Genomic DNA, 144179 nt, shown 5'->3' on the forward strand with positions numbered 1-144179 from the left:
TGATCGAATATTCGAATCAAAATTAACTTTACTAAAACAGCTAAACAATTATTTAGCTGTTTTAATAAAGTTTACTGCTCCCTGGGAAAGCAGGGAAGCAATATTACAGGGATCGGTATTACCGGGGTTAGCGATCCCAGGCAATAATGCCGATTCCCGATATAGTTAATGTTTAATTAATAGAGACGAGCGAACCTCGAGCATGCTCGAGTCGATCCGAACCCGAACGTTCGGCATTTGATTAGCGGTGGCTGCTGAACTTGGATAAAGCCCTGAGGCTATGTGGAAAGCATTGATATAGTCATTGGCTGTATCCATGTTTTCCAGACAACCTTAGAGCTTTATCCAAGTTCAGCAGCCCCAGCTAACCAAAATCGAACGTTCGGGTTCGGAACGACTCGAACCCGAACCCGGTTCGCTCATCTCTATTAATTAAAAAAAAGTTTCATTCTAAAAAAAGTTATTTTCGTTGTTCAATAGCTTAATTTAAATGAATCCATGCTTTTGCAATTAAATATACTGTTAAAATAAATAAATAAATATGTATATTTATTTATTTACTGTATAATTAATTGCAAAATTATGTATTCGTTTTAATTAAGCTATTGAAAAACAAAAATAACTTTTAGAACGAAAATGTGTTTTATTAATTAAATATTAACTACTACAGGAAGCTCTATTGCTGGTAAAACCTATTGCCGATAATAAAGCTCAATGTACTAATTAATACTTTAATTTCATTATAACAGCAAATGTTTCTTCTAATGATGCTATTTTTTTATCACAATAGCAACATTAGAAGAAATATTTAGATTTATATGTCCGCTCAGCTGATTGGCTGAGCGGACATATAAAGAGCCAGTCCCGTCACACAAAGCTCAGTGTGCCGGGGACCGGTGAAGAGAGAAGATAGAAGACATTGGAGGGTGAGTAGAAGCTCTCCCCCCCTTCACTGCACCCATCCCAACAAGAAAGCGGGGGGGGGGTCACTTAACCCCTTCCTTGCTGGTATGGGTGCAGTCTGACATCGGTCTGGCCTCCAAGGGGTTAAGTGGGGACCCTTACTTAACCCCCTGGGGGCCAGATTGTTCAGTATGGCACCCAAAGGTTTAAGGGGGATGCAATGCATCCTCACTTAACCCCTTGGGTGCCACACTGTAAGCAGCGATCTGTAAAGATGCTGCATACTGTAAGGTGCACAACACCGCTTACAATGATGGGTGTTATGCTCCTGTTTGTGTTTTTTTTTGTGTTTCCTGTGGATTACAGTGGATTCTATGGACTACGTCGTTGACCAGCCGTTGTTGGGATTTTGTTTTTTTTTAATATAATGGTCAACAAGGAGTGGGGGTGTTTTTATTTGAATAAAAAATATTTTTCACTTGTGTCGTGTCTTTATTTCTTTACTATATAGACTTAGCAATGGATTCCGTCTATTAGACGGCTTCCACTACTAAGTCAGGGCTTAGTGTTAGCTGGTATAAAATGGCTAACACTAACCCCCCCCCCCCCCCCCATTATTACCCCAGTACTCAATGCCACCATGGGTACTGGGAAGAGCCGGGTGCCAGTGGTCCTGTAGCGTCAAAATTAGCGCTCCTGGACTGGGTGGCAGCAGGCTGGTAATATTAAGGCTGGTGTTACCATGCTGGTGTTACTAGGCTGCTGTTGCTTGGTTTTTAACCCAGCTGGTTATGAAAATAGGGAAAACCTTAAACATTTTTTTTATATATATAAATAATTAAAAAAAAACCTGTAGGGTTCCCCCTATTTTCATAACCAGCCGGGTTAAGCCATTATTTTTGGCCCTCACCAGCCTTAATATTACCAGCCTGCTGCTGCCCAGTCCAGGAGCGCCAATTTTGACACTCCAGGACCACTGGCACCCGGCTCTTCCCAGTAAATGTTTCTTCTAATGTTGCTATTGTGATAAAAAAAATAGCATCATTAGAAGAAACATTTGCTGTTTTAATTAAAGTATTAATTAGTACATTGAGCTTTATTATCGGCAATATGTATTGCCGGCAATAGAGCTTCCTGTAGTAGTTAATACTTAATTAATAAAACAAATTTTCATTCTAATAAAGTTATTTTCGTTGTTCAATAGCTTAATTAAAACGAATACATACTTTTGCAATTAACCCCTTCAAGACCAAGCCTATTTGCACCTAAAAGACCAGGCCTTTTTTAAAATCTGACCTTTTTCACTTTATGAGCTTATAGCTCAGTGATGCTTTAACGTATGCTAACGATTCTGAGATTGTTTTTTCATCACATATGGCACTTTATATTAGTGGCAAAATTTGGTCACTACTTTGTGAGTTTTTTGTGAAAAACATCAAAATATCATGAAAAATTAAAAAAATTAGCATTTTATGAACTTTGAAATTCTCTGCTTCTAAAAAAAGAAAGTCGTATCACATAAATTAGTTACTAAGTCACATTATCGATATGTCCTCTTTATTCTGGCTTCATTTTACTTTTTTAGGGTGTTACGGGGCTTAGAAATTTATCAGCAAATTACCACATTTTCGCGAAAGTTTCCAAAACTGATATTTTTAGGGACCAGTTCTTTTTTTAAGTTGATTTAGGAGGTTTGTATACTGGAAACCCCCATAAGTGACCCCATTTTGGAAACTACACACCTTAAAAAATTAATCTAGGGGTATAATGAGCATTTTACCCTACAGGGGCTGGAGAAAAGTATTCACCATTAGGCCGTAAAAAAATAAAAAATTAAAATTTTCCAATAATATATACTTTAGATTAAAGTTTCTCATTTTCAAAAGGAACATGAGAGAAAAAGCACCCCAAAATTTATAACGCAGGTTCTTTTGAGTACTACGGTACCCCATATGTGGGCGTAAACCACTGTATGGACACAGCAGGGCTCAGAAGGAAGAGAACGCCAATTAGCTTTTCCATTGCAGATTTTGCTGAAGAAGTTTCCGAGCGCCAGGTGCATTTGCAGAGCCCCTGTAGTGTCAGCAGAGAGAAAAAACCCCATAAGTCACCCCATTTTGGAAAGTGCACCCCTCAAAGAATTCATCTTGGGGTAGGATTTTGACCCCACAGGTGTTAGAGGAAAGTATTCAAAAGTAGACAGTAAAAATAAAAAACTCGAATTTTTCCAATAATATGTTTCTTTAGTTTGAAATTTCTCAATTTCACGAGGAACAAGAGAAAAAAAGTACCCCAAAATTTGTAACGCAGGTTCTCCTGAGTAAAAAGGTACCTCATATGTGGGCATAAACAACTGCATGGGCACACAGCGGGGCTCAGAAGGAAAGAAGCGCCAATTAGCTTTTTCAATGCAGATTTTGCTGAAGAAGTTTCTGAGCGCCAGGTGCGTTTGTAGTGCCAGCGGAGTAAAATCTCGCCATAAGTCACCCCATTTTGGAAAGTGCACCCCTCAAAGAATTCATCTTGGGATAGGATGAGCATTTTGACCCCACAGGTGTTAGAGGAAAGTATTCAAAATTGGCCAGTAAAAATGAAAAACTTGAATTTTTCCAATAATATGTTGGTTTAGTTTGAAATTTCACAAGGAAAAGGAGAAAAAATGTACCCCAAAATCTGTAACGCAGGTTCTCCTGAGTACAACGGTACCCCATATGTGGGCATAAACCACTGTATGGGCACACAGCAGGGCTCAGAAGGGAAGGAGCGCCAATTTGCTGGAGCAAAACCGCAACTAGTAATAGTTATTAGAATAGCGCAGTTACTAAAATAAAATAATGAGATTACAGGTAATGTGGGGTGGTTCCGGATAATCTGGAGGTGGTTACGGTCTAGACGGGGTGGTCACGGGCAACCTGCTGTGGTCACGGGCAACCTGCTGTGGTTACGGCAACCTGGGGTGGTTACAGGCAACCTGCGGTGGTTACAGGCAACCTAGGGTGGATACGGACAACCTGCTGTGGTTACAGACAATCTAGGGTGGTTACAGGCAACCTGCTGTGGTTACAGGCAATGTGGGGTGGTTACGGACAATCTGGGGTGGTTACGGACAAACTGAAGTGCTTATAGGTAATCTGAGGTGGGTACCTGTAATCTGGCGTGGTTACGGGCAATCTGGAGGGGGTCACTGTCAATTTGGGGTGGTCAGAGGCAAGGTGCGGTGGTCAGAGGCAATGTGCAGTGGTCAGTGGCAAGGTGCGGTGGTCAGAGGCGACGTGCGGTGGTCAGAGGCGCATGCGCGGTGGTCAGAGGCAACCTGCGGTGGTTGCATGCAATCTGGGGGGTTACATGTATTCTGGCATGATTACGGGCAACCTGGGGTGGTTATGCGCAACCTGCGGTGGTTATGGGCAACCTGGAGGGCTTACAGACAATCTAGAATTATTACGGATAGACTGAAGTGCTTATAGGTAATCTGGGGTGGGTACATGTAATTTGGGGTGGTTACAGGCAATCTGGCGTGATTACGGACAATCTGGAGGGGGTCACTGGCAATGTGCGGTGATTACGGGCAATGTGCGGTGGTTACAGGAAACGTGCGGTGGTTACGTGTAATCTGGGGGGTTACGTGCAATCTGACGTGATTACGGACAACCTGGGGTGGTTACGGGCAATCTGGGGGGGTTAGGGGTAATTTGGGAGTAAACTGCAATTATTACTATAATAAAAAGTGTGTGTTTTATTTTTTAGTATGTTTGTCACTTTTTGTACTTTTACACATTTATTTTCACTATATTACTATGATTACTGTGATATTTTCTATCACAGTAATCATAGTTCAGTGACAGAGACCAAATTGGTCTCTGTCCCTTTAAATTTTCAGAGTTGGCTGGTTCTGGAGCGCATGCGCACTTCAGAAGCAGCCTGGACGTCGAGGGGGAAGGACCTCCCTGGATCAGGTAAAGTATAAGGGGTAGGGGGGTGACTGGGGGACGAGGGTGGGGGGCGACTTGGGGGGGGGCACAGTATCACTTTTTATCCCGTCACCAATCATTTATGGTGACAGGGGATAAAAAAGTGCCGGCGGCACATGGCACAGTGATGGCGGCGGCCATCTTGGATCTGATGGCCGCCGCGGGGAGGGGGGGGTTGGGACTGGGGCAATAGGGGGCTGATCTGGGGTCTGATTTTACTTGTTTCATCTCCCCCCACCATGGATTCACGGTGGGGGGAGATGAAATACAGCGGCGGCATCGGCCCATTAGCCGTATCGGCGGTCACTAAGGGGTTAATGGGGGTCAGCTGGGGGATCGCAGCTGATTCTCATTATCTCTCGTGCTGCAGTCAGATGAGAGCGGGATCGCTATCTCTGCAGCGATCCCATTCTCATCACAAAGGCCCCCTCAGTCAGGAACGTATATATACATTCCTACTGCACAGGACATGTGCAATAGGAACGTGTATATATACATGTTACTGACGTGAAGGGGTTAAATATACTGTAAATAAATAAATATACATATTTTTTTTATTTTTTATTAACAGTATATTTAATTGCAAAAGCATGGATTCGTTTTAATTAAGCTATTGAACAACGAAAATAACTTTTTTAGAACAGAACTTTGTTTTATTAATTAAATATTAACTATTACAGAATTCTGCATTATTGCCGGGGATCACTAACCCCAGTAATACAGTGCCCTGTAATATTGCTTCCCTGCTTTCCCAGATGCATTCCAGAGGTGTTTGTATCACTTTCTAAAGATGTCTTGGACTTGGTGACCTCCAATTTGTCGAATCTTGATTTCCAGGTCCCAAGGATTTTTCTCCCTTAGACTATAATGGGATTCGATCGAATAGTTGAATATCAGGAGCTATTCGAATTAAATCGAATCGAATATTTCACTATTCGCTCATAGCAAATAGCAAGAAACACTCAATAAAGGAGTGGTTCTGCAGGTGGGGACCACAGACCACTTCTCAGTACCTATGCTTTCTGGCTGAAGTTTTGGTCACTTTTGAATGTCGGTGGTGCTTTCACACTTGTGGTAGCATGAGATGGACTATAGAACTCACACAAGTGGCTCAGGTAGTGCAGCATTTCCAGGATGGCACATCAATGTGAGCTGTGGCAAGAAGGTTTGCTGTCTGTGAGTCTAGTGTGCAGAGGCTGAAGGCGCTACCAAGAGACAAGCCCAGTATCGGACTGGGCCACTGGAGGATCCTCCAGTGGGCCCCTTCCCCTACTCCCACTGACCGTCCAGTAGCTGGGTCCCCCAGACAGCCATAGAGCGATGCTGCCTGTCCTCAGTGGCCCAGTGTCTGACGCTGCGGCAGCTGTCAGGCCTACATGTCGATACCATGTCCCGGGTATGTCCTGGGAAGCTCCGTCCCCGTCACGGGAAGCCCCACCCCCTGTGGGCAAAAGTGATCTCACTCATGCAGAGCAGGGAGAGGAGTCGCTGGGGAACTAGAGGAACCATACAGATGAGGTAAGTATAGTTTTTTTTTTCTGTTTTAAACACAGATGAAGGGGCATGAGATGAAGTGGTTAGTAGTATGGTGATGAGGGGCAAAAGGATGAGAGGAAGGGCAGGAGGATGAAGGGGTAGTAATATGATGCGGTAGGAGGATGATGGAGGGGTAATAATATGATGATGGGGCAGGAGGATGAAGGGGGTAGTAGTATGGTGATAATGGAGGGGCAGAAGGATGAATGGGTAGTAGTATGATGATGAAGGGGTAGTAGTATGATCTTGGAGGTGCAGAAGGATGAAGGAGGTAGTAGTATGATGATGGAAGTGCAGGAGGATGAAGGAGGTAGTAGTATGATGATGGAGGTGCAGGAGGATGAAGAAGGTGGTAGTATGATGATGGAGGAGCAGGAGGATGAAGGGGTAGTTCTGTAGGGGCGTAGCGAGGGGGGAGCAGGGGCGGCAGCTGCCCTGGGCGCAGAGACCAGGGGGGCGCCAGCAAGCCCCTTAAGTTACATGGCAGAGCTTCCCACTGCAGTCATTAGTTTTATAGACAGAGCGATCATCTCATCAGAGGGATCGCTCTACCTGTAAAACAAGCTTCCTCCCCCAGCAGCCGGGACAGAGAGGAGGAGGAGCAGGAGGACTCATCACTTGGCAGAGGAGACCCTTGATCTCTGCTACAGCATGAAATCTCTCCTCATAGCAGGAAGGATGCAGCACCTCCCCCGACCCAGCCTGCAGAGAGCTGTTACAGGTAATCTCTCTGCTTCTGGAGGGGGAGGGTCTCTGTACTTTAGTTGTGGCCAGTGCAGGGTCTGGAATGAGGGTGAGCGAGCTCCTCTCTGGCTGCCCAGGTCTACTGTTCAGGGACATTTAGTTACTGCAAAAAAAGTCACTAGATGTAACCCTTTAACTGCCCTCCTACAGCTAATGGAGCAGTAATTTCTGCAGAAGGGCAGTGTAAGGGTTAAATCTTGTGACTTTTTTACTGCACTAAATAGAAATATATTTCACCAATATAGAAGACGTGGGCAGCCAGAGAGGGGAGAGTGTAGGGAAGCTACACTATGTGCCCTGTATTAGGGCTGTCCACACAACATGTCAGCATGACAAAAGTTGGTGCAGATATGTACTATAATGCACTGGCAATGTCCAGCACGCCCAGGTGCCACTGTCCCCTAAAGAACTGTGCAACTATGCCCAAATGATCTACACCACTGTCCCCTAGTGATGTTAAAAACAGAGAAATCATGCAAATCTTTCCAGTATAATTTTGGCCTGTCAGTTCCACTCCTGGTTTTGGCTATAAATACTGATGTATTTATATGGACATTGTATGGACATAGTCCTAGAGTGGAGCGTGGACCCATTGTATGGCTGTGTTCACACTTTTCTCGGACGTCTTTTGTTCGTCTTTTTGAATGGCCGTCATTGAGAAACAAAAAGAGGGACAAAACATGGCCAGAAGAAGACATTGTGTGAACATATCCTAAAATAGTGTTTGGGACACTTGTCAGTGCAACTGCCACAAAAAAAAAAAAAATAGCACGCTAGAAAAAAATTGCTAATTTTTGGTCAAATCATATTAAGATAAAAAGATTATTCTGCACGTGTTAAGCAGTGGCCTTCAGTCCAGTGTGCAGTTACAGCTGTAAACACCTAAACACCATGGAATTTAGGTATGGGGATGCAATGTGAGTTTTGTTTTTTGTTTTTATTTTTATTTATTTATTTATTTTGGGGGGGGGGGGGTTGCGCCAAATTATGTCTTTGTCCCGGGTGCAGGAAAAGCTAGCTTCACCTCTGGGTAGTAGTATGATCTTGAAGGTGCAGGAGGATGAAGGGGCAGGAGAGTGAAGTGAGTAGTATGATGATGTGGAGGGGCAGGAGAACGAAAGGAGTAGTCTGATGATGGAGGGGCAGGAGAATGAAGGGGGTAGTACTGTACCTATCAACATGCCATCACACTGTTACTGACCAAATCCAGTACACAACAATAAATTCTCCTGACCCTCCATTATATATATGTTAGTGCTGTTCTGGGGTCACTTTCACACACTGAGCCCCCACATAACTATGTATTCTGATCTCCCACAAAGCATCCAGTGTAAAATGTACCTAAGACCTGCCAACAGCTGCAGGCACTCCCAGCGTTTACTGATAGTCTGCATCCCTCAGGATATGCTTTGAGTTGTAGTACATATGAGCTGCCACTGTAGAAAGATATAGTGCTGGACCATCAGGGCTGATGGTTGTAAGAGATTACGCCACCAGAAGCTTCTGCACAACAATCAATTGTTAAAAGTTTGTTCTCTCTGAAACTACAACTCCCAACATACCCTGCATTAAAGTGTAGGGTATTCTGAGAGTTAGGGTGGGTTCATACTGAGGAATTCTCGCGGATAAACTCCCTCGGAATACCGTCGGCTGTCCGCACGCACGGCCGTGCGCCGAAAGAAGTGACTTCAGTTCTTTCGGCGGATAGCGGAATACGCCGGCCCATAGAATGGTGTCTATGGAGCCGTTGGAAAGTTGCGGCCATGCGCGCGGACAGCCGACGGAATTCCGCAGAGTTTATCCGCGAGAATTCCTCAGTATGAACCCACCCTTATAGTTTGACTGAAAAAATGTCATTCACAAGGGAGTTGTCGCAGATTCATATGAATCCAAGATAGGGCCGGGTCAATATGTCACTTTTTACCGATTCTTCTTTGGTGGGCCTCAAGGATCATTTCCTCCCCAGGTATCCCAGTCTGACACTGGACACGCCATTACACCAGGAGACGCGGAGGAGGCAGTAGGAGGGCAACAACTCAGCAGCACGACCACTACCTCTGCCTTTGTTCAAGGAGGAACAGGAGGAGCACTGCCAGAGCCCTACAAAATGACCTCCAGCAGGCCACAAATGTGTATGTGTTTGTAAAAACGGTCAGAAACAGACTCCATGAGGATGGTATGAGGGCCCAACGTCCACAGCCCAACACCGTGCAGGATGCTTGCCATTTGCCAGAGAACACCAGGATTGGCAGATTCACCACTGAGCATGTGACAGACGTGACAGAGTCTCGAGAGCAATTTGCTGCTGGCAACGACCTTCAGCTTGACTGGTCTGGCACGTGGAGGCCACACACAATACTGAGCCTCATTTTGACTTGTTTTAATTACATGAAAGTTGGATCAGCCTGTATTATGTTTTTCTACTTCCAATTTTGTGAGTGATTCCAAATCAAAGCCTTGATTGGTTAACAAATTTGATTTCTATTAATGATTTTTGTGTGATTTTGTTGTCAGCACATTCAACTTATATATAATTAGTATTGGTATTTTCATCTTTCTTTACTACTTTCATGGAGATCACTTCCTGGTCTGAGTCTGAGACTACCTCCCTGTCCACTTTCATGAGCACGACAGCGGGACTTGCTTTACTTCCCCCATAGCCAACCCTGTCCGGCTAGGGGGAAGACTCCCTTACTACACATGGCTGCAAACATGTCGGGGAGGAAGTTCACTGATAAGAGTATAGAACATAAAGTTCATAAAATATAACATTTGATCAATTAATACAATAAAATATTTAAATGAAAATACAAGCGTCCACCGCAAGGCCAGTAAGACTTTGCTGCAGGAAACTCCCAGGTCACTACCTTCAGGGAAGGACCTTGGTGATCACCGACTGAAGAACTGAAGGAGTGCTGCAGCGTTAGGACGTACTTCAGACTGGAGATGAGCTGGAATTAGGTATGGATGGAGATCCAAATAGCTAGAAGATCGCTAGGAAGTGTTGAAAAGCCAGGGAGCACAGACGTAGTTGCTGACTAACAAACAACAACAAAAGAATATATACCCTCTGGAGAACATGCAAAAAGACTTCAGAACCTGTGGGCTGAGCTTATAAATACAGGTGGACAGGCGCATGTCTGCCATTAGAGGGAGCCCAATCCTCCAGAAGGGCAGCTTAGAGCCAGAGGACAAGCAGGCTGAGATGATCACATCCCAGTGCGACCCAGAGCGGACATGGCCGCATGCAGTTACAGTAGGGAAGCAATAGAGGATTTTAAAATGCTTTGGGCTGCCAGTCCCTGACACTGCTCTAGTATACCTTTATGGATATAGTCCCTCCAAATAGAGTTCCTACCCTAATAAAGTCGACTCCACCACTCTCACCCTATTGTCCCTAATTAACCCTTTACAATGGTGGCTGCATGCCAATGCATTTCTATCCCATTAGGGAATTTTACTGAAATTTCAGAGCCACAATAGTATTGGTGAGGGGGAAAGTTGCATGTACAGTACCCACAAACTGTATGGCATCCGCCAGGATCTTCATAAATAGAGCGATAGAGATGGTATAAGGGCACTCACAAGTTTAAAATTCATATCTTTATCGTAGAAACATCTTAAAAGTCCATAAATGACATAGCAGGTAACAAGGACGCCTATAGCTCTTCGGCAGCATGACAGCTGTTTCGCATAACTAATCACGCATCACCAGACGCTAAACACGCCCATGGATCCTAGGTATTACACCTGAGGAGTGGACCCAAGTCACGTGTGCGTGCTGTCCTGTCCTGATAAAACAAGGTTAAAAACATGCAAACCCGAACATCTCATTGCAATAAATTTCAGTACAGTAGGAGATATGAAATTGTGCATAATCCACTGCATGGAAAATTACCAAAAAGCACCATGCTCACTAGAAGACTGCCAACTACAGCACACTGTCAGCACCTTAGATAGGGCCCAGGAGCTGACAGATTCCCTTTAAGGCTATGTTCAAACACAGTGTGTTTGCTCAGTATTTTGCAAACAAAACCAGAAGTGGATTGAAAACACAGAAAGGCTATAGTCTCACACTGTTGAAATTGAGTGGATGGCTGCCATTTAATAGCAAATAATTACTGTTATTTTAAAACAACGTCCAATATTTGCCATTAAATGACGACCATCCGCTCAATTTCAACAGTGTGCCAACATAGCCTTTCTGTGTTTTCAATCTACTTCTGGTTTTAGTTACAAAATACTGAGCAAAAATACTGTGTGTGAACATAGCCTTAAAAATGATACAATAATGAGAAAAAAGACATCTATTTAATTTTCATCACGGGAATGAACTGCTGGCAGGTCTCTAGACAGGTGAGTTACCCCTAGACCACAGCTCCAACACATTAGGGACAAGATTCAATTATACCTGAGTGTTTCGTTCAGACATAAACTGCCTACAGAGGACTGATCTGCAATCTGACAGCTGAGCGAGCAGGAGGCCGGGCAGCATTGATTATTCATGAAGAGTGAGGAGGAGGCATGCCATTGTGTGGCACAAACAACTGCTCTTAGACTCTTCAGTACAGTAGGAGACATAAGATTGTTAAAAATCCGCTGCACAGAAAGTTACCGAAGAGGCACCATACTCACTGGGGGCTGCCAGCTACAGCACACTGTCAGAACCTTAGGTAGGGCCCAGGAGCTGACAGATTCCCTTTAACTCTCTCTTTGCCTCTAGGTTATAGTCATGTTTCCACATAATAACTGGATTTCCAACTTTATTGGCTCTCTTTATTATGAGATCTTTTCTGAATTGTAACCATGATAAAGCCTTTTGTTCTTTTACAGTTAAACTTGCAGTCGTGGTGGGATAGATTTAGTACTTTTTTTTATTGAACACGTCAAAATGATGGCCTATTGGTATAGTAGGTGCAAACGGCGATTTTATGCCTCCTTTTATTTTCTTTGTTGTCCTCTCCTGCTAATTACATAAGTGTTGACATGTAGGTGATGTCTGCCTCATTCTCTGCACCTGCTAAAAAAAAAAAGTCAAAGCTGTCCAGGTTTGACAGGTTTATCCCCTTCAGGAATTATAGCTCTTTTTTGAGTAGGTAGTAAAGCAAATAATTTTTTTAATTGTAGTTTTCTTATTGCCTTGTACATATCTATTTCAAAATCTAATGCATTGAATTCCTCTGTGATATAAAAATTGAGGCCTTTATTTAATAATGATAATACATCTTTATTTAGTTCTACGTTTGTAAGGTCCTCTACTAGTGGAGGACCATCATATGTATTATTTATTGACAGCAAGTTACTGTTTTCCTCTTTACACTCCATGTTTTTTTTTTCCAATTCTTCCCTCTGCCCCTTCTAACCTTCTTTCTAAAGGGCTTGGTCTTGCTGATGTAAGTTCATCGTTGGATAGTGAGTCAGCTCCGGCTTTAGAATAGGCTTATGGAAGGAAATTTTTATTTTTGGAAAAAATTTAGTTTTTATTTTTTTCTTCTGGGTTTTTATGTTCTATTTCATCATTAGAAGAGGACAATCTGTAGATTGTTTCTTTTTTCCTTCTTCTGATTTATTTTTCCAATTTTTGGGTCCTAGTTTCTTTTTTTGAAATCTTTTATTGTTGCTTCTGTGTGTTTGTTGTATGAATGATTTTCAGGTCTCATAATCTTCTTTATCTCTTAAAAACTTGTCTCTCTTTTGCTTATTGTCAAGTTTTTTTTGAAAATCATGCAATTATTGTTCTGTTATCCTGGTTCGTAGTTCTGTTTTTAATTTGCACAACTCTCTTGCGATTTTTACATATTCTTCTTCATTTTTGTGTAGTATTAGGTTCATGAGGTTCATAGCATGTTGTTGGTATAGATCCGTCCATCGCCAATTAAGGCAGAAATACAGTTATTAGTGTGGAAACATGACTATTACTTAGAGGCAAAGAGACAATTAAATGATATAAAGACATACCAAAAATTGGAAAAAAAATCCTACATTATCCTAAATCATACAGAATGAAGGTACCGCGATGGGTACGCCCATCATGTGTACCTTCGCTAATCTATACATGGCAGTCCTTGAGGGCAAACTAATATTTAACGCTAACAACCCCTTTTTTCAGACATTGGTCTTTATTTAAGGTTCATGGACAAAATTTTCATCCCTTGGAAAAGTACAGCACAAGAGTTCCAGAATTTTGTAGCATATGCAAACAATAATAATAAAAACATGACATTCACAAGTAAAATTGATTCCTCTGAGATTGAATTTTTAGATGTACTGGTCACACTAGAAGGAGACGTAATAAATACAACATCATATTGGAAACCTACAACTACAAATGCCTTATTGCATTTCCAAATTTATCACTCCATTCACACCAGCAATGCAGTACCATATGGACAATACCTGCGGTTACGCCACATAAACAGTAAGGATTCTACTTCTCTTGTACAAGCAACTAAATTAACAGAGCGACTCCAATGCCGAGGATATCCAAGGATATTACTGGAAAAAGCAAACAAAAAAGCTTAAAGAACACAAAAAGAACTATTAAACAGAAGAAACATAGAAAAGAGTTCATTTGAAGAAATTTGTTTCTTTAGCTTTACCTTTACATTTACCATTAAATATCACCCAATGGCAGGTGCCATAAAAAAAATCCATTGTCAAACGTTGGGACATAGTAAAAGATGACCCTACAATCGCACAGTATTATCCTGGAAAACCTTTAATTGCATTTAAATGATGCAAAAATATCCATGATAAACTAGTAAAAAGTAAATTCATTAATGATCATAAACATTCTACCTGGCTAGATAAACTTAGTCCTAAAGGAAATTACAGATGTAACAACTGTTCATGGTGTAAACATTTTGTACAAAGCAAAACAGTGACACTTGGAGGAGTTTTATATCATGTCAATGAAATGATTTGCTGTCGATCACGCAATGCTGTATATGCTATCGTCTGCAATTGCGGAGCCTATTACATAGGCAAGACCACACGTTCCTTGAATAGACGCTTCTATGAACATGTAAGGTCTATAAAAACTAAAAAAGGCCTTACCAAATCATTTTAATGAAAAACATGCAGGGAAAATAGATACAATGAAGGTTATGGGTCTAAAAAGAATACAAACTGATGCAAAAATCGGTATAAAAAACGATTATTACAAGAAGAAGCAAAAAATCATTATTGCTACCAATGCTTAAGGTCCAGCAGGTCTCAATGACCGAATCGAATTAAATATGTTCATATAACTTTATTATGTATTCATTGTTATTTATTGCAGTGAGATGTTCGGGGTTGCATGTTTTTAACCTTGTTTTATCAGGACAGGACAGCACGCACACGTGACTTGTGTCCGTTCCTCAGGTATAATACCTAGGATCCATGGGCGTGTTTAGCGTCTGGTGATGCGTAATAAGTTATGTGAAACAGCTTTCACACTGCCAAATAGCGAACGGCGACCTCGTTACCTATGTTGATTACAGACTTTTAAGACCTTTTTTAATAAAGATATGAGTTTTAAACTGGTGACTGCCCCTATACCATCTCTATCACTCTATTTATGAAGATACTTTTGCATTTATCCAATAAGTGAGCACCACCATTCATATAGTGCACATATATTCAGATATGTACTACGTGTATTGGATGCAGTAGTGCCGATGACTCTTTCTATAAAATTTGCAGGATGTTTCTGTGTTTTTTCTTGTTTGTCTCTTGTTTTCTTGGCACAAGTGGATGGAAAGGAAGGGGGGAGAGGGGAAGATAATAAGAGTGATAAGCTATAATGTAATTTTGAACAATCAAAAAATGTAAACATTTTGTAATGTTTATTTCAATGTAAATTATGATAAAAAATATTAAATAAAGAATTTAAATTAAAAAAAAGAGAAACTTTCTCCCACTGATGGATTTTAGGGCACGTGAATGGCATAGGTATACAGAGCCCCACCAGTCCAACATTATTCACATGGATTTAATATGGGGCTAAGGAATCCAGACGCAACACAATATAAAGTTTTGATTTCTTTTTTTTAATTTTGTAATGCCACAATTGTTCCTGTCACTAATGTATCTAAAGAAGGTTTTATTCCTCACTGTAACACATTTGACAATTTCTTCCTACTTTGAAGCTTTAGCAGCATTTATAATTTTCTTTACCTCCTTATAATTTAATACATTCCTCTTTCAGCTACAGGTCCAGTCTCTTTATACCTTTAATAGGCTGACTTTTCTTTTTACTATAGTAGTACTATAGCGGTTCCTTCTTTACTTTTGCTTATTTGTCATACATATAGGGGGAGATTTATCAAACTGGTGCAAAGTAGAATTGTCTTAGTTGCCCCTAGCAACCAACCAGATTCCACCTTTCTCGCCTCTTTGAAAAACGAAAAGGTGCAATCTGATTGATCAGTTTGATAAATCTCCCCCATAGTCCCCCATACTTGTCTGTAAGATTGCTTTATTAACCCCTTCATGGCTAAAGGTCATTGATGCATGGATGTCCAGGGATGGTCCGAACCCGCCGAGAATCGGGTTCGGCTGAACCCAAACGCTCGGCATCGGATTTCCGCTGTCTGCCCGCTCCGTGCAGCGGGCGGATACAGCGGGAGGACCGCCTGGAAAACTGGGATAAAGCCTATGGCTATGGCTGTATCCCAGTTTTCCAGGCGTTAGTTAGATAGATAGAAGATAGATAGATAGATAATAGGAGATAGATAGACTCCTATCTATCTATCTCCTATCTATATCCTATCTATCTATCTGTCTCCTATCTATCTATCTATCCATCCATCCATCTAATATCTATCTATCTACTATCCATCTACTATCTATCCATCCATCTATCCATCTACTATCTATCTATTATCTATCTTTCTATCTATAGATAGTTAGATAGATAGATAGTGCAAACAATATAGACAGAACACTCAACGAACTGTGGGTGCCAGCAGTCGAATGCCAGATCTTGAACCAAATCGGCTTTAAAAATACTCTGCAGCACTCTGATGGTAATACAAACGTGGATTTATTCCATATAACAATATGCAGCAAACTTCACAAGTAATATACGATGTTTTGGCGTCTCCAAGTGGCTTTAAAATGGTGTAAGAGACGACAAAACGTTGTGTATTACTTGTGAAGTTTGCTGCATATTGTTATATTGAATAAATGTATTACCATTGGAAAATGGGGTTTTCAAAAGGGCTGTGGCTTTTAAAAGGGGCGTGTCATAATTATCGTTCAATTTATCGTTATCGCCCAGCCCTACTGCAACCCAAAAAGTTGTTAAAAAAAAACCCAAAAAAAGTTAAAAAAAAAAAAGGTTGTTTGTTTGTTCGTTTGTGATAACCTGTACATTGCTGCTTTGCTGGGTGCTGTCAACCCCGTGTAGCTGCAACCCAAAAAGTTGTAAAAAAAAACCCCTAAAAAAAGTTTAAAAAAAAAAGGTTGTTTGTTTGTTTGTGATAACCTGTACATTGCTGCTTTGCTGGGTGCTGTCAACCCACAAGATTGTCACTAAAAGTTTGTGCCTTGCGACCAGTAGCTTCTTTCATTTTCCCCCAACAAAAGAACCATGTCCAAGCGTCCAGCAGTTCACAGGCAAGGACTGCAACAGGCGGTAAGGCTAGGAGAAGCCGGGCAACAGGTGTGGCAGCAGGGTGCAGCTACCCCAGACACCCAGTAGTTCTGTAAGAACCACACAGCCAGCGGTTCTAGATTGGCTTACCCAATCCTCCACTTCCACCGCCCAAAGCTCCCAAACGAGGTCGGCTGGATCATCCGACACCACCCTTACATTGGACGGTCAGCGAGAGTCCTCTGCCCAGTCCCCTGTTATTACTATGCCACTCACCTTTGGGGCACCTTCTGCCAGGGAACTGTTGGCAAATCTTGATCTGCCTTTGGATTCTCTACCACTTTTTACTGATGATGATGATGAGGAAGGAGTAGTAGTCCCCCAAAGTCAGCAGGTGGAACGTGCTGAGACTGCAGAGGAGGTGTTGGCTGTAAGCCAGGGAGGGGCATCCAGTGCCACACCTGAGATCCTGTCTCAGCCACTGAAGGACAGTGGCAGTGGTGGTGATGATGTCACTGATCAGACGTGGTGCCCCCAAGCACCATTATCCTCAGCGTCACCAGGGGAGGAAATTGAGGTGCTACCGAGACAGCAACATCCCACTGGTGCAAGGAAGCGAGGCACAAGAGGGAGGGGTAGAAGACAACCTACCAGGCAGAGTCCATAACCTCCAAGCCTTGGTCCTGAGAGGGGACCCTCAGGCAGCAGAGGCAGTGAACAACCAGCAAGACCCCCCGTGGTTAGCAGCAAACCACAGTCCTCTGTCGTCTGGCAGTTCTTTCGCCTGGGGACAGATAAGCACATCGCTCTGTGCCTGCTGTGCAATGAGAGGGTCAGTCGTAGTAAGGGTGATAACCTTGGGACAACATCCATGATGAAGCACATGGAAAGGCAACACCAACAGGCCTGGAAAAACCGTGACCCCAATACCACCTCCTGTCAGGATGCACCATACACTGCAGATCCCATCATGCAGCATCCTCTCACTGGAACTCAGGGCTCGTCAGCCTCAGTTGCCAGCAGCAGCACAGTCTCACTGCCATGTACACCCCTAATGAGGCAGCAATCCCTGACTGAGTCCATGGCCAAACATCAGGTGTACTCCAGCAGCCATCCTATGGCACAGAAACTGACCGGACACCTGGTTAAGCTGCTGGTGCTTCAGTCCCTGCCTTTTAATGTTGTGGACTCCTAGCCTTTCAGGGATTTTGTGGCATGTACGCACCCCAGATGGCGAGTCCCCACCCGCCACTAATTCTTTGGCAAAGCTGTCCCATTACTGCACAGTTATGTAAAGAGAAAGGTTGGCGACTCATTGGGACTCTCTGTGTCCAAGACAGTGCACCTGAGTGCTGATGTCTGGTCCTTTAATTATGGGCAAGGGCAGTACATGTCCGTTACTGCCCATTGGGTCAACATCCTCCCAGGAGAACATCAGGAAGTCGGCCCATTCTTGCCACTGTCACCTCCACGGTGCTTTAGGGGGCCAGCAGCGGGTAGCACAAGTTCTGCCTCCACCACCACTGTAGTCCAACCTGCCCCGGTGTCTTACCACCGATGTCAGGCCCAGCGCTCTCAGGCTGTCCTCCATTTGGTTAGCCTGGGTGAACGAAGCCACAGTGGGCAGGAGCTCCTCCGGACCATCAGGGAGGAGATAGCTGAATGGCTGACCCCACGTCAACTAACGGTGGGAAGTGTCGTAGCGGACAATGGGAGGAACATTATCTCTGCAGTTCAGCGGGGAGAGCTGACTCATACACCTTGTATGGCACATGTGATCAACCTCATAGTGCACAGGTTTCTCCGATCATTTCATGCACTACATGACCTTATGAGGATGTCACGTAGAATGTGCAAACATTTCAGCCACTCCTATGCTGCAAGGAACACCCTGCTCATAATCCAGAGACAGCGCAGTATGCCCCAACATCGGCTAATCTGCGACGTGCCAACACGCTGGAAGTCTGCCCTCCATATGCTCGACCACCTGTACGAGCAAAGGTCAGCCGTAACAGACTACCTTCATGGGGCAATCAGGCAGCTTAACGCCACACTGCGACTTCCAAGTAACACACTCGCAGTTAATGCGGGAAGTCTGCCACTTGTTGATCCCTTTTGAGAACGCAACTCTCTTTGTGAGCAGGCAGGACTATGGGATCAACGACATCATCCCACTCCTCCATGTTCTGGAAAGTGCGCTGACCAGCATCATCAGCGAGGATTCCCAGGCCACAACTCCAAGGCTGAACATCGCCTTGAGCCCAGAGCTGGATGAAGTGCAGATGGAGGTTGAGGAGGAGGAAGATGTCTACGCCCAGCCATTCCACACACCGCCACCTGGCTTCTCTGCCTCTCCATCTCCGGAAAAGATGGAGGATGAGGTGGTAGAGGAAGAGGAGGAAGACCCCAGCAGACCCTGGAACTATACCGAGGACAGTGGAGAGGAGAGGCGCTCATTGTCCTTGGTGCAGATGGCAAGGTGTCTGTGAGAGTGTCTGCGGAATGATAGCCAGGTTGTGGACATCCGCCAGAGGGACCAATACTGGCTGGCCACCCTGTTGGACCCTCGTTTCCGCCGCAAAATGGCAGAATTCTTCCCGCCATCACAGAGGGAGGCTAAACTGGTGTACTACAGGGACATGCTCACCAGTCAGTTGGTCTCAACTTACCGGTGAGACCAGCCAGCTTCTTAAACAACATCCTCTCGGGGGGAACCAGCGCGCTCCACTCCCACCACCACTAGTGGAGGCATCAGAAGTCGCTACAGCCTGCAAGCCCTCATGAGCGATTTCATGCAGCCAGCTGCTGAAGAAAGGACACAGCACCGGACTCATGGCGTGGACCAGCATGAGCTCAGCCACCAGGTCACTGCCTACCTTGATTCTACCCTGCCCCAAAGTGTCACCGACCCTGTGCAGTACTGGGCAGAAAAACTGGAGATTTGGCCTCAACTGGCAGAGTTTGCCTTGGCTCTGCTGTCCTGCCTAGCCAGTAGTGTGGCGTCAGAGAGGGTATTTAGTGCAGCGGGTAACATCGTAACACCGCAACGAATGAGGCTCTCTTGGCACAGTGTGGAGATGCTCACTTTTGTTAAAATGAATCGTGCCTGGATTACATCGAATTATACCACCCCCCTGCCTGATGTGAATGACTAAGTCATCAGTCACCCGACTTGCATGGTAATCAGTGTGTCCAAGAAACTGACCTTAATATCCTAAATATGTGCCCAACGTAAAAATCCGTAATTTAACTTAAGTAATGTTCCCCTCTTAGACCCCAAATAAAAAAAAAAAATCACCTTAAAAATTTCCTACTTAATTCTGATACATTTAAAAAAACAGATCCCCATTTCAAAATTTGATGCCCATGGTGTGTTGGCCAATTAACATCTCCACACCAGATTAATGCCTCACACCAGTGCACCGTCTAACCCATACCCCAAAAACAGTAGCAACCCTAAAATAATCCCCACGACTATGCTTCAAAAAGTGTGGATTTCACCTTTTGTGAACTATAGCCTTGGGGTTCTATCCCTGGCACCCATGCCAAGGAACACTACTCACCGTTTTGTGAGTGGGTACGAACTGTTCTTGAGGTATTTTGTGGATATCATGAGAGTAGTGAAATCTTGCACCGCAAATCCCGATGAGATTCTTCTGTGTGCAAATTATTTCACGCCTCTCATGCAGTCTTGCGTGGAATAAGGCTGTCTATGGTGTATATATCACAGAGGCTGCTGTCCTTCAACTGTGATATAAAAAACCACCACAGTTAGTTACAGCAACAAACAGTTGCTGAAAGGCAGGTTAACTTGCCTTATTTACGGGTGCCTTTACAATGGGAGGCTTTTTTGTGGTTCCCTGCTGGCTAAAATTCACAGCGTATCGTTGGCTGATTTTATGCCACCTTCAGTACTATGGGGCTGGGTAAATACCCAGTTCAGCGCAGAACTGCATATGTCCGGCCGGCATCCTAGTACTGAATGCCATTTGGTGAACAGTATAAAAATGCCCTGTGGATTTTACTCAGCAGACCCACAGCCACATGTGAAGGTACCCATAGGGTGAGGTTTTTTGCGAGTGACAAAAGCGAGGGCGGGAGGTCACTCCCATACCCCATCAGGGGTTTTTCCCCTACCCACTTTAAAAGATAAGTCCAGGCAATCAATAACTTTCTGTACCCTTACTTGACCCAGAAACTTATAAATTGCCCGGACTTATCCTTTAACCCCTTAACGACATCGGGCGTAAATTTACACCCCGCGCCCTGGCAGTTTGTGCAAATGGATGTAAATTTACGCCCGATGTTTCCCCGATCGGGGAAGATGGCCTGCTATAATGTATAGCAGGCCATCTCTGCTCGTCGGCACGGGGGTGATTAAACCCACTCCCCCTGTGCCGACGATCGCTGCAATCGGCTGATCAATACAGATCAGCCGATAGCAGCTGAAAACAGTTTTCCGGGTCATCGGTGACCCGGAAAGCAATGGCGATTGGTGCTGTCCGAGACACCACCAATCGCCATTAGTGTGCTCCGGGAAGATGGTGCCGGTGCCACCCCCACGATCGCCGTGATAGGCCGGCCAATCATCACAGCGATCATACTGTAAAAAAACAGTGTTGCCGGGTTCTGTACCCCTCAGTTAGGTAGCTGAGGGGTTCAGAACAGGTGTGTGTGGTCAGGGCCGGCTCCAGGTTTTGGTGGGCCCTTGGGCGACAGAGCCTCAGCAGGCCCCTTTGTATAGTAAATCATGTGGCATCACTTTTAGAGGGTCTCTATCTCTGCATTCTGTGTAGGTATACAACTGTGTATTATATACTTATTATCCTCCTGTATGTGTGTGTGTATATATATCTCCCCATTCTGTGTAGGTATACAACTGTGTATTATATACTTATTATCCTCCTGTATGTGTGTGTATATATCTCTCCATTCTGTGTAGGTATACAGCTGTGTATTATATACTTATTATCCCCCTGTATGAGTGTGTATATATATCTCCATTCTGTGTAGGTATACAGCAGTGTATTATATACACACTCATACAGGAGGAGGATAATAAGTATATAATACACTGCTGTATACCTACACAGAATGGAGATATATACTGTACACACTCATACAGGGGGATAATAAGTATATAAACACAGCTGTATACCTACACAGAATGGAGATATTATCCCCCTGTATGAGTGTGTACAGTATATATCTCCATTCTGTGTAGGTATACAGCTGTATTTATATACTTATTATCCCCCTGTATGAGTGTGTACAGTATATAAGTATATAAACACAGCTGTATACCTACACAGAATTGAGAGATATATACACTCATACAGGAGGATAATAAGTATATAATACACTGCTGTATACCTACACAGAATTGAGAGATATATACACTCATACAGGAGGATAATAAGTATATAATACACTGCTGTATACCTACACAGAATGGAGATATACAGTATATTATATATATATATATATATATATATATATATATATATATATATATATATACACACACACACACACACACACTCATATAGGAGGATAATAAGTATATAATACACTGCTGTATACCTACACAGAATGGAGAGATATATACACACTCATACAGGAGGGGGATAATAAGTATATAATACACTGCTGAATACCTACACAGAATGGAGAGATATATACACACTCATACAGGAGGATAATAAGTATATAATACACTGCTGTATACCTACACAGAATGGAGAGATATATACACACTCATACAGGAGGGGGATAATAAGTATATGTCTCTCCATTCTGTGTAGGTATACAGCAGTGTATTATATACCTATTATCCCCCCCCCCCTGTATGAGTGTGTGTGTGTGTGTATATATATATATATATATATATATATATATATATATATATATATATATATATATATCCATTCTGTGTAGGTGATCAGCAGTGTATTATATACTTATTACCCCCCCCCCTGTATGAGTGTGTGTGTGTATATATATATATATATATATATATATATATATATATATATATATACTTATAATACACTGCTGATCACCTACACTAAATGAAGAGAAAAAAATAGCAATACAACAGTGGATTTATTGCATATTGTGACTCCCCCATGGAAAGTAAAGGGGAAAATCTGCAATAAATCCACTGCAGCAGATATGCCACAGGTGACCCTACCTTCCTACCCCCAGCACACATAGAAAGAGACTCATACACCTGCATAGACTTACACACACAACACTAGCATACAGACTTACACACACACAACACCTGCATACAGACTTGCACACATATGCATGTATACTCAGTCACACATACACTCACCTCTGTATCTGGCAGTCCTGTTACATCTTCTCCCTCTGCCCGGGCTGCTGTGGAGGTCAGGAGACCCAGGAATACAGGAGGGGGCAGGGAAGCACAGCACAGGCAGCACTGTGAGGAGGCTTCTGGGCCCTGACCTGCTGTTTGGCCTCTACAAGCTGCCGTGCAGTGAGCCCCGCCCCCCTCTTCTCTGGTCCGACACTGAGAGACTGAGGCCTGGAGGAGCCACAAAATAACTTAAGTGGCTCACCAGCGCCCCCCTCATCCCTGCACCCGGCTCATCCCCCCTCTCCCCACAGCCTCAGGTAATGATGTGTGCGCTCACCACCTGCACACAGTGCGATGTGTGTCAGTGTGTGAGCGCAGTGAGAGGGGAAGAAATGGCGTGGGCAAGTGCAGGGGGGCCCCTTGAGGCACTGTGGGCCCCGGCACTTGCCCGAGTATGCCTGGTGCGGACGCCGGCCCTGTGTGTGGTGTAGGTGCACCATACTCACCTGATCCCGGCGTCCGGAGCGGCGATCGGCGGTCCGCGCGTCCTCTTCTTCTCGTCGGCGCGACTTCCGTGTTCGGTCGGGTCCAGCGTCGGAAATCTTCGGAAATACTCGGGTCTTCGGGTTCGGCGGGCCTCGGCAGTCTCCGGCAGCTTCGCTCTACTGCCCCCTAGCGGCTGATCAGTGAATATTATTCACTGATCAGTTGCTTTGGGTTAAAAAGATATATATATTTTTTTTCCTTTTTATGCGCCCTAACACCGCTGATTGCTGATCAGCATCGCACTGATGCAGGCGCGTGTCTCCACCCGTGTCATAGACTCCATTCTATGCACGGGCAGATTCCGTCGTCCGTCCAAAGAATGAACACGTTCATTCTTTGGACAGAGGGCGGAATCCGCCCGTGCATAGAATGGAGTGTGACACAAGTGGAGACGCGAGCCTGCATCAGTCCGTCGGCGGGTGCCAGCTGCGGAATGCACAAAGGGTTATCCTTCTCCATTCTGCAGTGTGCATGTACCCTTGGGCTGGGTTCACACTATGTATATTTCAGGCTGTATTTGGTCCCCATGTCAGGTCCTCATAACAACCAAAACCAGGAGTGGATTGAAAACACAGAAAGGATCTGTTCACACAATGTTGAAATTGAGTGGATGGCCGCCATATAACGGTAAATAACGGCCATTATTTCAATACAACAGCCGTTGTTCTAAAATAACAGCAAATATTTGCCATTAAATGGCGGCCATCCACTCAATTTCAACATTATGTGATCATAGCCTTTCTGTGTTTTCAATCCACTCCTGGTTTGGGTTGTTATGAGGACCTGACATGGGGACCAAATACTGCCTGAAATATACTGTGTGTGAACCAAGCCTTACAGTGTATGAAGGAAGGGACACCCGAATCCAGCCCCCAGATTGCCCTGTACAGGGATAACTTTTATACCAGCACCCCCTCTACCAGTCCCTCACTGCCCGAGCTACTGTAGCTTGCGGCACGATCCAAAAATATCAGAAGCAGTAATTAGGGCCCTAATATTTAGCAGCCATGGAGCAAACCCAGCGCTTCTGGATATCAAGGACCCCGTATCGCACCAGGGCAACATTTTCCAGGTGACATCCCCCACACTGGAAAACAGGAGATCCCAGTAGAAGTGCAGAGTGTGGCGTAACAGGGGGATCAGGAGGGACACCATTTTCCAGTGTGACACTGATCGCCCCGGCCTCTGCATACTGGATCGCTTCAAGGCGTACCACACGTTCTACATTATCTAAATTCTGTCCCTTATTCCTATTTCAGGGGTCATGTTGATCCGGGGATTATTCTGATTGCCATTATGGAGTCAGGAAGGAATTTTTTCCCAGTGATGAAGCTACTGTCGTCTGCCTCATGGAGGTTTTTTTTTGCCTTCCTCTGGATCAACACAGGTTGAATTTGATGGACACCTGTCATTTTCAACCTTATAAACTAATAATTGGCCTAATACCCCCAAATAAATAAAAGATTTTCCCTTTTCCCTAGCTAAATAGCCATTCCCATTAGAGGATGCCATGTTACAATTACAAAGCCTCTGTGTGGCCAGGACAGTGGGAACAAGTGACCCCATTCTGGAAACTACACCCCATAAGGACTCTAACAAGGGGAGCAGCGGAGATATGGCCCCCTGGTGACGGGCACATTTGTGCCGTTAAAATGAAAAAAAAAATTATTTTTTATTTTCACGGCACATGTTCTACATATGTGCCCGTCACCAGTGGGGTCCATATGCTCACTGCACCCCTTGTTAGATTCCTTATGGGGTGTAGTTTCCAGAAAGGGGTCACTTGTGGGGGGGGTTCTACTGTCCTGGCAGCACAAGAGCTTTGTAATTGTGACATGGCCTCCATCCTCCATTCCAGCCTCTAAATGGCGCTCTGTCCCTTTGGTGGCTTGCCCTGTGCCCATTTGGCACATTATGTCCACATGTGGGGTATTTTCGTACTCAGGGGAAATTACCCTACACGTTTTGTGTTAATTTTCTTTTTTAACCCCTTGTTAAAATGGGAAAAAAAATATCAACATTTAGTGTAAAAAATGTTTAATTTTTACACTAAATCATTGATCTTGTCTTAATTTTTTCATTTTCACAAGGGGTTAAAAGATAAAAAAAAAAACACAATGTGTAGAGCAATTTCCCATGAGTACAAAAATACCCCACATGTGGACATAAAATGCCAGGCAGGGGCAGGATAAGCCTTCAAAAGGAAGGAGCGCCATTTGGTTTTTGGAGGCTGAATTTGGCTGGAATGGATTTTGAGGGCTATGTTGCGTTTAAAAGGCCTCTGTGTTGCCAAGACAGTTGAAACCCTCACAAGTGACCCCATTATGGAAAATACACCCCTCAAGGAATGTAACAAGGGGTATAGTGAGCATATGGACCCCACTGGTGACTGGTACAAATGTGGAACAATGTGGCGTGAAAATGAAATATTACATTTTTTACACTATAATGTTGGTTTAGCCTTGAATTTTTCATTTTCACAAGGGGTTAAATGAGAAAAAAAAAAAAAAACACAATGTGTAGAGCAATTTCCCCCGAGTTTGTAAATACCCCACATGTGGACATAAAGCGCCATATGGGCGCAGGGCAAGCCTCCAAAGGGAAGGAGCGCCATTTGGATTTTGGAGGCTGGATTTGGCCAGAATGGATGATGAACGCCATGTCGCATTTACAGAGCCCTTGTGCTGCCAAAACACTGAAAACCCCCACAAGTGACCCCATTATGGAAACTACACCCCTCAAGGAACCTAACAAGGGGTGCAGTGAGGATATGGACCCCTTGATGACGGGCACATTTGTACCGTGAAAGTGAAAAAATGAAAAATTTCCCTTTCACGTCACATTGTTCCACATTTGTGCCCGTCACCAGTGGGGTCCATATGTTCACTGCACCCCTTGTTAGATTCCTTGACGGGTTTAGTTTTCAGAATGGGGTCACTTGTGGGGGTTTTCCAGTGTTTTGGCAGCACGAGGGCTCTGTAAATGCGACATGGCCCTTGAAATCCATTCCAGTGAAATCCAGCTTCCAAAAGCCAATTGGCGGTACTTCCCTTTGGAGGCTCGTCCTGCGCCCGCTTGGCACTTTATGTCCACATGTGAGGTATTTCCGTACTCAGGAGAAACTGCGCTACACGTTTGGTGTTTTTTTTCTTTTATCCCCTTGTAAAAATGAAAAATTGAAGGCTAAAACCACATTTTAGTGTAAAAAATAGAATTTTTCCTTTTTTACACCACATTGTTCTGAAAATCTGTGAAGCACCTGTGGGGCCCAGATGCTCACCGCACCCCTTGTTACATTTCCTGAGGGGTGTAGTTTCCAGAATGGGGTCACTTGTGGGGGGTTTCCAGTGTTTTGGCACCCCAGAGCCTCTGCCAACCTGAAGTGGTACAGTCAAAAATGACCAAATATAACGGAGGCGTTAAAATTCACTAGGCGCTCCTATATATCTGAGGCTTGTGGTTGCGTCAAATAGCGCATTAGGGCCACATATTGGGTATTTCTATAAACTGCAGAAACGGGACAATCAATATTGGGGTGCATTTCTCTGGTAATAGGTTTATAGTTATGAAAAATATTGGATTACAATAAAATCTCTGCATAGAAAATTAAGATTTTCTAATTTCTTACACACTTAGCTTTTATTTCTGTGACTCTCCTAAACGGTTAATAAACTTTATGGATGTGCTTTTGCAGAGCTTGGGGGGTGCAGTTTCTGAAATGGGTGCTTTGTGGGGCTTTCTAACATACAGTCCCCTCAAAAACACTTTAAACCTGAACAGGTCCCTAAAAATATCTGATTTTGAAATTTTACTGAAAATTTGGAAATTTGCTGCTAATGTTTTAAGCTTTGCATTGTCTAAAAAAAAATTAAAGATAGTTTAACCCCTAAACGACCGCGGGCGTATATTTACACCCTGCGGTCGGTAAGGACGTTCAGAGCGGGGCCGCGCTCTGAACCGCGGCGGTCCCGGGTGCCGCTTGTAGCCCGGGACGGCAGGTATTAGCAGGCACGGTCCGATCGCCGTGCCCGCTAATACAGTAATCGGATGCAGCTGTCAAAGTTGACAGCTGCATCCGATTACCATTTGCAGCGTCATCCCTGGTGCCTAGTGGGGAGATCGCTCCTCCAGGACGTTGTCCCGGAGGAGCGATCTCAGTTTCTGAAGCCGGCCGGGGACCGCTCCAAGACCCCGGCTCGGCACTCGTTTACTTCCGGCTGCAGCAGCCGGAAGTAAACGAGTGCCTATCTCATGGATCTCTACAGCATATCAAAACACTTATACTAGAAGTCCCCTAGGGGGGCTTCTAGTATAAGTGTAAAAGTAAAAAAAAAAGTGTCATTATTAATAAAAAGGCCCCTCCCCTAATAAAAGTCAGAATCACCCCCTTTTTCCGAGGTTATTAATAAAAGTAAATAAATAAATAAACAAACACGTTTGGTATCGCCGCGTGCGTAATCGCCCGAACTATTAATCACATTACTGATCTCGCACGGTAAACTGCGTAAGCGCTAAAAAATCCCAAAGTGCAAAATTGCGCATTTTTGGTCGCATCAAATCCAGAAAAATGTTAATAAAAAGCGATCAAAAAGTCGTATATGCGCATTCAAGGTACCGATAGAAGGAACACATCATGGCGCAAAAAATGACACCTGACACAGCCCCATAGACCAAAGGATAAAAGCGCTGTAAGCCTGGGAATGGAGCGATTTTAAGGAACGTATATTTGTAAACAATGGTTTTAATTTTTTACAGGCCATCAGATACAAGAAAAGTTATACATGTTACATATCGTTTTAATCGTAACGACTCGTGGAACATATATAACAAGTCATTTTTACCTCAGGGCGAACGGTTTAAAAACACACATCCACTAAAAACACAAAATGTGTTGTTTTTTTTTCAATTTCACCACACATTGAATTTTTTCCTGCTTTTGCAGTGTACTTTATGCAAAAATTCAGCCTGTCATTGCAAAGTACAATTAGTGGCGCAAAAAATAAGGGCTTATGTGGGTTTCTAGGTGAAAAAATGCAACTGCTATGGCCTTTTATGCACAAGGAGGAAAAAACAAAATCGCAAAAATCAAAATTGCCCCGGTCCTTAAAGGGTTAATAAATGCTGCCAACATAAAGTAGACATGTTGCTAATGCTTTTTAATATATAATTTATGTGGCATAACCATTTTCTGTATAAGCAGAAAAGTTTCAAAGTTGGAAAAATGCATTTTTTCACAATTTTTCCACGTTATTTTGGATTTTTTCATAAAGATTCGTTATAAGTATTGACTCCAATTTACCAGAAATGTAAAGTACCATATGTCACGAGAAAACAATCTCAGAATCAGCCGGATAGGTAAAAGCATCCCGAAGTTATTAATGAATAAAGTGACACAGGTCATATTCATAAAATTTGTCTCTGTCCTTAAGGCCATTTCAGGCTCTGTCCTTAAGGGGTTAAGCCAGCTGGTGACAGCACTTAAAAAACACAAAAGCATACATCCATTGGATTGGACGCTACACTCGGTTAGGACATCAAACTGGTGTTAAGAAAAAAATTAAATACACATATATATATGTGTATCGCCAACAGCCATAGGCCCAGATTCAACAGGTTTGACACCAGAGTAGTTGCGTCAATTTGTAAAGCAATTGCCAGTGAGGAGTCAATTTCATGAAAATTGGATAATTTTTGGATAATGGAACTGGGGTAAGGCCTTCTTGAATCTGTGCCTTTTTAAATGTCCTTTCTTCACCTCATGGATTCTGTGGGTGAGGTTCTCTGTCTTTTTTACCGTATCCGTATCCTGCTAGACTAGGTGTAATGTTAGAGTTTTTTGTTTTTTTTTTAACGTTGACTGTCCTGTGCTGAACTCTACATCAACATGTCATGTTTAAAGAATGATTTTTACAAACGGGCATATCCTTAGCTTCAAACTTCAGTTGTCTGTACTAGGTCCTTCTGAATCCAAAAGAATACTACTCCTACTAATTCCCCCACCGTCAATCGTCTATTTGGAAACATACTGGGTGGAATCAAGAGCTGCGGAAGCTGCCTTCTCAACTTGTCTGTTTTTAACAATACTGGCCTGAGAGCCATCAACTGCTGCCTTCTCCTGCTCCTCAACTGGTCTGTTTTTAATAATACTGACATGGAATCAATCAACTGCTGCCTCCTCCTTCTCCTCAAGTAGCCTCTCCTCAATAATACTGGCCTGGAATCGATCAACTGCTGCCTCCTCCTTAAGTAGCCTCTCCTCAATAATACTGGCCTGGAATCAATCAACTGCTGCTGCCTCCTCCTCCTCAAGTAGCCTCTCCTCGATAATACTGGCCTGGAATCGATCAACTGCTGCCTCCTCCTCCTCAAGTAGCCTCTCCTCGATAATACTGGCCTGGAATCAATCAACTGCTGCCTCCTCCTTTTCCTCAAGTAGCCTCTCCTCAATAATACTGGCCTGGAATCGATCAACTGCTGCCTCCTCCTCCTCAAGTAGCCTCTCCTCGATAATACTGGCCTGGAATCAATCAACTGCTGCCTCCTCCTCAAGTAGCCTCTCTTCAATAATACTGGACTGGAATCAATCAACTGCTGCCTCCTCCTGTTCCTCGACTTGTCTCTTCTCAACAATACTGGCCTGAGAGGCAAGCAATCAACTGCTGCCTCCTCCTGCTGCTCAACTTGTCTCTTCTCAACAATACTGGCCTGAGAGGCGAGCAATCTACTGCTGCCTCCTCCTGTTCCTCGATTTGTCTCTTCTCAACAATACTGGTCCCATTCGATATTTCAAATGAACGAGACAGGGTGCTAGCAGAGTATATCTGTGCAGTAGGCACTGTATAAAAGAGCCATTATGGCTTTAAGGATAGGGCCACTCAGCCCAAATTTCCTCAATGTGGCCTGGAGATACCCCCAATGAATGCCTTCTCTGCATCCAAAGTAAGGAGCAGAGAAGGCGTTCGTTCGGCCTCCACTAATGAAATTAAATTTATAAATCTGCGTGTCCCATCTGATGTTTGCCTTCTCGGGACAAATCCCACCTGATCCCCATGGATCCAGGAGGGTAGCACTTCTGCCAATCTTCCTGCTATTAATTTGGCGTATAGTTTTAGATCTCCATTAAGCAGTGAAATTGGACGGAAGTTAGTCGCAGTGTTGGGTGGCTTTCCTGGTATAGGTAGGGTAATCACCAGGGCCTTAAGCATTTCAACTGGGAATTTATCAGTGGAGAGTATGCTATTGAATAACCGGGTCAAAAATGGGGTTGATATCTTCTTATGAAGCTTGTAATACTTATTGGTTAACCCATCCGGCCCCGGCGCTTTATTGGATTTCAATGACTTTATAACTAACAAGACTTCCTCATCTGTAACTGTTCTAGATAAGTGGGCTAGTTGGTCAGGGGAGACAGAAGGGAGATTAACACTATCTAGAAAGGAGTTTATGGTGGTCTCTGTCGGTTGGGTGGTGTTTGGGTCTTTATTTAGGTTATATAACGTGTTATAAAAATCTGCAAGATTACCAACTATACCTTGAGGGTTCATAATTTTCTCACCCTGTGAGTTGAGTAGGTAAGGGATTTTTGCTTTGGCAGTGCGTGAAGAAAGTTGCCTAGCCAGCAATGCAGAGGGCCTATTACCCTGCCAGTAAAACTGTAATTTCATCCTGCGAAGAGCAAGATCAACTTTGTAAGCATTCAAATCATCTAACTGGTTAGTAAGGTCTAAAATTTCAGACGCCCTGTTTGCTGAGTAAGCAAGTTTATTCAGTCTGTGTATTTTCAGTCAATTCTTGTTGTAGAGCCAATTGCTTTTGTGCTCGTTTTTTTTATTTCTACTGAAGCCTGTTTGATAAAGTGTCCTCTTAATGTTGCCTTGTGCGCGCACCACAAAACAGGGTCACCAACATCGCCAGTGTCATTATATTTAAAATACTCCTGAAGAGTTGTGGTAATATTTTGTGAAGATTCAGGATGCTGCAAAATGAAATTATAAAGTCTCCATACTGTATTACTACATGACGGATATTTCTCCTCCACTTCTATAAGGATAGGAGCATGATAGGACCATTCTATTGTACCTATAGATGATACTGTTATTTTGGGTATGGTATTATGATCTACTAAAAAGTAATCAATTCGCGTATACGATCTATGCGTGTGGGAGAAAAATGTATAATCTGAATCAACCGGATGATGTTACCTTCATATGTCATATAGTCTATGGGTGTGAAGTAGATTAGCGAAGGGGGTCGGTTCCGTACCTATTAATTTTGTTGTTGCATCCATAGATGGCCATATAACTTTGTTAAAATCTCCTCCTATAATTAGGATTCCTTTTTGTACTTTGGTTACTTCTCAGTTGTTTAACAAAGCTATATTGCCTCTTATTAGGGGCGTACGCCGAGACCAAGGTAAACAACACATTGTTGAGGTGACAGATCACTATAATGAAACGACCCTTTTCATCTATAACCGTATCTAGCACAGAAAGCGCCACAGTATCCCTAATTGCGATACATACGCCGCCTTTTTTTATGAAAAGCCGGTGTGAACAATACACAAGGGAAATTCTTATGTTTAAATCTGTTTACATCCTCAGCATTCAAATGTGTCTCTTGTGTAAAGAACACATCGGCCTTTTGTAGTTTTGCCTCTCTCCAAGCCCTTGACCTTTTATAAGGAGAGTTTAATCCTTTAGGGTACAAACCCACTTGACGTATTTGCTGCGTGAATCAGTCTTAAAAATAAGCAGGCAAAACGCAGGTTGGCTTTATACAATTGTTCTGCGTTAAAATACGCAATTGCGTATTTTTGAAGCGTGAAGCTTGTTGTTAGCAAAGCATCAGTTGTTAACAACCTGTGCGAAAAACGCATGTAGCTTCACGCTTCAAAAATACGCAATTGCGTATTTTAACGCAGAACAATTGTATAAAGCCAACCTGCATTTTGTCTGCTTATTTTTAAGACTGATTCACGCAGCAAATACGTCAAGTGGGTTTGTACCCTTAACGTTTAAAGATAGTACTTTGAGGCCCATTATACTCTAAAAAAAAAATAAAAAAAAATGCATATATAAATATGTTTTTCACAGCTCATGTAGATTCACTGTGCTGTACATATAAAGTGAAGTTTGGAGTGTGCATAAACAAAGACAAACAAACAAAAAACACCCGTAAACCTGTCAGTGGGGAAGACCACAAATCTGTCCTCAGGGGTACACATACATTCTGTTCCCCTGTCCCGCTGTAGTCTCTCCAGGCAGGGTTGCCCCCTATCCCCCACGATTTTCGTTATGGCAATAGAGCCATTGGCCCAGAAAATTAGAACTGACCAAGGTATTTCGGGTATAAAAATAAAAGAGGTAGAACATCGTATAGGTATTTTTGCGGACAACATTATTTTAGCGGTATCCGACCCTGAAATTTCTTTAAATTCTGTGATACAAGTTTTAACAGCATTTGGAGAAGCCAGTTATTATAAAGTAAATTCTACCAAATTTCTAATACTAGATATGAGCCTCCCATTACCTATGGTTGCAAAACTTAAAGAAAACTTTCCGTTCCAATGTAATGGAGGAAACATCCCATACTTAGGTGTAAATCTCACATACCCAATAGCTAAATTAGCACCTACTAACTTTAAGTCCCTTATGACCACTCTTAATAGTGATATTAATAAACTCTCTAAAGTACCAATTTCCTGGGTAGGTCGTATTTCCACAGCAAAAATGATATTACCTAAAGTACTATATTATTTTAAAAACCTGCCTATATACTTTGACATTTATGTTAAGAAGTATACAGTCTGCGTTTACCCGCTTTGTTTGGGCAGGACAGAGGGTACGAGTAGCTAGCAAAGTTCTCTGCCTACCTGTCAAGCAGGGTGGGTTGGGTAGTCCAAACATAGTTATGTACTACTCAGCTACGATAATGGACCAACTAAAACAGTGGTGGTTTAAAGGACAACGAGAAAGTATGGGTTAATATGGAGAAGGCATCGATCACCAAAAATAACCTACTAGTGTTCATGTGGCAACATCGCTTAGTTCCGATCTCACTTAAATCATTATTACCTACTATAGCTGTGGCATTGAAAGTATTTAACAAATCATATGTTATACAACGCTTAGTACCCACAGGTCTAGGTGTTATTCCCCTTGCAACTCTGCTCGGCCTCATCATAGACTCAGATTATAGCGACTGGATAACTAAAGGTATAAATACATTTCAGGACCTGTATCATGATAAACAACTGAAATCTTACTCTGAGTTAGTAGCCACATACAATGTACAAAATAAGGATTTCTATAAATATTTACAGATGCGACACTGCCTTACCAGACTTACATTTCACAAGGCTGGTGGCACCACTAAATTTGAAATCTTCATGAGTGGCATACAATTCAATATCCTCGCAACAGGTAGAAATGGGATTTATTTCCAAGTGGGAAAAGGATCTGGGATGCACATTCTCACAACAACAACGTCACACTGTTTTTGGATTAGCTACCAAAGTGTCTCATTGTATAAGCCACTTGGAATCATCAAGAAAACTATTGTACAGGTGGTACATGACACCGTATAGAATGGGCAAAATGTTTCCTGATGTCTCCACGCTATGCTGGAGATGTGGTGCCCCGGTTGGGAAACTATTACATATTTGGTGGGAATGTCCGCCATTAGTAGTATTCTAGACAAGCATCAGGGCATACCTGGAAAATTGCTAGGATACCCATTATTATGGGGCCCAGGCTTACCTCTGTTGTCACACTATATGGAAGAAATCCCAAACGAGGATGTCAACTTGCTTACACATGTCCTTATGGCAACTAGGAATTGCATAGCTAAAAAATGGAAATCCATATAGGTACCATTCATAGCGGAAGTCATGGCTGCAGTGCGTTATAATTTTAATATGGAGTTTGCGATCGCCATTAGAATTAATAGGGTGTTAAAATTTGAGAAATGTTGGGACAAATGTAAAGAGTTTTATGAATAAAGTTGCTTGGTACCATAGGAAATCCAAATAGGCCCAAGTGAGATGAATTTATGGATGGAAGGAACGGCAGTTAGTTTAGCTACAGTAGGATACCATTATAAAAAGGGGGAATTTCTACAGCATTATTATTATTAGTTGTATTATTTTAAGGCCCATGTATCATCACTGTGACTCTAGGTTTTAACTATCCTATGTTAATTATCTCTCTGCACTGATTAACCCCTTAGCGACCCATGACATATCTGATACGTCATGGTGCCGCTCGGGGTGTTCAGAGAGGGGTCCCGCCGGGACCCCGCTCTGAACGGCGCTGATCCCGGCTGACACGTGCAGCCGGGCAGTGCCTCTATTAGCCGGCGCGGGTCCCGTTGCCGCGCCGGCTAATTGAGCCTCTAAGTGCAGCTGTCAAACCTGACAGCTGCACTTAGATGCTATGCTCTCCGTGTCCCTGGTGTCTAGTGGAACGGAGATCCGTTCTTCTGCCCGTGCCGGGCATCAGCGTCGGAATGACGCTGATCCCGGCTCGGCAATAGATTGCTATGGCCTGCAGCAGGCCATAGCAATCTATGACCGATCTGATCGATCTTTGCTGTGTATATACACAGCATTGATCTCTATGAGAGATCAATGCTGTTTATATACAAGTCCCCCAGGGGGGCTTCTAGTTAAAGTAAAAAAAAAAAGTAAAAAAGTGTTTTTATTAATAAAAAAATCCCCTCCCCTAATAAAAGTCCAAATCACCCCCCTTTTCCCCATTTTATAAATATAAATTAATAAATAAATAAACATATTTAGTATCGCCGCGCGCGTAATCGGCTGAACTATTAATTAATCACATTCCTGATCTCGCACGGTAAACGGCGTCAGCGCAAAAAAATTCCAAAGTGCAAAATTGCGCATTTTTGGTCGCATCAAATCCAGAAAAAATGTAATAAAAAACCATCAAAAAGTCGTATATGCGCAATCAAGGTACCGATAGAAAGAACGCATCATGGCGCAAAAAATGACACCTCACACAGCCCCATAGACCAAAGGATAAAAGCGCTATAAGCCTGGGAATGGAGCGATTTTAAGGAACGTATATTTGTTAACAACGGTTTGAATTTTTTACAGGCCATCAGATACAATAAAAGTTATACATGTTATATATCATAGTAATCGTAACGACTTGAGGAACATGCATAACAAGTTAGTTTAACCATGGGACGAACGGCGTAAATGCAAAACTCCCCAAAATCAAAACAAATTATTTTTTTTTCAATTTGACAGCGCAAATGATTTTCTTCCGGTTTCGCAGCATATGTTATGGAAAAATAATGCCTGTCATTACAAAGTACAATTGGTTTCGCAAAAAATAAGCGCTCATATACATCTCTAGGTGAAAAAAATGCAAGCGCTGTTGACTTTTAAACTTAAAATGGAATAAGCAAAAGCGCAAAAATGAAAATTGGCTTTGACCTTAAGGGGTTAATGGAGTGTGCAAAGTTATGTTTATGTTTTGTATTGATCTGTAGCCGACTGTTTAATCGGCAAATGTTTGTTTATATTGTAAAGATGGAAAATTCTCAATAAAAATGTAAATTAAAAAGAAAAAAAAAATACTGGCCTGAGAGGCGAGCAATCAACTGCTGCCTCCTCCTGCTGATCAACTTGTCTCTTCTCAACAATACTGGCCTGAGAGGCGAGCAATCAACTGCTGCCTCCTCCTGCTGCTGCTCAACTTGTCTCTTCTCAACAATACTGGCCTGGGTGCAATCAAGTGCTGCCGCATCTTCCTTCTAAACTTTTTTTTTTCAATATTTTTTGTCACTATTTTTCACTATATTTTATTATTATTCCTATTTATTATTATTCCTATTTATTTTTTCTCATTATTTTTGCACTTTTTTTTCCCCCACTGTTTTCATTTTAATATAAACTGCAACTAAACAAAACTATACCCTATCACACTCCCACTATTGTAGCTGCAATTATTCAGCCGTTAGAGCAAGGTTCGATTTCGGTTTGGACGAAGCCGAACTTCAAGAAAGTTCGCTGGATCGAACCGAACCGAACTTTTCAAAAGTTCGCTCATCCCTACCCAGCACACATCAAGCTTAGTGTGCTGGGTGTCATGAAAGAAGATGATGTCTGAGGGCGAGTATAAAAGCTACCTCCACTTAAAGGGGTTATCCAGCGCTACAAAAACATGGCCACTTTTCCCCCTCTCTTGTCTCCAGTTTGGGTGGGGTTTTGAAACTGTTCCATTGAAGTAAATGGAGCTTAATTGCAAACTGCACCTGAACTGGAGACAACAGTAGGGGGAAAATGGCCATGTTTTTGTAGTGCTGGCTGACCCCTTTAACCCCCTTCCTTGCTGGCACAAGTGCAGTTAGATTAGCATCACAAGTGTGGATGAGTAAGATGATGCCAGCTGGGGAACAACATTTCCCAGCATGCATTGCACCTCAGACCAACTGCCAAGTATCTGCCCAGTGTTGGCTCAATCTGCTTCTGCTCTACACTGTAAACAAAATAGCTATCCATCTCCATAGATAGATTACAAAGAGAGAGAAGTTACAACTTTGTTTCTTTTCCCCTATACTGCCCAGGAGACTTACTATTCTGTTGTTTCCCCATCCCTTGACCAGGTGCTCAGTCATCGGTGTGATGTCAGTGGTGGGCAGGGTTATAGATGAGGTGTGCCTTGCATCAGAAGAGACAGAGATCATGTGACTTTGGTCTCAGAAGGAAGGGGGAGGACAGAAGAGCTGAGACAAAGTGAACTAGGAAGTGAGGATTTTCTGCAGCTTCAGGGTATAAGTCAGGATGTACTGCAGACAAACAGTCCAATTCATGTAATAGAAAGTGATTAAAAACAAGCTTAGCTTATGGGTGGAGATTGAACAGGGTTAAATCTTTCTAATCCTTTAAGCCCCAATTTAGTAATAGATGCTGTATATCAGACAGGCTCCACTACTAAGCCTGTGCATTAAAAAAAGGCAAGAAACATCTGAAACGTTTTTTTTAAATTTCAAATAAAAACATCCCACACCCCTTGTTTACTATTTTGGTTCACAATCACTATCAAACATCATCTTTCCTTACAAGACCTGGCACACTGAGCTCTGTGTGTGTCATGCTCAGCAGTGCAGGCTTCAGCAAGTGCACTCAGCCAATCAGCAGCTTAGACAGTACACACAGATATCTGACTGATTTTTTTTTTTTAAGCCAAAGCCAGGAATTGATTTGAAAAGCGGATAGATCCCATTCTTTCCTTTATGACCAGTTCTCTGTTTATAGTCTGTTCCTGGCTTTGGCTTCAAAAATCTGTCACATAAATTGGTTAATTTTGTGTGTGTGTGTTTGTGTGTAAAAGGACCCTAAGACAAAGTGCAGTAAGTACACTGAACAATTTTACGATAAAGTTAAAATAGCTGGCAACAGATATTGCCCCATGCCAGCTTTTAGCCGCGGCTCTCGCCAGCTGGTAGCAGACAACTCTCAAGCCCTCTATATCCACTGGACCTCAACCCGACATATTGTAACTATAGACTTTAAGGAACAGAGTTAGACATTTCAAGAATTTTGATGACTTTATAATAATTCTGACATGCTGTCCTTATTCTCATTAGTCCTAAAACTAAGAAGCTGAGTCTTTGTTCAATGTGTTAATCCAGAGGAAGGCAAAAACCCCTATGAGGCAGATGACAATTGCCCCATCACAGGGAGAAAATTCCTTCCCGACTCCAATGGTAATCAGAACAATCCCTGGATCAACGTATCACCAGAAATCTAATGCCCATAACTTGTAATATTATGTTGTTCAATAAAGGCATCCAGGCCTCCCTTGAACTTATTTAATGAATCGGCCATGACAACATCATATGGCAGAGAGTTCCTTGGTCTTACCGCTCGTACAGTAAAGAACCTGCGCCGATGCTGATGATGAATTCTTCTTTCCTCTAGACGTAGAGGATGCCCCCTTGTCATGGTTACAGACCTAGGAGTAAAAAGACCACTACAAAAATCCCTGTACTGTCCTTTCATATATTTGTACATTGTAATCAGATCGCCCCTAAGAAGTCTTTTTTCTAGCGTAAATAACCCCAAGCGTGATAACCTGTCTGGTACTGTAGCCCACCCAATTCCTTAATTACCTTGGTCGCCCTCCTCTGTACCCGCTCCAGTTCAGCTGTGTTCTTCTTATATACCAGTGCCCAAAACTGCACACAGTATTCCATGTGTGGTCTGACCAGTGATTTATAAAGAGGCAAAACTATGTTCTCATCTTTAGCATCTATGACTCTTTGGATGCATCCCATTATCCTATTAGCCTTTGCAGCTGCTGCCTGGCACTGCTCACTAAAGTTGAGTTTGCTGTCCACCCATACCCCCAGGTCCTTTTCGGAAGCAGTTTTACCCAGTGTTTTATTTAGCACATAACTGTACTCATTATTTCTACAGCCAAAATGCATAACCTTACATTTATCCACATTAAACTTCATTTGCCATTTCACCGCCCAAGCCTCCAGCTTCTCCAAGTCCCTCTGTAATATGATATCATCCTCTGTGGTGATTACTTTACCCAGTTTAGTATCATCTGCAAAAATGGAGATCCTACTCTGTAGCCCCTCTCCAAGATCATTAATACAAATATTAAAAAGAAGTGGACCCAACCAGCTTCCATTGTTAATAGTTGGTTGTCTAGGTTACAGACCACCACTCAGCCCTTAAAAGCAGTGGTATGGCTGAATTATATATATAGCTATAAAGTAGATGTATAGCGATAGTGTAAATATATACACCTACCCACCAGACACTTTCTAGGGAAGTGTAGTGGTCTTAAACCTCGACAAAAAGTTGTTAACAATCGAAGATCAAGAGCAGCATTTCAGCATGTTTGCTAAATAACAGTATTTGAGAAAATACTTAAAAGTGTAGTTGTCGTTTCAAATTCTAAACCAAAAGTAGATGTGATATAAAGAAAGTTTGCAATTTACATGATTTTTTTTTAGATATCATGGAAAACACAGCACGTCCTGTTTTCTGACTTTCAGCTCAGCTTTGTTTTACAGCATGATAACAAAAAAAAAAGATTGCATATTGCAACTTTTTTTGTAAATAGGTACTGTATATTTAAAATGGCCCTATTGTGACTCTTATAGCGTTTTTGGGGCATCATTTTTTGCGCCATAATCTCTAGTTTTTATTCATACCATATTTGTGTAGATGAGAAGTATTGATCAATTTTTATTCATTTTATTTTAAATAAAATGTAATAAAAAGTATCCATCCTGGCGTTTTTTTTACCGCTTTTTGATTACACCGTTCGGGAACAATATTGATTTATTTTATTAGATAGGACAATTACGCACGCTACGGTATATGTTTATTCATTTTTGTGTGTTTCATTTATAAAATGGGAAAGGGGGGGGGGTCATTTAAACTTTTATTGGGGGAGGGGCTATGGGGCATTTTTTTAAACTTTATTTACTTTACACTTTTTATGTCCCCTCAGGGGACTTTAACATTTTTACATTACATACACTAATCATTACTGTTATCTAGATCAGTGTTATCTGCAATCATTGCATAGAGCCTGCCTATGCAGACTATACATGGATCACCGATCTTACTGCCGGGAGGAAGGTAAGAGACCTCCGGCAGTCAGATAGAACGATCGGAACCCCCGCAGTAATGCTGCAGGGGTTCCGATCGGTAAGTGACAGGAGGACAGCTCCTGCCACTGATGTGAGTGCTGCAATCACTGCAGGGGTTAATGGCGGGCCGCGGCACAATCATGGCAGCCTGTCATTAACAGTGAAGACCTGGCTGCATATAACAGCCAGTCCCCACATGCTTTTAAGGGAACAGCTCCTGAGCTTACTTCAAAGCACTGCCGGACTCCATGGCGTACGGGTACGGCATGGGTCCTTAAGTGACAGGATTCCATGACGTACCCGTAGGGCATGGGTCCTTAACAGGTTAACTTGACAAGTCCTACAAGGATAACTATTTTAGCCGAGATGGGAATACCCCTTAAAAATAGTCTGTTTGATATACATGTCATTATACCAGGGAAAAAAAGGATGTAATAGCATAAGAAACTATGCAGGTGCTTTGTCTAGTAAAAATGTATACAACCCAAATAGTGACTGATTCCACAGTTAAATGGATCCCTCAACAGCTTCCCAGTACAGGATAGGTGAATGTGCAATTACCAAAAGGCCTCATGACAACACCTTCTAACACTTAGAGATGAGCGAATTTACAGTACAAGCGAAGTGCTCCGCTAGGCTCAGGCATTGGCTTGTCAGCCAGCTGCCTTTGAACTCCATGCCACTCCTCTCAATGCCTGGAAAAGCTGGATTCAGTGCTGGGAAACTCAGTTTTCTAGGACAAGATCCAGCTTTTCCAGGCACCTGGAGTGGCACAGAGTTCAAAGGCAGTGAGGTGACAAGCTGACAGATGTGCCAGTACTGTAAATCTGCACATCCATAGTTACAGCTAATCAAACCAGTTAGCAGGAGTCCGAACAGAACGGTAGTAACCCTGAGGTCTGCGCCATAACGAAATAGATAAGCACAGTGAACTGCTGTATTCAAACACTTCCTCACCATAATTGTACAGCGAGAAGGATGGGGAGCTTCGGAACCACAGTACTAGCGATAGGTGGGGGTCCTGTGAATAGGTCTTTCATGGAATATGTGCTTAATCATATGTAAGACATCGTAATAATAACACTACACTTGTTTACCTTAGATTTTATTTTGCTTGTCTACTTAAAACTATGAATTCACAATACAAATTTTGCTGAACATTATGGTCAGATTGTTACATAATCTGTGCAGCCTCACCTATCACTGTCAGGGTGGACATGCACTCATTTGACAGACAACAACATGGTGTTTAAAGCCCCATTTAAACTCCTTCTTGGGGACTGACTGGCACTTTTTACATGACACAACATGGCATGTCTAAGAAATTATTCTTCCCATACTTTGGTGAAGAAAGTAGCAGGTAATCCTTCATTTACTACAGTATACTATAATACAATAAAAAAAAATATATTACTACCTAGAAGAACTTTGTATCATGGAAGAAAATGGTTTGTTTAGTGTTTAGACAAAGTACACTTTACATAACGACAATGAAGGAAGATATTGTTTCCACACTCTTGGCCTTGCTTCATTAAACATGTATTTTAAAATCATTATGTTAAATATAATTAGAAAAGGATTTTTTTTTCTAGTGAACACTTGGGAGTTTGTGCTCAAAAATGCAAACCCCAGCTTATAGAGAAAGCACAATTTCACTGTATCAGAAACTAGATCGCTACCTAGACATATGCCCCTCCCCCTTTATAGTAATCTCGTAAAATTGCCATATACCTGCCAGTGATCAAACAATTTTCATGCTATCATAATGCAAAGGTAAAAACTTTTTCTGTGAACAATTGTATTATCACAGTTACATTATTGTGAAAGTCAATGACACAGTCAGCTGTGTGATAAAACGGGCAGGATGCAACACAGGCTGGGGAACCATGATGCTTTATTCATTACCACAACAAGCCAACTCTGCAGTGGTTTTTTAGGTTGGTGAACCAAGTGATCATCCTGAATAATGCTTGCAGAAAAACAAAAACATTAGATTTTTTTTTTTTTTTTTTTTAAAAAGGATGATCATGGAGAAATTGTGCTTTTTCTATGCCACTGTACCCCATTTCATAACGATGTTGGAGAACTGCATCTGCAGTAGAACAATACAGAAGCAGATATTCAAAAGTCATCTAGCAGAGACGTTGTAATATTTTATTACTGACATATTAAGAGAAAAAACTTGATACTATACTACAGAATGCTGACATGATAGTGTGGTCATTTCAGGAAGTAGTACCCTGCTTTCCCGAGAACAACAGGATTTGATGAGGTGAGCTTGTGAGGTGACAGCATGCACAAGTCTTTCTATGGTAATTTCTGGTGCACACAGCTTCAGTGACTAGAGTCCATGTTCTTTACACCCATTACATTGACAGAGAGCAATATTTTAACAATGGTATGACAGAGGCAATTGTTCACGTATATTTAGATTGATTATTACAGTCTTGGCAACAAGAAATGCAAATTCTATGCACACACGAAAAGACGGTTTAACTGTAAACATCTAAAAGTGAAGAAGTGTGAACAAGACTTCGGCACAGGTAGAGGGAAAGCCTATTGCCTGAAGGTCCAAGCTTTCATGCCAAAAAACTGATGTGAGGAACTTTCATTCATGCTATTAAATGCTCTTCAGCTGTGCACACGTTCTCCCACTTCAAAAAGGGAAAAAAAAGCATGGTGGCATAAACAATGTTCTAGTGGCCAACGCGTAGGAATGTGGATGCCTTCACTTCAGTGTGGAAAAACTGTATTTGCTAAGGAAAAAAACCTGTGCAGTGGAGAAGGGGAACAGCGCCAAAATCCAGACAGCACAATGTCCTAAAATAATTCCCAATGTGCAATTACATAGAAGGATATGAAGTATTTAGAACTCTACTTTGCAAGCAGGGAATGTTTCCCCCTGCATCGATACACTGCTGGTGCTTCCCAACACAGTGATACCAAGTGACTGTTGGAGGGCATGCGTTTCCTCATACCATGCATGAACCATTGGCGACTCAAAAGTAGGAATCAATGTAACCTGGAAAACAGAGAAGGCAATTAAAAGGCCTCACAAATGAATAATAAGAATAAAATTTATACAGCACACACATATTCCAAAGCAGAACTTTATGACTTAAGCTGGCCATATACATAAAAGTCACCCATACTACAAGTTTGGGTGCAGCAGATGATTTAACCTCAGCAGTCAATAACCCATTCAGGACCAAGGACGTAAATGTACTGTAAGTTATTTTTTTGCGGTGAGTTACCGCTCAAGGAAGTACAGTTACGTCCTGGGATGAAACAGTTGCAGGAGCTGCGACAGGCATCCACCTCATCTGCCGCGACCCATGCCGAGATTGCACCAGTTAACCCTATAGGTGTTGTGATTGGGCCGATTGCAGCACCTTTAGTGTAGAATAGAGGGAGAATCTTCCCTCTTTTCCTATCAGGGTTGTGCAGAAGCGATCACATGGCCCCGATGGTTGCTATGACACCAGGAGGCTTCCTACAGCTTTGCCTACTACAGACACATTACATTGCAATTCAGATCTGCTTTGCAATGTAATGTGCCTGTAAACAGGCAATCAAATAGTGGTGTCCCCATGGTGGAACAGCAAAATAAAGTACAACAGTAAACATAAAACACACACACCGATAAAAATAATTACACAACACAGAAAATCCCCATAGCCCCCAATGCAATAATAAATGTAGAGAAAAATAAAGTACACATTCAGTATTGCGGTGTGCGTAATGACCCTGGCAATAAAATTACCACAAAGTGGGACTGGTCAGATTTCAAAAATGGGCTCTGGCACACTAAAAGGGTTAAGAGTACTTATTCTAGGTTGCCACCTTTTTACTGCGGGACTAGAATAAAGTGCCGCAGGTCCCCTGTCTAGGAAATGGTGGAGCTTAGTTGTCATTTAAAAGGCTGGGCCCCTGCTCTATCTACCAGAAACGTATCTTGTGGTTGATTAACCCTTTACATGCCACAGTCAGATTGTGACCACGACATGTAAAGAGTCTGATGATCCACACTTACAGATCTGCTTCCAGACAAAATGATCTCTGGTCAGATGAGTCTCCACGGCAGTGAGGGGGTCCTTGTGAAGGCCCCTCAGGGCCACCATGGATGTGTCTGCAGCATGGCCAGGTACATTGCCTTTCAGCTCACAGGCTGAACACACTGCACTAGGTGACATTTTGTTGTTCCTTTGTTGTTATATAAGTAAGGTTATGTATTTTGGGGTGACAGAAAATTTTGTGTTTGTGTAGCGGAAGAGGGATTGCACGAAGGAAGTTTAGGGTAGATAGGCAGATGTGTGGCTGACCGCTGATTAATACAATTGCTTTGTGAACAATCTGCCCATGGTTCATGTTGCCATGACCACACTATTATCGTGAAATAGGTGCTGTAAATAAGTGATTTAGGAGATTGGCGCTCATTTACAAAGCAACTCGTGTTGTGTAATACAGTCTTTAGGTAGGAATGCACCCTACGTGAGACACTATTGTTATGCAGTTGTTGACAGACTTGATGGCCCAGATTTTTAAAGTGTGTTAACAGACCCTGGTGTAAACTGCACATAGCAACCAATCGCAGCTCAGCTTTCATTTTACCATCAATGAAAGAGGACCAAATGATTGGTAGCTATGGGCAGTTCACACCCTTTTATAAATCTGGGCAGATACGTACCAACATTTACTTGATCTATTTAAAACTAATCTGTCACCCTAACTAAGGGTATGAACTTGGCAGCAGTGCAGCATCAAGCTTAAAAGGGATCTGGGCTGGGGAGCACTGAGCCATTAAAGTACTCAGCAAGTCAGGGTTTTGGGGAAGCTTCTTTGACCCTTTGTAGTGGAGAATAAAAGTATTTTTCTTTATTATGAAAACCCAAACAGATATGTGATAGGTACCATGTGTATCCTTGCCCTAAAGGCTATCTAACATAATAATAACATAATAGCGCAAAAGCAGTGTATATACTGAAGTCACAGCCTCAGACTGTAAACCCACCACAAACAGATTGATAGCGCCAAGTGCCTGTCATTCTGCTACATAAAAAGTGATCAAAACGTCCAATCTACACAAACAATTAGATATCAATAAAAACTAGAGATCATGGCGCAAAAATTGACACTCCCAACATGATGTTACCCAAGGAGAAGGAATGCATTAATTTCCCTAATATTAGGGGGTATACTTGCGAAATGCATATTCTGGATTGGCAAAATGACCACCGCCTTCCCTCAGATATGCCCTTGGAAGGGAAATTAGTGGTTCCATGGAATGTTATGGCGGTATTACATGGCCCTCTCTCTGCTCTCCCCTGCTGTCAAAAACTGAAATATTGCATGATGCTATACAGGCATGGAAAATAGTAAGGCAACAAAATATTCTTTGCTTTAAATCCTAACAAATTTAAATCTAAGCATTTTCCATTGTGGAACACACCGGACCGTCGGACATTGCCTCTGAAGCGCCCTTGAACAAATTTGATTACTTGCTCATACACCCACTGAGTAACTATCTCTATACTCTACAATGTTCTTCGCCCCATTCCCAATCCCCCTCCCCATGAAAAAAAACATAGGCCAGGCTGCTTAACACACTCTATACCATGGAGAAACATATCCAGTATGACAGATTTTAGAAATCATATGAAAATTGGAGAGATGCAACTCATACACAATGCCATCTAGCCTTTACACTCCCTCAATAAATAACTTTGCCTAACAGACAAGCCACCTGTCCCAGATGCCACACCCCCAAAAGTGATCTATTACATAGTATCTGGTCTTGTCTTTGATTAAATGCATATTGGTCTGGGTAACCAAGCTTATCTCGCAAATATCGTCCTCTTCTATGGTATTAACCCCATTGGAAGCCCACATAGGTTTAAAGAAGCCTTTTAAAAGAGTAATAAACAGTCTGACAAATCTTTTTTATCCAGAAAAAAAAAAACGACTAGAGAAAAACAAGGAAATTATGTTGATATCTTTTTTTCCTTAAATTGTTCCTCATTAAACATTTCACCACTGCAGAACTGAGAAAAACACTGCAATCTTTTGTGTTACCCACATGGTATTTATAGGAAGGCTTGAATGGCTTTTTAGGATTGCTGCAAAAATAAATACATTTGCATATATGTGATATAAAAGTTGTATATATGCAATTAGGGTGCCAATAAAAAGTGAAAGTTGTGGCGCAAAAAACAATGCCTTAAATAGTCTCATAGACCAAAAAATAAAAGGGTTATAAGGATGGTAATACAGCATTTTTAAACACATCTATTAACTTTTTTAAAGTTTTAATTTTTCAAAGCAATAAAATAAAAGTTACATAAATTGCCTATCGTCTTAATTGTACTGACTTGAGGTACATAGATAACATGTTAGTTTTACAACACTGCAAAAGGCATAAATATGACCCCCCCCCCCCCCATTGCAAAGTACAATTGGTGTTGCAAAAAATAAGAGCTCATAGGGGTCTGTAGGTGCTGTCACAAGAAAAAAAATCAAAAGTGCAAAAACCAAAATCAACTCTGTCCTTAAGGGGTTTAAAAAATAGTGAAATTTTCCGTGGGATTATTTAAATTTTAGGGAGCTCAGGCAGAGGCGGGACCCCGCTACGACCACCGAGTGGTTGAGCTGCCTTGAGACGTCAGACCAGGAAGCGGCAGCGGGACGAGAGAACAGGGAGGCGCGATCCAGGACCCGGCGCTGGAACCGGAGAGGTAAGTGACCAGTGGCCTCTATATCCAACCCTTCTTCGGCCATAGAATAAAAATAACCCCATCCCGGAGTACCTCTTTAACCCCTTAGCGACCCATGACGTATCTGATACGTCATGGTGCCGCGGGGGGTGTTCAGAGCGGGGTACCGGCTGATCCTGCGCTGATCCTGGCTGACATGTGCTGCTGGGCAGTGCCTCGTTTTGGGGACCCGCGTCGGCTAATTAAGCCTCTAAGTGCAGCTGTCAAACCTGACAGCTGCACTTAGAGGCTTTGATCCGTGCATCCCTGGTGTCTAGTGGGACGGATCTCCCCCCCGCGATGCGATCTGACGCTGATCCCGGCTCGGCAATAGATTGCAGCAGGCCATAGCAATCTATCACCGATTTGATCGATCTTTGCTGTGTATATACACAGCATAGATCTCTATGAGAGATCATTGCTGTGTATGTATGTATGTATGTATACACATATATTATATATACATACACATACACACACACACACACACACACACAGTGGTGCCTTGGATTAAGAGCATAATTGGTTCTGGGACTGTGCTTGTAATCTAAATCCACTCTTAAACCAAAGCACATTTTCCCATAAGAAATCATTGAAATGCAGATAATTGGTTTCACACCCCAAAAATAATGATTTATTATTCTGAACAACATGTAAAACAGATGAAACAAACATTCAGAAACAGCAGAATATGTGATATTATAAGTTACTGTACAGTATAGCAATCAGCATGTGATGTATAATGTATAGTAACTGCATAACCCTGATAACACAGCAGCAGTTTGTAGATACAGGGTGGAACTGCAGATCCCCATAATGCAGTAGCGTAGTACAACGGGCTAGAATAGAGAAGCAGGAAAGCTGTCAGAGGTCACATGACAGCAATGGGGAAGGGGTGTTTGTTCAGCATGGGAATATGTGGGCACCGTATAGCAGCACTCTCTGTCCAAGGAGACAGGGGTTACAGCTATGAAGAGATTACCTCCACAGTCCTGTCCCCAGATGCAAGCCCAAGCCTGAAGTGGAGCTGCTATGATTTGGAAGGTGAGGGAGACTTCCTGGGTCAGAGTACAGCGCTGTAGACCCTGCTATACAGACCATGCCCCTGCCTAACTCCCACTCCCACCCTGTAACACTCCCACCCAGTACAGGGAGCTCTTAAACCAAAGCGATGCTCTTAAACCAAGTCACAATTTTGGAAAACTGTGAGCTCTTAAACCAAAACACTCTTAAACCAAGGTACCACTGTATATATATATATATATATATATATATATATATATATATATATATATATATATATATATATATATATATATATATATATAATTATATTATATAATATAATATATATATATATATATATATATATATATATATATATATATATAATTATATTATATAATATATATATATATATATATATATATATATATATATATATATATATATATATAATTATAAGTCCCCCAGGGGGACTTCTAGTTAAAGTAAAATAAAAAATGTTTTTTTATTAATAAAAAATCCCCTCCCCTATTAAAAGTCCAAATCACCCCCCTTTCCCATTTTATAAATATAAATAAACATATTTAGTATCACAGCACGCGTAATCGCCCGAACTATTAATCACATTCCTGATCTCGCACGGTAAACGGCATCAGCGCAAAAAAATTCCAAAGTGCAAAATTGCGCATTTTTGGTCGCATCAAATCCAGAAAAATTTTTATAAAAAAAGTGATCAAAAAGTCACATATGCGCAATCAAGGTACCAATAGAAAGTACATGTCATGGCGCAAAAAATGACACCTCACACAGCCCCATAGACCAAAGGATAAAAGCGCTATAAGCCTGGGAATAGAGCGATTTTAAGGAACATATATTTGTTAACAATGGTTTGAATTTTTTTACAAGCCATCAAATACAAAAGTTATACATGTTACATATCTTTGTAATCGTAACGACTTGAGGAACATGCATAACAAGTCATTTTTACCATAAGGCGAACGGCGTAAACGCAAAACTCCCCGAAATCAAAACAAATTCCTTTTTTCAATTTGACAGTGCAAATGATTTTTCACAGCATATTTTATGGAAAAATAATGCCTGTCATTGCAAAATACAATTGGTTTTGCAAAAAATAAGGGCTCATGTGGGTCTCTAGGTGAAAAAAATGCAAGCGCTATGGCCTTTTAACCCCTTAAGGTCAAAGCCAATTTTCGTTTTTGCGATTTTGCTTTTTCCATTTTATGTTTAAAAGTCCATAGCGCTTGCATTTTTTCACCTAGAGACTTATATGAGCGCTTATTTTTTGCGAAACCAATTGTACTTTGTAATGACAGGTATTATTTTTCCATAAAATATGCTGCCAAACCGGGAAAAAAATCATTTGTGCTGTCAAATTGAAAAAAAAAACGAATTTGTTTTGATTTCGGGGAGTTTTGCATTTACGCCGTTCGCCCTATGGTAAAACTGACTTGTTATGCATGTTCCTCAAGTTGTTACGATTAAAATGATATGTAACATGTATAACTTTTATATTATGTGATGGCTTCTAAAAAATTTAAACCATTGTTAACAAATATATGTTCCTTAAAATCGCTCCATTCCCAGGCTTATAGCGCTTTTATCCTTTGGTCTAGGAGGCTGTGTCAGGTGTCATTTTTTGCGCCATGATGTGTTCTTTCTATCGGTACCTTGATTGCGCAAATACGACTTTTTGATCACTTTTTATTACATTTTTTCTGGATTTGATGCAACCCAAAATGCACAATTTTGCACTTTGGAATTTTTTTGCGCTGACGCCGCTTACCGTGCGAGATCAGGAATGTGATTAATTAATAGTTCGGGCGATTACGTGTGCGGCGATACCAAATATGTTTATTTATTTATTTATTAATTTATATTTATAAAATGGTAAAGGGGGGTGATTTGGACTATTAGGGGAGGGGATTTTTTTATTAATAAAAACACATTTTTACTTTTTTTTTTACACATAAACTAGAAGCCCCCCTGAGGGACTTGTATATAGACAGCACTGATCTCTCAGAGATCAATGCTGTGTATATACACAGCAAAGATCATTGTAATCGGTGATAGATTGCTGTGGCCTGCTGCAGGCCCCAGCAATCTATTGCCGAGCTGGGATCAGCGTCATTCCGACGCTGAGGCCCGAGCCAGCCAGAAGAACGGATCTCCCACTAGACACCAGGGAGATTATGAATGAAGCACTTCAATGCAGCTGTCAGGTTTGACAGCTGCATTGAAGTGCTTAATTAGCCCGCGCCGGCTAATAGAGGCACTGCCCGGCTGCAGATTGCAGCCAGGAGCGGTGCCGTTCAGAGCGGGGTCCCGGCGGGACTCCAAATAGAAAAATTTATTTTCTATTCAAATATATATTGTCTCTATATAATGTATTACAATGTCTGCACAGTCCTGCCACACTGGTAGTTTACGGACATCCAGGGTGTGAAGGAAACTGACCTTCCTGTAATCCACTGTTTGTTTGCTGAGCATAAATAAGGATGCAGACCTGAAAGGGGATGGAGGGAGGGTGGGGAACTGACAAGAGGACCAATGAAGGCGCGGATTACAGGAGTAGGAGAAATGCGGGGGAACAGATTGAATAGCAATTTTTTTTTTAAGGCTGCCTGGAGTTTCCCTTTAAGACGGAAAAAATGTTAATGAGGTGAAGACAAATTTTCCCTTTTGTATATGAAGTAAAATTTGTAATAAATTACCTGCATCTCTTGAGGCCAATTACGTTTACCGTCAAGGAGTGAGTCAAGAATCTTACGAGTAAACTTTTCCTTTACAGGGTCATCACCACTCACAACATAAAAAGAAGATCGCAGCCGCTTAAAAAACTCTTCATCCACTGTCTGAGCAGCAGGTCCACCAGGAAGGTAAGCAAGGTCTACGTAAACTGGTAGTGCAGGGGGTAAAGGGGAGACTGACTGCGGGGTTCTGCTGGAACCTTAGAAGAAAAATTTAAATAAGATTTTATTTAAAAAAAAAAATAATAAATAAGGTAAAAGACAGTTGTAAAGAAACCATTTATGGCAAACGTAAAATGCCATTTGTAAAGACCTTGGCAATAAATACATCAATAAAGGCCAACTCACAATCTCACATAAATCAAGAGTGCCAACTAATAAGGTGACACTTGTGGAAACAGACATTTTTACACATTGATCCCATGTTATCCCATGACAAGAAAAAAATATAGCTCTGGAGTAAAAAATAAACCACTATTTTACCACTATCTATGCAAAACAGTGGTTCCCCAGTTAAAAAAAAAAATAATCATTTACACTCTTCAGCCCACTTCTCTGGCTTTATATAAATAAATAATTTTATTACATTTGTGCAATAAAGATGAATTGTTTCTCTAACTTGATTGAGGTGTTGATCAGTTTGTAGGATATATACTATTTTATTCTCTTTACATAAATAAGCTTATGGAAGTTTCTAAAGAAAGTATATAATACACAAAAATATCATTGGGGGTGTTAAGGCGGCTAGAAAGAGAATTTGTGTGTCCGCCACTGTAGGCTGCACGAACAAAACAAAGAACAGCAGGGGACTACCACTGACAACAATGTACAATATATCAGAAGGAAGAACTGATTTTTTTTTTGTAAATCTGTTATGTTATGAATGAAATACTTATTTTTATACATAAAATAAGAACCCCTTCTGACACTTCTGTTTCAGTGTTTCCTCTGTTTCTACAAACTACAAGTGTATGGCAAAATAACCAATAATAGACAGTAATAGGTTAAAAAAATTAATATTCTAAAAAAAACAAAAAAAAAACACTTGATTAAAACAATATTTAATGTTCTACTTACATTCCACTTAAAAAGGCATTTACTTTTTTGCATTGCTATTTTGTTATATAAACATCACTTACCTGCTGAAAAAAAACGACTTGCTGTAGGAGTTACTTTGCTTGTGTTTCCAAAACTGCGTCTATTAACAGACTGCCTGGATTCTATGCCTGCACGGGTCCTCTCAGACATTTCAGTCCTGACTCCCGTAGTTTTGGGAGTTTTTTCTCCAATTCCCCTGACTTTTCCAGATGGGCCTGATATTCTGCTGGTGTTATTACGTACAGTAGAAGAGGTTAAATGGCTTTTACCTTTCTTATCAGAAAAGACTGCAGGGAGGGAGTCAGGATCCACCATGCAGGTTCCAGGTTGAGGTGGTGTAGGATGTGGATCCTTTAAGGGTGGAGGAATTGGATCTAAAAGTCTTGGAGTATTGTCCCCCTCAGAATCAGATGCTCCATCAATAGCAATTGAAGAACCCTCCTCAGGCCCAGAATCAGAGATTGTTGGCAAAGACTCACTTACTGAAGTAGGTGGCGTTTCAGGTCCATTTGGAAGTGTTTTTCCAGGGGAACATGGAGGCTTGGGTAGTTCCTGGGAAGGATCGCTGTCACTGTCTCGTGGACTTGCTACTGCATCAGATTTAGGATGTTCAAACTCACATGGTGAAACCAAGCACAGATCAACATCATGGGGAGAAGCAGATCTTTCAGATTGTCCTTCATGTTCACTGGAGTGTGAAGGACGCACAGGTAAGCTCAGGCCTACCCTACTTGCAGCATGCATCTCTGGCGAGACATCTCTCGGAGACTCACTAACCGGAGGGAGTGTTTGCTCAAAGGAAGAAATTGACAGAGATTCATCAACTTCTGTGGAATGAGGAGAGCCCACTTCTGCAGGCAAAGAAGGAGTGGTGATTGTAGGAGATACATCAGGAAGATCCTCACGAAATGGACTTAAAGACAAGCAACTACCTTGCTTTCCTTGAGAAGAATTTGAGTTCTCTTGAGAAGATTTTGGAGCAGCCTTAAAACAGTTAAGATTTTTTCCATCTCCAGAAGAAAGGACTTGTCCACTACTCTGTTGTGCTAATGCTGGTAATTGATGCTCTGGACTTAAAGGTGAAGTAATTTCCAAAGTCTTTTCCTCAGAGCTACCACAAGGATCATCCAGCCAGTCTTGCCCATGATGCACACACTTGTATTTTTCTTGTATCTCAAGGTTTGTCGGAGTGAGATCAAAGTTCACACTAATTTCACTTCTTGGTGTTTTAGCTAAGGGAGAAACAGATCCCAAGCCTTTAAGGGGACTTGTCTCCATGTAACGGAATCCATTTGGGCTTTCTGGCTCAACTGCACTTAGACCATTCTCTGTAAAAACACAAGGCCCATTTTCATTGCTTACATTGTTGGAACCCTCAGCACATGCAGCCTCAATAATTTTACAGGTCTCTTGAGAACTACTAGTCACTTCACAAGACATTGGACTGCTACTCACTGCAGCTACATCTCTTTGAGTAGTCTGAGTTTTGGTTTCCTTCACCTGCTCCTTCTTTGGGGGTTTGCCCTTTATTACATTCTTGGCACCTGCAATCATGTCAGTTTTCACACCTCCAAGCTCCTTTTTCAGTGATCCTACTTTGGAAATAGGCCTCCGGGAGTCAGCAGGTGTATATGATAATCTTTTTACATCTTTTACACCTGTTCGTGAGATTTTTCCTTCCTCCGCTTTGCTTTCCTTTATCTCTCTCCCTGGAGTTTCAAATCTGGCATCATTAGGTGGAGGTCGCAAATCTTTCTTAGCTTCTGGTTTTGCTACTTCCTTTTTTTTATCTGCCTGAATTTCATCCTTTTTCACAGGTTTCTTTTCATCCTTTGTCACTTCTTTTTTTACCAAAGCCTTTTCTTTCATAGTTTTTACTCTTGAATCAGATTTAAGCCTTTCAGATGCAGTTTCTATTTTAACTTTGCCTTCTTTTTGTTTCTCCCCCTCTGTTCCCGTTTCTTTGCTGGTCTCTACAAGAGTTTTAGATCGGTCTTTCCCATCTGGACGAAGTTCTTTCTTTTGCACTTTAAACGTTTTCTCTTTTCCTGATCCAATTTTTGGTTCAACACTTAGTCGTCCAGATCCAGATCCTAGACTCTCTTTGCTCTCAGCACGGCTTGGCTTTGCCCCAATCTTATCTGAGTGACTACATATTAATATGTCTAGATCTTTTCGTGTTATAACTGGGTCCTTCAAAAAGTCTAGGTGTTTAAGTTTTTCAAGACCTTCAAAAATTTTGTTTTGAGGAGTGCAGCCTGGGAACAGTACCCTAACTATTCTTTCAGAAGGTGCAGAAGGATGCCAGACAAGTAATGCAGATGCTGAAGTCACAGAGGTTAGAGGTAAATCAGATTTCTTATGTTCTTCATTTCCAAGCCATTTTTTGAAGGCTTCAAGATCTTTGCTGCCCTTTACGGGGTTCAGAATGTACATTTCTAATCTGCCAACACCCATCTTCTGAAACAGTATAGTTGGCTCTACACCATTACCACTTCTGTACAGTGGCTCTGGTTGAATATGTAGTTTCTCTAAACACTGCACTGTGTGAAAGGCCTCTTCTCTAACCTTAACCATACTGGGATTCTCTTCAGCAATCAGTTTCTCTGCAGTGTTCATAAATACAACTCCTAACTCTGGAGATACTAAATTCTTTAACCATTCATTGCTAGGTTGTGATGGCTGAGAAACAGTCTCTTCTACCTCTGCTATCTTTCTTTGTAGCAAGCTATTGATGCCAGGCAGATTGTCTAGTCCCATGTGAGTGAGAAGAATCGAGTCCACCCTATCCAAATGACGTATTAATTTCCAAAATGGAGATCTAACATCAGATCCACCATTTACTAACATGTTAAACCCATTTACAGCAAAGAAAGCAGAGTCTCCCCTACCCCCAGGAAAAATATAGCAGCATGGTTTACATAACTTCAGGAAACCAACAGTTGTGGGGGATTCCAACAGTTCAAATGGAGATGGGGGCTCTAGAGACTCTGAAAGGTACTCTGCCAATTCTAGCAAACCCTCTGTTTCTGGGAAGATTTCATCCTTGTTAAATTGCAATTCAATAAAATCTTGTAGGCTACATTTGTCAATCTGTGATAAATCCCAATTATCCGGGCAAGAGACTGTCAAACACACACGAGCTGTTGGGTCAGATGAGCCTAAAGTCTCACCAATCTGAGGGGAGAAAAAGAATACAGTGAGATTTGAGCATCTGACATTACCATATCCCTGCTTATATTTTTGCATTATTAAGAGAAATTACCTCTTTGTCTGTAAAAATATGAATAAAGTCATCAATTAAGAATCCTCCTCCACCTTGCAGGAGCATTTCCCCAGTATCTTCAAGGAAGGGGCCAGTAAATATCAATAACTTATGTTGCGAGGAGTGGCAGATCAATTTGCGGATCTAAGAAAAAAAACAACGTAACAATATAAAAGTCAATTTGTAGCCTAATTTTGGTTTACTAAGCATTGTACTTTCTACATACAGGATTTGCCCCTGCTGTTCCAAGCCTCCTCCTTCTCCTACATTACACAAAAATACTTCCTATATTGTTGCTAATATAATATCATCCAGCATGAAGATAGCAGTAAAAAAATGTCCCCTGTGTTTACTTATACTATACACTCAAAGCATATAAATATTATTATTAAATAATAAATAATAATAATAATAATAAATAATAATGTTTTTATTAGTATAGCGCACACAGATTCCACAGCGCTTCACCTATCTGTTTTGGGTGTGGGAGGAAACCGGAGTACCCGTGGGAAACCCACGCAAACACGGAGAGAACATACAAACTCTTTGCAGATGTTGCCCTTTACAGGTTAGATGTGGAGAGCAAAGTTTGCATTACAACTCAGCTTAATTCACTTTAAAAGAACTTAGCTGCAATACCACAAACAAAATGAGAGTGATGCAATTTTTGGAAGAAAGTGGCTGTTTTTTCCTATTCCTGGATTGTACCCTTTTAGGGACTAAAGCTTTATTAGTGTATTGGAGGGGAACTGTATATTTTTTACAGAGATTTTATTATTTTTATATTATCTGCAGTTTTCCAGAGGGTATTAATCAATTTTTCAGGAGATTTCTGCTTTTTAGTCTTCACGTCTTAGACCTTATTCACATGATCATTGTTTCACAGACGTGGAAGGCCTATGGTGAAAACAGGCAAAAAGACAAATTTGGTCAGCTCTCCTAGAACACCATTCACACTAGGCAGGAGCATGTTGCTATGGCTGAAATTGCAAACACACAAAAACACAGACAAATGCTACAGCTTACCACTAATGGCAACGGTGTGAATCGTGTTGTAGGAGAGCTGACCAAATTTGTCTTTTTGCCTGTGTTCCAGGTGGGGGAGTGACAGCCTCTACTTGGTCGTGCACTCCACCCATCCCACCCAGGTGGTTATTTTTGCCAGTATTACTTGGATCCTGCTTGCCCAGAGCATATGCTTATTATATGCCACAAAGAGGCCAAAGTACAATGTAGAGTTCATCCTGAGCATGAGGCCACTTTAACATGGTCAGATGGTTTACACCAGTCTCTCTCAACTCCAGTCCTCAAGACCCACCAACAGGTCATGTTTTGCGGATATCCCACACAACGAACAGCTGTAGCAGTTACTGGTGCACTGACTAGAATTATATCACCTGTGAAATTCTCAAAACATGACCTGTTAGTGGGTCTTGAGGACTGGAGTTGAGAAACACTGGTTTACACTATTTGCAAATGGTATCCAAGAGCCTTATTATCTTTATGTAGATTTTTTTTTAGCAGCTGGGGGCTGCTTTTAGCAATTTTCATATCTATATTGGGTCTGTATCTTGCCAGTAGTAGTGAGCTAGTGCATTTTTTGCGTATTTGTGGGCCTGTAGTGGAAATCCCCCTGCACAGCAGCATCTTCAATATGATGCTGGGAGCGTGGAAACTGTATGAATATGCACTGCATTAAAATAAAGTGGGAATAAGGCCTTGTTTTCAGTTGTGTCTGAGCTAGCGGGTAGAGACTAGCTATTCTGATGTCTTGTATACACTGAGCACACACAGAAAAGAAGTTCCTGCTGCTGTTGGGGTTTAAAGACAAAAGAAATGGACTTGTGTTTGAAGGATAGAATTGATGGGTGGGAGACAGTGAGTAGTGAAGGCTTTAATGGGCATAGAGGGGCACATAATTGGTAGCATTTATACTGTGGGGGAATAAGAAACAAACATCCTTCCTCCGAAGAGGCTGTCTGTACAAGACATATGCATGCCACAGCTAGAATAGCTCCTGATATAATACTCTTTTTTTTTTTTTTTTTGCAGTGTCCAGGAATCTCTCAGGGAAGCTCTTTCTGCTGGTTTTAGGGCTGTCTCAACAGTATTATGGGCCTCTGGGCTGAGCTGTAAACTGGGCTCTCCAGTCCATCCACCCGCCCCATACATAGACCACCACCACATAAGTTGCGCACAGTGACTGAATAAAACAACTCACGCGCACCCCTCATTCCAGTGGAGGCCCCCAGTACAGCTAATTAGCAGCATGGCGGCGGGAGGCCATGGCACTGCTTGTTAGTTTTAAATGACAGGGGGTGACTGGCAGTTCTGGCAGCAGCAGAGGACCCCTTGGCTCTGTAGCTGCCCTCAGCAGAGCTGATCAGCAGTGCCATGGTCAGCTGCCAGAACTTGCTGTTACTGATCATGTCACAGTGACAGTCATTTAAAAGTAACTGGCAGCGCCAAAGCCTCTGCGTGCCAATGTGTCATTTAGCCACTGAGTGTCCAGTGGTGGCCCTCTGCTGCTGATTAGCAGCCAGATGCATAGCTGTCTTTCCCACTGGGCAGGACAGAGTCATGGGCCCCGAGCAGCCGCTTACCCTGCCCAATGTGAAAACCAGCTCTGCATATATTATATATGTTTTTTTTTTTTTTTTGCTGACCACCTGAAGGTAAGGAATAGACTAATGCAGAGTTCAGGGGGAACCCTGTACATAGCCACAAGTGGGAACTTCCAACCCCCCAGTTACATAGACACTTTCCAGTCCGTCCTGCTGCCGCCTCCCCTTACCCCTGATACAGCGCGCGCCCCCCCCCCCCCCCACACACACACACACGGGGTCCGAACCAATATAAAATTTGCAATTGTACCAAAAATATAATCATGCGAGAATTGAATTAACCCTTTAAGGACATGGCCCATTTTCGTTTTTACGTTTTCGGTTTTTCCTCCTTGTGTTTAAAAGGTCATAGCACTTGCATTTTTCCACCTAGAAACCCACATGACCCCTTATTTTTTGCGTCACTAATTGTACTTTGCAATTACAGGCTGAATTTTTGCATAAAGTATACTGCGAAACCAGAAAAAAATTCGAAGTGTGGTGAAATTGAAAAAAAAAACGCATTTCTTTTATTTGGGGGAAATGTGTTTTTACGCCATTCACCCTGGGGTAAAACTGACTTGTTATGCATGTTCCTCAAGTCGTTACGATTAAAACGATATATAACATGTATAACTTATATTGTATCTGATGGCCTGTAAAAAATTCAAACCGTTGTTAACCAATATACGTTCCTTAAAATCGCTCCATTCCCAGGCTTATAGCGCTTTTATCCTTTGGTCTATGGGGCTGTGCGAGGTGTCATTTTTTGCGCCATGATTTGATCTTTCTATCGGTACCTTGATTGCCCATATACGTCTTTTTGATCGCTTTTTATTACATTTTTTCTGGATTTGATGCGACCAAAAATGCGCAATTTTGCACTTTGGGATTTTTTTGCGCTGACGCCGTTTACCGTACGAGATCAGGAATGTGATTAATTAATAGTTCGGGCGATTACGCACGCGGCGATAGCAAACATGTTTATTTATTTATTTATTTGTTTACTTTTATTTAAAACCTGGGAAAAGGGGGGTGATTCAGACTTTTATTAGGGGAGGGGGCTTTTTACTATTAACAACACTTTTTTTTTTTTTTTTTACACATATACTAGAAGCCCCCCTGGGGGACTTCTAGTATATAAACTTGGATCTCTCATTGAGATCTCTGCAGCATAGATATGCTGCAGAGATCCATGAGATCGGCACTCGTTTGCTTTCAGCTGCTGCAGCCGAAAACGAACGAGTGCCGAGCCGAGGACGGTGCCATCTTGGACGCGTCCCCGGCCGGCATCAGTAACGGAGATCGCTCCTCCGGGACAAGGTCCCGGAGGAGCGATCTCCCCCACTAGACACCAGGGAAATGTTGCCTCCGGTAATCGGAGGCAGCTGTCAACTTTGACAGCTGCCTCCGATTAGCTAATTAGCGGGCACAGCGATCAGACCATGCCCGCTAATAGCGGCGGTCCCGGGCTACACGCGGCACCCGGGATCGCGGCACTTCAAAGCGGGGCCGCCGCGCGGCCCCGCTTTGAAGTGCAAGTGAGGACATAGGACGTACCGGTACGTCCTATGTCCTTAAGAGGTTAAAAGGCAAAATTAAATTTTATTAAATAGCACAGTCCTAATACAATGGCTTTAGGCAGTATATCAATGCTGTAAGTTCAAAGCACCTGGTAAAGATATATTTATTGCAGGGTTATCAGTAATTAGGGGCAAGACTAGCAAGACAAAAAAGGCAGGTAATGTGCTGAACAGATTGGTTTTGTCTACAAACCTTCAACGTACCTCGTCACATACTGATATCTTTGAAGGGTTAATCAGAACCAACGTCTCTAATGTGTCGCCTGCATGATGAAGGCTTCTTTGCCCTGTAATCAAACAATATATAGTTAGTTATTTATTTTGCTTTATTTTATTGTGGACATGACTCTTCTGGTTCTGCACAGCATTGTGAAATGGAGGCATGTGTAAGTAAACAGAGTGGAAGGTCCCATGTTTCCCTCACACACACCTACTTCACTGTAAAGCTGCTGCTAGAGTGCAGCCCAGCAGTTGACTTTACTTGGCTGCTACTACGACAATTAATGACCCACTACCACTAAACATTCAGATCAGTGCCACTGTAGAGTTGACAGAATTTTGTATCCTGTAGGAACACTATAGATCAGTCATCTAACAGCACTGCACTTTACATTCCAGCATTTCCCTACAGAATCTCTATTTCTTTATGAAACCCCCATTCTAAAAGAAACACACACAGTTCTTAATTAGAATTTTAGTCATTAACCCCTTCAAGACCAAGCCTATTTGCACCAAAAAGACCAGGCTCATTTTTCAAAATCTGACCTCTCTCACTTTATGCGCTTATAGCTCAGTGATGCTTTAACGTATGCTAGCGATTGTTTTTTCGTCACATATGGCACTTTATATTAGTGGCAAAATTTGGTCACTACTTTGTGTGTTTTTTGTGAAAAACATCAAAATATCATGAAAAATTGAAAAAATTAGCATTTTATGAACTTTGAAATTCTCTGCTTCTAAAAAAAGAAAGTTGTATTACATAAATTAGTTACTAAGTCCCATTACCATTATGTCCTCTTTATTCTGGCTTCATTTCATAAACATATTTTACTTTTTTAGGGTGTTACGGGGCTTAGAAATTTATCAGCAAATTACCACATTTTCGTGAAAGTTTCCAAAACTGATTTTTTTAGGAACCAGTTCTTATTTTAAGTTGATTTAGGAGATTTGTATACTGGAAACCCCCATAAGTGACCCCATTTTGGAAACTAGACACCTTAAAGAATTAATCTAGGGGTATAATGAGCATTTTAACCCTACAGGGGCTGGAGGAAAGTATTCACCATTAGGCCGTAAAAAAATGAAAAATTAAAATTTTCCAATAATATATACATTTAGATGAAAGTTTCTCATTTTCAAAAGGAACATGAGAGAAAAAGCACCCCAAAATTTGTAACACGGGTTCTCTTGAGTACTACGGTACCCCATATGTGGGCGTAAACCACTGCATGGGCACACAGCGGGGCTCAGAAGGGAAGGAGCGCCAATTAGCTTTTCCATTGCAGATTTTGCTGAAGAAGTTTCCGAGCGCCAGGTGCATTTGCAGAGCCCCTGTAGTGTCAGCAGAGAGAAAAAAACCCATAAGTCACCCCATTTTGGAAAGTACACCCCTCAAAGAATTCATCTTCAGGTAGGATGAGCAATTTGACCCCACAGGTGTTAGAGGAAAGTATTCAAAATTAGACAGTTAAAATGAAAAACTCAATTTTTTTCCAATAATATGTTCGTTTAGTTTGAAATTTCTCAATTTCACGAGGAAAAAGAGAAAAAAAGTACCCCAAAATTTGTAACGCAGGTTCTCCTGAGTAAAAAGGTACCTCATATGTCGGTATAAACCACTGTATGGGCACACATCAGGGCTCAGAAGGGAAGGAGCGCCAATTAGCTTTTTCAATGCAGATTTTGCTGAAGAAGTTTCTGAGCGCCAGGTGGGTTTGCAGTGCCCCTGTAGTGCCAGCGGAGTAAAATCTCGCCATAAGTCACCCCATTTTGGAAAGTGCACCCCTCAAAGAATTCATCTTGGTGTGTGGTGAGCATTTTGACCCCACAGGTATTAGAGGAAAGTATTCAAAAGTAGACAGTAAAAATTAAAAACTCGAATTTTTCCAATAATATGTTCCTTTAGTTTGAAATTTCTCAATTTCACGAGGAACAGGAGAGAAAATTCACCCCAAAATCTGTAACGCAGGTTCTCCTGAGTAGAACGGTACCCCATATGTGAGCATAAACCACTGTATGGGCACACAGCGGGGCTCAGAAGGGAAGGAGCGCCAATTAGCATTTTCTCTGCAGATTTTTCTGAAGAAGTTTCTGAGCACCAGGTGCGTTTGCAGAGCCCCTGTAATGTCTACAGAATAGAATCCCCCCAAAAGTCACCCCATTTCGGAAAGTACATTCCTCAAAGAATTCATCTTGGGGTAGGATGAGCATTTTGGCCCCACAGGTATTAGAGGAAAGTATTCAAAATTGGCCAGTAAAAATGAAAAACTTGAATTTTTCCAAAAATATGTTGGTTTAGTTTGAAATTTCTAAATTTCACAAGGAACAGGAGAAAAAATGTACCACAAAATCTGTAACGCAGGTTCTCCTGAGTACAACGGTACCCCATATGTGGGCATAAACCACTGTATGGGCACACAGCAGGGCTCAGAAGGGAAGGAGCGCCAATTTGCTGGAGCAAAACCGCAGCTAGTAACAGTTATTAGAATAGCGCAGTTACTAAAATACAATAAAAAAAATTAGGATTACAGGTAATGTGGGGTGGCTACGGGCAGTCTGGGGTGGCTACGGGCAGTCTGGGGTGGCTACAGACAATCTAGGGTGGTTACGGGCAACGTGGGGTGGTTACGGGCAACGTGGGGTGGTTACGGGCAACCTGGGGTGGTTACGGGCAACCTGGGGTGGTTACGGACAACCTGGGGTGGTTACGGACAACCTGGGGTGGTTACGGACAACCTGGGGTGGTTACGGACAACCTGCTGTGGTTACGGATAAACTGAAGTGCTAATAGGTAATCAGAGGTGGGTACCTGTAATCTGGAGGGGGTCAGAGGCGACGTGCGGTGGTCAGAGGCGACGTGCGGTGGTCAGAGGCGACGTGCGGTGGTCAGAGGCGACGTGCGGTGGTCAGAGGCGACGTGCGGTGGTTGCGTGCAATCTGGGGGGTTACATGTAATCTGGCATGATTACGGGCAACCTGGGGTGGTTACGGGCAACCTGGGGGGGTTACAGACAATCTAGAATTGTTACGGATAGAGTGAAGTGCTTATAGCTAATCTGGGGTGATTACGGACAATCTGGAGGGGGTCACGGGCAACGTGCGGTGGTCACGGGCAACGTGCGGTGGTCACGGGCAACGTGCGGTGGTCACGGGCAACGTGCGGTGGTCACGGGCAACGTGCGGTGGTCACCGGCAATCTGACGTGATTACGGACAACCTGGGGTGGTTATGGGCAACGTGCGGTGGTTACGGGCAACGTGCGGTGGTTACGGGCAATCTGACGTGATTACGGACAACCTGGGGTGGTTATGGGCAACGTGCGGTGGTTACGGGTAATCTGGGGGGGGTTAGGGGTAATTTGGGAGTAAACTGCAATTATTACTATAATAAAAAGTGTGTGTTTTATTTTTTTGTATGTTTGTCACTTTTTGTACTTTATACATTCATGTTCACTGTATTACTATGATTACTGTGATATTTTCTATCTCAGTAATCATAGTTCAGTGACAGAGACCAAATTGGTCTCTGTCACTTTAAATTTTCAGAGCTTGGCTGGTTGTGGAGCGCATGCGCACTTCATAACCAGCCAGGACACGGAAGAGGAAGGAGCTCCAGCAGCAGGTGAGTATATGGGGAAGGGGGGGGGTGACTGGGGGACAGGGGTGACAGGGGGGGTGGGGGGCGACTTGGGGGGGGGGGACATCACTTTTTATCCCCTGTCACCAATCAGTCATGGTGACAGGGGATAAAAAGTGCCGGCGGCACATGGCACAAGCGATCAGCGGTATATAGTACATACCGCTGATCGCTTGTACCGGGACCCCACAGGGGGGGTCCCGATGACTGCCCCATGCTCTCCGCTACCTCCGGTGGCGGAGAGCATGGGGCTTTCATTCATTTTTCTTTTTTGATCACTGTGAACAGACATTAGTCTGTTCACAGTGATCGCGGCGGCCATCTTGGATCCGATGGCCGCCGCGGGAGGGGGGGTTAGTGACTGGGGCACTAGGGGGCTGATCTGGGGGCTGATTTTTACTTATTTCATCTCCCCCCACCGTGGATTCACGGTGGGGGGAGATGAAATACAGCGGCGGCACCTGCCAATTAGTGACCGCCGTTTCGGTGGTCACTAAGGGGTTAATGGGGGTCAGCTGCGGAATCGCAGCTGATCCTCATTATCTCCGGTGCTGTACACAGATGAGAGCGGGATCGCTGTCCCTGCAGCGATCCCGTTCTCATCACAAAGCCCCTGTCAGTCAGGAACGTATATGTACATTCCTACTGCACGGGGCATGTGCAATAGGAACGTATATATACAGATGGCTGACGTGAAGGGGTTAAAGGAGAAATCCGGCAAAAGTTTTTATTAAAGCATTGTATCGCCCCCCAGTACAATGGTACAGTGCCTTTCTCTGTGGCATTGTAGTGCTGACATGAGTTGCATATCTTTTAATAAATTTTTCTGCGGTATTCATTGATAGTCTGCATTGTTCCGCTACACAATTATGCGGTTTTATTGCGGCTCTTTGTAACAGATGCATGGTGTCTGTTGGTTGCTGCTACCTGCACTACACACTTTTTTGTGATCTGCTTGCCGTTTCCGTGGTCCTATTGGTAACTGATTTTCTCTTATTGTTTTTCCAACTAGTTGCACGGATGATCCGGTGCCCAGCTGCGGTAGTGTGATTTGTGCTATACGTAGAGTTGTGCCTATCTCCTTTGCACAATCCCACCAGGTGAGTGAACAGGGACTCTTTGCACCTACTCTTCCTATTGGAATCAGACTGTATTGGACATTTTTCCATACGTTAAAATTAAACATTTAAAAAAAGCAAAATACAGTGTGAACCCAGCCTGAAGAGTAGAGAAATTTTTAGATATTTGGCATGCATATGTAGCAATTGAAACAAAATTAATCCACAAATACCAGTACAACCAGAAAGCAGATGTGAATGCCAATATCATAGATAACCTTTACAATTCCAGGTGCCAAATTGCATTTAAAACATTTGTTATTGTATAGTCTGTTATTTTACAGCCTGAACATACATGACATTTATTCCAACACTACTAAATGTTAGTCTGTCCTGCAGCTCTATTGCCACCTAGTGGTAAAAAAAACAAACAACTGATGAGATACATTTTTACTTAAAAAAAAAAAAAAAAAAAAAAACACACTACAAATAAGTGTACAATTGCACCAAACAAGCAAGCTTGGCAATGGGCCCAAATGGTGTTCTCTGGTTAACTATTCCTGCAAACTGTAAAATACAAAATATATTACTAAAATATCACTCGGACCATGATACGAGATCCTCCCCCAGCAGGGCAACATCATGTAAAGATGTGTTTTCCAACTACAGATGAATGGCAAATTTTTTGTACTGTATTGCCTGAAATACTAACATGCAACAATGAATCATAAGTTAGACTAGTCTGTGTATTTTCCGAGGGCTCCTTTATAGGCGGCGCTGCCAACCATGGCTACTGTGTTGAGGACCTTTTAAACAGTGGCAAGTTCAGTTGCAGTGTGAAATTATCAATGAATATCAAGTGCTAGCTGCAGCCACTAGGACTTGCTATTCATCGATAACTGCAGCCTGCACCAGGACTTGTAACCGTTCAAAGCAGCAAGACCAGGTTTCACATGAAATGAAGAAAAGCACTCTGCAGCCATTAGAGACGCAAATAATCACAGAAACTGTAATCACAGTGCATACGCACTACCGGAGTATCCTCATAAATCACAATCACGGAATGATCTCTACAATTATAAAACAAAACTTTTAATAGCTACCATAAAAACATAGAAAAATCACCCTCAACGACAAATTATAAGACACCAAGAGTCATAACACATACAAACCGCGCTTGTAATCCAAATCCACTCTTAAACCAAAGCAAAATTTTCCCATAAGAAATCACTGAAATGCAGACAATTGGTTCCACACCCCAAAAATAATCATTTTTTATATTGAACATGTAAAACAAAGGAAACATTTAGAAACAGCTGAATGTCTTATTATAAGTTACTGTACAGCATAGCCATCAGCATGTGGAGTATAATGTATAGTGTATATAATGTATATACAGCAGTGTGTATAACTGAGTGTAAGTGCAGGTACAATATAGCAGGAATGGAGAGGATGGGAAACACAAGGGCTGACAGGGAGCATTAAGGAATGAGCAGGGCATATGTGGATACATAGAGGGGTTACAGCTATGAAAAGATTAAACCCCCCCCCCCCCCACAGTCCTGTCCCCTGATGCAAGCCCCAGCCTGAAGTGGGTCTGCTATGATTTGGAAGGTGAAGGAGACTTCCTGGGTCAGAGTACAGTGCTGTAGACCACACTATGCAGACCATGCCCCTCCCCACTTCCCCTTCCACCCAGTACAGGGAGCTTTTAAACCAAAGCAATGCTCTTAATCCAAGTCACAATTTTGAAAAACTGTGAGCTCTTCTTGTAAAACATTCTCAATCAAAGTTACTTTTAAACCAAGGTACCATTGTAATTGCAGGAAGGATTATCTAGGATGACTCCACCTGCCCACACATATAGGGAGCATCAGACCCTGTTGGTTACTATAAAGTGCACGTGTTTTGTAGATATTCATCAAGAGAGTCAGCACTAGGTGGGGAAAACAATATTGGATAGAAAATTAAATGTGAAGGATAAGCTTAAAAAATATAATTTTATTCGATATGCATTAAAAAGTATGTGATGTAACAAAATACAGGTATTTACAATAATCTCCAAAGTGTGGCAAGCCGTAGGGAGGACTACTGGTCAGTCGGACTTGTCATGTCTAGGAACTATCTGTCAATTGACAGATTTCAATTCCAATATTTAAACACAATGACATTTAATCCTGACAACTCCCGGCTACTACAGTGTGCCAATGCACAGAAAAGAAATGCTCCTAATAGTCCAAAACCATATTGATCCAGTTAAGACTACTTAAAGGAGACTATAGAACCACCTTTTCCAACGCGTTTCAGTACCAATGTTGGCTATGTCATCAGGGGCCATAAGGTTAAACTTAATCTGTGTGTAAGTTATATCACATGGCATGGAACATGGCATGTTTAGTACACCATTAATTAAAAATCTATGCGACAGAGTATAAATGCTGCTGCACACTGTACTCACTGTGCCATCATTTAAGCGACCATTAGGACGATGTCCTACCAGGAAGATCTGAGCGTGTGGACATATATTCCATATTAAGGTCTAGCAAGGTACAGATTAGTAGATAGAGTTGAATCACAGTATGCGTTCAGTGTGGAGATGTGCTCCCGTCATTCCATCACTCTGCCAACGCAGGATGACGGAAGGACATCTCCACACTTAACGCATACTGTGATTCGACTCACATCACATACTTTTTAATGCATATCGAATAAAACTATTTAAGCTTATCCTTCACATTTCATTTTTTATTCTATAATGCAAGGATTGGATTATTTTTGATTAAGGTCGGTGTACCCTGAACTACACTAACAATTGTATGAAAAGAATACTGGGGTACAGAACATAAGACGACAACAACAAACAAAAACAAGCGCCCAATGGCCAGGGTCGCATGTGGCGAAAGCCTATGGCTCCAGCCCATTCATCCTGTGGTGAGGATCTAAATATACCAGTAGCTGCACACCCGCAGCACATCTACCCCTACTTCTGGTATTCTGGAACAAGCCATGCGCTCCACTGACGTATGTTATGGGGGACGCACTCAATGCCGGCGCTCCTAGCGTAACCAGGCAACAGTAAACATTTCGCTGATATATAGTGAATAGAGATGAGCGAACCGGGTTCGAGTCGATCCGAACCCGAACGTTCAGTATTTGATTAGTGGCGGCTGCTGAACTTTAATAAAGCTCTAAGGTTGTCTGGAAAACATGGATACAGCCAATGACTATATCCATGGTTTCCACATAGCCTTAGGGCTTTATCCAAGTTCAGCAGCCACCGCTAATCAAATGCCGAAAGTTCGGGTTCGGATCGACTCGAGCATGCTCGAGGTTTGCTCATCTCTAATAGTGAGTCAGGAGTTATACGACTGCTACCAATTTCAACCATTTAAATCATACTGAGTTTATTGCACTGGGAACTTACATACAGAGCCGGTACAGTGAAATAGAAAAATACAACATAAAATGCATAAAAGGGACCGAAAAAAGAAGAAAAGGGAAGGCATAAGGAGAGGATGGATACAGATCAGCAGGGCTACCCACATTAAGGAACCTGCCTATACGAATAGTCAGAAGGTTATGTTATATGCATAGATGCATCAGAAGGGCATGGGAGCAAAAGAATAGACCCCCTCATATGATAAAAATCATTTAGTACAGCTGAGCCAAGTAGTCTAGATGGATAGCTAATAAAACACAAAATTCCCCCTAATATGGAATACAAATTGCAACATTATAAATCCAAATCATGCTGCTAGGGGTGTGCTAATGGAAAGTGGCACCTTAGAGGAAAGATACATACGTTAATTGGTCATTTAGCCCTATGGGTGAGACTGTTTGCATATGGAATATCCGTTCCATGTTGCAAGATCAGTCTATCCCAATAACCACCATCTATTGGGGGTCTCACCAGCTCCAAACCCTGGAATTTCAAGCAAGCAGTATTCTCTAAATGGGCTACATTAATGTGTCTTGCTATTTGTTTGTCTCCCTGGTTATTCACATCTCTCAGGTGCTCCCCAACACAATTTACAATTTTGGAGATCATTCTGTGATTAAGCCATTAGAGATGAGCAAATCTCAAGCACGCTCAAGTTCATCCAAATCCAAGCAATCTGTATTACATTACCAATGGCTAAAGTAGTTGGATGAAGCCCTAGGGAGTCCTGGAAAACATGGATACAACATATGGCCTATCATAGAAATTTTCCACAAACTCATGAGTTGGAAACACCATTAACAGCACCGTTTCAGTACTTTCCACTTTTGTGTGTGTGTGTGTGGGGGGGGGGGGGAATTATGTGGATGATACCACAGATGCACTATGGACAAATTTTTGTGGATTGCGGACAGGAAATTGTGAATGAGGCCTAAAACTGTTATAAGTAAGGGCTCTTTTACACAGAAAGATTATCTGACAGATTATCTGCCAAAGATTTGAAGACAAAGCCAGGACTGGATTTGAAAAGAGGAGAAATCTCAGGCTTTCCTTTATGACCTGGTCTCTGTTTATAGTCTGTTCCTGGTTTTGGCTTCAAATCTTTGGCAGATAATCTGTCAGATAATCTTTCTGTGTGAAATGGTCCTAAAAAAGATGTTTAGATCTCAGATTCCAGTGAGGTATGTGATGGAAATTAACACACAACAGCTGTGAGTAGCAGCAGTTCCCAGCCACAGGTCAGCAACACACTGCCTCAATTGAACAAAATAGCAGAACAAATGCATTTAAACATACTGTGAACTCATACTGTGCTGTGTAACAGTAACACCAGCTCTGCATACCACACTGAAATGTCAGGCAACCCTGTAATTCTAAACACCCATATAATTATAAAGGAGCATTTCCGCTACAGACATGTAAACTGTACTGCCTTTTCCATGGTCTTGTCAGAATGTTAATAATATGCAATAGGTCATTCTGGTCAACTGTAAATTTGAAGTTTTCTGCATTTCTTCAGTTTTCTATCTTTAAGGATTTAAAATGTTACTTTTTCTGAAGGACGTCTCCCATGTTAAGTTGTATTATTAACATCTACTAACATCTACCAAGCTACCACGAAGGCTGCATTCACACGTACGTAGATTTTGCAGACCTATAGACTGGGAATGCCTGTCCTGGATTGTTTCCCTGCCCAGCATGATGTTGATACATATTGCAGAGTGGGCAAACTGTTTGAATCTCCGGGGGTTGGGGGACAGGGCTGTGGAGTCGTGGAGTCGGAGTTGGAGCTAGTTTTGGCTGGAGTCGGAGTTGGTGCTAGCTTTGACTGGAGATTGAGTCGGAAAAAAATGTACCGACTCAGACTTCAGCTTTAAAAAAAATCTTTAGAAAAAATGTAGAATTGAATTTTGATATGAATTTTACAAGTTTTGCTAATGAATATATATTATGAGCAACATTCCGATAGGACACTGGCCCTATTACATAAGGGTGGTCATGGAAAAGTTGTCGGTCACTATTTGGCAGTTTGTTTCTGAGCTGGAAGAGTCCATTGTGTGGGGGGAGATCTGTGCTGTTCTCTTCCTGAATGCTGGATGACTGTATATGAGCAGCAGTGTAATATGGAGATATGTGTAATATAGAGGAGGAGGAGAAGACATAAGTAGTGTAGGTGTAACTTCTGTCCTCAGTGTGGTGTTTTCTCTCTGGGAGAAGATTGTGTTTTTCTTCAGTGTTCTATGGCTGCAGTAGGCTGTGTGTGTACTATGACTACAGCAGGCTGTGTGTGTGTGCTATGGCTGCAGCAGGCTGTGTGTGTGCGTGCTATGGCTGTAGTAGGCTGTATGTGTGCTATGACTACAGCAGGCTGTGTGTGTGCTATGGCTGCAGCAGGCTGTGTGTATGTGTGCTATGGCTGCAGCAAGCTCTGTGTGTGTGTGTGTGTGTGTGTGTGTGCGCACACACTATGGCTGCAGCAAGCTGTGTGTATGTGTGCTACGGCAGCAGCAGGCTGTGTGTGTGTGGTGTGCACTATGGCTGCAGTAGGCTGTGTGTGTGCGTGCTATGGCTGAAGTAGGCTGTGTGTGTGCGCGCTATGGCTGAAGCAGGCTGTGTGTGTGCGCGCTATGGCTGAAGCAGGCTGTGTGTGTGCGCGCTATGGCTGAAGCAGGCTGTGTGTGTGCGCGCTATGGCTGAAGCAGGCTGTGTGTGTGTGCGCTATGGCTGAAGCAGGCTGTGTGTGTGCGCGCTATGGCTGAAGCAGGCTGTGTGTGTGCGCGCTATGGCTGAAGCAGGCTGTGTGTGTGCGGGCTATGGCTGAAGCAGGCTGTGTGTGTGTGCGTGTATGCTATGGCTGCAGCAGGCTGTGTGTGTGCGTGCTATTGCGTGCCCCCACAGTGACCTTCTATATCACTGTGTGTGACCCCCTGTATATCACTGTGGCTGACCTCCATTTCACAGGTATCTGGCATTGTTAGTAGTGTTTTTTTTTTTTTTTTTTTAAGTATGGTGAATATTTAGTTAGAAACATAGAAGACTGTCAGCAGGAAAAGATCACCTGCTCCATCTAGGCTAGTTCTGAGTTGTTCAGGACATGGAGGCTGGAGACTGGCTGCATCCACTGCGCACACAGAAGAAGCTTCGGGGGGTTTCAGTGTTTACGTAAAGCTGACATGATCTTTGTTCAATAGGTCACTCTGAATAGTGATATGCATGAGGGGAAAGCCTGTACCCATTGCTGGCCGCTCCTCTCCTCTGCCTGCATGCCGCCGCAGCTACACAGCTATCCTGATGCAGTGGGTAGAGGATCCGGAGTAGCTAGCAGCAGCCGGAACAATTTTAAAACAGCAGCTGCTCCTGATCCTCTCCTCACCGCAGTGGAACAGCTATGTAGCTGTGGCAGCATGCAGGCTTTCCCCTCTCCAAGGGCGAGGGCGTCCAGCAGGTGAGTGAGCGTCGGCGGCGGGAGGTGTGCAGGGTCCCAGGTCTTTGTCCGCTGCTCCTGGTTCTTCAGGATCCTCCGGTGGGCCGCCCACACTGACCGTCCGGCGTCGACCCCCCCTCTCGCCCTAGCTGCTTCCCCCTGCCACCCCCCCCCCCTAGCTGCTTCCCCTGTCACCACCACCCCCATCTGCTGCCCCTACTTGTGTAATGTGTGACACAGCTGACAGAGAACAATAGCTTGTACTCTCATTATATATATTATATTATATATACATACATACATATACACACACACACACATACACACATATATATATATACATATATGTGTGTATGTGTGTGTGTGTATATCTATGTATATATATATATATATATATATATATATATATATATATATATATATATATACACACACACATATACATATACATACACACACACACACACACACACACACACACACACAGGAGAGTACAGGCTATTGTTCTCTGCCGTGTCACATTACACAGGTAGGAGGTATATATATACAAATATATATACAGGAGAGTACAAGCTATTGCTCTCTGGTGTCACACATGACACAGGTAGGATATATATACACATACAGGAGAGTACAGTCAGCCGTGTCACACATTACACAGGTAGGAGATATTATATATACACTACGGTTCAAAAGTTTGGAGTCACCCAAACAATTTAGTGTTTTCCATGAAAAGTCAAGACATTGACAAGTTTAGAAATAATGATTTGTATTTGCTTTCGTCAAAGAATCCACCTTTTGCAGCAATTACAGCATTGCACACCTTTGGCATTCTAGCTATTAATCTGTTGAGGTAAGCTGGAGAAATTGCACCCCACGCTTTTAGAAGCAGCTCCCACAAGTTGGATTGGTTGGATGGGCACTTTTGGCGTACCATACGGTCAAGCTGCTCCCACAACAGCTCAATGGGGTTCAGATCTGGTGACTGCGTTGGCCACTCCATTACCGATAGAATACCAGCTGCCTGCTTCTGCTGTAAATAGTTCTTGCACAATTTGGAGGTGTGTTTAGAGTCATTGTCCTGTTGTAGGATGAAATTGGCTCCAATCAAGCACTGTCCACTGGGGATGGCATGGCGTTGCAAAATTGAGTGATAACCTTCCTTATTCAGAATCCCTTTTACCCTGTACAAATCTCCCACCTTACCAGCACCAAAGCAACCCCAGACCATCACATTACCTCCACCATGCTTAACAGATTGCGTCAGGCATTCTTTCAGCATCTTTTCATTTGTTCTGAGTCTCACAAACGTTCTTTGTGATCCAAACACCTCAAACTTGGATTCATCCGTCCACAACCCTTTTTTTCCAGTCTTCCTCTGTCCTATGTCTGTGTTCTTTTGCCCATCTTAATCTTTTTCTTTTATTGGCCAGTCTCAGATATGGACTTTTCTTCTCAGATATGACCCTGAAGCCCAAAATCCCGCAGCCGCCTCTTCACTGTAGATGTTAACACTGGTGTTTTGCGGGTACTATTTAATGAAGATGCCAGTTGGGGACCTGTGAGGAGTCTTTCTCATTAGAGACTCTAATGTGCTTATCTTCTTGCTTAGTTGTGCAACGAGGCCTCCCACTTCTTTTTCTACTCTGGTTAGAGCCTGTTTGTGCTGTCCTCTGAAGCGAGTAGTACACACCGTTGTAGGAATTCCTCAATTTCTTAGCAATTTCTCGCATGGAATAGCCTTCATTTCTAAGAACAAGAATAGACTGTCGAGCATCAGATGAAAGTTCTCTTTTTCTGGCCATTTTGAGCGTTTAATTGACCCCACAAATGTGATGCTCCAGAAACACAATCTGCTCAAAGGAAGGTCAGTTTTGTAGCTTCTGTAACGAGCTAGACTGTTTTCAGATGTGTGAACATGATTGCACAAGGGTTTTCTAATAATCAATTAGCCTTCTGAGCCAATGAGCAAACCCATTGTACCATTAGAACACTGGAGTGATAGTTGCTGGAAATGGGCCTCTATACACCTATGTAGATATTGCACCAAAAACCAGACACTTGCAGCTAGAATAGGCATTTACCACATTAGCAATGTATAGAGTGTATTTGTTTAAAGTTAGGCCTAGTTTAAAGTTATCTTCATTGAAAAGTACAGTGCTTTTCCTTCAAAAATAAGGACATTTCAATGTGACCCCAAACTTTTGAACGGTAGTGTATATATATACACACACATATACATACAGGAGAGTACAGGCTAATATATACCTCCTACCTGTATAATGTGTGACACGGCTTACACCAGAGAACAATAGCCCGTACTCTCGTGTGTATGTGTGTGTATAATATATATACATACATACATACATACATATACACACACACACACACTTACAGGAGAGTACAGGCTATTGTTCTCTGGTGTCAGCCGTGTCACACATTACACAGGTAGGAGGTATATTAGCCTGTATTCTCATGTATGTATGTATGTATGTATGTATGTGTATATATATATTATACATACCTCCTACCTGTGTAATGTGTGGACACTGCGGACACCAGAGGGCAATAGCCCGTACTCTCCTGTATTATATATATACCTCCTCTACCTGTGTACTGTGACACAGAGGTGTATTATGAAGGACTAGGGACACGCTTGTTGTAGGTGTAATTCTGTGCAGAGAACAACAAAATGTCGCTGCCCAGCAGTACACATTATCTCCTTCTCCCTCTTTGTTCTCCTGTGAAAAGAGGGGAGGTGATGATGTCACAGCAGTTGAGCAGAGACTGCCTCTTTTTTCAGCAGACGTATTTCAGCTTAGTTTTTACCTGCAGTTTTCCTGCTGGTAAAAACCAAATTTAGTTTTAACTTAGATATATATATTTTTTTAACTTTGTGACACATTCCCTTTAAAACGGTTATTGATTTTTTTATTTTATTTTTTTAAACACACTCATTACATAGAATAGCAGGTATCAGTGTTATCTGCGATCTTCTGATTGATCTCCCACAGACAGGCAGTATACCTCTGGCAGTCAGGCAGTGCAATCGGGACCCTCGCAGACACGCTGAGGGAGCCCCGATCGGTAAGTGACAGGAGATGCTCCTGTCACTTACACTTGGCGCAATCGCAGCGTTTAAAGAGTAAATGACGGGCGGCTGCGAGATCGCGGTCGCCCACCATTGAGGTTGAGGGCCTCTACTGCTTCAGTTTTTAAATTGGCAAAACACATTGTAACATCATTGCAGCCCTGCCTTAAAAGGACCAGCTAACATTGTTTCAACAATTTCTCCATTAACACGTGTGGATGTTGATGAGGACAGGGCTGGAGATCAATCTGTCATGATTAAAAGGAGGCTTGGCATCATTGATTCTCTTCTGCTAACCATGGTTATCGCTAAAGAAACACGTGAAATCATAATTGCACTGCACAAAAATGGCCTAACAGGGAAGAGTATCGCAGCTAGAAAGATTGCACCTCAGTCAACAATCTATTGCATCATCAAGAACTTCAAGGAGAGAGGTTCCATTGTTGCCAAAAAGGCTCCTTGGCGCCCAAGAAAGACCAGCAAGCGCCAGGACCATCTCTTGAAAATGTTTCAGCTGTGGGATCGGGCTACCAGCAGTGCAGAGCTTGTTCATGGATGGCAGCAGGCAGATGTGAGTGCATCTGGACGCACTGTGAGGCGGAGACTCTTGGAGCAAGGCCTGGTCTCAAGGAGGGCAGCAAAGAAGCCACTTCTCTTCAGAAAAAACATCAGTGACAGACTGATATTCTGCAAAGGTACAGGGAGTGGACTGCTGAGTCATTTTCTCTGATGAATCCCCTTTCCGATTGTTTGGGACATCTGGAAAACAGCTAATTCGGAGAAGACGAGGTGAGCGCTACCACCAGTCTTGTCTCATGCCAACTGTAAAGCATCCTGAAACCATTCATGTGTGGGGTTGCTTCTCAGCCAAGGGAATCGGCTCTCTCACAGTCTTGCCTAAAAACACAGCCATGAATAAAGAATGGCACCAGAAGAGCAGTTTGGCGATCAAAAATGCCTTTTCCAGCATGATGGTGCACCTTGCCTTCAAGCAAAGGTGATAACTAAATGGCTCAGGGAACAAAACAGAGATTTTGGGTCCATGGCCTGGAAACTCCCCAGATCTTAATCCCATTGAGAACTTGAGGTCAATCATCAAGAGACAGGTGGACAAACAAAAACCAACAAATTCTGACAAAATGCAAGCATTGATTGTGCAAGAATGGACTGCTATCAGTCAGGATTTGGTCCAGAAGTTGATTGAGAGCATGACGGAGAATTGCAGAGGTCCTGAAGAAGAAGGGTCCACACTGCAAATATTGACTTGCTGCATTAACTCATTCTAACTGTCAATATAAGCTTTTGCTACTCATAATATGATTGCAATTAGATTTCTGTATGTGATAAAAACATCTGACAAACACACATAAAAACCAGAGGGCAGCAGATCATGTGAAAATATAATATTTGTGTCATTCAAGACTTTTGGCCATGACTGTACATTTACGTCCTCCTGTCTAAAGGTCCAGGCAGTGGGGACGTAAATGTACACACACATGGTCCTTAAGGGGTTAAAATCTTGACTTGGTGGTACAGATACCCTTAACTCTTACATCGATGTTACCCTGAGGCTTCAGATCTATATTGGAGGTTTGAAGGTGAGATTGACACAGTGGTACATAAATATTGGTCTTGAAACCCCTTTGGAATGCCATTTTTGACATCTATGCTGAGGTCACTGACAAATCAGCCTACATCTAGCTTATATAAGAAATACAATGAATGGTCAGTACTCCTTTCAGATTCTTGACATAAATGTCTCCCAGGCTGTATGCCACTCCAAGAGCACAGTCTCTTGGAGTAATCCCCTGACCCAGGGGTTTCCATGTATAAAGAAAACAGCAGATTATCTCCAGCTCTCTTAAAGAAGTACTCCAGCAGGGGGGCACTTTTTTGCTGGGACCACTCACCTCCCCGGTTCCAGCAGCGCTCCGGTCCCCGGTTCCCGAACCGCTTCCTGGTGTCTGACGCGGGCCCGAGATGATACGTCTCAGGTCCGCTCAGCTAGTCAGTCAGTGACAGAGGCGGGATCTGAGCAGACTTGAAACGGATCCCGCCTCCTTCACCGACTGGTTGAGACGTCACGTCTTGGGCCCGCGTCAGCCACCAGGAAGCGGCCGGGAACCGGGCATCGGTGCGCCGCAATGCGGGACCCGCCGCTGGAACCAACAAAAAAGGCGCCCCCCCCCCCGCTGGAGTACCCCTTTAAACATTCAATATTTTAATTTCATTTTTAAAGGCCTTTTAAATATGAAAATAAAGTATTGAATGTTTTAAAAGAGAGGGACAAAAAGCCGGAGTTACTCACCGGTAATGTAGTTTCCCCGAGTACATGACAGCACCACCAGAGAGAGGGACTCCGCCCCCCAGGGACAGGAAACCTAGAGAATAAAAGGAAAGGCCCTCCTCTCCACCCTCAGTGAATATCCGAGACTGAAGAGAGCCTTATAATTTTTAATCATGCATATACACGGTGTACAAACATATAATCATAACATAAATTTATCCATCTTGCTTTTAGAATAGGAAACACCTCCTTACCTATGAACTGTTAACAGAACCCCCTAGGTGTTCACCCAGTGAGAAATAGAGTATTAAGGGGTGGGAATGTAATGGTGCTGTCATGTACTCGGGGAAACTACATTACCGGTGAGTAACTCCGGCTTTCCCCATCGACATGACAGCACCACCAGAGAGAATACCAGAGAGGAATTCAGGGTGGGACTACAGCTTGCAAGACCCTTCTACCAAAGGAAATATCAAAAGTAGAAGACAGATCCAAACGGTAGTGACGAAAAAAAGTGTGAGGAGAAGACCAAGTGGCAGCCTTACAGATCTGCTCCAGAGAGACATCTCCCTTCTCTGCCCAAGATGTTGACACTGCACGCGTGGAGTGAGCCTTAAGAGAGAGAGGAGGCGAAAGACCAGTGGAAACATAACATAAACTTATGGCCTGTCTGATCCAGTTTGCTAGCGTACCTCTAGCCACCTTGTTCCCTTTATTGGGACCAGAAAATTGTACAAATAAATTTTTTGACTTCCTAAATGGTCTAGTGATGTCTAAATAGGCAAGGACTGCCCTCCTAACATCTAGACAATGATACTCTCTCTCTTCCTCATTTGTGGGCTTATCAAAAAAGGAAGGCAAAACCACTACTTGGGACCTGTGAAAACTTGAAGCAACCTTCGGCAGGAAAGCTGGATCTGGGGTAAGTATAATTCTATCCTCTAGAACCTTTGTATAGGGTTCCGAGGCCGAGAAGTGAATCATCTCACTTACCCTCCTGGCCGACGTAATTGCTACCAACAGGACAGTTTTTAGAGTTAGCAATTTTAGAGACGTCTCTGCTAGCGGCTCAAAAGGGGCTTTTATTAGGGCTGAGAGAACTATATTAAGATCCCAAGGGGCCACTCTATTAGTAATCTTAGGACAGAGTCTAGTTAAGGCCCTAAAGAATCTAACAATCCAAGGGTGTTTTGCTAACGGGTGATTGTATAATGCTCCTAGAGCCGAGACCTGTACCTTAAGAGTAGCTGCTTTTAGTCCTTTCTCAAGTCCTTTTTGCAGGAAGTCCAGAATCGCAGCCAGGTTCGGTTTGTCAAGGTCTATTGTCGTGGTGCCTATAAAAGTAAAATATGCCTGCCAAATCCTAAAATAAATTTTACATGTTATAGGCTTTCTACTTTTTTGTAATGTCGTGATGACTGCATCCGACAACCCTTTACCTTTCAGGATTAACCTTTCAAGAGCCAGGCCGTCAAGTGGAGCTTGTCCACTTGTGGATGCTGCACTGGCCCCTGAAGAAGAAGATCCGGACGGTCCGGGAGAACCCATGGGTCTGATATGGACATCTGAGTTAGGCAGGAAAACCACGCTCTTCTGGGCCAAAAGGGGGCCACTAGAATCACCCTGGCCCTGTCCTGCCTTATCTTCCTCAGTACCCTTGGAAGAAGAGGTAACGGCGGAAAGGCATACATTAGCCTCCACCTCCAAGTCTGTGACAATGCGTCTATTGCTAGAGGCTGGTCCCGGGGAGACAGCGAACAGAACTTTGTCACCTGCCGGTTGGCTCTTGTGGCGAATAGATCCACCTCCGGTATTCCCCATAAGTCCGTGATCATGTGAAAAACTTCCGGGTTTAGTTGCCATTCTCCCTGGTGCAGTGAATTCCGGCTGAGGTAATCTGCCCTGATGTTTTGTGTTCCTTTTAGGTGAACCGCTGATAAGGATAGTAGATTTTTTTCTGCAAAGGAGAATATTTTGTAACAGAGGTCCAGCAAAGCCGTACTTTTTGTGGTTCCTTGCTTGTTTACAAGTGCCACTGAGGTGGAATTGTCTGATAATATTTTCACGTTAGAGTTTTTAACATAATGTTTTGCCGATTTTAGGGCTTCTAATATTGCTGCTAACTCACGATAGTTTGAGGATCTATCCCTGAAAGATCCATCCCAACTACCCTGGAAGTCCAACTCCCCTAAGTGTGCTCCCCACCCCCTAGGGCTAGCATCAGTTGTGACCAAAATTGGAGAATACATATTCCAACCTAAACCTATTGTGAGATTTTTCTCTACTAACCACCAGGAAAGACTATCCGTGACTTCATGGGGAATGACTGTCTTTTTGTCTAACCCTTTGGGAGACCCATCCCACACCTCCAAAAGGCGTCTTTGTAAGGGTCTACTGTGGATTAGGGCCCAAGGTACTGCTGGGATGGTTGCAGTGAATAGACCTAATAGAGACATACCCTTCCTTATGGTTATTCTGGGGTTTTGTAGTACTGCGGTTACTGTATCCCTTAGTTTGCGTATTTTGTCTTCTGGTAGGTAGGATTTTTGAGAAGATGAGTCTAAGTCTATTCCTAGGAATCTTTTCTGCTGGGCTGGGGATAGAAAGGATTTTTCATTATTTACAATCCATCCTAGCTTATCTAGAATATCTAGGGTTCTCACTATTTGAGTATTTAGTTTCTGCTCTGACTCAGCTACCAGCAAAAAATCATCCAGGTATGGAATGAACAAACCTGGACCTTCCCGAATGTGCGCTGCCATCTCTGCGATTATTTTGGTGAAAACTCTCGGGGCTATTGCAATTCCAAAGGGAAGGGCCTGGAATTGAAGGTGACACAGGTTATTATTAATCCGTATAGCAATCCTCAAGTATTTTTGATATTGTTTGTGTATGGGTACATGCAGGTAGGCATCTTTTAAATCAATGGAGGCCATAAAGCAATTTTTCTGTAATAAATTTATTGTGGACTTAATGGATTCCATTTTAAATCTCTGATACTTTAGGAATCTGTTAAGGGGTTTTAAATTAATAATGACCCTAAAGGATAAATCGGGTTTTTGAACTAAAAAGAGTGTAGAGTAAAACCCCTGTTCTATTTCACCGTGTGGCACCGGGACAAGCACGTCCTTATCAATAAGAGAAATAACTTCTTTCTCTAGAGTCTTAGCCCCTACTTCTCCCATTTGGCTCTTCGTTATTACGAATCGTGTGGGGGGTCGGGAGATAAAGTCAAAGTCCACACCTTCCTGAATGTATCTCAGGACCCAGGAGCTGCCACAGATCTTCTTCCACTCCTGGGCAAAAAATTTTAATCTACCCCCCACCCTGATCCCAGTATTACTGGGTAGATGGCTTCTTATAGGTATCGGATTTTTGGTTGAAGAGGTAGCCCCTAGATTTACCGTATCCTCTACCTCTTCCTCCTCTGTCCGATCCTCTTCTACTGAATCCACACCTACTTTGGGGACGAAAAAATCTATAGGCGTTTGGTTGAAAGGAGGAGGGAAACCCCTTCTTTTTATCTCCTGCCTTCTCCAATAATTTGTCCAGTTCTGACCCAAACAAAAATTCTCCTTCACACGGAAAACTGCAAATTTTTGCTTTTGCAACTGCATCGCCAGACCAGTTCTTAAGCCAAATAGCTCTTCTGGCTGAGTTTGATGATGCTGCTGACCTGGCTGAGAATCTGAGCGCATCGGCTGAGGCATCTGCCAAAAAAGAGGTAGACTTCTTAAGTTGAGCCAAGGAGGATAGAATAGTCTCTTCTGACTCCTTGGCCTTAATTGCATCCTCCAGTTGTGTTAACCAGACTAACATTGACCGGGCAACACAGGTACCAGCTACATTAGGTTTAAACGTAGCCGTAGAAGACTCCCAGGCTTTTTTAAGGTAACCATCCGCTTTTTTGTCCATGGGGTCTTTTAACGTGCCTAGGTCTTCAAAAGGCAGCTGAGACCTTTTTGAAACCTTTGCAATAGCTGCGTCTATCTTGGGGGGCCCTTCCCAAGATGGGACCTCCTTTTCGTCAAACGGATACTTCCGTTTTACGGCACGAGGAATAAAGCCTTTACGGTCAGGTTTTGCCCATTCTCTATTAATCAGTGCTGATATGGTTCTGTGCACCGGGAACACCCTTCTTTTCTTGGATTCTAAGCCACTGAACATGATATCCTGCACGGATCTCTGTTCCTTCTGCTCCTCAATCTCCATAGTGGAGCGTACCTCCTTAACTAGAGTATCCACATCCTCCACTGAGAATAAAGGCTTCCCGGAAAGTTCATCATCTGAATACTCCGCCTCTATCTCATCAATAACCCCCTCTTCAAACTCAGTGTCTGCAAGGGCTACTGCTTCCTGAGAGGTACTTGGAGTAGCGGGGTTAGGAGCAGAAACAGGTGCAACCGCAGGAGATACCTGCACAAGGGATTTTTGGATTTCCTCTTTAATTAAATCCCTAAAAATAGAAAAAAATAATTCCTGAGAGAGCTGCCCTTATTATATTATTTAACATAATAGAGAAACAGAGAGAAGGAGAAAAACAGGAAAAAAGAAACCGTCTCACTTCATGGATGATAGAATAGAGGATATATTAGGTGTTTCTGCAGCCACCATCTTATCAATGCAGGATTCGCATGTTGGTCTGTCATAATCTGTAGGCAGTCTCCCCTTGCAAATTCTACACTCCTTCTTTGCAGGCCTAGACTCCTATCAAACCACATTTCATTCAGTAATGTAACAAAAAATACAGACAGATACTGCTCACCACTCTGTGCCTCCGTCTGTTACCCTGGATTTCTCTGCTGGCCCAGCAGCATCCTTCTTCCTCTCGCTCATGCTGGCTGGCACACAACAAAGACTGTGAGATGCTGGCCACCACTCACTCCGGCACGATGTGCAGCTTTTGAATTCCCCGCCTCGCTTCCTGGTGCCCGGCGTCTGACGTCACATCCGCCGCGCGCTCCGAGAATCCCGTGACGCGTCACCGCGCGTCACTTCCGGGTATTCTCCCGCCGGCCGGATCAAGCTCCACAGCCCTGCGATGAGGCGCACGAGCGTCCAGCCGGCCTCCAGGACTGTGAGTGTGGGCTTATGAACCCAACTAGGGCCCGTTTGAGACTCCCCCTCGGCCGCACCGAGCCACCAGGGATTAGAGGGAGCTCCAGCATGCTACATCTCCAGGCTCCCTGCAGGGACAGGAAACCACTGAGGGTGGAGAGGAGGGCCTTTCCTTTTATTCTCTAGGTTTCCTGTCCCTGGGGGGCGGAGTCCCTCTCTCTGGTGGTGCTGTCATGTCGATGGGGAATCAGCTGTTTTCTTCAAACACCTAGTTTGGCCTTGTCTTTGATTCCAGGGCCTTTCCAGACAAAGAAGTCAACAAGCCACCCTCCATAGCTGACTGGGTTACTAAACTGGATCTCCTCCATCGCATGAAGTCTTTGATGGCAGAGGAACGTGCAAGGAGCAACAAGGTTGACGGTCTGTGGCTAGCTTGGTCGACCTACAAGGAGGGCCCGCTTTTTGCTCTTGGCTGAGCTGACAGGTCTCAGGTTAAGTGGCGGGCGTACCACCCTATGTGATACTTTACTCCCCTGTATTTTTAATCTTTTTAGCTAACTGGATCCCGCCTTTCTTCTCTCTTAGTCTTGCTTTCTCTACTTACTACTCTTTTCTTCTTACCCATCAGTGGATGGACCCCTTCCTGTCTTCTTTTGGAAGGTCTTCACATTTGATTCATTTACCTACTGCACTCCAACTTATACTAATGTTTGTGCCTTTTGGAATGTTAACAGTTATGAGGTAAAACTGAAGAGACAGTGGTTTAAATGTACTCCAATTTCAGATAATTTTATTTGTGATATAGGTACACGTTATATTATTTGTATATGTTTAATTGACGGCTTAATTGAGGGCACACCCACTGTACATGCTATGTAGCCTGATTTTTATGTTTTTATACTCTTGTATTTTTATATTGTATACTTGCATTACATTTTTAAAAATTTAAGAAAAAAATAGATTTACAAGGCTATACTTAGAACTAAAATACATTTTTTATATTCCAACCTGTACAGAGCTAGTAATGAAGCAAAATTACGTCCCAAAGCACCCCGAGGTGCTATGGTGAAAACATATACATTATATATTATATAATATATATATATATATATATATATATATATATATTGCAAGAAGATTCCGCTTTGAACGTCATAATTCACAAGGGCTGCTATACATTGTCTCGTAGAGACCTTAGATGATGGTTTATCTCCTTCCCTAAAAAAGCTTCCAGTAGACAGCACACTTGGTTTTTATAAAAGTGTGGTGGAAACAATTTTAGTGTTTGCCAATATGTTTGCTACAGATTGCAGTGGCAATAAGGAGTATGAAATCTGCAACTTCCTCAATTGCAATAGTACTTATGTAACATATGTTATTAGTTGTACTGCATGGTATTTAAAATATGTGGGATGCACTACAAGAAAATTTAGAGTTAGGATATTGAGGCATCTGTAGGACATCACACAGTAATAAAAAAAATCTTTCAGGTACCTTCCTGTCAAAATGCGTCCTTCTGTGCATTTACGATTGAGAGGGCAACAGTGCCATCTAGAGGAGGTGACAGGAGGCACAAGCTCCAAAACACAAAAGCTTTTTGGGTGTTACTGTTTGACACCAAAGCACCTCTGGGTCTCAACTTGCGACGTGAATTTTTGCCTCATTATTAGCTCTGTACAGAATTTATTTTTTGTACTAGGTGTACCAAGTATGGCTTTTTGTATCTTTCTTGGTATTGAAGTGCATGTTTTTGCATGACCTGGTTATTAGGAATGGTGTTGATGGAAATGTCAGGGATCTACATCACCATGTTTCTGAGGGGAGGAGACAGTGATAGTGATTTAACCTCGGGTCATTTAATTAGTGGGCAGCTATAAGTAATGGTATCAATACCAGAAACATGTAGGCCTGATCCCAGGACATACAAGGTGTTGGACTTGATTTTATGGGCTTGGAAATAAAGGACACATAATGCAGACGCTGATCCTAAACTTTATTGATTACATATTGTTGAAACGCACCATTGGAGCACTGGATCCTGCGCAGCAACTGCACACTGGTGGAGAGCTGGCTCTTTTCTTATGTCTGTGGAACCCTTGCTTTTTAGATAAAATATAAAGAAGTTTATACCTACCTATTCTCCCTTGGTGTCCTGCAGCCTTTCCTTGCTCACTGCTGATGCGTCTGGCCCTGTCTTCAGTGACAGGCTGCTCAGCCAATCACTGGCGGAGACAGGCTGATGCCAGTGATCGGCTAAGTGGCCTGTCACTCAAGACAGGGCCAGACGCATCAGCAGTGAGCGGGGAACACAAGTAAACGGGGGATGGGCAAGTACAAACGTCAATATTTTAGTGTCATCAGTAATGCACTCCTATACAGTACGTAGCGATGCACTGCCTACGGCTGAGGATTTTTGAGCAAGTTTACACGACAACGATCAGCCGATGATTTACCTGATTTGATAGATTATCGCTCTGTGTAATAGGGCCCTAACTCTTGGACCTTTCTAATCACCTTATTTTGTAAATCACGTTTCAGAAAGGAGATGCTTGACTCCAATTTTGATGACATAGTAGGAACAGACCCAAAACAGATTTGGTTTAAGAGTGGATTTGGATTACAAGCAGGGTCCCGGAACGAATTATGCTCGTAATTCACTGTAAGGCACCACTGTAATGGTAAGATCAACATCATTTGAGACATCATTTTAAAGGCAGGATAAGCGGAATATGAGGAATGCTCAATCCCCGATTTACCCCTTATTTTCTTGCGACATGTGGTAGGACCTGGTTATTTTGTGCTTTTGACTACATGTCTCACAGATATAGCATTATGCTGCAGTGTCTTGCCACAAATTGTGGTCAGGGTTAGTTTACATGGGGTATACAGCAGAATAGTGCAAACTAAAACTTAAAGGAGAAGTTCGGCCAAAAGTATTTTTTAACATGTTATTACTTATGGAAAGTTAGACAAATTTCTAATGTACATTAATTATGGGAAATGCTCATAGTATGAGCAGATGATGGGGGAGTAGTACCTTTCCCCTTCCCATCACATCTGTGCCGCCGGCCGCGCTGCTTATTACACAAGGGCTTTATCCTGCCCCCTCCGCTCCCCCTCCTCCCAGCCTCAAACTTCAAACTATCCTGCGCCTGGCTCACTGCCCAGCCGCCGTTCTCTGCTCACACATACCTTCCCGGTCCGCACTGACCCACACTGCATGCCGGCTGGGGACACCAGGAAGCACTGGGAGGGCCATGCTCCCTGCAGGGTGGGGGAGGGTGGACGCGGCTCACAAACACTGTCCGCCCTCCCCGTCCAGCATGCAGTGTGGGTCAGTGCAGACCGGAGGCCGGTATGTGTGAGCAGAGAGCCGCGGCTGGGCGGTGAGCCAGCTGCGGGATAGTTTGAAGCTGGAAGTGAAGGAGGAGGGGGGGGCACCTGCACTACATGGCACCTGTAAGGCTGGGGGCGGGGAGCCACAGTACCTGAATTATGTGAGTAAAGCACAGGAAAGGCCCCCAGCTATTTTTACCATGTAAGGTTTACATATACTGCACCCTCTGCTGGACACAATGTAAATACACCCTAGTCGTGATGTCAAATTTTTTTTTTTAACTACTAAATTTTTTGTACTAGGATTTTGTCCCTCTTAAGTGCCAGTTCTTTCAGATGACTCTCTCAACTTTCTTGTACCCTACATTGAAGGGTATAATGATATTTCTGCCGGAGTTCTCACTGTTGGATCAAAGAACGTGTTCCGATCCAAGCATCTAACTTTATTTAGAGAGGTTTGAATAAATAAATAAAGTTAAACCTCTCTAAATAAAGTTAGACGCTTGGATCGGAACACGTTCTTTGATCCAACAGTGAGAACTCCGGCAGAAATGTCAGATTCTATCATTCTACCCTTCACTGTAGGGTACAAGAAAGTTGAGAGAGTCATCTCAAAGAACTGGCACTTAATTAAGAGGGACAAAATTCTAGGAACACTACTACCCCCAAAACCCCCCATTATCTATACCAAAGCTCCCAATCTGGGAATACAAATTGCTACTACTGTTAGAAAAACAAACAAAAACAGAACAACATGGTTAGATGTTCCTGGGTTTCACAAGTGCGGCTCATGTATGGGGTGCAAAACCATTAACACCCCTAGAAGTATCACATCAATCACATCTACAGCCAATGATTACAAGTGGGACATCAAGGAACTTCTGACATGTAACTCAAAAGGCGTTATTTATGTGATCCAGTGCAGTTGCCCGAAGCAATACATTGGGAGGACTAAAAGGCAACTGAAAACCAGGATTTCGGAGCACATTCGTAATATCAAAAAAGGAGAAATGACATCCCCTATCACTTCACTTTAGAGAATGTCACCAGTTAGGGCTGGGCGATATTGGCCTAAATCAATATCTCGGTTTATCGCATATATAGCTGCGGTAACGATAAATGGACGATAACTATGACACGCCCCTTTGTAAGCAACACCCCCTTTTACAAGCCACACCCACTTGGCCATACCAAACTGGGAATATTATGTTTTTAAAAAAGTACAGTAACTCAATGAGCAGCAACCCAAACTATGTACACACCACAGGTCGTGTATATACAGCATACAGCTATGGACACACCACAGGACATGTATATAGCTATGTACTATAGGGACTCAGAGTGTATACAGTATGATGTGTATGTAGTATATACAGGTTTATCTATCATCTATCAATCTATCATCTATTTCCTCTGCCTATCTATCTCCTATCTATCCATCTATCTCCTTGATCAATCAATAGATAGATAGATAGGAGATAGATAGAGATAGATAAAGATAGATAGGAGATAGATCTATCTCCTCTCTCTCTCTCTCTCTCTCTCTCTCTCTATCTATCTCCTATCTATCCATCTATCTCCTTGATCGATCAATAGATGATAGATAGATAGATAGATAGATAGGAGATAGCTAGATACAGATAGAAGAGATCTATCTGTATCCATCTATCTGTATCCATCTATCTGTATCCATCTATCTGTATCCATCTATCTGTATCCATCTATCTGTATCCATCTATCTGTATCCATCTATCTGTATCCATCTATCTGTATCCATCTATCTGTATCCATCTATCTGTATCCATCTATCTGTATCCATCTATCTATTATCTATTGATCATTCAAGGAGATGGATGGATGGATGGATGGATAGATAGATAGATAGATACTAGATAGGAGATAGATAGATAGGGGATAGAAGAGATAGAAAGATCTATCTATCTATCTCTATTCATATAGTAGCAGCATTCCAGTTGGACTGTGAATAAATCTCCACCTTTTTACATTTATGTTGAAAACAGTGATGTTTCTGACCACAATCGTGGTCTTTTCTTAAGCCAAATGTTATTTGGCTTGAGAAAAGACCACGGTTGTGGTCAGAAACGTTGCTCTTTTTCTCATGTGTTGCTGAACAGGTTGGAGGATGTCTCGTGTGTTGTGTGTGCAGGGACGCACAGACAGCACATAGAAGACTGGCCGTGATGCTCTTACAGGCCGTGCAGGTGGCGGCTCCACTGTGCTGTGCCGGGCCGCTGAGAGGCATGTGCTTGCCGCGGAAACTGGCTGAGACGAGAAGGGTGGTGTGCCATGCCGGGCGGGTGACGCGGGGCGCTCGGACACGCCGAGAGGTTGGGAGACGCGGGGGAGACGCGGGGGCGGGCGGGTGGCGGCTCCGTTGTGCTGTGCCGGGCGATGCGGGGCGCTCTGACACGCCGGGGGGTTGGGGGACATGGGGACGGGCGGGTGGCGGCTCCGTTGTGCTGTGCCGGGCGATGCGGGGCGCTCTGACACGCCGGGGGGTTGGGGGACGTGGGGACGGGCGGGTGGCGGCTTTGTTGTTGCTGTGCCGGGCGGGTGATGCAGGGCGCTCTGACACACAGTGCTAGTCTCTTATGTGCTGTCTGTGCGTCCCTGCACACACAGCACACGAGACATCCTTCAACCTGTGCAGCTTAGGGCTCAGACGGGTAGATGAAGGTGAAAATACCGCAGATACCGTCCTGGCAAAGTTGAGGTCGGTTAACCGACGCCAGTGACGGTATCGGTATTTTCACGGTATACCGCCCAGCCCTATCACCAGTGCAACCCTTCTCACCTGTCCTTTGCAGCCATCCAGATTGTCCCGAGGGATTGGAGAGGTGGTGATTACATCAGCAAAATGTCCCGCATCGAATCACAAAAAAATATTTGAGTTTGACAGCCTTGAGCCTGCAGGTCTAAATGCCGAATTGGAACTATTCGGGTTCCTATAACTATCTGTTTTACACCATGTGGCCTCTTCTCCATGGTCAGATACGTGTCAGGCCATCCTACACGGCACCGGATCTGCCCCTGTAGCCTAGGCCCCATGGCTCACTGCACTATTAATCACTCCAGATTGATCTTTTACCCCATGCATTTAGGTTTACCGCACCCAGGAACACCTCATATGATCTAGTTCTCTGATTTTTATTTAATAATTCATAGTGTCTCACTGACCCATGTGCTTAACTCTGTTGAAACAAAGTCTTCAGCCTATATAACAGCAACTAGACATAATTATCACACCCGCTTCTTTCCCTGCGAAATAATACCTTTACTAATATATATTTAAATGGAAAATTATACGATTATTATTTCATTATTTGTATGTACCACATGACTAATAATTTTTATTTGCTGTTTGGTTATCGATAGCTATTGGATGTGTTTTTGTTTAGTAGGATTCATGTTTGTCCATATTTTTCTCTACCTTCATTGTTATTTTCCTCATGTCTCAATGCCTATGATTATAAGAATTGCCAGATAACATGCCAGATCCAGTCCGGATTTTCTTATTACCCAGATCCAGTTCAGGTTTTCCTATGTACCTGAACATAGGCTGATCATGTGATCAATTAGGGGGAGATAAAAGTATCATCCCTCTACAAACATACTGTGCCACTGATGGAGTGAACCTGACACTCTGAAACGCGTATGGATAAACATTATATTCCCACACATGTGTAAGAGCAAGTCCTGTACACCATTTTAACTATTGGGGCCCCATTCAACATACTGTATGCCATTTTCGCCAAACAAACTGCTAGTTACACCTGAATATTGCTGCATCAGAAACTGACAAAAAGAGGACGGTGAGAACATCCAGAGCGCAGCCTCGCAGAGTGTGTGAACTGCTCCTGCCACTACACAAGGACGCATTGCCACAGGCTGGCCCTGATCGCTTCTGCTGCTGTATCTCCATCGGGACGGGTGAGAGGTGTCACAGACACCGGACGCTTTCTTTACTACTACACAACCTTCACCCTATACAAATAAGCATGTGTCTGTAGAATGTACTTGGACTGGCATTGTAGTACTACAGATCCCAGCAATCCCAGTCATTCCAATACTGGCATACTGACAAACACACTACAGATCCCAGCAATCCCAGCCATTTCAGTACCAGTATACTGACATACTACAGATACTCACCAGGCTCATGTCTCCAGAGCAGTTTTTGGCAGCAGCATATGACTAAGAATCCTGCTACAAATCTACAGTTTGTGATTTTCTACTGTTGGTTATAGACTATCTATGGATTGCTATCCGTTTATCCAGCAAAACATTCATTGTTGCTGATTGATACAAGGTTGCTACCTTGGGGAGCACAAACTGCCACAACTACGTGACTGCATCTGAACTACTGTACACAGCAAGCTCCGTGGCACATAGCTGCCTATTATATCTATAGCTACTCTGCCTATTGCTGTTCGGACATCACCCATTACAGACTCAACCCGCAGTGCTGGTATCCAAATATTCATTTATTTATTTTCCCGCCAGGGCCCGGCGGCATTTTTACTAGTATCTTTTATTGTACTTTATTGTTTCCATGATCATTATATGTGATTTTATATATGCTAATTAAATCAGCATTTGATATTGTTATTTTATCATGTTTCAATACTATATCACATAGGGCTGCTGTGACTTAGAGGACTATATAATTTTTGTTTACACTTCTTGGTACTCATATGCCACTATAGGTAGGGGCATACTATATATTTTAACCTCAGTCATTTGCACTTAGACCTGTGAGCTGCACCACTTCCCCCTTTCGGTGTACATAAAATATTTATATAGATAGAAGTTCTTATTTGAAGGTACATCGCAGATTGCAGTTTTTTTGTGTCATACATTAGAAATTTGTCTAAGGGTATATTCACACGGGCGGGCTCGCAGCGAGATTCTCGCTGCGAGCCCAGCAGGTCCTGTCAGTTCCCATAAACTACATACTTGCTGCGGTCTAAACGACCGCAGCGAGTATGTAATTATACCGCGCTTAACCCCTTCTACTCCCGCCGGCTGTAAGCAGCATACATTACCTGTCCTTGCTGCACGGGTCCGGCGTCCTGCTCTCCCGTCCGGCCAATTAGTGTGTTGCCCAGCCGCAGCCACTGATTGGCCGGGCGGGAGAGCAGGACGCCGGACCCGTGCAGCAAGGACAGGTAATGTATGCTGCTTACAGCGGGGGAGCCGGCGGGAGTAGAAGGGGTTAAGCGCGGTATAATTACATACTCGCTGCGGTCGTTTAGACCGCAGCAAGTATGTAGTTTATGGGAACTGACAGGACCTGCCGGGCTCGCAGCGAGAATCTCGCTGCGAGCCCGCCCGTGTGAATATACCCTAACTTTGCTTATGTAACAACATATCTAAAAAAATACATTTTGTCCGAAGTTCTCCTTTAAAGGGGCGGGTGATAAACATACTCAGAGCAGTCTGAAAGACCTGCTACAAGTATGTATTCACATAGGAACTAACAGGACCTTGGATCGTAATGGGTCTCGCAGCGAGATTTCCGCTGCGATCCATTGTGTGTGAAGCTGCCCTTACCATAAACACAAAAAAAACAATATTTTGTCAGGTGTAGCAGTCACTTAAAACAAAAGGAAGGAAACTACATGTAAATAAGAAAGGCTGACAGCTTTTAAAAGCTCTAACACACCGCAGCTAAATGAATCTAAAACTGCACCATGTGAACAAAGCCTAACTGTTCAGGTTTCAGTGCAGATATCATTGAAGCTAGATGAGAATGAAAATACATGTGTGCATTCTAGGACTACAATCACATGGAGGTAGTGAAATCATTAAAACTTATGTAAGAGAACAGAAATATATAAGCCAATTTATTAAGAGTATTTTTCATCTGGGACATGACGGACAAAGAAATCTGCAGAGAGCACTGTGTCAGATTGGACAGAATATACCACTTCCTGCAGGACATAAAGCAGCTGATAAGACTGGAAGGCTTGAGATTCTATTTATTACAGGCAATTGTCAGTTGATTCAAAAAAAAATTTTTTTTTCTTTTTTGCTGGAGTGAGAGTGAGAGCTCTTAGTGGTTTATTTACACAGAGATTTATCTGACAGATTTTTTAAGCCAAAGCCAGGAATGGATTTGAGAAGAGCAGAAATCTCAGTTTTTCCTTTATGACCTGTTCTGTTTATAGTCTGTTCCTGGCTTTGGCTCCAAAAATCTGTCAGATAAATCTCTGTCTAAACACACCATAAGAATGCACAATTATCAAGGCATGTAATAAGCTTGTTTAGCAGATCACTGATCTAGCAGATCAAAGCTCAGAGCATGGGACAGCCTTTAGACAAAACTGCAGAGCCCACATAATCAGTCTCTTATTAAAACTGTAAACGTGTGGACACAGCCGAAAATATTGAAAAATAGGTACCTTTCACCTCTGGAGAGAAAGTGGCTGAATGACGGGACACAAACAACTTCAGCTGATCGTCCAAGTTACAGGCTGACGGACCTACATCCCAGGAGCAGAAACCTATAATTAAAAGAAAAAACAAAATCCGGTTTATTGTCCACAACAAAAATGTAATGTGTGAATACAGCTTAAATTGAACCTAGGATGTTCTTTTTGCTGCAATAAAAGGTGTTTTTTTTAATTGGATTTGCACAATTGTGGTAAAATACTAAAATTTTTACGCAATTGCATCAAAATCATTGCAAACAAGCACCTAAAATTTCAATGTATTAACACAGCCTAAGATGTGATGACTATAACCATTTAGACGTAATGCAAGGGAAAATGGCAGCAACTGTTCATGAGAGCCAGTGAGGCTGCTGCATTCTTAACATCCCTTTATCACCAGGGTGTTTAACCCTTTGAGGACCAGGCCCAAAATGACCCAGTGGACCGCGCAAATTTTGATCTTTGCGCTTTTGTTTTACCCTCCTCCCCTTCTAAGAGCTCTAGCACTTTCAGTTTTCTATCTACAAGGCCATGTATGTGCTTGTTTTTTACAGGAATAGTTATACTGTGTAATGGCGCCTTTCATTTTACTATAACATGTATGATGGAATCCCAAATATATTATTTATGAAGATATAAACACTATATGGTAAAAGCGACACGATACCAATATTCTGTAGGTCAGCCCGAACACAACCACATGCAGGTTTACACAGATTCTCTAATGTTATATATTTTTTTTAATTAAATCTATTTTTGGGCAATTAATTATTAATAAAACGGGCCTATTGTGACGCTTATAACAGTTTTATTTTTTCACCTACGGGGCTGTATGGGGTGTCATTTTTTCGGCCATGATTTCTTGTTTTTATTAATACCATATTTGTGAAGATCTGACGTTTTAATCACTTTTTATAAATTACTATATATATATATATATATATATATATATATATATATATATATATATATATATAGTAACATAAAATCGGTAATCCACGCACTTTTTTCCCCTCTTTTCGTGTATGCCGTTCGCAATGACACTTGTTATATTTTAATAGATCGGATGCAGCCTGTCATTAACGGTGAGGTGACAGACTTCCATGGCGTAACTGTACGTCCAGGGTCATCAAAAATTTAAAAAAAATTTTATTACAGTTAATCCTCTTAACTAATATATTACAGCCACTATTTATGCCATTTGTACAATAATACTGATACCGTTTTATTCCATATCTGGGCAGTTCCAACTGGGAGCAACCCTAGATGCAAGTGGCTGTCATTGCTAGAGACAGATACAACTAAAAAGAACAAATATAATATGCTGGTTTTAGTTATTTATATATCATCTAAGCATTTATCAGTTCTTAGCAGCCTTTAAATAAAATGAAAAACAGATTAGAGACAGAAGAATACTGTTTAGCTAGAACAATATTTTCCATTCTGAGGAGTCAAAATGCCCCAAACTAAAGTCTGTTATTTGCTGTGACCAATCATCTCATGATAGGATTACCAGGGCAGCTCTCCAACATCAGGAGACATGACTCCTCAAAGACAGAAGGCTAGTATCTAGCTCAGAATTTTCTTTCAGACAGAAATTTTGTAACACTTATGTCTATTAAACAGACTCCTATCATTCGTTATACTTGAAAGCAACATGTCTTGTTTTAAGAATTATTTAACAGACTTTAACAAATTGAACTAAACACATTTTAAGAAAGAAAAAAGGTGCAGTTATACAACATTGTAATGTGTGTTATTTAAATGAATGGCCCCCCCTGGTCGCCATCTTGGGACAATCATGTCATCTTCAGGAGACCGGCCTGACTGCTCCAGCCCTCCCTTATGCCGGCCCCCCTCCAGCGCATCATCAGCTGCTCAGCCGCGATTGGCTGAGCATAACAAGCGGTTATCCAGCCTTACAAAAACATGTCTGCTTTCTTCCACAAATAGCAGCACTCTTAAGGTACTATTACACCAAGCAATTTTACGACGACTAACGATTAACGATCTAAACGACCGCTAAGGCAAACGACCCGAAATCGTTTGCCCAAGTACACGAAACTATGATCGTTGTTTTATGATCGTTCTTGCAGTCATTTAGTCGTCGCTATTGCATCAGCTGTGAATTCTTATTCCACTGAACTATGAGCGAACGATCAAACGATAAAAATAGGTCCAGATCCTATTTAACGATCAACGATTTCTCGTTGGTCGTTTAATTGTTGCCTGCTATTACACGAAATGATTATCGTTCAAATCCGAACGATTTAACGATTTTTCGAACGATAATCGTTCCGTGTAATACCACCCTTATCCCTATAGTTTGGGTGTGGTTTTGCAGATTAAAGTGAATTAAGCTCAATTGTAAAACCACACTGGTGCTGTTTTTGGAATAAAGTAGTTGGGCTTTTTTAAATCCTAGATAACACTTTAAGGGTGCTTTCACACGTACTGTATCGCAGCGGATTTCCCACAAAAATCTGCATGGTACAAATAAACGCACATAATACGCTGCTGCGGAAATACATTGCCATTAAGTTACATAGTAATCATTTTTGCAGCGGATTTCATTGCGACTCGCAGCATGTGGTACGTGTGAAGGCACCCTTAAGTACAACCCCAGTGAAAAACTTTTTACTAGCAAATGAAACACATTACAAAGTTATATAACGTGATAATATGCATCAATCACCTATCTGCCCCCCTTCCCTATCTTTCCCCCCTCAATCCATCCACCAGGAAGTAAACTAATTTTTACCTAATGACTGTTGACCCCAGGCTGTTCTGTCTGTGGCAGCCATCTTGGGACAATTACATCATCAAGAGGGAAACTGGTCTAAGGGCCCTATTCCACCGGACGATTATCGTTCAGATTATCGTTAAATCGTTCGAATCTAAACGATAATCATTCGGTTGAAATGCAGTTAACAATTTAACGACCGAACGAGAAATCGTTGATCGCTTTATAAGACCTAGACCTATTTTTATCGTTGCTTGTTTGCAAAACGTTCGCAAATCGTTTGCATTGAATAAGATGTCGTTTGCAGTAGATACGAACGCAATAGCGAAGAAAAATTTTTTCGCAAATACGATCATAAGTAATGATTATCGCTCCATGGAAATGAGTGAACGTTTTCAGGTCTTTCGCAATAGCGGTCGTTTGAGATCGTTAATGACTATGCGAACGATAATCGTCCTGTGAAATAGGGCCCTAAGCCCTGTTAGGCCAGCCTCCCCTTGTCAGATGACTCAGGATGCTCAGCTCTGATTGGATGATCAAGATGTAAGCCATATAACAGTTTTACAGAGTCGGTGAATAAATCTTCTCTTTCCTCAGTTACAGGGACCCCCCTCCTCCCCCTCCTCCCCCTCCCGGTGCCCAGTAACAGTCAGTGAGCATATGAATCCTGTTATCTCCTTCCTCTGTGCAGATTAACAATTACAGGACCCCCTAACCACCCCCCACCCCCAACACACACACCTCCTCTCTCCCCAGCACAGTCATTTTTTTCTTTTCTCAGTGACTGCTGCCTGTCAGGACTCCTTCAGCCCTGACCTAATCAGTAACGGCAATACTGCTCACTGTGCAATGTATACTATTTAAACTGCTAAGTGAAAGTGTGTGTGTGTGCAGCAGACTGGGAACTGTGTGTTTGAACTGCCCATGACTGAAGAAAGAGGAGTGTGTGTGTTTTGGAGGAGGAGGGGGGGGGGGAGACTAGGATGTCACAGGAGCTGAAGTGCATCATGGGAAGCCCAAATCAGGAAGTGAAGAAGAAATGAAGACACCAACTGGAGCTGGAAAACACAGAAATGCTATGTTCACACACTGTGGGAATTTAGTAGATGGTCGCCCTTTAATGTCAAATAATTGCTGTTATTTGCCATTAAATGGCGACCGTCCACTAAATTTTAACAGTGCGTAAACATTGCCTTTCTGTGTTTTCAAACCACTCTTGGTATTGGTTGCAAAATACTGAGCAAAATACTGTGTGGGAACATAGCCTTAAAGGGGTACTCCAGTGGGGGGCTATTTTGGGATCTGGCCGGGGAGGAGGCGGCGCTCCAGTCCCCGGCCGCTTCCTGGTGCAGAATCTGACTCAGGCTTGAGACGTGACATCTCAAGTCCGCTCACCAGTGACAGAGGTGGGATCTGTTTCAAGTCCGCTCAGATCCCGCCTTTGTCACCGACTGGCTGAGCGGACTTGAGACGTCACGTCTCGAGCCCGCGTCAGACACCTGGATCCGGGGAGGTGAGTGGACGTCTTTTCTCTCAGACACCTCCTCCCGGCCAGATCCCAAAATAGCCCCCCCGCTGGAGTACCCCTTTAAACTGGAATGCACTTCTGATAGATTCCACACTCCCAACTATTGGATGCTGGGAACAATTCCAAAACATCCCAGCATCTCTGAGCGCAAGGAAAAAGCACTGCTGGAGAGAACTTATTTCTCTGTCAAACTGGGCACAACAATTTTATACTTGGCAATGCTGAAACTCAAATAAAGACCTATTATGCTTTTTGTTGCCGTCTTGCTGCCCTATTTATAAAGATGGCCGACCATAGTAACAATTAAGCACTTTTGCTCCTCTGCCTTTCGTTTCCATCCTTTCCACATAGCCTAAGCTCTTGCCTTCACTCCTCATGGATAATTACATGTGTATCTCATATCTTTGTCTATGTATGTACCCCCAAAATTGTAAAATGCTGTAGAATCTGCTGGTGCTATATAAATACAAAATATTATTCTGTATAGTAACTAGCAACCAAAATAAGGGCCATCTATGAATGCAGAAACAAGTAATTCTGCCAAGGCGATTTGCCAAATCGTAAGCTTACAGTGGACATGTACTGAGACAGATGGTGGAAACTTTTGATAATCCATTACTAATGTACAGCTATGAGGTTTAAGTGCTCAGCGCATGGGTCTCCAAACTGTGGCCCTCCAGCTGTTGCAAAACTACATTTCCCATCATGCTTGGACAGCCAAATCCAAAGCTTTAGCTGACCAGGCATAATGGGACTTGTAGTTTTGCAACAGCTGGAGGGCCGCAGTTTAGAGACCCATGGCTCAGCGGATGTCTACATGATGCCCTAGATCCCTTCACAAACTAATATGTTTTACCACAAAATAAGTACAGAAAAACGCGAACTATGGTCATTAAAGGTGAGCAATTAAAGTTGTTTTTTTTTCTTTTAAGGGAAACAAACAGGAGGTTCAAATACTAACTTGCTTTTATGATCCCACAAAGTATGGACATTAAGAATATTTTCACACAAGATACAAAAGGTGTGCCCCACTTCCTGATTTCTTAATGTTTTGGATGTTTGTCACACCTAAGGGTATGTGCACACTGCTGAAAAGTGACGGAAACTCCGTTGCGTAATCCGCCGCTCGCATACTACGCCAAGCGCGCGCATCTCCTCCCGTATCATAGACTCCATTCTATGCACGGGCAAATTCCTTCCTCCGTCCAGGGAATGATTAAGTTTATTCTCTGGACGGAGGAAGGAATCCGCCCGTACATAGAATGGAGTCTATGACACAGGCGGGGACGCGCGTGCGCTGCAGTCCGCGAGTGGCGGATTGCGTGACAGAGTTTCCATCACTTTTCAGCAGTGTGCACATAGCCTAAATGTTTAAGATAGATTTGAATTAATTTAAATATTAGACAAAACATAACACAAAATGCAGTTGTTAAATGTAGGTCTTTATTAATAAGGGAAAGGTAATTAAAACCTATAGGGCCCTGTGTAATGGTGCGTTTACACAGACAGATTTATCTGGCAGATTTTTTAAGCCAAAGCCAGGAATGGATTTGAAAACAGAAGAAATCTCAGGCTCTCTTTTATGACCTGTTCCCTGTTTATTGTCTGTTCCTGGCTTTGGCTTCCAAAATCTGCTAAATAAATCTCTCTGTGTAAACGCACCCTAAGAAAGTTTTGCCCCCTAAACCTAATAACTGGTTGGATGGCAACAACTGCCATCAAGCATTTGTGATAACCGCCAATGAGTCTTTTACAATGCTCGAAATTTTGTCCCACCCATCTTCACAGAAGTGTTGTAATTCATCCATACATGAAGGTGTCAAAGCATGAAATGCTTTTATAAATGTCACAACATTTCAATCAGATTAAGGTCAGGCCTTTGACTAGGCCACTTCAAAGTCTTAGGGGGATATTTACTAACAAATCTAAAAACACGATTTTGTCAAAGATGTTTTGGCATAATTTCCAATCTAATGTGTTTAGTCAAATTTATGCAAATTGTCTAATAGCATAGTAAATGTGTCTTAAAAATAACGGTCTTTTAATTAGTCTAATAAATTCACCTGGTTCGGAGCAGACGTAGCCAATATATGCGACTTTTAAAAAAAATTGTGCAGTTAATAAATTTAGCTAAAAAAGAATTCTGGCGCACTTTCGATCTAATTAACAACAAAAAATCTAATTCAAAAAGTCGCATCTAATTTGGATAGTCTTGTCTAAAAAAGCTTCATAAAGTCATATTAGATTTATTTTGAGCACAAACTAGATATATTAGACTAAAAACAGGTGCAATTAGTTTGATAGTTTGATAAATGTCCCCCTTAATTTTGTTTTTCTTAAGCCATACAGAGATGAACTTGCTGGTGTGTTTGGGATCATTGTCCTGCTGCATAACCCAAGTGTGCTTCAGCCTGAGGTTACAAACATATAGCCTGACCTACTCCTTCAGAATTTGTTGGTAGACTGCAGAATTTACGGTTCCATTTATCACAGGTATTAGCTGAAGTAGGCAGGTAGATAGGTGGACAGTGAAGCATGATGCACCGTGGGATCTAGCTAGACTACTCCTTTAATTCTTCTGTCACACACATCTCCGCTGACACGAGCAGACAGACACGTGTCCACCACAATCCGATCCCGAGGCATGCTTCCCTTTTTCCTCCTCTAGACCTCACCTGGACATACTGCCGTATCCTACCTGAATCGGACAATACTACAGAGACGGCTGGTAACCCAAGCTGGCGGGGATGTGGTCCCAATTCACTAATACTTCTTTTTCCCAGAAAAACTCATCATAAGGGGGCGAGGAAAACACATTGAAAGACACTTTATTTGGGGTAGGTTCACACTATGAATCTTTTTCTTTAGTTTTTCTTTTATCAAAAATATCCATACAATCCGCAGAACAACAGAATACAGCTCAAGTGTAGCAGATAAAAAGAGCAGTTCAATATCCTCACCCCAGGCATGGGGGGGGGGGGGTAAGAAAAAAAAAAAAACACGTCATCTATGATTCCATTCAATTTTTCCGAACAGACCTAAATCGTCTGGCAGCTCTCGTGGTAGACCTCTATGGATCTGTTTTTTAAATGGTTACTTTCAATAAACACAATAACATGGTCAACCACATATAACTGACTGTAGTCAGAACTATTGTGTTACTATTAGTTTGTGGCTTGCTATAGTCAGAATAACTATTACTATTAGTCTATGACTAGCTATAGTCAGTACTATTGTGTTACTATTAGTCTATGACTGGCTATAGTCAGAATACCTCTATTACTATTAGTCTATGACTGGCTATAGTCAGAATACCTCTATTACTATTAGGCTATGACTGGCTATAGTCAGAATACCTCTATTACTATTAGTTATTCTGACTATAGCCAGTCATAGACTAATAGTAATAGAGGTATTCTGACTATAGCCAGTCATAGACTAATAGTAATAGAGGTATTCTGACTATAGCCAGTCATAGACTATTACTATTAGCCTATGACTAGCTATAGTCAGAATACCTCTATTACTATTAGGCTATGACTGGCTATAGTCAGAATACCTCTATTACTATTAGTCTATGACTGGCTATAGTCAGAATACCTCTATTACTATTAGCCTATGACTGGCTATAGTCAGAATACCTCTATTACTATTAGCCTATGACTAGCTATAGTCAGAATACCTCTATTACTATTGGTCTATGGCTGGCTATAGTCAGAATACCTCTATTACTATTAGTCTATGACTGGCTATAGTCAGAATACCTCTATTACTATTAGCCTATGACTGGCTATAGTCAGAATACCTCTATTACTATTAGTCTATGACTGGCTATAGTCAGAATACCTCTATTACTATTAGTCTATGACTGTCTATAGTCAGAATACCTCTATTACTATTAGTCTATGACTGGCTATAGTCAGAATACCTCTATTACTATTAGTCTATGACTGTCTATAGTCAGAATACCTCTATTACTATTAGTCTATGACTGTCTATAGTCAGAATACCTCTATTACTATTAGTCTATGACTGGCTATAGTCAGAATACCTCTATTACTATTAGGCTATAACTGGCTATAGTCAGAATACCTATTACTATTAGTCTATGACTGGCTATAGTCAGAATACCTATTACTATTAGCCTATGACTAGCTATAGTCAGAATACCTCTATTACTATTAGTCTATAACTGGCTATAGTCAGAATACCTCTATTACTATTAGTCTATGACTAGCTATAGTCAGAATACCTCTATTACTATTGGTCTATGACTGGCTATAGTCAGAATACCTCTATTACTATTAGTCTATAACTAGCTATAGTCAGAATCCCTCTATTACTATTAGTCTATGACTGTCTATAGTTAGAACAAACCCCACTCCAGTACACGCTGACTGACACCTGAATAAACAGAGCGCCCCCTCCTGCCCGGTGTGCACATGCCGAGCGCTCTGTCTCTCCACTTCTGACAGGAGAACCATATAACCGCCTGATCCTGCCATAGCGGGTGTGCACAGTGCACTGAGCCTGCGCAGTGGCCCGCACAGCACCCCGCTCCTGCATAGGGTGGAGATATAGGCATATCCTATGCATGCTGTGGCAGAGAATGAGGAGACAATCCTGCATATATTTATGTATGAGCTCCAGCATCTCCGCGCCAGTCACACCCGACTCCACCCCCGGTTCTCACCTCTCCTCAGCTCGCTCACCGCCCGCTTTACCAGGCCGGGTCCCCTGCCCATCTCCCCGCACACCACCAGGCAGGAGCAGCACGGATACCCGGGACCCGCCCGAGGAGCCGCCATCTTGCATGTGACATCAACACGCAAAGCTGGACAGAGAATGAAGTCAGCGACTGCCGGGGACCGAACCCCACCCACTGAGGTCCCGGTAACGCCCCCTGTGGGCTGCCATACACGACCCTCAACAGCTCGCCCCGCCCTTTAGGGCGGTCAGCCAGTAAACGGTTCGGCAAGGCCCCTCCGCTTGGCTGCTCAGTCGGCCTGGTCTGCGGTCTCTAGAGGCAGCACAGTGAGGTATCATCGCGGTCACATGAGTGTGCAGAGTGTGGACGCCAGGCGGGACCTGGGACCGCTAGTCACACTACAGGGGAGCACAGCTAGCTATCCATTGCAACCAATCAACTTCATGATTTTATTTCCCAATCTCTTGTGGGAAAACGAAAGCTAGTATCAGATTGGTTGTTGTAACTTGAGCCCCTCATTTGGCCAATAACTGACTTTTCTGTTTACCCCCTGACTAGGTGGAGAGTTTAACCCCTTGCCTCCGCAGCCTGTTTTGGCCTTAATGACCAGGGCCAATTTTTCAAATCTGACCTGTCTCTCTTTATGTAGTGATAACTCTGGGATGCTTTTAACTATCGCGGTTATTCTGAGATTGTTTTTTCATGACATATTCCTCTTTATGTTTGTGGTATACTTTGGTTGATACATTCAGTAGTTTTTTTGGAAAAAACACATTCGTTTAAAAATTTGAAAAATTTACATTTCTTTATATTCAAAATTCTCTTTTTCTGAGAAAAAATGGTGACGTCATTTGGTGAACGTCCTTTTACTTATTAGGATGTTAGAGTACTTCGAAATTTTGCAGCAATTTTTAAAATTTTCAGGAAAATTTCAAATTCAGATTTTATTAGGGACCAGTTCAGTTCTGAAGTAGATTTGTGGGGCCTGTATGTTAGTTACCCCCATAAATCTCTCCACTGTACAAACTGCACCCCACAAAGTATTCAAAGTAACATTTCAAAAGTTTATTAACCCTTTAGGTGTTTCGCAGAAATTTAAGCAAGTTGGAGGGGAAATTTAACATTTTCATTTTTTGGCACATATTCCATTTTAATCCATTTTTTCCTCTAACACAGCAAATACTAAATGAGAAATACCACTCACTATTTATTCTCCTTATTCCAGTGTTTCTAGAAATCCCCCATATGTGGCCGCAGTGCGTCACCTGACTCAACCACAGGCCGCAGACATGACAGAAGCCTTGTGTATTTTTGGGGTCTTTTCTTATTTCAGGTTTTCTATAGCCAGTATACCATGTGACAGAGGCCTTGCGGTGCCAAAATATTTGTGTAACACAAGTTGACGTTCCCATCGGTACCATTCTGGGGGACATGTGACACCCTGATCATTTTTTTATTAAGTTTTTTATGAGGTGGTCCGAATAAAAAAAGACAATTTAGCAGCAGTTGTTCTCCATTTTTTTTTGTACGCCGTTTACTATACGTCACATATGACATGTTATCCTTATTCGTCAGGTCTGTACGATTACAGTAATATCCTTGTTATATAGCTTTTGTTATAGTTTATGGCATTTATACTATATATACTGTTTGAGTCTTACATATTGTAAGACCTGTACTATTTAAATTTTTTCGCCAATGGAGTTATGTGAGGGCTTCTTTTTTTGCGGCATAAGCTGACGTTTTAAGTGGTACACCTTTTGGGTACATGTGTCGTATTGATAGCTTTTTTCTATATATTTTAGGGGGCGGGATTAACAAAAAAATATGTCATTTTGGTTAGTTTTTTTTTTTATGGCATTAATCAGGCGGTATAATTAAAGTAACGGGTTAATAGACGGGGTCATTACGGACGCGGCGATACCAAATATGTGTATCTTATTTATAGGGGATCATTTATAAAGGGGGATAGGGAATGTGTATATATTTATTTATTTATTTATATTTATTTATTTTATTTATTTATTCATGTATTTATTTTATTGTTTAATTTATAAGTTTTATTAATTAATTTATTTATGTGTGTGTTTTGTGTTTTTTTATACTTTACAGGTGTATATACAGTATAATGCATTACAGCACATGATGAGTGCTGTAATGCATTACACTGTATATTGAATGAATTAGCAGTCAGTGTGTCACACTGACTGCTCATTCAAACGATCAGACCCCTGCTTCAGTGCAGGGGCCTGATCGTTGTATAGCATAGTAACCCATGGTACCTCCATGCGCGGCTCTGGGGGGATGTGTGCAGCACAGGGGGGGGGGGGAGAGGTGCACGGGAGGGAGATCGGGCAGAGGGGGAGAACGGAGGGTGAGCAGCACGGGCAGGGGAGGAGCAGATTCGGGGGTGGGGGGAGCAGCACGGGAAGGGAGAGCACAGGAGGGGAAGAGAAAAGGAGAATAGAGATAGGTGAAGAAGAGGGCTCTCATTGGTGCACAGATTATAACGAATATTAACCCCTTGTTCACTACAGATGTGCAGTATACAAGTGTATATACAGATAATAGTGACATCTTGTGGTAAAACTTGGGTACTACTTCATTACAACGTTTACTTGAAGTACAGTTCCGATTTGGGGATAATGTCCTCCCATCCCGGTACGGCCCCCATGTATCCCGCTCCCCACCGCACTGCCCCCGGCCCCATAGGCGTAGTGTCCTAAGATTTGATAACACAGTACGCCTGTGGGGCTGGGGGCAGTGTTGGCCTGGCCCCTGGTTGATGCACGCTCTTTGGGGATGTCCCGGGGATTCCCCAGCAGAGCACACACCAGTGACCTCAGTGTGCACCGCTGGCCTGTATTTTCAGTAGAGGGAGCTCTTTTAGAGATGCTCCCTGTACCAGAAGTACCAGCCGACAAGGGAAGAGAAGAAGACAGCTGCAGCGGGGGAGAGAGGTGTTAGGCGAGTTGTGTTTTTTTTCCCTTTTTGTCTGGAGAACAACATAGGGGGATATATATAAGGGGGCAATCTATATGGGGGACATGTATTAGGAGGCAATCTATAAGGGGGACATGTACAAGGGGCATCTATAAGAGGGACATGTACAAGGGGGCAATCTATAAGGGGGATGTACAAGGGGGCATCTATAAGGGGGACATGTACAAGGGGGCATCTATAAGGGGGACATGTATAAGCTGTCCATCTATAAGGGCCATGGACAACACAGGGCCATCTATAAGGTGGCATTCTATAAGGGGGCCATGTATAAGGGAGCAATATATAAGGGGGGGCATATATATATATATATATATATATATATATATAAGGGCGATAGACAACACAGGGGTGGCATATACTGTAAGGGGGATCACATTGAGTCAGCCTACCTACTAAATGAGGTTGTAAAGGGGCCAATACAGATGTGTAGTTTGTAAAGAGATGATGATGTTCACACATGTTGGAGCTTCATTGCAGTACTGCAGCGTCTTCACAAAAATGATGCAGTAACACAATTAAATGATGCTAAACGTTGATGAGGATCACATCCGGCACAGCCAAGCTTTGTGTGGGGAATGGGGTGAACAGCTGAGGGAAAGAAATGCATTCTGGAACCTGTAGTACTGTTTACAACTGCTCAACCAGGAAGTACAACCACACAATACAGAAGAAAACCCCCCAAAGCTAATGGATTTTTTGTTTTAGTTTCAAAACTGTTTTAGACAGGTAAGCAATGCTATATGCTTCTGCAGCACATTTTTTTAACCTTTACATGGAGTTCCCCTTTAAGGTCTGGTTATCCACTAAAAACTTACGTCTTCAAGTACCTTGGGCAAAATTCACTCCTCGGTATAAAGGTCCTTTTCCAATCTCTGTAATAATAATATTCTGCCGACAGAGTCTAGTCCTCCACTCTTCCGCTGGTCATACAAGCAGAGTTGGAGTATCAGGTGGAAAAAGTTCTAGATTCTCGTAGAGTCTGTAATTCTGTTTTTACTTGCTGACTGGCGTGCGGCACCGCCAGTCAGCTCCATTATGTGTACTGGGAGCTGGAGCCCAATCATGTTCTGGGGCTTGGACTCTGGCCTCCGTAAATCCAATAGTCTTACTATGCTCCTCCCTGCTTGCAACAGAGCCTCATACCCTGAGTTTACTTTTGACCTAGCACTTGTTCTTGACTTGTATTCCTGGTTTCCTGGCTTTTACTTTTGACTACCCCTTGGATTTTGTTTTTGTACCACACAGACCGCTAGTTATTGACCATGAGTATTTGTATCTTTGCGTGTTTGTCTTGTCTTCATTCAGTGTCGCACCTGCATAGGATAGGGATTGTCGACCAGTTGTCTGCTGCCGCCTAGGGATGTAGAGGCAATTAGGCAGGGACATCGGGGCGGGTGCCAGTGCCAGGGCATTACCTGTCCAGTGTTGTCCAGCTCCCTAGTCCTCCTAACAAACATGTTGGTGTTAAAGATACACAAAAGCTATGGTATCTTCAATTAAAAAAATGTCCATTAATAAAGAAGTTTGGAATATCTCAGTTGCATAAAATCATTAAATATCTAATGGTAGGAAACCTATTGGGGATATATATTAGCAACTGATTCATGAGCGAGGGGAGCAGCAGTTGAACACAATCAAGGAAAAATGGGAACACAGAGGCGGAAGGATTAGTAAGCAGGCATGGGAACTTATTATTGGGAATACATCTTTTTCCTCTATGAATGTTCCATTTAGGATGATTCTGTTGAAAATGTTGAAAATTCTATATATATTATACCATTCTCCTCAGAAATTGTTCATAAGGGGATATAGGACATCATCAGACTGTTCGAGATGTATGAGTGAAGGGGTGGATTTTTTTCATCTACTGTGCTCTTGCCCAAAAATTCAAATATATTGGACATCGATTAAGGGATATTTAGAGATTATGGGATTAAAAGTAGTAAAAGATGCTGTAAAAAATTATGCTGGGGGGGGGGGGTTTGCTAAAGATGGAGGGGTGGGATCCCTACTAAATAGAGTGTTTGCCATAGTAAAGATATTGATTGTTCGTAAATGGTTTTGGGATAAAGCCCCCATACTGGAGAAATGGAAAGCCTTGGTTAAAAAAAGGTTAAAACATATGAGGAGTGGGTGGCAAGGAAGAAGGGGAAAGCTGTATAGAAACATAGGAGATTGTGAGGTGAAGTAAGTCATGGGTTAATGTTTTATATGTACCATGTGTTCCATGCTGACCAACAGGTGATGCCATTATCTTTTCTACCTATCATCTCTCTTTTTTCTCCTGAGTACACTTATCCCCACCACTCACAGACAGGCATACAGAAGGCCCCTGTAGGAGAGCTTTTACTGGTCGAGGAAGTACAGTCAGCCTTATCCAAATTCTCAGAGAGGAAGGACACAAAAGACAACCGTTCCTGCAGAAGCTAAGCCAGGGCCCCTATCAGGCACAGCAGTTCAGTGCAGTTGATTCTAGCCACGTGTATGAACAGATGCAACTAGAGACCAACAGTCTATCTATTATGCAGTGCTAAGCACACCCAAGGGAGAGTAGTCACCAAGGAACATCCTAGCCCATGCCAGGAACACGTCTATAAGGTGAAGAACAGACTCCTGAAGCAATAGGATCTCAGCTGATCTCAGTAGGACAAAGCAACCGTAAAAGTAAATGTCTATTTATCCTACTGCGCAGTGCAGGTAACTGGGAAACCTCGGACACCTTACTACACCCAGATAACCATGGCTGGGGATCGTTCTGGGACCCTACTGGGACGGGTTCTACGCTACCTGAAGGCAGAAGGAGGAAAGACATTGTCTATATGTGAGTAGGAGTATCACTTCACTCAAAATATATCTACTAAAGTTTAGGCAGAGTACACAGCTACACTGGGTTAGGGCTCCTCTTCTCTACTCTTCACTCTACCAGCACCGCTACAACTACCTCTCTTCTTTCACCTCCAAGCACTAAGGTCAAGCACTCAAGTGTGTCAAGGTTAGTGTCTGCAAAACGTGTACTGGTATACTGGTAAAGCCTTACAGTAAAGCATTTACACTACCGTTCAAAAGTTTGGGGTCACCAAAACTATTGTTTTCCATGAAAAGTCACACTTATTCACCACCATACGTTGTGAAATGAAAAGAAAATAGAGTCACGACAATGAAAAGGTTAGAAATAATGATTTGTATTTGAAATATTGTTTTTACATCAAACTTTGCTTTCGTCAAAGAATCCTCCTTTTGCAGCAATAACAGCATTGCACACCTTTGGCATTCTAGCTATTAATCTGTTGGGGTAAGCTGGAGAAATTGCACCCCACGCGTCTAGAAGCAGCTCCCACAAGTTGTATTGGTTGGATGGGCACTTCTGGCGTACCATACGGTCAAGCTGCTCCCACAACAGCTCGATGGGGTTCAGATCTGGTGACTGCGCTGGCCACTCCATTACCGATAGAATACCAGCTGCCCGCTTCTGCTGTAAATAGTTCTTGCACAATTTGGAGGTGTGTTTAGGGTCATTGTCCTGTTGTAGGATGAAATTGGCTCCAATCAAGCGCTGTCCACTGGGTATGGCATGGCATTGCAAAATTGAGTGATAGCCTTCCTTATTCAGAATCCCTTTTACCCTGTACAAATCTCCCACCTTACCAGCACCAAAGCAACCCCAGACCATCACATTACCTCCACCATGCTTAACAGATGGCGTCAGGCATTCTTCCAGCATCTTTTCATTTGTTCTGCGTCTCACAAACGTTCTTCTTTGTGATCCAAACACCTCAAACTTGGATTCATCCGTCCACAACACTTTTTTCCAGTCTTCCTCTGTCCAATGTCTGTGTTCTTTTGCCCATCTTAATCTTTTTCTTTTATTGGCCAGTCTCAGATATGGCTTTTTCTTTGCCACTCTGCCCTGAAGCCCAAAATCCTGCAGCCGCCTCTTCACTGTAGATGTTGACACTGGTGTTTTGCAGGGTACTATTTAATGAAGATGCCAGTTGGGGACCTGTGAGGCGTCTGTTTCTCAAACTAGAGACTCTAATGTGCTTATCTTCTTGCTTAGTTGTGCAACGCGGCCTCCCACTTCTTTTTCTACTCTGGTTAGAGCCTTTTTGTGCTGTCCTCTGAAGGGAGTAGTACACACCGTTGTAGGAAATTTTCAATTTCTTAGCAATTTCTCGCATGGAATAGCCTTCATTTCTAAGAACAAGAATAGACTGCTGAGTTTCAGATGAAAGTTCTCTTTTTCTGGCCATTTTGAGCGTTTAATTGACCCCACAAATGTGATGCTCCAGAAACACAATCTGCTCAAAGGAAGGTCAGTTTTGTAGCTTCTGTAACAAGCTAGACTGTTTTCAGATGTGTGAACATGACTGCACAAGGGTTTTCTAATCATCAATTAGCCTTCTGAGCCAATGAGCAAACACATTGTACCATTAGAACACTGGAGTGATAGTTGCTGGAAATGGGCCTCTATACACCTATGTAGATATTGCACCAAAAACCAGACATTTGCAGCTAGAATAGTCATTTACCACATTAGCAATGTATAGAGTGTATTTGTTTAAAGTTAGGACTAGTTTAAAGTTATCTTCATTGAAAAGTACAGTGCTTTTCCTTAAAAAATAAGCACATTTCAATGTGACCCCACACTTTTGAACGGTAGTGTATATTTTTTTTAATATCGGGACTCTGTCATCTTCTGTCTGCACCGGCACCTCTACAAACACAATCACAGACCTTGGGGTATTTTTCCCCTTTCTGTGGGTGGCAGTACCGACAGCCCGGGTAGATCAGTTGCAACTCAGGACTGCCGTGACAAGAGCCCAAGGGACCTGCATCAACCCGGCAGGTTACCGAACACCACTGGCCATAGAAAACAAACAACACAGTCGTCACGACATACAAAATCCCTGGCCAAGTAGAAGAGCCGTCAGCGGCCCACCACAGTTGCTTTAGCTACCTAAATGTTAATTGTATATCTTTCTTGAGAGGGCTGTCCCCTTCTACCCAGAGCAGTCCTCTGTGTTTTTTATGTGTGTTTATTCTCCAATGGCGGGGAGAGGGGTAGAGGGGGTGGGGGTGTAAGGTAAATGTACATACTGTACTAATACTGATGTAATTGTTAACCAATTCAGTGGGTGGGGTGAGGGCGGGAGTGGGCCTGTTTCTCTGCCACTCTTTTTGTACACTGCTCAAAAAATAAAGGAAACACTTAAAGAGAACCAATCATCTATGAAAATCAAAAAAATCCCTAATTAGATGTATTTACTTATTTTATTAATATTTGTAAATATAATTGATTACTTTTTTGGCCGTGTTTTTAAAATATTTACTTTTTACTTTCCTATCTCGCACCGACTCTTTTCAAAAGAGCCGGCGCGAGACAGGAAGCTCCCGTCATGCAAAGCCATCTTGATGACGTCACTTGCGTTCCACCGCTGGAACGCAAGAGACTAAATCAAGATGGCGGCGCTGGTCTTGCTGTAGCGGACCAGAGGATCAGGTAAAGTATAAGATACAGACTGCAAAGGCAGTCTGTATCTTCATTTTGTCTATTTATTAAGATACAGACTGCCTTTGCAGTCTGTATCTTATACTTTACCTGATCCTCTTGTTCGGTGCAGGAAGGCCGCGCGCCGCCATCTTGAATACGTCACTTGCGTTCCAGCGGTGGAGCGCAAGTAGCGTAATCAAGATGACGGCGCCGGCCTTGCTGTAGCGGACCAGAGGATCAGGTAAAGTATAAGATACAGACTGTAAAGGCAGTCTGTATCTTTCTGAAGTCTATTTATGAAGATAAAGACTGCATTTGCAGTCTGTATCTTATACTTTACCTGCTCCTTTGTTCCGGTGCAGTAATGCCGGGCGCCGCCATCTTGATGACATCACGCTGGAATGCACCGCTGGAACGCACGTGACGTCACCAAGATGGCGGCGTCCGGCATTACTGCACCGGAACAAAGGAGCAGGTAAAGTATAAGATACAGACTGCAAATGTAGTCTGTATCTTCATAAATAGACTTCATAAAGATACAGACTGCATTTGCAATCTGTATCTTATACTTTACCTGCTCCTTTGTTCCGGTGCATTAATGCCGGCCGCCGCCATCTTGATGACGTCACGTGCGTTCCAGCGTGACGTCATCAAGATGGCGGCGCCCAGCATTACTGCACAGAGGAAGAGGAATTAGGTAAAGAATAAGATACAGACTGCAAAGGCAGTCTGTATCTTCATAGATAGACTTAGGGAGAGAGAATCTTTGATAATAGGGATAGTAAATTTTAGGTGATTGGTTCTCTTTAAACACAATATAACTCCAAGTAAATCAAACTTCTGTGAAATCAAACTGTCCACTTAGGGTCCATTTACACAGAAAGATTATCTGACATATTATCTGCCAAACGGGTGTAGCTAGGATTCACGGGGCCCCATAGCATACATTTTTAAGGGGCCCCCCTTCCGTACGCTCAACACAAAGCATTGTTCATATATATCTGCTTTACTGCTCTTGCACTGATAAACCTTGACCTCTGGCACATTGGCATTGGCAGCAGGAGAACAGAGGTCAGAGGTTATCAGTGCAGTGAAGCAGAGATCTCTGTCTTCTGCTTGTTGACCCTTTTTTTGTTGCAGCATGTAAGTAAACATTGGGTCACTGCAGTACACAAGGGGTTAAGAAGAAGGACACATGCTCTTATCTGCTCCCCCAGGCCCCCCTCCTGCATGGGCCCCATAGCAACTGCCTACCCTGCCTCTATGGTAGCTACGCCACTGCTGCCAAAGATTTGAAGCCAAAGCCAGGAATGGATTTGAAAAGAGGCGAAATCTCAGGCTTTCCTTTATGACCTGATCTCTGTTTATAGTCTGTTTCTGGCTTTGGCTTCAAATCTTAGGCAGATAATCTGTCAGATAATCTTTCTTTGTAAATGGACCCTTAGGGTATAAACACACACACCGTATACGCAGCAAATACGCAACAAATACGAAACAAATACGCAGCAGATTAGATCTAAATAACTGAACACAGCATCAAATCTGCACCATTAAATCTGCTGCAGATCTGCTGCGTATTTGCTGCGTATCTGCTGCGTATACGGTGTGTGTGTTTGTACCCTTAGGAAGCAACACTTATTGACAATGATTTTCACATGCTGATGTGCAAATGGAATAGACAACAGGTGGAAATTATTGGCAATTAGCAAGACACATTCAATAAAGGAGTGGTTCTGCAGGTGGGGACCGCAGACCACTTCTCAGTACCTATGCTTTCTGGCTGATGTTTTGGTCACCTTTGAATGTTGGTGGTGCTTTCACCCTCGTGGTAGCATGAGACGGACTATAGAACTCACACAAGTGGCTCAGGATGTGCAGCTCATCCAGGATGGCACATCAATGCGAGCTGTGGCAAAAAGGTTTGCTGTGTCTGTCAGCGTAGTGTCCAGAGACTGGAGGCGTTACCAGGAGACAGGCCAGTACACCAGGAGACGTGGAGGAGGCCGTAGGAGGGCAACAACCCAGAAGCAGGACCGCTACCTCTGCCTTTGTGCAAGGAGGAACAGGAGGAGCACTGCCAGAGCCCTGCAAAATGACCTCCAGGAGGCCACAAATGTGCTTGCACAAATGGTTAGAAACCGACTACATAAGGATTGTATGAGGGCCCGACATCCACAGATGGGGGTTGTGCACACAGCCCATCACCGTGCAGAAGCCAGAATTTGCCACTGGCGCCCTGTGCTCTTCACAGATGATAGCAGGTTCACACTGAGCACAAGTGACAGCGGTGACACATGAATCTGGAGACGCGGTGGAGAGCGATCTGCTGCCTACAACATCCTTCAGCATGACCGGTTTGGCAGTGAGTCGGTGATGGGGTGGGGTGGCATTTTTTTGGAGGGCCGCACAGCCCTCCATGTGCTCGCCAGAGGTAGCCTGACTTCCATTAGGTACCAAGATGAGATCTTCAGACCCCTTGTGAGACCACATGCTGATGCAGTTGGCCCTGGGTTCCTCCTAATGCAATACAATGCTAGACTTCATGTGGCTGGAGTGTGTCAGCAGTTCCTGCAAGATGAAGATATTGAAGCTATGGACTGGCCCGTCCGTTCTCCAGACCTGAATCCGATTGAGCACATCTGGGACATCATGTCTCCCTCCATCCACCAACGTCACATTGCACCACAGACTGTCCAGGAGTTGGCAGATGCTTTAATGGAGGTCTAGAAGGAGATTCCTCAGGAAACCATCTGCAACCTCATCAGGTACAGGCCCAGGCATTGTAGGGAGGTCATACAGGCACGTGGCGGCCACACACAATACTGAGCCCTATTTTGACTTGTTTTAAGGACATTACATCAAATTTGGATTCGCCTATAGTGTGTTTTTCCACTTTAATTTTGTGTGTGATTTCAAATCCAGGCCTCCATTGGTTAATACATTTGATTTCCATTGATGGTTTTTTGTGTGATTTTGTTGTCAGCACAGAACAAAGTATTCAATGAGAATATTTCATTTATTCATGTTAGCACTGGGACACTGGCAAGATAGGCAGACAGGACAAGAACAGTGAGCCCTAAGCTGATCCCACCCACTGTCCCTGCCTATTTGCCACAAGACAGTCCTAGGCAACTGCGGGCAACCACGGTGCCGGTCCCTGCACTGAAATAGGTGGATAACGCGTAACAGGACAGACAAACACAATGCAATCAAAGTCAACAGTCCGGGTCGGCAACAGTAGGCAGCGAAGTACAAAGCCACAGGCAAGAGGAAGGTCCAGATACAGGCACGAGGTTCAGGGCAGGCAGCAAACAAGGATAGTCAAAACAGAGTAAGCCAAAGGTCAAACACAGAGAGAGATTCAATACAAAGCTGAGCAAGAGTGATAGAGCTACAATAACCAGCAAGGATTGATGGAGCTGAATACTATTTATGCAGGATCAGGGACTCAGTCCAGCAGCTGATTGGACCGTCCCCTGATTCTCAGCACAGCTCACCGACACAGCAGCAGGGTTAACCCTGAAGCTGCCAAGGCATAGCAAGCAACAGGGGTGGGGCTGAACAAACCTAATATACACCTGTGTTCAAACAGGGTTCTTGAAACTGCACAAAAACACTAAAGGGGTAGTGCGGCGCTAAAAAATTATTCACAGAATAACACACATTACAAAGTTATACAACTTTGTAATGTATGTTATGTCTGTGAATCGCCCCCTTCCCCGTGTCCCACCACCCCCGCCCGTGTACCCGGAAGTGTGTGGTGCATTATACATTACCTGATCCGTGTCATCAGCCGCGATTGGCTGAGCATAACCGTGCTCAGCCAATCGCGGCTGAGCACAGTTGTGACGCGGCGGAGGGGGGGGCGGCAGCAGGGATTCGGCTGTCCGTCCGAAGATGACGTATGGCACAAGATGGCGGACGGCCTCGACATGGATCAGGTAATGTATAATGCACCGCACACTTCCGGGTACACGGTGGGACACAGGGGAAGGGGACGATTCACAGACATAACATACATTACAAAGTTGTATAACTTTGTAATGTGTGTTATTCTGTGAATAATTTTTTAGCGCCGCACTACCCCTTTAAACTGAGCGCCTTCTCCGCCACACAGCCCGAACTGAGGAGTGCCAAGGCACAGTCCTAACAATTCAAATCTAGGATGTGTTATTTGACTGTTCCCTTTATTTTTTTGAGTAGTGTAGATTAAATATACACGATTTGCTTTTGGGAAACAAATCAATGCTGTTGGAACTATGTTTAAAAAATTGTAAAATTAAAAGAAAATGGGGGAAAAAATTAACAAACTGCAAAGTGAATGAACAGTGCTATATAGATTGCACCTACAGTGTGGTACACCAAAATGGCCACAAGATGGCAACTCCGTGAAGGTACTAGGTAAATATTGCAGTTTAGTTTTAAAATGGCAAGTATACAAACTAGACAGAGCGAGGGGACTTTTATAGGTTAAAAAATGCATATATATATATATATATATATATATATATATATATATATATATATATATATATTGTGGACATGTCACGGGAAAAGTGCTCGAGGGGGTGTACATCTCACCCAGGTTAATACGGAGTGTGAGATGGTAAGTCCAGGAGGCATCTGTGCTCAGCAGTGTTATGCTGCTGAGCTATTATTTATTATTGCCGGGCCTGGACTTACATGGAATGGCAGATAGGTTTTGGTAGTGGGATTTGCCATTCCCTCCCCCCGATCCAGGTCAGGTTTTGGGGTCAGGTGTCTCTGGCCCTAATCAAGCCTGACAGAGAAAAGCCCTGCAGAGGATCCTTGGTTTGCTCTCAGACAGGAGTGAACAGCTTGCATGGTGTGTTCGCTGGGAGCTGGGGCTTATGCACACCCTGCAATATTATCTGCCAAGTGAAGTGCCAGAGAGGTAACCTGCTGTATTAGTAAGCGCCCAGACGGGCAGGACTTTTTGTTTTGTATATTCTCACCGCACGGTGTTGCTGTATTTATGTTGCTGGACCGTTTATGCTACAAATAAACACCCAAAGCTGTTTTATGAGCCCAAGTTTGCTGCCTGAACTGTGTCCAAACACACCATCCCCCGGGAAGATCCCTACAATTGGTGCTGCAGAGCGGGCAAAACGGTTGCTAGGGGCAACGGTGTGCATCAACTTGGCTACAGCTGCTTATGTCCTGGGTGAAGGCTGCTGCTTCACTCCAAAAACAGCCAAGCAACATGGAGGAGATGATGAAGCAGTTAATGCAAGTGAGTTTGCAGCAACAACAGGCTCTGACAGACGCTAACCTGCGCCATGAACAGACAATGGCTGCACAACAGAGACTTATTGCGCACCTGATAGCAAAGCAGGAGGCGTCTGCAGGTGCTAATCCCCAGCTGGTGGCAGCAGCCGCGCCAGAGACTTTGTCTGTGAAAAGAGCCGTGCAGCGTGCGCTGCAAAAGATGACTGCTGATGATGATATTGAGGCCTACTTAACTGTCTTTGAGCGGGTGGCTGAGAGAGAGAAGTTACCCTCCACTGAGTGGGCAGAAGTGATTGCGCCTTATTTAACAGGCGAACCTCAAAAGGCCTATTATGACCTCAGTGAGCAAGAGGTCAAAGACTATCCTCGGCTAAAAGTAGAGATACTCGCCCGACTAGGAGTTACTGCTGCTGTCCGTGCCCGGAGGGTCCGCAACTGGAGCTACAGTCTGGACAAGTCAGCGAGGTCCCAGATGTACGACCTGATCCATTTGGCAAGAAAGTGGTTGGAGCCAGACACCTCTACTCCTGCCCAGATCCTAGAGAGGGTCGTGATGGATCGCTACCTCCGTGCCCTTCCTGCTGATCTACAACGCTGGGTGGGACAAGGCGACCCTAGGAGTGCCGACGAACTCGTCAGCCTTGTGGAGAGGTTCCAGGCGACCGAGGACTACCTCCGTGATGTTCCTGCAGCACCGTCACCTCCCCGGAGTGCCAGATCTGTGCCATCATCTGGTAAGAGACTTCCATCTATTGGGGGAGTGTGGAGGGGTGCTGATAGAGGGAAGAGCGCTCAGGAGGTAACTCAGGGGCAAAAGACTGGTGATGGTCCCCGGTGGCTAAGTGGCCCTAAAAAGGACTCCCTGCCAAGGAGACCAGGCCCTATCCAGTGCTGGAGATGCCATGAGACGGGACATATGTCTGCCCATTGCCCTCTTACCACTGAGCCCATGGAGTGTGACGCTAGCCGGCGTCAGTCGCTATTTGCGGAGCCGTCTTTTGTTGCAGTCACTGGACTAGAGACTGAACCACAAGTCTGCAACATTACTGTAAATGACTTCCCTGTTAAGGCGTTGCTGGACTCAGGAAGCCTTGTCACCCTGGTGCATGCCAGCCTGGTGGCTGGGGACTTTGTGCCAAAAAGACATATGAGTGTGGTATGCATACATGGTGATACAAAGGTTTACCCTATAGTACTGGCTAATGTCGGGACTGAACTAGGCACGGTACAATATGAAGTGGGTGTGGTTAAAAACCTTATGCATAATGTGATATTGGGGCGTGATTTTCCTTTGTTCTGGGCTCTATGGGGAAAACAACAATCCCCTGAAAGGAGTGAGGAGACCCCTAAGTCTATTGCATTACCCACGGTAAATGATAAAAATGTACAGGAGGAATATGATGCTTTTCCTTTGCAGGTCCTGGCTGGTGAGGAAGAGGCTCCTCCCACTGCGCAAAATGTTCCAGACTTAGAGGTGTCTAGGGATAATTTTGGTACTGCACAATTACAGGACCCCACTCTCAAAAATGCTAGAGAGCAGGTCACTGTTATGAATGGGGTACATCAGGAGCCAGAAGCTGAGAAAAAATTTCCACATTTTTCTATGACTAATGATCTCTTATATAGAGTCACTAGGATTAATGATGAGGTGGTGGAACAGCTTCTGGTGCCTAAGTCGTACCGGCGTCAGGTACTCGACATGGCCCATAATCATGTCCTTGGGGGACACTTGGGGACAGATAAAACACAGGAGAGAGTCCTCCAGAGGTTTTATTGGCCTGCGATTTATGCTGACATAAAAAAAATACTGTGAGTCGTGCCCCACATGTCAGCTTAGCGCTCCAGTGTCGCATTTTCGCAGTCCTTTGGTTCCACTCCCCATCATAGAGGTACCTTTTGACCGGATCGCAATGGACTTGGTGGGTCCCATTGTAAAGTCGGCTAGGGGACACCAGTACATTCTAGTTGTGTTGGACTATGCGACCCGCTATCCTGAGGCTGTACCCCTAAGAAACACTGCCTCTAAAACAATTGCACGGGAATTGTTTTATATGTTTTCCAGGGTGGGGATCCCCAAGGAAATCTTGACCGACCAAGGTACCCCATTTGTGTCAAAGGTAATGAAAGAGCTATGCAAACTGTTTAAAATCTCACACGGTGCCGTCCGCATCTTCATTTTTTTGTTATATATATATATATATATATATATATATAACAAAAAAATGAAGATGCGGACGGCACCGTGTGGCAACTGCTCAGGTGGGTGCACAGCCTCCACGAAGTCAGACCCAGACTCCACTTGAATACAAACAAAGATGAAGATAAGGCGGCACTCCAGCGAATAGTGAATAAGGTTGTGAGTTTATTCACCCATCATGTGCAGTACAACGTTTCAGCTTACTCAATGAAGCCTTTTTCAAGCAACACATGTGTTGCTTGAAAAAGGCTTTATTGAGTAAGCTGAAACGTTGTACTGCACATGATGGGTGAATAAACTCACAACCTTACTCACTATATGCTGGAGTGCCACCTTATCTTCATCTTTATATATATATATATAATATATATATATATATATATATATATATATATATATATATATATATATAAATTATTTTCTCCTGTTGTGCTTTTGGCATGCTAAAGATCTGCTTTGACAGAGCTCGGGACTACAAGTACATGATGATAAAGCATGGTGTGAGCTGAGACTGTATCTTTTTCTATATCCTCGCTTGTGTATTGTGCATTATATTTTTAAATCGTTAGGACATGGGGCAGATTATTATATGAATGATGGATCAGGAACGAGTAGGTAGATCACCAGAGCCCACCGCAAAGCAGGATGGGCTTCAATGTTTTAAACTCCCAGTAGGGCCGCTTTAACCAGAGGGCACATGGTGCACGTGCACCGGGCCCACTGGTTAAAGGGGCCCACCCTGAGCAGGGCCGGCCTTTGCTCTGTGCGACCATTGCGGTCGCACAGGGCTCCGGCCACCAGCCTGCCAGGAGGGCGCCATCGGGATGGGTAAGGTTACCCGTCCATGGCGCCCCCTGCAGGGCCCCCCCCTGCGGCGCTCTGTACTGTAGCTATGAGCGCTCAAACGAGCGCTCATAGGTACAGGCAGCTGGAGCTATTGGCTCCCTCCCTGTCAGTCATCCTTGTGGCCGCAGGCAGTGCTTTGCCTGCGGTCACAAGAAGCCGCTTTCCCGCAGTGGTATCGGCGCTGAGTGACGTCACTCAGCGCCGACACCGCGAGAGGGGAGAGCGGCCTCTTGTGACCGCAGGCAAAGCACTGCCTGCGGCCATAAGAGTGAGGTGAGGTGAAGAGAAGAGGAATGCGCGGACCCAAGTGAGTATAAAGTGTTTGTTTTTTTTTGTTACTTGCTATATGGGAAGGGGAAGCCCAAAGGGGGGCTATATAATGGGGGGCAGAACACAGGGGGGCCTATATACTACTGGGGGGGGATGGGGTGCACAGGGGGGTATATATAATTGGGGGGCCACACAGGAGGTATATTTAAACTGGGGGAGCACACAGTGACGGGGGTGCACAGGGGGGTATATATATCTGGGGGCACAGGGGGTATATATATCTGGGGGCACACAGGGGGTATATATATAACTGGGGGCACACAGGGGGTATATATATATGTGGGGGCACACAGGGGGTATATGTATATCTGGGGGCACACAGGGGGTGTATATATAACTGGGGGTACACAGGGGGTGTATATATATATATAACTGGGGGCACACAGGGGGTGTATATATATATATAACTGGGGGGTGCACAGGGGGATTATGTACAAGGGGGTATATATAACTTGGGGAGCACACAGGGGGTATATATGTATATATATATATAACTGGGGGCACACAGGGGGTATATATATAACTGTGGGGGGCACACAGGGGGTATATATATAACTGGGGCCACACAGGGGATATATATAACAGGGGTGCACAGGGGGGTATATATAAGTCAGGGAGCACACAGGGGGCTATATAGGGGCGCACAGGGGATATTAATACTACTGTGGGGTGCACAGGGGGACTATATACTACTTGGGGGAGCACAGGGGATATATACTACTGTGGGGTGCACAGGGGGACTTTATACTACTTGGGGGAGCACAGGGGATATATACTACTGTGGGGTGCACAGGGGGACTATATACTACTTGGGGGAGCACAAGGGGGTATATATACTACTGGGGGATGCACAGTGGCGGGTATATATAACTGGGGGAGCACAGAGGGGTCTATATACTAATGGGAGCAGCACCTAGTGGTCTATAGCACTAGGGGCAGCACACAAGGGGTCTATATACTACTGGGGGCAGCACCTAGTGGTCTATATACTACTGGGGGCAGTGCATAAGGGGTCTATATACTACTGGGGGATGCACAGAAGGGGCTATATACTAATGGGGGCAGCACCTAGTGGTCTATAGTACTAGGGGCAACACACAAGGGGTCTATATACTACTGGCGGCAGCACCTAGTGGTCTATATACTACTGGGGGCAGTACAATGGGGTCTATATACTACTGGGGGTAGCACACAGCTCTATATACTACTGGGGGCAGCACACAGCTCTATATACTACTGGGGGCAGCACACAGCTTTCTATACTACTGGGGGCAGCACACAGCTTTCTATACTACTGGGGGCAGCACACGGGTCTATACTAACATTAGGGCTGCACAGAGGGGCCTATACTATATAGGGACCTTACTACTATATTGGGGCACAGAGCATACATAATTATTAAGTGGGAGCACAGAGGGGTGTAACTACTAAATAGGGGCACAGAGGGGGGTAACTACTATATAGGGGTACATAGGGGGGTAACTACTATATAGAGGTACAGAGGGGTGTAACTATTATATAGGAGCACAGAGGGGTGTAACTACTATATAGGAGCACAGAGGGGGGTGACTACTATAAAGGGGCACAGAGGGGGGTGACTACTGTATAGGGGTACAGGGGACCTTACTACTGTATGTGTTGGAGCCTAAAATGTTTCTCTGGCAGATTCTGAACAGAAGATTCACAGCCGGGGGAAGACTTAAAGGTGGCCCAGGCTGGAAGGAGTGAAAGAAAAGGTGAAAGACTCTGAGAGAAGACGCCCCCTGTGAGTAAATGGATGTAACTGTTATAGGGTCTGTAGTGATAGTGGTCATGGTGTGGCGGTATTGTGTAATGGTATCATTGGTGATATCTTTATAAGGTTATAAGGTAACTACTGTATGTATTGGGGCTCCTAATACAGTGTGGGGGCATTCAGGGCATTATACTGTGTGTGGAGCTCCGATTCTGATAACGCTGGGTTGGGGGGGGGGGCCCACTCTTGAGGGCTGTGCACTGGGCCCACCAATGTATTAAAACGGCCCTGACTCCCAGGTCACTAACCTCAGAGAAAGCATCAGTCACCAGGGACCATCAGTCACCAGGGACCATCAGTCCCTGGTGACCTCCGACTGTTAGTAGTGAAAAAGTACAGGAGCCTGCAACTACACAAAAATATAAATCTTCCGCAGCACCAGAAATAAGAAGGTATGGGTGCACGTCTCACCAAACCGGACCCAGGTTCGTATGGAGTATCAAAGAAGATGGAAGAGACCACACTTCCAAAAAAGGATCCACTTTCAATCACACCAGTGCAACGTTCGGCTCAATGTGTAGCCTTTCTCAAGCAGTGATACAATACACTCCAAATGCTAGGTATATATACACATGTGTTCAGGATTACAATTCATCAATCAATCAAATAAAAAAAGATGTAAATATTGCAAAAATTACGTGATCTGTCATCAGCGCTTGTTTGCTCCTCGTTCCCTGCTCAGTGCCGCCGCTATTCCATGCAGCACCACCGAGCAGGTGAGTGCGGGAGGGGCCGCAGGGTGCTGCAGGGGGGTGCTGCCCGGGTGATCGCTAGATCATCCGGGCAGCTCATAGAGGATAGTGGCGGTCTGCTGCCGCCACTCCTATTCCACAGAGTGACTGCAGCAGATTGCTGCTATATCAGTCGCTTGTTTTTCAACATGTTGAAAAAAAATTGACTGCAACAATCAGCCGACATGAACGATGTCGGCTGATAGTTGCCTTCTATTCCACGGGACGATTATCGTCCGTAATGGCCGATAATCGTTCCTTGGAATAGGGCCTTAATTCTGAGCTCAGCCCCAGTCTGAACTGCTTCTTCTCATATTTTGAAGTATGACTGCAGAGAACGAGCATCTATGTCATGATCGCGCCTGAAAAGGCATCAGTGCCACCCTCTGCTGCGAAGATTAGACCTCTGTGCCAAAGACTGAGATTTTGGCCATAATCTTCCATTTATTCTGTGTTTAGTTTGCCTTGTTTTTGCCCTGTCTGAACTGTTTCTTATTCCTTCTGGTCTGTTAATTGTTTTCCCTGCCCCACCCATGTCTTTGCTGCTAAGTTTCCTCTGGTCATGTAACGGTTAACCTGCCTTTGCCTCAGTGATTGACAGCTGGTCCCTCCTATCATCTTCTGGACTTGGTTCCTGGTCTCCTATTTAAGATTGCAGCTTCTGCCTGTGCGTTGCCGGTTATTGACTTAGTCTCTGCCTGCTTGTGGTTCTGTGTCTTTGTTTCTCCTGATTTCTGCCTTGTATCTTTTGACCTCGCTAGCTTGCTGCCTGCCCCCGACCATATTGCCTGTTATTCGACTACTCTTTTGGATCCTGATTTTGTACCTTTGCTGCCAGACTGTTGTGACCCGGATTGCTGACCATTCTTATTGTGTTTGTTTGTTTTGTCTTGTCTACTGTTTCACGTATCCAGGCCAGGGATCGCCGCCAAGTTGTCCGCTGCCATTTTAGGGCAGATTGCGGCAATTAGGTAGGGACAGTGGGCGGGGCTGAGTTCAGGGCTCACTGTCTCTGTGTGTTTGGTGTGACTGGTCCTGACAATCTAGTTGCAGGCTCCACTTTCAATCACACCAGTGCAACGTTTGGCTCAATGTGTAGCCTTTCTCAAGCAGTGATACAATACATTCCAAATGCTAGGTATATATACACATGTGTTCAGGATTACAATTCATCAATCAATCAAATAAAAAAAGATGTAAACATTGCAAAAATTATGTGATCGGTCATGTAGTGCTAGTAAAACCGTGCATATCAAATACTGAACATGATAGTAGACCATGATCCCATGGTCATCATAAGTGATAAGTACATACAGAGTTCATAAACCAAAGAAAAAACATGATTGAGTGTAGTGAAAACATGTGAAGCCAATTATAAACAAAAGATAGGTAATACATACACCACGCCAATGCAGGGAATCCACATGGAGATGACATGTCCGGGTACACCCGCGTCGCTCCCTAGTGACGTCACCCAGGGTGTATAGCGTCCCGGATCACGGAGTTCCAAGTCACATGACCTGTGAGTGCCATGTGATCGGCGTGATCCAGGGCGAATGCGCCGAGCGAATCTCCAGCTGTCAGCGGCCTGAGTATGCCCAGAACCGTCCGGGAAAAAGACTCCGCCATGTTGTTTAACCCCTTAAGGACAAAGCCTGAAATGGCCTTAAAGGAGAAGTCCGGCCAAAATTATTTTTTTATATGTTATTACTTATGGAAAGTTATACAATTTTCTAATGTACATTAATTATGGGAAATGCTCATATACTGCTATTTCCCTTAATTTAGTGTATCAGGAAGTGTTAGAATTCTCTCAGATCCAGTGACGTACCATTGACTTGTATATATAGTGCGCCCCTGCTGGACACTTCATAGGAATTACAGTGTATGTGAATGTAATGTTATGTACTGTACTTTTGTGACTTCATGAATACATTTATGGAATACTTTGGGGAGCAAGTGTCCTTGCTCCCTAAAGTATCCTATAAATGTATTCAATGAATACATTTGCAGGGCACCGAGCAGGGAGGGAGAGATGTGCCACCTACCTCCTGCCTCCCTCCCTCCCTGCTCGGTGCTGGGAACATATACACAGTACTACTCCCCCATTATCTGCAGATAATGGAGTAGTACCTGTGCTATTTCTATCACATCGCCGCCGCCGCTCACACAGGGGCTGCTTTTCATGCCCCCTCCTCCTCCGCTCCCCCTCCTGCTCCTGGCTTCAAACTAACTATCGCGCCACTGACTCCCACCCGCCCGCGACGCTCATCACTATCCGGCCGGCCTCTGCGCTTCCTGGTGTCCCCGGCCGAGGTAAGGACGGGCTGACGCGGCCGGCATGCAAGAGCAGAGAGCGACGGCTGGCCAGATAGTGTGAGGAACGGGGCGTGCGGGAGGGAGTTAGTGGCCGGCCAGATAGTAAGGAGCGGCACGGGCGGGTGGGAGTCATCGGCGCGATAGTTAGTTTGAAGCCAGGAGGAGGAGGGGGAGCGGAGGAGGAGGGGGCATGAAAAGCATATGTGCCCAGCACCGAGCAGGGAGGGAGGGGGGAGGTAGATGGCACTTCTCTCCCTCCCTGCTCGGTGCCCTGCAAATGTATTCATTGAATACATTTATGGGATACTTTGGGGAGCAAGGACACTTGCTCCCCAAAGTATTCCATAAATGTATTCATGAAGTCACAAAAGTACAGTACATAACATTACATTCACATACACTGTAATTCCTATGGAGTGTCCAGCAGGGACGCACTATATATAGACGTCAATGGTACTCATTGACTTCTATAGAGAGCGCCCCCTGCTGGACACTCCATAGGAATTACACCATTCGTCGTGACGCCACTGGATCTGAGAGAATTCTAACACTTCCTGATACACTAAATTAAGGGAAATAGCAGTATATGAGCATTTCCCATAATTAATGTACATTAGAAAATTGTATAACTTTCCGTAAGTGATAACATAAAAAAATAATTTTGGCCGGACTTCTCCTTTAACCCCTAGACGACCCTGGACGTAGGGTTACGTCATGGAAGTCTGTCCCCAGACGACCCATGACGTAACCTTACGTCCTGGGTGTTTTTCCCGCTATGAAGCGCGCTCCGGAGCGGAGCGCGCTTCACAGCAGGTGGGGGCCGGCTGCCATCAGCAGCCGGGACCTCACCGGTAATGACACGCGGCGCGACCGTGGCGTTTAAGTGTAAGTGACAGGGGGAGTCCCCTGTCACTTACCGATCGGGACCCCCGCAGTGTGACTGCGGGGGTCCCGATCGTTGAAACGGACTGCCAGAGGTCTCTTACCTGCCTCCGTGCGGTCCGATCGGCGATCTGCTACACTGAGCCTGCACAGGCAGGTTCAATGAGCAGATCGCCGATAACACTGATCAATGCTATGCCTATGGCATAGCAATGATCAGTGTATAAATCAAAGTAGTGAATGTAGAAGTCCCCCAAAGGGACTTCAAAAGTGTAAAAAAAAAAAAAGTTCAAAACACTATTACACTACCCCAAAACCCCTCCCCCAATAAAAGTCTAAATCACCCCCCTTTCCCATTATATAAATAAAACATATAAAAATGAATAAATAGATAAACATATAATATACCGTAGCGTGCGTAATTGTCCGATCTATTAAAATATAATAAGCGTCATTGCGAACGGTAAACGGCATACACGAAAAGAGGGGAAAAAGTGCGCGGATTACCGATTTTATGTTACATTATATATTTTAAAAAATCAATAAAAAGTGATCAAAACATCCGATCTTCACAAATATGGTATTAATAAAAACTAGAGATCATGGCGGAAAAAATGACACCCCATACAGCCCCGTAGGTGAAAAAATAAAAGCGCTATAAGTGTCACAATAGGCCCATTTTATTAATATTTAATTGCCAAAAAAAAGGATTTCATAAAAAATATATATATATATAACATTAGAGAATCTGTGTAACCTGCATATGGTTGTGTTCGGACTGACCTATAGAATAATAGTATCATGTCGCTGTTACCATATAGTGCATTACGTAGACACAGGAACCCCCCAAACGTTACCATATTGCATTCTGTTTTACGATTTCACCTATTTATATCTTCATCTATATCATAAAAATCAAAGTCTGTCTGTCTGTCCTCTATAGACTTCCAAACGCCTGAACCGTTTGACCCCAAATTTGGCACACAGATACATTGGGTGCCCGGGAAGGTTATTGCGAAGGTCCCGTCCCCGCCAGATGTACAGGAGGGGAGGGGGAGGGGAAAGAGAGGCGCCTCATAGAGATGAATGGGAAAATCTCCTCACTGCAAACACAGGTGATATAATTAGCTGCAGCAGACACGGCAGTTGGAGCCTTAGCAACCAATAGGATTACTGCTTTCATTTTCACAGGGAGCAATGGTTGCTAGGGAAGCTGCCTCACAACATCCACAGTAATAACTGGTAGACCCCCTACTCCATCTATACAGTACATGTATATACAGGACCCCCTACTCCATCTATACAGTACATGTATATACAGGGCCCCCTACTCCATCTATACATTACATGTATATACAGGGCCCCCTACTCCATCTATACAGTACATGTATATACAGGACCCCCTACTCCATCTATACAGGACATGTATATACAGGGCCCCCTACTCCATCTATACAGTACATGTATATACAGGACCCCCTACTCCATCTATACAGTACATGTATATACAGGACCCCCTACTCCATCCATACAGTACATGTATATACAGGGCACAACAGATATACCAAACTGTGACTGGGTAACACTGCTACACCAGACCTGACCAATACCGCCATACTGTGCTGGATAACACTGTCATACCAGACCTGACCAATACCGCCATACTGTGACTGGATAACACTGCCAGACCTGACCAATACCGCCATACTGTGACTGGATAACACCGCCACACCAGACCTGACCAATACCGCCATACTGTGACTGGATAACACTGCCACACCAGACCTGACCAATACCGCCATACTGTGACTGGATAACACTGCCACACCAGACCTGACCAATACCGCCATACTGTGACTGGATAACACTGCCACACCAGACCTGACCAATACCGCCATACTGTGACTGGATAACACTGCCACACCAGACCTGACCAATACCGCCATACTGTGACTGGATAACACTGTCATACCAGACCTGACCAATACCGCCATACTGTGACTGGATAACACTGTCATATAAGACCTGACCAATACCGCCATACTGTGACTGGATAACACTGCCATACCAGACCTGACCAATACCGCCATACTGTGCTGGATAACACTGTCATACCAGACCTGACCAATACCGCCATACTGTGACTGGATAACACTGCCATACCAGACCTGACCAATACTGGCAAACTGTGACTGGGTAACACCGCCACACCAGTCCTGACCAATACCACCATACTGTGACTGGATAACACCATCATATCAGACCTGACCGATACTGCCATACTGTGACTGGATAACACTGCTATACCAGACCTGACCAATACCACCATACCGTGACTGGATAACACCGCCACACCAGACCTGACCAATACCGCCATAATGTGACTGGATAACACCCCCATACCAGACATGACCAATACCGACACTCTGTGACTGAATAACACTGCCATACGGGTAAATACAACCCTGCAGGTATACAGGACACTACAGGTATACAGGACCCCAAAACTATACACTACAAGTGCACGGGACCTCCACAAAACTATATACTACAGGTATACAGGACCCCAAACTTTACACTACAGGTATACAGGACCCCAAAACTATATACTACAGGTATACAGGACCTCCACCAACTATATACTTCAGGTATACAGGACCTCCACCAACTATATACTTCAGGTATACAGGACCTCCACCAACTATATACTACAGGTATACAGGACCCCAAACTATACACTACAGGTATACAGGACCCCAAAACTATACACTACAGGTATACAGGAACTCCACCAACTATATACTACAGGTATATAGGACCCCAAACTATACACTACAGGTATACAGGACCTCAAAACCATACACTACAGGTATACAGGACCTACACCAACTCTATAATACAGGTATACAGCACCTTCACCAACTCTATACTACAAGTATACAGGACCCCAAATATACTATAGGTATACAGGAACTCCACCAGCTATATACTACAGGTATATCGGACCCCAAACTATACACTACAGGTATACAGGACCTCTACCAACTCTATACTATAGTTATACAGGACCCTCAAACTATTTACTACAGGTATACAGGACCCCCGAACTATATACTACAGGTATACAAGACCTCCACCAATTATACACTACAGGTATCCAGGACCCTCAAACTATAAACTACAGGTATACAAGACCTCCACCAACTATACATTACAGGTATACAGCACCAACTATATACTACAGGTATACAGGACCCCAGAACTATACAGTATAGGTATACAGGACCTTCACCAACTGTACACTGCAGGTATACAGGACCTCCCTCAACTATACACTATAGGTATACAGCCCCCCCAACTATGCACTACAGATATGCGAGACCCCTAAAAACTATACATTGTGGGTATACAGAACCCCTCCAACTATGCACTACAGGTATACACTAATTCCACTGATTAACTCAGATGAAACAATACATTTAGCTTGGCCTCCTGGGCACCTTAGAACAAATCTAATTAACACACTGACACTTTATACCCGGGCAGCGCCGGGTACATTTTCTAGTAAATAATATATTTGAAATTCCATCATACATGTTATGGTAAAATGAATGACGCCATTACAAAGTACAACTATTCCTGGAAAAAACAAGCACTTACATGGCTTGTAGATAGAAAACTGAGAGTGCTAGAGCTCTTAGAAGGGGAGGAGGGAAAAACGAAAGCACTAAGATCAAAATTTGCGCGGTCCACTGGGTCATTTTGGGCCTGGTCCTCAAAGGGTTAAGGACAGGGCCAATTGTCACTTTTGCGTTATCGTTTTTTCCTCCTCGCCTTCTAAGACCCATAACTCTTTCATTTTTCCACCTACAGGGCCATGTGAGGGCTTGTTTTTTTTCAGGAGCAGCTGTACTTTGTAATGGCATCTTTCAGTCTGCCATAAAATGAATGACGGAACCCCCAAAATATCATTTATGGGGTGAACTTGGGTCAAAGAATGTGATTCCGCAAATTTTGGGGGGGGGGCTCCATGTTTACATAATGCACTTTACAGTAAAAGTGGCATTTTTCCTTCCTTCTATAGGTCGGTCTGAACACAGCGATATGCATGGTTACTAGGTTTTCTAACGTTTTACTATTTTTATTAGCAGTAAAACATTTTTTCTGCAAATAGGCATATTTAAAATCGCGGTATTGTGACTCCTATAGCGCTTTTATTTTTTCACCTACGGGGTCGTATTAGGTGTCATTTTTTGTGTCATGATCTCTAGGTTTATTAGTAAAAAAATTTTCTAGATCAAACGTATTGATCGCTTTTTATTAATTTTTTTATACAAAAAATGTCATTAAAAAAAGGCAATCTGCGTTTTTTTTAGCGCTTTTTTTTCATGCCGTTCACTGTGCGGGAATAGTATTGTTTTATTTGAATAAATCGGACAATTATGCATGCTACGGTATATAATATACTAATTACCTTTATTACTTTCTATGTGTTTTATGTATGAAATGGGAAGGGGGGTGATTTACACTTTTATTGGGGGAGGGGCTTTGGGCATTTTGTAAAACTTTTATTGATTTATTTTTTTACACTTTTTTATAGTCCGGTCACTTATACTTAAACGCCACAATCACAGCGTTTAAAGGGTTAATGGCGGGCGGCCGCGTGATCGCAGCGGCCCGCCATTGAGGGTGAGGGCCTGGCTGCAGATAGCAGTCGATCCTGAGCCCCGTGAGCCTGCTCCATAGCCCGGAAGCGCACCAGGGCGTACATTTACGTCCTCATGCGTTAAGGCCCAGGCAGTGAGGGCGTAAATGTACGCCCTGTGTCGTTAAGGGTTAAGGGAAAAAGAGCCCTTATAACAATGTAGCATATGGGCAAGAATATTGTATACATGGAGATACTGGTGGCCGCACAGCAGATCTTGATGGCAATAAAGAGATCTAATACATAGGGGTATACATAGTAAAAATACATGGTGAGAATGCCTGTGGGGAAATATATAACCAGAGTAACCATATGTCTAGTATTGATGATCAATAAAAAAAGATTTATAATGAGGGAGGCAACCAGTACCAAATGGTAACGGGGCTGTATTGGTGTCATTGTCTGGTTGTTCCGGAGTTCCAAAAGCTAAGCAGCATGTCAACACAGGACACATGGATGAGCAACGACATCAGGTGACACCGCAATCATTAATGTCCTGAGAACCCATCTTGGGATCTACGCAAAACATGCAGAACATCCAGGTGAGTAACATGACCACATCGGCTCTGCTATGGCACCACAACAGTGACACCTCCTAAATTTGTACCTCGGGTTGACACTCCCTATGGGGCAGAACATAAGGGACTGTATGGAAAACTATTCATGATCCCAACATAATGAGCTAAACAAATGTAATTTAATATAGTTACCCATACATCACACAAAAAAAGGCTGGTGCAAAGAAAAAATAAAGAACAGCGCTAGATGAAGTAGATTGGCGTAAAAAAAAAAAAACCAGAACAGAAAGAAGTATATGTTTACATTCAGGCAGATGTGTGTAGTAGCTTGATAACACTCCAAATTCATTCTGAAAAAAAATATATGAGAAAGGAGAAAGTAAGTCTATATATAAGGTAAGTATACATAAGTTCAAAATATATGTTCACAGATCATATATATTCAAATGCCCAAATTATGGGCCAATACTTCATAGTTAATCGTTTAAAGATGTTGTATATTGGGAGCAAAAATGTATGAGGTGTAATGTATCAAAAATGCACCCATTTGGCATAAGGGGGGGGAGAGCTGTCAGCAAGGACCTTATCGGGCTAAAAAGAGAGAGAAGATAGGTGAAGAAGGAAAATAGAAGGAGAAGGAGAAAAGAAAAAAGGAATAGAAAAGAAACAAGAGGTGAGAAATGGGGGGGGAGGTGAGAAAAAAGAAAAAAGAGGAAGGGGAGATGGGGGGAGGAAAGGGGGGGGGAGGGGAGGGAAGGGCAAAGAAAAAAGGAAAAAGAACAGGTAAGAGAAAGAGTTAGTAGCCTGTGGCTGGTCCCATTTTGAAGTCTATGTTCATGCCCCTAGGTGTAAGGGTCTCCAGCTTGTAAATCCATTCTAGTTCTCGTTTTTTGAGAATGGACACCCTGTCCCCACCTCTTCTCGGTTTAGGTATGTGGTCCAAAATGGCAAATCTCAGGTCAGTCACCTTGTGGTTATGGCCCAAGAAATGTTTGGGGACAGGCAGCTCGCATTTCTGTGTACATATCGTGGATTTGTGTTGGTTTAGCCTGATTCTACATTCCCCAGTGGTTTCACCCACATATAGGGTCTTGCAAGGGCATTGTAGCACATACACAACAAAGTCAGTTCTACAAGTGACAAAATGTTTGATGGGAAAGGTGCGGCCTGTTCTAGGGTGTGTAAAGGACTCCCCTTCAACATCTGGCTGCAATGGCTACAATTGAGGCAAGGAAAACAACCAGTCTTAGGTCTAGTAATATGTGTCTGTCGAGTAGTTGTGGTGCTGCTTGGACCAAGATCTGCCCGGACCAATTTATCCCTCAGATTTTGAGGATGTCGGTAGGCCATGATAGAGGGATTACAAAACTCTGGAATCTGTGGGTAGGCCTTAGAAAGTGTGCCCCATTCCTTACGTATGATTCTAGCTATATTCCTACTGTATGTACCATAAGTGGAGACAAAAGCTAATCTAGTGGGCTTAGATTGTGTATCCTTGGGTCTGAGTAAATCCGTTCTATTCAAAGGAATGACCTTTTCTCTCTGTTTATGTACAATGCGTGTCGGATAGCCCCTGTCTAGGAACTTGCGACACATATTGTCAAGTTGTAATTCACACTGTTCTGGATCTTGAACTATTCTTTTAACTCTGAGGAGTTGGCTGTAAGACAGCAATTTTACCATAGAGCGTGGGTGATTGCTAGTAAAATATAGCAATTTGTTATGGTCTGTAGGTTTGGTATGTATGTCACTGCTGAGTTTATGATCATGTATTGAGATTACAGTGTCAAGGAAGTTGAGAGATGTTTTTGAAAATTCCTTGGTGAATTTGATGTCTACATGTACCTGGTTGAGGAACTCAAAGAACTCGCCCTCAGTACCGGTCTAGAATTGCCCCTCAGTACCGATCCAGATCACAAAAATGTCGTCTATGTATCTTCACCACTTTAGCACATGGGCGAAGTGGTAGGATACATAGACATGTGTCTCCTCCAGTGCCGCCATGAAGATATTGGCGTATGTGGGGGCCACGTTTGAGCCCATTGCGGTACCCCTCCGCTGGACAAAAAAATCATTCTGAAAAAGGAAATAATTTTCAGTAAGTATTATTTTCAAAAGTGCTAGCATGAAGTCAATGGCATGGTGTGAAAAGTCGCTTCTGCTTAGGACCTGTCTGATGACTATCAGGCCCCTAGTGTGGTTGATGGAAGTGTACAAGTCCTTTCCATCAAAGGACACGAGAATGCACTCTGGGATATCTTGTAGTTCAGATAATCTATTTAAGAAATCTGCAGTGTCCTGTATATATGATCTAGTTTCAACCGCATATGGGCGCAATACTTTGTCTAGAAATTGTGCTGGGGGATTGAAAACCGAATAGATCCCAGAAACTATCGGACAGGCAGGTGGTTTGTTCATAGATTTATGAATTTTGGGGAGACCGTACAGAACTGGGGTCACAGGAAACCTAACAGTCAGGAAGTCCTTCAGTCCTTTGTCAATGATATTTAGCATGTATGCTTCATCCACTAAGGTGTCAATGGTGTGTTTAATGGTCAGTTTAGGGTCATGTAATAGGGGTTCATTAACCTCCCTGTCAGTGAGTTTTCGAATCATCTATATAGTCAGAAGTATATTAGCCAAAAAAAACAGCATAAACAAAAGGCCACCACTGTTACATATAAAGACTACTTAATTAATATAAATAAGTGGGTACCGGCCTGAGTCGTAATGCTACCTCAATATAGCCCAAACATATACCAAAGAAAAAAACAAAATTGAGTAATGTAGCAAATAATTTTATTTATATCATCTTAAAATACAGAAATGAAAAAATTAATCAACTGTCACGTCCGGGGCAGGGAAGAGTGAGCCCTATTCTGAACCCAGACCCCTATCCCTACCTGCTTGGACGACCTGCCCTAAACAGCAGTCCCCAACTGGGCGGCGGTCCCTACACTGGCTAAGTGCAGGAGGGGAGATGAAACAGTACAAGTCTGGAGGAAGCAAGGGCAACAACAAAAACAGGAGAACTACAAGTCCCAGCAGACCTAACCGTTAAGGCTAGACAAAGGAGAAAGATAAACCAAATACCAACAAGCCAGGTCAAACCAGGAAGTCACGTCATACACAGAATCACAATCCAGAAGTACCACAAGTCCAAGCCAGAAGTCAAACAGAGAAAGCAGTCCAGGGAAACAAAGAACAAACCAAACAAGCCGAGTCAGAACCAGGAGGTCACGTCAAATCCAAATCAGAATCCAAAAGGCAAGTCCACAATATAGATGAAGAGGTCAAACACAGAAAGGAGCACACAATAAACGCACGAGCCAGCCAAAAGACTTGATCACGGGCGAGGCATGGAAGCCTCCACCTGTTTAAATCAGAGCAGGGAGGGAGTAAGGAGGGAGCATCAGCTCTGATTGGACCGGCGTCTCTGTACTCTGACAGGCTGAACAGCATGCCTGTCAGACAGTCCAGACGCCTCCCCCCTTTCCAGCTGATCGTCACATGATCGCGGGAATCACGGGCATGCGCATCACCAGGTATCTGAAAATGGAAGCATTTTCAGATACCTGGTGATGCGCATGCCCGCCTCCACTCACGGACTTCTCTGCTGTGGTTGCTCGGCAACCCGGAACGACGCTGATTCCCGCGATCATGTGACGAGTCACGTGACCGGGAGTCATGACGTACTTCCGGAGAGCGACCTAGCCATGATAGGAAGTGGGTGTGCGGCGTTCATGCGCTGCCGAGCCACAGGTGATTGTTTAACACTGAGTTACGATTGGAGGATTGGGGTATATAAGACCCCCCCTGCTAGGACGTCATCACCCCCGGACGAAGGACACGAAACGCGCGTCGGGGTGGTGGCGTCCTGGAGAGTGAGCGGACTTTTGTGATATATTGGTAATATGAGCGATTCCTATATGGGGTGGGAAGGGTGTTCACACCAGATATAGGGGTTTGTTCCCCATGTAACATAATTTTTTGCACATAGCACTTTATACCCGGTCCCAGTGTTCTTTCTTATGAGTTGCTCCTATATATTTAAGTATATGTGATATCTCTCCAGGATTGCCACCCTGTTTTTATAGTGTTGATTCATTTTTTCATTTCTGTATTTTAAGATGATATAAATAAAATTATTTGCTACATTACTCAATTTAGTTTTTTTCTTTGGTATAAAGTCAGAAGTATCCATGATCACCACAGCCCTGCCCTTGTCCGCCGGCTTGATGGTCCCAGACCTGTCACGTCTAAGGTTCTCTAGTGCTTTTTTCTCTTTGTGAGACATATTGGGGGTGGAGGAACGTATGTTCTTTTAAGATTGACAATTGGCGTTTGGTGGTCAACAAAAATGTGTCTATCACCGGATGCTTGAGAGGTGGATAGAATCCACTCTTGTTGCGTAGACCCACTTCCTGTAAAATGAGTTCACTAGGCATGAACTCTTCCCTCCTCCTAGTTTGTTGTTGAGAAAACCAGACTTTGAGCTTAATGTGTCTGATCAATTCATACAAATCAAATTCAATTTGAAACCACCCATGCTCTATGGTAGAATCGCTGCCTTACAGCCAACTCCTCAGAGTTAAAAAAAAATAGTTCAAGATCCACAATAGTGTGAATTACAACTTGAAAACATGTGTTGCAAGTTCCTAGACAGGGGCTATCCGACACACATTGTACATAAACAGAGAGAAAAGGTCATTCCTTTGAATAGAACGGATTTACTCAGACCCAAGGATACACAATCTAAGCCCACTAGATTAGCTTTTGTCTCCACTTATGGTACATACAGTAGGAATATAGCTAGAATCATACGTAGGGAATGGGACACACTTTCTAGGGCCTACCCACAGATTCCAGAGTTTTGTAATCCCCCTATCATGGCCTACAGACGCCCTCAAAATCAGAGGGATAAATTGGTCTGAGCAGATCTTGGTCCAAGCAGACCCATAACTACTAGACAGACACATATTACCAGACCCAAGATGGGTTGTTTTCCTTGCCTCAATTTTAGCCATTGCAACCAGATGTTGAAGGGGAGTCCTTTATACACCCTAGAACAGGCCGCACCTTTCCCATCAAACATTTTGTCACTTGTAGAACTGACTTTGTTGTGTATGTGCTACAATGCCCTTGCAAGACCCTATATGTGGGTGAAACCACTGGAGAATGTAGAATCAGGCTAAACCAACACAAATCGTCGATATGTACACAGAAATGCGAGCTGCCTGTCCCCAAACATTTCTTGGGCCATAACCACAAGGTGACTGACCTGAGATTTGCCATTTTGAACCACATACCTAAACCGAGAAGAGGTGGGGACAGGGTGTCCATTCTCAAAAAACGAGAACTAGAATGGATTTACAAGCTGGAGACCCTTACACCTAGGGGCATGAACATAGACTTCAAAATGGGACCAGCCACAGGCTACTAACTCTTTCTCTTACCTGTTCTCTTTGCCCTCTGCGGCCTTTTCCTTTACCTTTCCCCTTTTTTCTTTCCCCTCCCACCCCCCCCCTTTCCTCCCCCCCTCCATCTCCCCTTCTCTCCCCCCCCCCATTCCTCACCTCTTGTTTCTTTTCTATTCCTTTTTTCTTTTCTCCTTCTCCTTCTATTTTCCTTCTTTACCTATCTTCTCTCTCTTTTTAGCCCAATAAGGTCCTTGCTGACAGCTCTCCCTCCCCTTATGCCAAATGGGTGCATTTTTGATACATTACACCTTATACATTTTTGCTCCCAATATACAACATCTATAAACGATTTTTTTCTCCAAACATACAACATCTATAAACGATTAACTATGAAGTATTGGCCCGTAATTTGGGCATTTGAATATATATGATCTGTGAACATATATTTTGTTCTTATGTATACTTACCTTATATATAGACTTACTTTGTCTTTTCTCATATTTTTTTTTTCAAAATGAAATTTTTTTTCCAGAATGAATTTGGAGTGTTATCTAGCTACTACACGCATCTGCCTGAATCAAAACATGGACTTCTTTCTGTTCTGTTTTTTTTTTTTTTTACGCCAATCTACTTCATCTAGCGCTGTTCTTTATTTTTTCTTTGCACCAGCCTTTTTTGTGTGATGTATGGGTAACTATATTAAATTACATTTGCTGATTTGCTGACATGCAGACTTCTGTTGAGTGTGTATATATATATATATATATATATATATATATATATATATATATATATAAATACACTCACCGGCCACTTTATTAGGTACACCATGCTAGTAACGGGTGGTCTTCTGCTGCTGTAGCCCATCTGCCTCAAAGTTCGAGGTACTGTGCGTTCAGAGATGCTCTTCTGCCTACCTTGGTTGTAACGGTTGGCTATTTGAGTCACTGTTGCCTTTCTATCAGATCGAACCAGTCTGCCCATTCTCCTCTGACCTCTGGCATCAACAAGGCATTTCTGCCCACAGAACTGCCGCTCACTGGATGTTTTTTCTTTTTTGGACCATTCTCTGTAAACCCTACAGATGGTTGTGCGTGAAAATCCCAGTTGATCAGCAGTTTCTGAAATACTCAGACCAGCCCTTCTGGCACCAACAACCATGCCACGTTCAAAGGCACTCAAATCACCTTTCTTCCCCATACTGATGCTCGGTTTGAACTGCAGGAGATTGTCTTGACCATGTCTACATGCCTAAATGCACGGAGTTGCCGCCATGTGATTGGCTGATTAGAAATTAAGTGGTAACGTGCAGTTGGACAGGTGTACCTAATAAAGTGGCCGGTGAGTGTGTGTATATATATATATATATATATATATATATATATATATATATATATATGTTAGCTCATGATGTTGGGACCATGAAAATTTTTCCATACAGTCCCTTATGTTCTACCCCATAGGGAGGTTCAGCCCGAGGTACAAATTTATGGAGGGGGCAGATGTCACTGTTGTGGTGCCATAGCAGAGCCGATGTGGTCATGTTACTCGCCTGGATGTTCTGCATGTTTTGCGCAGCTCCCAAGATGGGTTCTCAGGACATTAATGACTCCGGTGTCACCTTATGTCGTTGCTCATCCATGTTTCCTGTGTTGACATGCTGCTTAGCTTTTGGAACACCGGAACGACCAGACAATGACACCAATACAGCCCCGTTACCATTTGGTACTGGTTGCCTCCCTCTTTATTATAAATCTTTTATTATTGATCATCAATACTAGACATATGGTTACTCTGGTTATATATTTCCCCACAGGCATTCTCACCATATATTTTTTTTTACTATGTATACCCCTATGTATTAGATCTCTTTATTGCCATCAAGATCTGCTGTACGGCCAACAGTATCTCCATGTATACAACAATCTTGCCCATACGCTACATTGTTATAAGGGCTCTTTTTCCTTTATACAACATGGCGCCGTCTTTTTCCCGGACGGTTCTGGGCATGCTTGCGCCGCTGACAACTGGAGATTCGCTCGGCGCATGCGCCCTGCATTACGCTGATCATATGGCACTCACAGGTCATGTGACTTGGACCTCTGTGATCCGGGACGCTATGCACCCTGGGTGACGTCACTAGGGAGCGACGCGGGTGTACCCGGACATGTCATCTCCATGTGTATTCCCTGCATTGGCGTGGTGTATGTATTACCTATCTTTTGTTTATAATTGGCTTCACATGTTTTCACTACACTTAATCATGTTTTTTCTATGGTTTATGAACTCTGTATGTACTTATCACTTATGATGACCATGGAATCATGGTCTCCTATCATGTTCGCTATTTGATATGCACGGTTTTACTAGCACTACATGACAGATCACGTAATTTTTGCAATATTTACATCTTTTTTGATTTGATTGATTGATGAATTGTAATCCTGAACACATGTATATATACCTAGCATTTGGAGTGTATTGTATCACTGCTTGAGAAAGGCTACACATTGAGCCAAACGTTGCACTGGTGTGATTAAAAGTGGAGCCTGCAACTAGATGCTCGTTCTCTGCAGTCATACTTCAAAATATGAGAAGAAGCAGTTCAGACTGGAGCTGAGCTCAGAATTAAGGCCCTATTCCAAGGAACGATTATCGGCCGTTACGGACGATAATCGTCCCGTGGAATAGAAGGCAACGATCAGCCGACATCGCTCATGTCGGCTGATTGTTGCAGTCAATTTTTTTTTAACGTGTTGAAAAACAAGCGACTGATATAGCAGCGATCTGCTGCAGTCACTCCGTGGAATAGGAGCGGCGGCGGCAGACCGCCACTATCCTCTATGAGCTGCCCGGACGATCTAGCGATCACCCGGGCAGCACCCCCCTGCAGCACCTCGCGGCCCACTCACCTGCTCGCTGGTGCTGCGTGCAATAGCGGCAGCAGTGAGCAGGGAACGAGGAGCAAACAAGCGCTAATAGCGCTCCTTTGCTTTGCATAGCATGGAATAGGGGCTTTAGGAATGGAGCAAGATCCATACTGTTAGAACGAAGCGATAAGGTGGCAGACAGCTAGGGAGTGCAGACATGGTTTGCTGAAGCACAGCAACAAATGAGCACAAAAATGCAGAGGTGGTGGCTATATATAGATGATCAGGTGAACAGCCTGGAATTCTCCAGAACCTGTGGGCTGAGGTATAAATACACGTGAACAGGCACACAGCTGCCACTAGAGGAAGCACAATCCTCCTGGAGGCTAGCTCAGAATAGGAGAAACTGCCACAAGACAAGCATAATAAGTAAAAGCAGGAGAGTGTACAGGTGACCACAGGATAGAGTGACCTTCAGCAGGTAGGGGATAACAGACACGACCGCGTGCTGTGACACCTTACAAGCTTACTGCTTGTCAGGAAACACAAGAAGGTGCAGCAGAGATGTAAATGCATTGAAACTAATAGGGAAACACCAAGTGAAAGGGTTAGAAAAGGTGGCACCAGGACAAGTTAAATTAAAAGTAAAATAGCAGTTTGTGTGCATAACGAATATGCTACTAAAGCCATTATTCTCTTACTCCAGTTCAAAGGTTGATGCAGGAGCATCACAGAATTAATTTTTTTAATATCACGTTTATACACTTCAATAACCTGTGATATAAGAGTGAAATGGGTCCCTTTAAGAGCGACCTGGGTCCCTTTAAGAGCAAAATATGTCCCTTTAAGAGCAAAATATGTCCCTTTAAGAGCAAAATGGGTCCCTTTAAGAGCGAAATGGGTCCCTTTCAGTGAGATCTGGTTCCCTTTAAGAGCAAACTGGGTCCCTTTATGAGCGACCTGGGTCCTTTTAGGAGCGACCTGGGTCCCTTTAAGAGCGACCTGGGTCTCTATAAGAGCGAAATATGTCCCTTTACGAGCAACCTGGGTCCCTTAAAGAGCGACCTGGGTCCCTTTAAGAGCGACCTGGGTCCCTTTAGGAGCGACATGGGTCCCTTTAGGAGCGACCTGGGTCCCTTTAAGAGCGACCTGGGTCTCTTTAGGAGTGACATGGGTCCCTTTAGGAGCGACCTGGGTCCCTTTAGGAGCGACCTGGGTCCCTTTAAGAGCGACCTGGGTCCCTTTAAGAGCGACCTGGGTCCCTTTAAGAGCGACCTGGGTCCCTTTAATAGCGACCTGGGTCCCTTTAAAAGCGACCTGGGTCCCTTTAAGAGCGACCTGGGTCCCTTTTAGAGCGACCTGGGTCTCTATAAGAGCGAAATATGTCCCTTTACGAGCAACCTGGGTCCCTTAAAGAGCGACCTGGGTCCCTTTAAGAGCAACCTGGGTCCCTTTAGGAGCGACATGGGTCCCTTTAGGAGCGACCTGGGTCCCTTTTAGAGCAAAATGGGTCCCTTTAAGAGAGACCTGGGTCCCTTTAAGAACGAAATATGTCCCTTTAAGAGTGAAATGGGTCCCTTTAAGAGCGAAATGGGTCTCTTTAAGAGTGACCTGGGTCCCATTAAGAGCGAAGGGACCCAGGTCGCTCTTAAAGCGACCCAGGTCGCTTCTAAAGGGACGGTAGCCAAGTTGCTCTTAAAGGAACGGCACCCAGGATTAAAGTTTCTCTTAAAAGGAAGTCACTGGTAAAGGGGCGCTCTGGAAGTCACTGGTAAAGGGGCCCTTTTTTCAAGCACTATGTATTTCCCTGGAAATGCAAATCTAGTTTATTATTTATTTTTTTAAATAAATTGTTTATTTCAATAAACAGTAAAAAAAAAAAAAAAAAAAAAAAAAACAACCTCTGTTGGATAGTAAACTGTTATAAATCAGGTGTCAGAAAATGAAATTACAGAACTGTAAAAAAGTACTTTACAATAACTAAAGGGGCAAAAGTTGTACAACAGAACATTCCCAGTTAAACTCAGAAGCCCCACACCATTCCATGACTTTAAGTGAGTCATACACCGTTTCCATTCTGTCAGCAAAAACCCTTTTCTGGCTGAGGGAAGTTCAATAATCATACTCATAACTAAACACCAAGACACACACTTAAGACAAACACAAGACACAAAACAGGTGCAAGCGGATAGGGAGAGGGCGGAACAAAGAGGAAGGAAGGGGAAGCTAGCCGGAAGTTCCTGGTGACTCGTAAAAGGAATCCCAGAGGGACCAATCATTTTTGGAACTCTCTACTTTACCCTCCTGGGAGGCAGACAAGTATTCCTATAAATGTCATGGATCGATTGATCAATTCATCTGCCGATGTGATAGATATATTTTAAGAGTGTTAAAAGTCAAAAGTTAAACATTCGAATTTTACCTGTTTCACCAATGGTAGAACCGAAGGTAACTACTTTTGTAGCGGCCATAGCCATAGAAGCAGGGACCAGTAGAGAGCAGTGAGGACTAGAAGCCATTGGAATAACATCTGCAGGGGATCAAGGGAGGTGAGTATGGTTTGTTATTTTAAAGCACCACCACTCCTTAAGAAAAAAAATATATTGCCAGGGTATCCCTTTATTGTGCAGAATCTGAACACATTTAGTTTCATAGGCAGTGAGAAACTGTGAATGGAGAAAACATGTATTAACCCCTTAAGGTCTGGGACAATTTTCATTTTTGCGTTTTCATTTTTTTCCTCCGCATTAAAAAGGCCATAGCACAGCAATTGTAGTTTTTTACCTACAGACCCGCATAAGCCCCTATTTTTTGCGCCACTAATTGTACTTTGCAATGGCAGACTTAATGTTTGCATAAAATATGCTGCTAAACCAGAAAAATTTTATATGAGAGGTGAAATTGAAAAAAAAAGAAAAGGGGCAGGCATGTCTGGTGATGAACAACCAAAACAAACAACCCTTAAATGATTAAATAAAGAAATCACATACCAATAGATATGACCAAAAATCTAAATCCTTTATTCGTACATAAATCCCAAACCTATTCCATAAAAACTACATATACACATGAGACACTTAAAAACAGGGTGCAGGGGATCATATACCAATACATAGCAAAAATCGCATTAGTTTACACAAAAAAGGGGAAAATTAAAGATTACATAAATAATGGGATTCCAGATGGCTAAATCCTTATACCTTATGTGCAAAACTTCTAATAAATAACTGGTACCGAGTTTGGAAACAATATGAATCATATGGCTAATATTGCCAACGGAAAAACTCAAACCCTCAGAACATGCCAAACACATGGAATCCCACACCCAGGGGTGATTCTAGCCTCTCTGCTGCCCGAGGCGAACTATAGAATGACACGCCCCCCCCCCCCCCCGTCAATCCGCCCACATTATAATCCACTACTGCCCCCCCCCCCCACTGCTGTCCCCACTAAACATAATGTTTGGTCCCTTTCTGCACAGAGGATGTCAGGAGAGGAGGGGGCTGACTTTATAGGAGAGGTCCCAGCAGCACAGAGGATGTCAGGAGAGGAGGGGGCTAATCCTATAGGAGAGGTCCCAGCAGCACAGAGGATGTCAGGAGAGGAGGGGGCTAATCCTATAGGAGAGGTCCCAGCAGCACAGAGGATGTCAGGAGATGAGGGTGCTAATCCTATAGGAGAGGTCCCAGCAGCATAGAGGATGTCAGGAGAGGAGGGTGCTAATCCTATAGGAGAAGTCCCAGCAGCACAGAGGATGTCAGGAGAGGAGGGTGCTGATCTTTTAGGAGAGGTCACAGCAGCACAGAGGATGTCAGGAGAGGAGGGTGCTGATCTTTTAGGAGATGGTCCCCCTCTTCCCCCCCTTATAGATGGTCCTCCTCTTCCCCCCCTTATAGATGGTCCCCCCCCCTTATAGATGGTCCCCCTCTCCCCCCTCCCTTATAGATGGTCCCCCTCTCCCCCCTCCCTTATAGATGGTCCCCCTCTCCCCCCTCCCTTATAGATGGTCCCCCTCTTCCCCCCCTTATAGATGGTCCCCCTCTCCCCCCCCTTATAGACAGTCCCCCTCCCGCCCCTCCCTTATAGATGGTCCCCCTCTTTCCCCCCTCCCTTATAGATGGTCCCCCTCCCGCCCCTCCCTTATAGATGGTCCCCCTCTTTCCCCCCTCCCTTATAGATGGTCCCCCCCTTATAGATGGTCCCCTTCCCCCCCCATAGATGGTCCCCCTCTTCCCTCTCCCCCTCCCTTATAGATCGTCCCCCTCTTTCCCCCCTCCCTTATAGATGGTCCCCTTCCCCCCCTCCCTTATAGATGGTCCCCTCCCCCCCCCCCTGCACAGCAGATAAAACAAAAACAACAAACAGCACACAACTCACCTGCCATCCGTTCCCCCGTCGAGCCTCTCTGGTCTGGTCCCGGCTGATGTGCGGCTGCCCGGGGTGTCCCGTCCTGTCCCCGGCAGCGCGCGCAACAGAGAGCTCCCCGTGTGCCTGTGGCTGTGACTTCCGGCGCACGGGGATCTCTCTGATGCGCGCGCTGCCGGGGACAGGATGGGACACCTCCGGCAGCCGCACATCAGCCGGGGGACTAAGGCTGCATTCCCACGTTCCGTGATCCTGACGGATCACGGACGTGGAATGCATTTACCGGAGTCCCCCACGCCCGGACAGCATCTGTAATGAGATGCTGTGAGCGGGGGAGACTGTATTCATAAGCGCCGCGCGGCTGATTCATTACAGCGCGACGCTTATGAATACAGTCTCCCCCGCTCACAGCATCTCATTACAGATGCTGTCCGGGCGCGGGGGGACTCCGGTACATGGTACGATCAGTGGCGGATTATAATGTGGGCGGCCGCCCGAACCGCTCATATTATAATCTGCCACTGAATGCCGCCCCCATGACAACAGCTGGTGGCGCCGCCTGAGGCAGACGACTCAGGTCGCCTCATGATTGCGGCGCCCCTGCCCACACCCCCTTGTATTACAACCCCTGCACCTCACCCTCCAACGCGTTTCGTAGACCTTTCTTAAGGAGTGGTCACCTTTTAGCCATCTGGAATCCCATTATTTATGTAATCTTTTATTTTCCCCTTTTTTGTGTAAACTAATGCGATTTTTGCTATGTATTGGTATATGATCCCCTGCACCCTGTTTTTAAGTGTCTCATGTGTATATGTAGTTTTTATGGGATAGGTTTGGGATTTATGTACGAATAACGGATTTAGATTTTTGGTCATATCTATTGGTATGTGATTTCTTTGGCAAGAAACGAAACTTGATTCCTCCAGCTCATGTAAAATTCCACTTTATTAATTCCAAAAGTCTAAAATAATAGCCGACGCGTTTCGAGCCTACTTAGCTCTTAGTCATGGCATCTATACAGTTAGACAAACAGACTAAGTGTTAATGTACAAAGGTTACAAACGTGGTTAAAAACATATATATATACACACACATAGAAAAACAAACACAGGAGGAGATTTTTGTACATCATAATTAATCATATTCTTGTGACCATGATTGATGGGATTGTGTTCTCTCTGTCCTTGACGACCGCCAAACCTACAAATCCTTAGCTACTGACCCCACGGCCAGATGTAAGAAGCTACTGGTGTCATTAATAAACCATGGAGTGAATGAGGGTTTGCTTACCGACAGGGAAGCTAAATTCTTAGTACCAGATAACCCCGTGATGCCCATCTTCCATGGTTTACCCAAAATACACAAGGGGGTATCCCCGCCCCCGTTGAGACCTATTTTAGCGGGCATCGGCTCTCTCAATGAGAACCTCTGTTCGTGGATCGATTCACTTCTTCAGCCTTTGGTTCTTGGAATCCCTGGCTACATACGAGATAGCTGTAACGCCTGGAGTAGTGGATCCACTGGACCGTCACCAGCGATGGCACTAACCTCACCAGGGAGCGGAGTCTAAGGGGCCGCTGGTTTTCACCAGAGCCCGCCGCAAGGCGGGATGGACTTGCTGCGGCAGGCGACCCCCAGGTCGCTACCCCTGGCTTGGTTGCTAGTGACGGCAGGCGAGGCGTGGCAGGAGCAGTTGGCAGGAGATGGTGCTGGCAGAGGTCTGTAGGCGTAACCGCAGGTGACAGGCTAAACACAGGAGCAATGGAGTGACAGGGGAGCAGGAACCAGGAACAAGGACTAGGGACCAGGTAGCGGATAGGAAACAGGAACAACAGGGGGCTGGGCCAAACGCTATGGGAAGCATGTAGAGGCTCCAACACAAGGGACAGGGCATGCTGGGATTTATAGGGAGTGATAGGTGCAATTAACCAATTAAGGGCGGATTGGCCCTTTAAATCTGAGACAGCCGGCGCGCGCGCGCCCTAGGAGGTGGGGACGCGCGCGCCGGCCGGCACAGACGGAGCCAGGAGCGAAGGAGAGGTGAGGCGCCCCCAAGGGCCGAACTAGCAGCGGGGCCGGGTCCCTGCACAAGGACGCCGGCGGCTGCATGGGGCGGGAGGAGGTCGCGGCGGTGGCCCGGAACACGGGACGCCGCCGCGGCCGTGACAATAGCAAAGAGGTTCTTCGAGTTTTTGATAGTTTCAAGTGGGAGGGGAATTTCTCATGGTTGACTTGCGATGTCACCGCGTTATATTCTTCGATCCCACACGATGTAGCCATCACAGCAGTGGCACATCACCTGTATAAATATAGTCCCTATGCTGAGGAACTATGCGAGTTTATACTGGATGCAATCAAGTATCTATTGGCCAAAATTTTTTCTCCTTTGATGGGGTTTTTTATATGCAGATGGTGGGTGCACCAATGGGTGCGAAATTTTCACCATCGCTGGCAAACCTGGTAATGGCGTGGTGGGAGGAGGTGGCCATCTACTCTGAAGAAAATATATTCGGTGGCAGCATTGGATGGTATGGGCGATACATCGACGACATACTGATTGTGTGGTCGGGCGATGTGTCGTCCATACCATCCTTTGTTGCCATGATCAATAATACAGTTCTCCATGCTATGAGCCAGCACCCCAGACATACCATTCAGTCCATACCTGTGGGTGAATTCATTCGTACAGCGAGAGCCTGCTCTAATATGGAGACAGCCCATCGTCAAATTCAATAAACCGAATTGAGGTTGAGAGAGAGGGGATACTCTCCACAGAACCTCAATAGAGCCAAAAGGTTAGTCACCAAGAAACCTAGAAGCCATTATCTTGGAACTAAAAGTAATGACAGCAGAAAAAGGAGGGACAAATTCAATGGAGGAGTATTCTTTTGTACCCCTTATAGCAAAGAGTATGAGGCGATCAGAACTATTGTGAAAAAACATTTGGGCATCTTTCGGCATGATGAAGCCTTGGCCGATATTCTGGATGAAGGATGCCATTTTGTTTCCCGCAGGGGTCCCTCTTTGGGCACACTGCTCTCCCCGAGTCTATTTACCAATACGAAATCCACCAGGAATTTGAGGTCTACCAAAAAGGGAGGTTTTTCCCTATGTGGGAAACCCCGGTGTGGGATGTGTCGATATGCCACCAGATGCAA

The 144179-nt window shown here is 43.5% G+C and overlaps 1 protein-coding gene across 2 annotated transcripts; it reads right to left on the minus strand.

Annotated features, from left to right (window-relative positions):
- Positions 1-41335: 41335 nt before the first annotated feature.
- Positions 41336-100489, minus strand: MAP1S (microtubule associated protein 1S). 2 transcript variants are annotated; one of them, XM_069962344.1, is made up of 7 exons: positions 100285-100489; positions 91291-91392; positions 59522-59604; positions 55132-55275; positions 51908-55043; positions 50733-50968; positions 41336-43268 (listed from the first exon to the last, which is right to left on the minus strand). In XM_069962344.1, exons 1-7 carry the CDS (start codon positions 100397-100399, stop codon positions 43113-43115), a joined length of 3972 nt encoding a protein of 1323 aa, XP_069818445.1. In that variant the 5' UTR covers positions 100400-100489; the 3' UTR covers positions 41336-43112. The 2 variants fall into 2 exon arrangements, with proteins under 2 accessions (XP_069818445.1, XP_069818446.1); XM_069962345.1 differs by lacking the exon at positions 100285-100489 and having other exon boundaries at positions 59511-59604; positions 91298-91373.
- Positions 100490-144179: the final 43690 nt, after the last annotated feature.

The sequence above is a fragment of the Dendropsophus ebraccatus genome, chromosome 3 (assembly GCF_027789765.1).
Source record: "Dendropsophus ebraccatus isolate aDenEbr1 chromosome 3, aDenEbr1.pat, whole genome shotgun sequence".
In the NCBI taxonomy this organism is placed as follows: domain Eukaryota; kingdom Metazoa; phylum Chordata; class Amphibia; order Anura; family Hylidae; genus Dendropsophus; species Dendropsophus ebraccatus.

What these genes read in the sequence shown, in the direction of transcription:
- MAP1S (XM_069962344.1), bottom strand. Translation starts at nt 100,399, where the DNA reads ATGGCGGCTCCTCGGGCGGGTCCCGGGTATCCGTGCTGCTCCTGCCTG. An exon ending in TTTCTCTCCAGAGGTGAAAG is followed by an intron (nt 59,605 to 91,290) that starts GTACCTATTTTT and finishes GTTTGATTACAG; the next exon opens with GGCAAAGAAGCCTTCATCAT. An exon ending in AGATATCAGTATGTGACGAG is followed by an intron (nt 55,276 to 59,521) that starts GTACGTTGAAGG and finishes TTTTTTTCTTAG; the next exon opens with ATCCGCAAATTGATCTGCCA.